The sequence below is a fragment of the Balaenoptera physalus genome, assembly GCF_965194825.1.
Source record: "Balaenoptera physalus genome assembly, chromosome: 16".
Classification (NCBI taxonomy): Eukaryota; Metazoa; Chordata; class Mammalia; order Artiodactyla; family Balaenopteridae; genus Balaenoptera; species Balaenoptera physalus.
Genome location: NC_138898.1, coordinates 76,610,191 through 76,734,151, shown reverse-complemented (window position 1 = coordinate 76,734,151; position 123,961 = coordinate 76,610,191). Strand labels below are relative to the sequence as shown.

The 123,961-nt window shown below is 49.2% G+C and overlaps 9 protein-coding genes, 2 long non-coding RNA genes and 2 pseudogenes across 18 annotated transcripts; 6 read left to right on the top strand and 7 right to left on the bottom strand.

Annotated features, from left to right (window-relative positions):
• Positions 1-5,911: 5,911 nt before the first annotated feature.
• Positions 5,912-11,913, top strand: DCTPP1 (dCTP pyrophosphatase 1). Its single transcript, XM_082428916.1, has 3 exons — positions 5,912-7,996; positions 8,688-8,798; positions 10,440-11,913. The coding sequence occupies exons 1-3, from the start codon at positions 7,803-7,805 to the stop codon at positions 10,738-10,740; spliced, it is 606 nt and encodes a 201-aa protein (XP_082285042.1). The 5' UTR covers positions 5,912-7,802; the 3' UTR covers positions 10,741-11,913.
• A 1,690-nt stretch (positions 11,914-13,603) lies between these two features.
• Positions 13,604-22,321, bottom strand: ZNF771 (zinc finger protein 771). The gene is made up of 3 exons (XM_082428917.1): positions 22,082-22,321; positions 21,281-21,430; positions 13,604-14,662 (listed from the first exon to the last, which is right to left on the bottom strand). Exons 2-3 carry the CDS (start codon positions 21,419-21,421, stop codon positions 13,859-13,861), a joined length of 945 nt encoding a protein of 314 aa, XP_082285043.1. The 5' UTR covers positions 21,422-21,430; positions 22,082-22,321; the 3' UTR covers positions 13,604-13,858.
• Positions 22,322-26,210: 3,889 nt separating this feature from the next.
• On the bottom strand, positions 26,211-30,777 carry ZNF48 (zinc finger protein 48). The gene is made up of 3 exons (XM_082428405.1): positions 30,231-30,777; positions 29,976-30,069; positions 26,211-28,814 (listed from the first exon to the last, which is right to left on the bottom strand). The coding sequence occupies exons 2-3, from the start codon at positions 30,052-30,054 to the stop codon at positions 27,013-27,015; spliced, it is 1,881 nt and encodes a 626-aa protein (XP_082284531.1). The 5' UTR covers positions 30,055-30,069; positions 30,231-30,777; the 3' UTR covers positions 26,211-27,012.
• A 5,099-nt stretch (positions 30,778-35,876) lies between these two features.
• Positions 35,877-39,847, bottom strand: LOC309644615. Its single transcript, XR_014254519.1, has 2 exons — positions 39,750-39,847; positions 35,877-36,224 (listed from the first exon to the last, which is right to left on the bottom strand). It is a non-coding gene; the product is annotated as an uncharacterized lncRNA (long non-coding RNA).
• Positions 36,218-41,608, top strand: SEPTIN1 (septin 1). The gene is made up of 11 exons (XM_082428422.1): positions 36,218-37,668; positions 37,840-37,930; positions 38,023-38,109; positions 38,359-38,482; positions 38,794-38,928; positions 39,028-39,145; positions 39,775-39,876; positions 39,997-40,096; positions 40,279-40,444; positions 40,676-40,766; positions 40,871-41,608. The coding sequence occupies exons 1-11, from the start codon at positions 37,666-37,668 to the stop codon at positions 40,955-40,957; spliced, it is 1,104 nt and encodes a 367-aa protein (XP_082284548.1). The 5' UTR covers positions 36,218-37,665; the 3' UTR covers positions 40,958-41,608.
• On the bottom strand, positions 41,469-43,788 carry MYL11 (myosin light chain 11). Its single transcript, XM_082428442.1, has 7 exons — positions 43,636-43,788; positions 42,913-43,008; positions 42,585-42,660; positions 42,280-42,384; positions 42,093-42,171; positions 41,758-41,806; positions 41,469-41,666 (listed from the first exon to the last, which is right to left on the bottom strand). The coding sequence occupies exons 1-7, from the start codon at positions 43,636-43,638 to the stop codon at positions 41,562-41,564; spliced, it is 513 nt and encodes a 170-aa protein (XP_082284568.1). The 5' UTR covers positions 43,639-43,788; the 3' UTR covers positions 41,469-41,561.
• Positions 43,789-47,234: 3,446 nt separating this feature from the next.
• On the top strand, positions 47,235-58,145 carry TBC1D10B (TBC1 domain family member 10B). 2 transcript variants are annotated; one of them, XM_082428403.1, is made up of 9 exons: positions 47,237-48,454; positions 51,415-51,514; positions 51,820-51,927; positions 52,027-52,133; positions 55,364-55,478; positions 55,605-55,670; positions 55,890-56,079; positions 56,407-56,561; positions 56,650-58,145. In XM_082428403.1, the coding sequence occupies exons 1-9, from the start codon at positions 47,511-47,513 to the stop codon at positions 57,247-57,249; spliced, it is 2,385 nt and encodes a 794-aa protein (XP_082284529.1). In that variant the 5' UTR covers positions 47,237-47,510; the 3' UTR covers positions 57,250-58,145. The 2 variants fall into 2 exon arrangements, with proteins under 2 accessions (XP_082284530.1, XP_082284529.1); XM_082428404.1 differs by lacking the exons at positions 51,415-51,514; positions 51,820-51,927; positions 52,027-52,133 and having other exon boundaries at positions 47,235-48,454.
• Positions 58,134-59,752, bottom strand: LOC309646084 (annotated as a pseudogene). Its single transcript, XR_014268645.1, has 3 exons — positions 59,735-59,752; positions 59,252-59,446; positions 58,134-58,922 (listed from the first exon to the last, which is right to left on the bottom strand). The product of XR_014268645.1 is annotated as an uncharacterized misc_RNA (transcript).
• An 86-nt stretch (positions 59,753-59,838) lies between these two features.
• CD2BP2 (CD2 cytoplasmic tail binding protein 2) lies at positions 59,839-64,378 on the top strand. 4 transcript variants are annotated; one of them, XM_082428426.1, is made up of 7 exons: positions 59,839-59,979; positions 60,514-60,617; positions 60,844-60,976; positions 61,104-61,261; positions 61,346-61,781; positions 61,863-61,969; positions 63,943-64,378. In XM_082428426.1, the coding sequence occupies exons 2-7, from the start codon at positions 60,540-60,542 to the stop codon at positions 64,012-64,014; spliced, it is 984 nt and encodes a 327-aa protein (XP_082284552.1). In that variant the 5' UTR covers positions 59,839-59,979; positions 60,514-60,539; the 3' UTR covers positions 64,015-64,378. The 4 variants fall into 4 exon arrangements, with proteins under 4 accessions (XP_082284552.1, XP_082284549.1, XP_082284551.1 ...); XM_082428423.1 differs by having other exon boundaries at positions 59,840-59,979; positions 62,057-64,378; XM_082428425.1 differs by lacking the exon at positions 59,839-59,979 and adding an exon at positions 59,986-60,163 and having other exon boundaries at positions 62,057-64,378.
• Positions 64,379-66,997: 2,619 nt separating this feature from the next.
• Positions 66,998-79,896, bottom strand: LOC309646067 (large ribosomal subunit protein uL1 pseudogene; annotated as a pseudogene). The gene has a single exon. The product of its transcript is annotated as a large ribosomal subunit protein uL1 pseudogene (transcript).
• Positions 79,897-94,818: 14,922 nt separating this feature from the next.
• SPN (sialophorin) lies at positions 94,819-98,329 on the top strand. Its single transcript, XM_082431882.1, has 2 exons — positions 94,819-94,946; positions 95,334-98,329. Exons 1-2 carry the CDS (start codon positions 94,825-94,827, stop codon positions 96,589-96,591), a joined length of 1,380 nt encoding a protein of 459 aa, XP_082288008.1. The 5' UTR covers positions 94,819-94,824; the 3' UTR covers positions 96,592-98,329.
• A 2,853-nt stretch (positions 98,330-101,182) lies between these two features.
• Positions 101,183-119,362, top strand: QPRT (quinolinate phosphoribosyltransferase). Of its 2 annotated transcripts, XM_082428429.1 has the most exons (5): positions 101,201-101,263; positions 107,719-107,822; positions 112,598-113,133; positions 113,710-113,841; positions 113,927-119,362. In XM_082428429.1, exons 2-5 carry the CDS (start codon positions 107,741-107,743, stop codon positions 114,143-114,145), a joined length of 969 nt encoding a protein of 322 aa, XP_082284555.1. In that variant the 5' UTR covers positions 101,201-101,263; positions 107,719-107,740; the 3' UTR covers positions 114,146-119,362. The 2 variants fall into 2 exon arrangements, with proteins under 2 accessions (XP_082284556.1, XP_082284555.1); XM_082428430.1 differs by lacking the exon at positions 107,719-107,822 and having other exon boundaries at positions 101,183-101,263.
• Positions 109,813-113,701, bottom strand: LOC309644618. Its single transcript, XR_014254522.1, has 2 exons — positions 113,563-113,701; positions 109,813-112,234 (listed from the first exon to the last, which is right to left on the bottom strand). It is a non-coding gene; the product is annotated as an uncharacterized lncRNA (long non-coding RNA).
• Positions 119,363-123,961: the final 4,599 nt, after the last annotated feature.

The following is a 123,961-nucleotide window of genomic DNA, read 5'->3' as shown; positions in this document are numbered from 1 at the left end:
TGAATTTAAAAAATACTGTCAGGGGCACCAGGCAGAGCAGAGGACAGGGAGCCTCACCAAAAACAAGAATAAAGACAAAAATGAGATTGCCCAGCCCCCTCCCTCAGCTTAGGTATTAGAAACACTGTCCAGGAAGCTTATACCGCCCCTGCCTGGTGCAGGTGGAAGATACTCCTCTGGAGACTATAAACCTGTCCAGAAAAAAGACCTATAAATACAAACATTTAGGGAGTCCCCGGTGAAAATCCCTGTACTGGGAAGCCTCCCAGTTGAAAAGCTTCACTCAGGCACATTCTTTTTAATGCCTCATTCTCAAATATGAGCAGGCAAGGATCACCAGATATTTGAGGCAAGCCTCCAACTTGAAAGAAGTCAAAGCAAACTCAAGAAAGAGACAATACAGGGAGCAAAAGAAAAAATAGAGCAGAAATAAAAGAAGATAAAGTATCCATTAAAAGATAATAAGAGAGCAAAGCACTTAGAATATAAAAATATAGCTAAAATCTTAAAATTCAGTAGAAGATTTAGAAGGTAAAGTTGACATTTATCAGAAAGGAGACAAACAAAAAGATGCGCAATAGACGGAAAAAAAAGTAGGAAAATCAGAGATGAGCCAGGCGGTTCAACATCTGAGAAAAGTCCCAGAAAGATGTAATGAAGCAGATGGAAGAAAGAAAACGATCAAAAAATAATACAAGAAAGTTTTCTAAAGTTTAAAATTGCGACTGTCACATGCCTTTTGAATTCCCAGCATTGTGAGTGGAAAAAGGCCTACATTCATTTTATTGTTAAATTTTAAAATGCCAGGGATAAAGAGACCCTAATAATAACAATAGCAAATTCTTACCTGGTACATACTCTTTGCCAGGCACTGTTCTAAGTGCTTTTATATGTATTAACTCCTGTAAACTTCCAACCACCCCATTTCGCAAATGAGGAAGCTGAGGTGCAGGGCGATTGAGAAATTTGTCCAAGGTTGCCCTGTCAGTCTCCTAAACAACCTGGTTCCAAAGTCCATGCTTCTAATCATTGTGCTCTCCTGAATCTTCTGGGGGGAGGGGAAGATCGCAAACAAAGGTTTGGTATCAGACTTCTCAACAGTGAATTGGAAGCTAAAAGACAATAAAGCAATGCTTTCAAAATTTTGAGGGTAAATGATCTTCTCTGTAATTCTATATTTAGCTACATTTTTCAAACAAATAGTATAAGGATATTTTTTAGACATGGAAGGTATCAACGTGGTTTCATCCCATTCACTCTTTCTCAAGAAACTACTGGAAGATGTGCTCCAGCAAAACAAGGGAACAAACGGAGAAAGAGAAAAACATGGGGTCCAGGAAACCCAACCCAGCACAGGTGGAAGGTGAAGGGAGCTCTCAAGGTAATAGCGGTCCAGCAGGCATAGAGAAGAACCAGCCCATGCTGGAGCAGAAGCCTGGAAGGCTTCCAGGAAAAGGAAAATGGAACTGATAGAGTATTGGTATGTTTAATTGTGTGATAAATTGTATTGGAAGGTTATCAGAAGATGTAAATAGAATTAGTGATAATTACATAGAAAATTAGCCAAAAAAAAAAAGAATGAGGCTGTTATCAACTCCAGCCAAAAATAAAACCTTGAAAGATAAACGAAATGTAATCTAACAACAACAACAAATAAATAATAAATAGATAAATTCAATCAGGTTTTCTCCTGCTCAGAGCTCAAAGCTCTCAAATAGCTTTCCACAAAATCCCTACTTCATCTTGTGACACTTTATCTCACGGCACTCTCCCTACCTCTCACGAAACTCTAGCCCATTAGCCTTTCCATGGTGCTTCAAACAAATCAAGATCCTTTGTTCTCCGCCTGGAACCTCACCTCTATGCAGCTGGCTCACTCTTAGTCCTAATTCAGCTCAAATAAAACCTCTTCATAAAAGCCCTCTCTGACCTCAGCCAACACCCAGCTACTCTCCCAACTCATCACCGTATTTATTGGCTTCATAGCTTTTATCCTAATCTGTAATTATCTTGAAATTTTCTTAGTTTACTTTATAATTGTCCCTTTCTGCTTGTATGTAAGCTCCAGGATGGCAGAGGATGTTCTGTATCCCAGCACTGGAACAGTGTCTGGCCCACAGTTAGTGTTCAGAATAGTCTGGCCCACAATTAGTGTTCAGAATATACTGAATCAATGATTGAGTGAGGTATACACTGGGGACCCCAGCACCCTCTGTTTTCACACTTTCCTTGCTCTTGGTGTCTCCTAGTGGTGGAAGTTGGTACCACCAATCTCTTAAGACAAGGCTTTGGAGAAGAAATTTGGGCCTTGGTTCTGCTTATCAATTTATACAGCTCTCTAACTGGTTTATTTTCTTGCTTGGGGTGGGCAGTAGAAAAGGGCAGGAAAATGATGCTTCCCTGGCCTGGGTCCTCTTAGTTAACCTAGAAAGGGTTAGGGGTTGGAAGCAAGGTAGGCATCCAACTATTCCTTGGGGAGGGGCTGGGCAGCAAAACGGAGGTAGCAGGTAGTGGAGGTGACAGGCCTCGGGTGGAAATCAGAACAGAATCACAGGTATAAACAGAGGTAAGAAAGGTGATGGAGGAAAAGAAAGAGGAAGAAAAGGAAAAGGGAGCCAAAGGAAGAAAAGAGAAAGGAGAGGAAATTGAAGGTAGAGAAAGAGAGAGGAAGATGAAAAGAAAGGACAGAAGGGCAGAAGGAAAGGCAGTGGCAAAGTGACCTCAGCAGATACTCAAGCACATGTGAGCTGCCTCCTTTACTCCTTTGTGGGGAGACGTCTTTCAGTTGCTGAAGAGCACTGGGGAGTGCTGGTGAGCTTCAGCCTTCGCCTTTCTGGGTGATCTCAGACAAGTCTCCTGACCTCTCTGGGTCTCAGTTTCCTCATCTGTAAAATAGGTGCAGCCATACCCACCTATGGCAGGCAAGTCATGGAGAGGATCCCGTGAGACCTGCTCCTCTAAATTAATATTTATTAGATCGACTCAAGTATCAGGTCCCGGGGAAACAAAAGCCGGACACTGCTTTTGTTCTCCAGGAGACCCGGTCTAGGGGGAGATCTAGAACAGGAACACCAATCGGCCCCAAATTAAGGCAAGAAGTGGTAAGTGCCACGAGAATGAGCGTGGATGAAGTGCTTTATAAAACCAAATTATGTCCTGGGAATTCCCTGGCGGTCCAGTGGTTAGGACTCCGTGCTTTCACTGACGAGGGCGCGGGGTCAATCCCTGGTCGGGAATTAACGTGGCCAAAAATAAATAAATAATAAAATAAAATAAAACCAAATTATGTCCTTTTGGAGGAAGTTTAGGAAGGCTTCCCAGAGGAGGTGGCTTTGAAGCAAGGCTCTACAGGATGGGTGGAATCTGGATTTGGCTATGCAGAGAAGGGGGATGGGCATTGCAGATGGAGGGAACCATGTGAGCAAAGGCAGGGAGAGTGGGGAACACCTGCTCAGCATGTGTGTAGGGGGATACAGCTGGATAAGTAGGTTGGGGAAGGACTTCTAAGGGTGTTGGGGACTCCCTGGCCTGACTGAGCTAGGCTAGAGGTTCCTAAAAGCCTCTGTCATGACTCCTCCTGAAAAATTTAAGAAGAAATATTTTTAATTATAGCAGCACCCTTTCTCCTGTCCCTCAGTTCAAAACCAACAAGGCCTATGGATCTACCTCGAATAAGAACAGCACTGCAGCAGATTCTCGGGATCCAGCCATGAACAAAATACATATTGTCCTGGTCCTCCTAGCACACATGTGGAGGGTCCTTGGAGGTCACCTAGGACAGACCCCCATTATATAGAGAAATTGAGGCTCAGAGAAGAGAAACAATCTTCCCAAGAGCATTGGTAGATAGGTTCCCAATCACCTGACTCCTAGTTTCCCATCACATTCTGTTGTCTCTGGGACCTCCGACTGGCCCAGGTTCCTCCACCCTGATACCACTTACCCAGCTTATGGGCTTCTGTTATTTTGTTCTCCAGCTGCTGTTGACACTTCTACTCCAGGGTTTCCCAAAGAGCCTTACTGGAACCAGTTGCATCTGTTTGGCTGTAGTGGGGAAGGTGGCCAAACTCTTGAGTACCAGAAGGGCATATGTGTGCATTTACACATTTGCCTGTTCCAGCCCGTCCACCCTGTCATTAAACATTTATTAGCCTGCACTGGGGAAACACCTTTGGTTTGAAAAGACTAGGGCACCTAGTCTCTGGGGGGATAGGCTTCTAAAGGGCTAATCACAAATGTGGACCAAAAAGCAAGACCAAGTACACTGAGGCCCTGACTAAAGCAGAGAAGTCTTGTTGCCTAGATATGACTGAGGAGAATGGAGAAAACTAACAGGATGTGGGGTGAAGGTTCAGGAAGAGCCTGGGATGAGAAGTCTAGATGATGGGGCCAATCATATGTTCATGACTGTTCCTTCTCCCTCGTGAGGGTCTCCCCCGCCCCCACCCCCAACTCCGTGCCGTGCTGATGCTGAGTTTGGTTGGTCTTTAGAGGATGATGCCGTTGGAGCAAAGAACTTGGATGTCCCTGCAGGATGCTTTGCAAGAGCTTTACAGCTCAGCCAGGGAATCTCCTAGGGGAGATGGGCAGAGGCAGTCTCAGAGAGAGCGCCTCCTCCTTCAGGTCAGTCTCCAAGGACCATCTGACCTGGGAACTCTAGAAGTCCTGGAAACCTGACTCTTCAAAAATCTGAGATGCAGAGGACTCCTGAGAAAACTGCTCTCCAAGTGGTGTTTTATATTCCAGTAAGAGTTTGGGTTCTGGTCTGGAGAAGCTTAGCAAACACCAGGGAAGGTGCTAGGGGTGGTACTTGGCTCCTGAAACTTTCAGTACCCAGATCCATAAGGCAGTTCAATGCTCGGAACTTCAGACCTGTCTGTCCACCTGCCTGCTGGACATCATCTGGATGTTCTAGAGTCATCTCGGACTCAACGTGTTCCAAACTAAAATTCGTTATCTTCCCTCCTACCCCAGCTCCCAGGTCTTCTGTGTCCTCATTTCAGCAAATGACAAAACTATCCATCCATTTACTCAAGCCAGAAACCAAGGAGTTACCCAGGACTCCCTCTTATCTCCCACACCCTATATCCAACTTCCATGTTGCCTAATCTAGCAAATTCTGTGCTCTCATTTTACCCAGCAGCTCAGCCGCATCAGATGTCCACTCGTTCTGGAACACTTTCCTCTCTTAGGCTCCGTAACTTCACACTCTGTCAATTTTTCTCCTACCTCACCTTTCTCTTCTGCTCAACTGCCAAATGTTGGAGTACCCCAAATCTTAGTCTTGTCTACCTTGATTCTTGTACTAGTTATTCTTCTCCAATTCCCTGACTTTAGGTACTGTTTAAATGACTGAGACTACCAAATCTGAATCTCTAGCCCTGATCTCTCCTCTAAACCTTAGGCTCATAAATCCACCCGCCAATTCGATATGCGCCTTCAACTTGCTTTGTCCTAAAACACTCTTCTGATGCCTTGTGTGTTCAATCCTGAACCTCATCTTCCACATCCCAGTATAAGTCACCATCCATCCACCAAGTTGCTCAACACTCAAAACCTGTAAGCCATGCTTGATTCTACCCTTTCTCCCATCTCACTAGTTCAAAACCACCAAAGCCTATAGATCTATCTCCAAAATATGCATCCACCTCTCTTCATCTTCACCGGCTATTAGCAGCCCAAGGCACCAACATCTGTTGCTGGAAAACTGCAGTAACTCATCTCTCTGCTTCTACTCTTGCCCTCTTCAGTTCATTCTTTTTTCTTTTTTTAAATATAAGGTCAAATTACATAGAATGCTACTCTTTTTTTAAAAAAATATTTATTTATTTATTTGGTTGCACCGGGTCTTAGTTGTGGCAGGCGGGCTCCTTAGTTGCAGCACGTGGGATGGAACCCGGGCCCCCTGCATTGGGAGCATGGAGTCTTATCCACTACGCCACCAGGGAAGTCTCCCCTTCAGTTCATTCTTAACACAGCAGTCAGAGGGCTCAGAAATACAACACATGATCATACGGCTCCCCTGCCTAAAATCCTCCAAAGGGGTCCCATAATAGTTAAAATCCAAAATAAAATAAAATATGAAATAAAATCCATGGTTGATTGATCTGATCTAGCCTCTTTTTACTTCTCCAACACCATATCCCACCATTCTCCCCCTTGCTCACTGCATTCCTGCCACGCTGGAATTTTTTTTGCCTTTAGAACATGCCAAGCCTTTCCTGCTTTAAGCACTGGTGTTCCCTCTACCTAGTACTCTTGATTTTTCCCCTTGACTTTTACTCAGCTTAAATATCACTTTCTCAAAGACGAGTAACAACAACAAAAAAACCCAAAACAAACAACAAAAAACCCTAAAAGTGGCTTGACCAATAAAGCAATTTTTAAAAAAATATTTTATTTATTTGGTTGTGCCGGGTCTTAGTTGTGGCGTGCAGGATCTTCAGTTGCAGCATGCGGGATCTAGTTCCCTGACCAGGGATTGAAGCCGGGTCCCCTGCACTGGGAGCATGGAGTCTTAACCACTGGACCACCAGGGAAGTCCCCCTATAAAGGGATTTATTATCTTATATAACCAGAGTCCTAAATCAGGGCATCTCTGTAACTTGTAAAAGTAAGTGGTTCAGCAATGTTATCAAGGATCCAGGTCCTTTCTGTCTTGCTACCTACCAGTCCCAGATTCTTTTTTCATCGTACTTATCACCATTTGAGACGATATGACGTAGGGGTTAACACAGACTCTGAAGCCAAACTGCCTGAATTTGAAACCTGGCTACCATTTTACTAGGTGTTGAGTTAAACTACTCAATCTCTCAGTTTCCGTATCTCTAAAATGCGGATGATTATTATAGTATTACCTACCTCAGAGGGTTGACTTGAGGATTGAATGAGTTGCTGTGAGGATTAAATATGTAAAATGCTTAAGCAACCTAAATGCCTATTGACAAGACAAATGGATAAGGAAGATGTGGTACATATACACAATGGAATATTACTCAGCCATAAAGAGGAACGAAATTGGGTCATTTGTAGAGACCTGGATGGACCTAGAGACTGTCATACAGAGTGAAGTAAGTCAGAAAGAGAAAAACAAATATCGTATGTTAATGCATATATGTGCAATCTAGAAAAATGGTACAGACGAACTGGTTTGCAAGGCAGAAATAGAGACACAGATGTAGAGAACAAACGTATGGACACCAAGGGGGGAAAGCGGCGCAGGGGTGGGGTATGAATTGGGAGATTGGAATTGACGCATATACACTAATATGTAAAAAATAAGTAATAAGAACTTGCTGTATAAAAAATAAATAAATAAAAATTAAAAAATATAAGATTTTTTTGATTTTTTGCTATAGATTTAGCAGGGTCTCCAAAAAATAAATAAATATGTAAAATGCTTGAAACAGCTACCCTAGTTCTAGTTCATTCTTCAGGCTCAGCTGTATCCTGGAGACATTCCTGTATCCTTTTAATAAATTCCCCTTTCTCGTTTAAACCCTTCATTGCTGGGGTTCTCCACGGGGCTCCCCGCCATCATTTTGCTTTGGCGCCATCTGGCGCCCAAAAGAGAAGTGATGCGCCTGCGTTCTCCACTGTCTGCCTTTTGTCTCTTCCCTTGGTCGAATCCGGTACCTATACCTTTAAGATGCTTGGTTAAGACTGAAGAATTCGGGGGCCGGGGCCAAGGAACGCAAGCATGAAGTCCTCTTAGGTTGGTCCCGTCCGGGTAAGGGGCGGGCTGTAGCAAACTCCACGTAAGAAATTGGTCCTTCTTTCGGCTCCGCCCCCGTGAAGCAATCATGAACGCCTGTGATTGGTCAGGCGCTCTGGAGGCGGGGGCTCCGAGCTTGGCTCCAGGTTCTTCAGCAAGTCAGGGCTGCGGCGCGGTGGGCGGTATGTCGGCGCGCGGGGAGACGCGTGGGGATGCAGGAGGAGAGGGCACTGCTGCTGCCGCCCCCTTCAGCTTCAGCTCGGAACCAACGCTCGAGGACATGTAAGCCGTCCTTGCCCAGGCTGGGCTGGGGAGATCGCCCCCCTTTCTCCCTCCATTTGGGGAGGGTCCCTCCACGTGGTCGGGAAGAAGGCTGGCAGCTGTGCTCAGGTCCTAGCTCTGCTGGCTGACCCCCGCAGGCGAGCCTTCTAACCTCCTCCTCTGTAAAATGGGCTTAACAATGCACACCTGAGGCAGGGGACATACCGGAGTACGATGCTGCTTCTGCCCTGTCTCTGCCCTCCAGGAGCGGGAGGTAGGACGGGGGATAAATGTAGTGTTGAGAGGTGGGAGACATTTCTTGCTGAAGGAAATCAAGGAGGGCTTCTTAGGGGAAGTGTCCTGGAGCTGTATTCTGTAAAATCAATAGGATTTAGATATACAGAGATAGGGCTATTCCAGATGGAGGAAAACTGCAGAAGCAGCAGCAGGAGATGGAAAAATGAAAAAGAAAGTATTATTAGATTTCGATAATTTAGGGTCTGTGTAAGGTCCCACCCATTTTATAGATGAGGAAACCAAGTCCCCTAAAGAGGAAACGACTTGCTTAGGCCACCCAAGGAATTAGTTGCAGAATCCCCCCTGATACCCATGCCCCCATTACATATCACTGAGGTACCTGCCAGGGCCCTGCATCTCCTCCCCCATCCCCTAACCTTGGGACCTGGACTTCCACCCCTTTCTCCTATTCCAGCCGCCGCCTCCATGCTGAGTTTACTGCTGAACGAGACTGGGACCAGTTCCACCAACCTCGGAACCTCCTCCTGGCCTTGGTGGGGGAAGTAGGGGAGCTGGCAGAGCTCTTGTGAGTAGATGACAGGCTTCTGGAAGAGTCTGTGTGTTGGGGAGGGGAGGGGAGGATTTATTTGACCATTAGATATCCCTGGATCCAATTTCCCCTCCTCACTACCAAGCTCTGTACATGGTTGCTGGGCATACAAAGATGACTTATGGGTCCCTGCCCTCTAGGGGTGCCCAGTCTCCTGGGAGAGAAAGGTGTGAAAACAGCAAGGCAGGTCCAGGTCTAAGAGGGGACAGTGGCAACTGTCCTTTACCTCTGCCTCTGGGGTGGAAAGGCAGGTATTCTATAGAAGACCTGCCTATGGCATTCCAGACAGGGGGAGTTTACATTTGCAAAGGTAGTGAGGTGGGAAAGAGCAAGTTAAATTCAGGGAGAATATAAGATTCCTTCAGTGTAAGCTTCTTGAGGAAGAGCAAGGATTTTGTCTGTTTTGGTCTCTGGTGTGTCCCAAGTGGCTGGGATACAATAGGCACTCAATATACTGTGGCTGTGGAGGACAGGGGTAGGATAGGAACACAGAATGATAGAATCAGGGCTGGGAAGTAATGGAGTTTGGACAGACCAGATTTGAATGGTAGAAAGGTCACTGTGTCTGCAGGGTGGATTGGATCCCCAAGAGAACTGGGTCAGGGGAGACCAGTGAGGAAGCTGGTGTAGATGAGGCAAAAGGTGGTGAGACCTAAGTCAGGGCAGTCACTGTGGGATGGACAAATGAGGGCACTGATGTGTGTGAGGGCAAGCCATTCGTTCATTACAGATTTATGACCACCATCTGTGTGCTATGTCCTCTAGAATCAAGATATGGCCTTGAACAAGATAGACACAGTTCCTACCATCACAGTGCAAGGAGACTGACAATAAATAAGTGAACTAATTTTAAAAGATGTGGAATTGTCACAAGTTCTATGAGGAAAGTAACACAAGGTGATGAGAAAGAAGGTAACAGAGGGAGAAGGCTTTTCTGAGGAGATGACATCTGAGCTGAGACCTCAGTTACAGCCAGCCATGGAAAGGATGGGGGGAAGAGCATTCAAGGCAGAGGGAGCAGTAAGTGCAAAGGTCCTGTGACAGTTTGGCCTGTTTGCAAGGCAGAAAAGGCCAGAGTAGCTTTAGGTGGGGAGTGAGAGGGAGCATGGTGGATAATGACACTGGAAGAAGCAGGAGTCAGTTCATGCAGGACCTGGAGGGCATGGTAGGAGTTTGGATGTTATTCCAAGCACACTTGGGGCAGTTTTAAGCAGGGGAGGGACAAAATGTAATTTGTGCTTTTAAAAGATGGTGCAGGGTAAGAGTAGAAGATGAGTTAGAGGCTTCTGCAGTGGTCCAGGTCTAAGGTTTAGTCTGGGGTGGCAGTGGCTAAGGCCGGCAGGGGAGGAGTAGAATTGTGTCTCGATAAGTGAAATGTCCTTTTGGCTACTCCTTGGCTCAGGTAGGGACACAGAGGTCTGGGTGAATCACCTGATGGGGTCTCTTCCCCACCATGAAGATTCCAGGGCCCAGCTGGGTTGACTTGTCTTTGGAGGAACTTCCTAGGAGGTGGGAGTTCATTGCTGCAAGGTCTGGGGTGTGCCCCTAAGAGAGGTGGAACCCATTGTCCTAGCTAGCATCTATGTGTGTGTGCCTGTCTTTGTGTCCTGTCCTCAGTCAGTGGAAGCCGGATGAGGAGCCTGGGCCCCAAGCCTGGCCTCCCAGGGAACGAACAGCCCTTCAAGAGGAGCTCAGTGACGTCCTCATCTACCTGGTAGCATTGGCAGCCCGCTGCCGTGTAGATCTGCCCCGAGCAGTGCTCTCCAAGATGGACACCAACCGGCGACGCTACCCAGCGCATCTGTCCCGCGGCTCTGCCCGCAAGTACACAGACTTGCCCCATGGGGCCACCTCTGAAAACCAGGCTGTGGGACCTGCAGACCTTGCCTGTGAGTCCACAGGTCGGGCCTCAACCTAGAAACATGGGCACAGAACCTGCAACTCAGTACGGCATCTGAGGAGCAGAGGATGCTCCAGCCATGCTACCTCATTCTAGTCCTTTCCTAACAGATCATGGGCCTGGGGGCTACCCTTCTTGAGGTCTGAGGCCCAAGAACCTCCAGTAGATAGCCTCCTGGTTTTTTCTCTCTCAATAAAAGTTTTGGTTAGCAACTTCTGGATTCTTCCTGGGGCAGCTGGGGAGGCTCTCTGTCTCAGCACATGCTGGAGAGGGGTACCAGGGATACCTGTGAGCCCAAAGCCCATGTTTCTCTATTATACTTCCCACCTGCAGAGCAGAGAGATCTGATTTCTAGTAAGTTCTCTGTCTGACCTCATGCAAGTAAGTCCCTTCCCCTTCTCTAAACAAGACTGGAGGCTTTATGTAGTGTTGGATAGGAGCCCAGATTCTGGAGCCAGGCTGTCTGGGTTCAAATGCCATCTTTGATACTGGATGATGTTCTGGATTATATTGTCATCTTTCTGTGCCTCCATCTCCTCATCTAAAATGAAAATAAGGGACTTCCCTGGCAGTCCAGTGGTTAAGACTCTGCGCTTCCACTGCAGGGGGCATGGGTTCCATCCCTGGTCGGGGAACTAAGATCCCACATGCCGCGCAGCCAAAAATAAATAAATAAATAAAATAAAATGAAATGAAAATAATGTTATCTACCTAATAGGGTTGTAAGGTTTAAGTAAGTTATTCTAAGTAGAGTGCTTAGGACAGTGTAAGTTTGCAGTTGTCATTATCTGTTTGCTTTTTCAACTCAAAACTTTCAGGTGCCCAGAGCAGGAAATTTCAGCAGTTAAGGCAGGCGTGGGCCTTGTCCATCAGGACCCCAGCCCTGTGAGAGCCCTCTGCCCCTCTCCCTTGGCCCCCAGCACAAATCAGGGTCAGGTCTGTCTGATATGAAGCAGAACAGGGCTTCCTCTCTTTTGGGGCTTGGACCCCTTAGCCCCCTCCTTCTCTCCCAAGGCCAATTTGCTTGTTCCACTTCTACACCTAAAGATAGTGTTGGGTATGTATGATTCACCCGTTGTGTGACCCCAGGCACATCACTTTCCTTTCAGAGCTACCCAGGGAACTAGCAGCCTGCCTCCTTCACAGGGTGAAACCTGATTCCACATCAGTACAATAAAGCATTTCCCTTTACTGGCCTCACTCTTATTAATGACCTCACTTCCTCTTAACCAGTGACCTCTCTTACTTCCTAGGTAAAAGAGAATCCATCAGATTGGAACTGCTTTAGCTTTATCTTCCCAAACCCTCCTTTCCTCTGCCCACCAGTGATAGCAGGAGCCTTATCTTATTGATCTCTTATTTCATCCTGTCTCCTTGATCAATTATCTCCTCTTTCCTCCATATAATCAAAGTCTTTTCCTTTCCATTAGCCCTTCCCATTAGTACATAAAGCATACTTGAGTCTCTTTCCTATTGACAAGACAAAACCAACAAAACTCCAGCTACTTCCCTCATGCTTTTCACAGCCAAACCTCTTGAAATGGATCTACACCGATCCACTCTGCTTCTTCATTCTCTCATTTCTACCCTAACCCACTCAACGCTGGCTTTCACCCCCCACCCCTCCACTGAAACTGTTCTCATCACTTTCCCCGAATTCATACACAGTGGACACCACAGCAGCATCTGACTGAGCTAAGTTTCCTCCATAAAACACTTTCCTCTAGATTTCCCAGACAAGACACTTCTGCTTTTCTACCTCTGGCTATTCCGTCACAGACTCAAGTTCTCTACTACCCTCTTCTGGATGTGGTGCCATGCCCTCCAGACCTGATATCCCCAAGGTGTTACTTCCAATCACCTCCCTGACCCGTCCACATTTACTTCACACTCAATGTGTCCAGATTGGGGAGTAACAATTGCTGCCACTTCAACTCTGGTCCTGCTCCTCATCCCGTGTCCCCATCTCAATGACACTGCCTGCAGTCACCCAAGCCAAGAAATGAAATCAGCCCCTTCTCTCCTTTCTCCACGTCCACTTTAACTCCTATTAATTCTAGCTCAATAATATGCCATATCACTCCCTCCCCTCTAATCCCTCAAGGCTTCTTTGTGGCCTTGGAACCTTTAACCTGGCTTCCAGGGTCCTTAGTGGTCTGTCTCCTGCCAACGTCCTTGCTTGTTGGCATATTACCAACCACAGAGGACATCTGCAAGCTCTAACAAGTCTGGCATGCGGGTTCAGGGGTTCTCTCCATACGTCCCCAACCCCAACTCTCTTGACCTTAAGACCAGCTTAAATGCCACCTCTGAGAAGAGCCTCTCTAAACTCCAAGACTGCACTGAAGACCTCTCCTATCCAGCAACGCCCCCATCAGAGTTCCAATGACAAGGGACTGCACTTGCCTGTGTACTTGTCCCCACTGTGCCATTCACTGGCTGTCAGTACCTATTTACTCATCTGCAGAAATGGAGGTAAAAGAGTTACCTCACTTTGGGATGCTTTGAGGATGAAAATGAGCTGATAATAATGTAGCACTGAAGTTCTTTAACCTAGTGCTAAAGTTTCCACTATTGCTTCTCTTTACTAGAGCGAGTTCCATGAGGTTCATGCCGGCTCACTCAAGGCTCTGCAGAATGCAGTGCCTGTTGATCACGAATGCGCTAAGTTTATGGACCCTTCTAGGTCTGAGGTCATGAAGACATAACCAAGGGCCAAGCGTGGAATGACTCCACACACACACAAAACCAGTTCCTGTAACACTTTTGGGCTTATAGCCCCACTTGACTCCATGACAATTCACCTAAATCAGCTAAGCCTGGGGAGAGCCCCAACTTTCCTCCTAATTCACACCCCACCCACCTCATTCACAGGCACGGGTGGGGTGAGAGTATAATACTTTATTCACTCTAACACGGGCCGAGGGGATGTAATGAGGGGGAGGTGGGCGCGTTTCCAGGGACCCCGGTAGGGGATCCTCCCTGTCTCCCAGTTCCAGGGCAGCCAGGCCCGCCGTCTCACCCTATCTGAGACGCAGGTGGCGGGGCGGGGAGTTGTCCGGGTTAACGCAGCCCCAGGTCGGGATACTAGCGTGCCCCTCCCCAGCTCGCACCCCGCGGAGATAAGAATGGCGATTCAACTGCCCTCACAATCTGGGCAGCGCTCAGTGGCAGTGGCTCCGGCGGGTAGCTTGAAGTCCCGGCCGCAGCCCGCGCAGATATAGAGACGGCGCCGCATATGCGCGCGACGGTGGCGGATGAAGTGCGAGCTGAGGCGGAAGCGCCGGCCGCACTCGGAACAGGGGTAGGGCCGCTCGCCTGTGTGCGTGCGCGCATGCTCTGCCAGGTTGGAGCGGTGGCCGAAGCCGCGGCCGCACACGGCGCAGCGGTGCGGCTTCTCGCCCGTGTGCACGCGCCGGTGCTTGGCCAGAGCCGAGCTCTGAGCGAAGCGCGTGCCGCAGTCGGCGCATGCGTACGGCCGCTCGCCCGTGTGCGTGCGTCGGTGGCGCGCCAGACACGAACTGCCGCCGAAGGCGCGTCCGCAGTCCGGGCACGAGTACGGCTTCTCGCCCGTGTGCACGCGCAGGTGCTGTGCGTAGTTGGAGCTCTGCGCGAAACGGCGGCCGCATTGTGCGCATGCGTACGGCTTCTCGCCCGTGTGGCGCCGCCGGTGCTGCCGCAGGTTCGAGGCGGCCGAGAAGCGCTTGTCGCATTCTGGGCATTCGTAAGGCCGCTCGCCCGTATGCGTGCGGCTGTGTTTGGTCAGCGCCGACTTCTGCGAGAAGCGCCGGCCGCACTCGGTGCACGCAAAGGGCCGCTCGCCCGTGTGTATGCGGACGTGCTTGGCCAATGTGGAGCGGCGCGCAAAAGCACGGCCGCAGTCCCGGCACGCGTGTGGGCGCGCCGGGTCCGCCGACGGCGCTGGCGCCTCGCTCGGGACCTGCGGGGAGAGGGGGGGACAGGTCAGCCCTGACCGAGAGGCTCGGGAGCCAGAGACCTGGGGCTCTGCCGGCTGCAGCCTCTCCGTCCCCCGTTTGTACAGTAGGAAAAGGCACGGGGTGCGCCTCTCAGGACGGTTGTGCGCGTTAAATGAGATTAACATAAACGCACATATCACAATGCCTAGTGTCATTCTAGCTATTCTTTATTAATTCATCCAGTATTTATTGAACGCGTACAATGTGCCAGACTCTGTTCTAGGAACTGGGGATTCAACATTAAAATTTTTTAAAAATTCCTAGTTTCAGGAAGAATGGATACGGAGTGCTGGTATTGGAGGGGGTGCTGCAAGTTTAAATAGGGTTGAGAAACCTCGCTGATGTCACATGAGCGAAGACCTCAGGAGGTGAGAGAGCAGGTTCCAGAGGGAAAAGCAAGGCCCTGAGGCAGGAGTTTTCCTGTTCTAGGAATGGCCAGAAACAGTGCCTAGGGTGGACGGCAGGAGGGGAAGAGTAATCCATGGAGTGGTCCTGAAGGGGATATCTTAGCATAGGGCCTTGCATGTGAATGAGGTGAGGACTCAATAGAGATGTTAGACGGTTTTGAGCAAGGAGGGGAACAGATTAGACTCATATTTTAAAAGGTTTCAAGGGCTTCCCTGGTGGCGCAGTGGTTAAGAATCCACCTGCCAATGCAGGGAACACGGGTTCAAGCCCTGGTCTGGGAAGATTCCACATGCTGCAGAGCAATTAAGCCTGTGAGCCACAACTACTGAGCCCGTGCTCTGCAACAAGAGAAGCCACCGCAATGAGAAGCCCACGCACCACAACAAAGAGTAGCCCCCGCTCACCGCAACTAGAGAAAGTCCATGCGCAGCAACAAAGACCCAACACAGCCCAAAAAACTTAATTAATTAATTTAAAAAAACAAAAAAGAATGAAGGAGGGGAGGGGGCAGGAACCCAGTGAGGAGGCTGCTGTACTGCAAGCCAGAGAAGACAGTGGCTTGGACCCAGGTGACAGAGGTGGGAAGTGAAGGTGGTGAGAAGTGGTCTGCTTCTGGATATATTCTGCAGTTTGAGACAGCAAATTTGACAGTAGATTAGACATGAGGTGTAAAGAAAGAGAGGAGTAAAAATGACTCCAAGGATTTTGAGCTTAGCAGCTGCAAAGGCGGAGTTGCCATCTACAGAGCTGAGGGTGGAGGGAGGAGCAAGTTGGTACCTACTATCCGTTTCTGATCTTATCTGCAGTTCTCCTTGACACATCTGGGGCTCAGGAGAGAGGCCCAGGCTGGAGATGTTAATTGGGAAGGCATCAGCGTGGAGGTGGTTTTTAAAGCATTGAGACTGGATGAGTTTGCCCAAGGAATAGGCAGAGAGAAATGGGGGTGGCAAGACGAAAAGCAGCCAGCAAAGGAGACTGAGCAGAGGCAGCCGGTGAGGCAAGAGACCCAGGAGAGCACAGTGTCTTAGAAGCCAGGCCACCATCAAGTCCAGGCTCTCTAATAAACTTTCAAGAGCAAGCACCTATCATTTTTTAAGCTGCAAAAAAGGCAGCCAGGGTGAAACCCAAATACTATTCTGAGGCCTGAAATGAAAAAAATTCAAAAATAAGCCAGTTTCATGAGGTCTGGGCCTCTGGAGATAAAATCAGAAAAAGAAATGCTTTATAAGAAGCAGATTAAAAAAAAAAAGAAGAAGCAGATGAAGGGAAAACAGTTTGTACTAACAGTAAAGAGGAATACTGAGGAAACATTGCTTCCTTCTTAGAAAAGAGAAGGCTCATCCTAGCAAAAGTGGTGTTGAATCTCTACTATGGACTAAGCAAATAGGATATTAATTCATGACCAAATGAAAAACCAGGCACATATTAAGGATAAGACAGTGTTAGCTTCTTTCTCCCCATATTCCATCTCCACCAAGTGATCATCACTATTCTTCTTTTATAGATAAGGAAACAGGTTAAGAGAGGGTAAGTGACAACTAGGGAGTAGCGAGGCCTCTTCTTTCTGAAGTTGTAAGGAGGGCACCTTCAGGGCCTTCAAGATTCTTTGTTAAAAAGACAGTAGCTTTTTGGTAACCACCTCAGAAATTTGAAAACAAGGCAGTTTGGGAAACTGGTCACCAGCCAAGGGAACTCTGGCTTAAATACTATTATCACGATAATGATAATAGTGATAACAACATTACAGCGTAAAGATGTGACAGTGCTATGTTATGTACATTATTGTATTAAATCTTCCTGTCACTCCCCCTTGAGTCAGGCGTTATCTTTTGAGAAAACTGAGCTCAGAGAGATTAAATTCACATAGCCAGTGGGAGTCAGGACTGACCTTAGAGTTCTCACCCTTAACCAGTAGGCTAACACTGCTTCCCTGCACACAAAGCACGAAGATGTGACAGCGGCTGTACTCCAAGTGCCTGGCACTCTCCAAGAGGGATTCAAGGTTAAAATACAACTTGATACTTTAAATCGAGAAACTCCCCACAGCAAATTCGGCACAGTCTGAATTCAAGGTCACACTTTCCAGTCTTGCCCTGGTTTTGACATCTATTGGGTTTATTTCATCACGTCAGCCATCGCGGAGAGAATTTTTCTCATTATATTTTTCTGGCCTGTTTTTCTTTGGCACCCTTCTTTAAGGTGACTTTGACCAGCCTGAGGACTTCCTTATGCTGTATTCACTATCTTGTGAAAAAGAAATTCTTCACACAAGTACCCTTGGTATCTCCAGCTCCAGGAGGAGGGGCCTTGGGTGCCCTAGGAAGAATCTTGGTAAGAGGGGCTGAGTCTAGCTCATTAAGACCCCAGGCAAGTCCCTCCCTTCCCCTGCCTCAGTGAACCAAGGAAGGCAAGGTAGGCTAGGTGAGATCAATATTTCCCGACTTGAGGTATGCACATCACAGAATGCAAGAGGATTCTAAGTGTTATGTAGGCTAACTCTTATCTTACTATGATCATTATGTATTTTCATGGATATTAGAAAAACAACAGATCACATGAAACCCACAATTTCATCAGTATTGCTCAGATGAAGGTAAATTTATTTAACAAAGCAATGTGAATCTATCTGAAGAAGAGCATTAAATAAATGAGCAAACAGGTGAGCAGTATACATGTGACTGAAGCTTGGCAAATACCAGACTTACATGCCTTTTAAGTTCTACAGCTGTTAGATTTAAAAATTAGAATACAGGGTATCTGCACTATAACATGAGGGTACTAGGGGGATACATGTAGTATAAGAATATGATAATCCAAGTATTTAAAGTTAGTGATTTTGGGACTTCCCTGGTGGCGCAGGGGTTAAGAATCTGCCTGCCAATGCAGGGGACACGGGTTTCAGCCCTGGTCCGGGAAGATCCCACATGCCACGGAGCAACTAAGCCCGTGCGCCACAACTACTGAGCCAGCGCTCTAGAGCCCAGAAGCCACAACTACTGAGCCCACGTGCCACAACTATTGAAGCCCGCGTGCCTAGAGCCCGTGCTCTGCAACAAGGAAGCCACCGCAATGAGAAGCCCGTGCACTGCAACGAAGAGTAGCCCCGCTCACCACAACTAGAGGAAGCCTGAGTGCAGCAACAAAAACCCAATGCAGCCAAAAAATAAATAAAATAAATAAATAAATTTATTTTAAAAAATAAATAAAAATAAAAAATAAAGTTAGTGATTTTGTCTTCCTGCTTAAGGTGTTTTTGTTTTTGTTTTAAACCAGAGCAAACATTCCAGTTTTTTCCTCAGCCATTACTTTTCTAATTAATAACAATAACTGCCATTTACTGAGCACTCACTATGTGCCACGAAGTGCGGTAAGTGCTTTTCACCCATGTTCTTATTTTAAATTCTCACAACCCTTTGGGTTAGGCTGTATTAGCACCATTTTAAAATAAGGATATAAGACTCAGAAGTAAGTGACTACCAAGGTCCTACAGCTAATCCATCGGCAGGGTCAGGATTTACACTGGAAGTCTGTCATTGTCTAAAACACCTCTTCTCTCATAGAATGATGCAATTCTATCTCACTGACAAGTTTAAGGTTACCTACACAGTTTGTCTCCCTCACCTGGACTTTTTTAGCTGTCAGAATCTCCCTTCTTTTGAGTACAGAGTATAAAATACAGTCCCTATCCTCTCGCTCATTGCTAAAGGAAGTGTGGTCCACAGACCAGCAGCAGCAGCATCACTGGAAACTTGTTAGAAATACAGAATCTCAAGTCGCCCCCATACCTACTGGATCAAAATCTTCAGTTTAACAAGATCCCCAGGTGATATGTACGCATGTTAAAAATGAAGAAACCTGATCTAGGAGATGCACTACTCCCAGGGAAAGCAGGTGGGAAAGGTGAAGAGGGTTTTCCAGGCTGAAAGACAACATGGGCAAAGTCTTTGAAGTGAGAAGGGTCAGGTGTGTTTGAAGCTGGGGCATGGGATGGGTGCTGAGTGACTAGAGATGAAGCCATGAGGTCAGACGATGAAGACCTTTGAATGCCAGGCGCAGGAGCTGAGGGAAACAGAATACCACTCAAGGGTTCAATTTTAAGCAGGGAGAGACAGGACTGGATGTACATAGAGCCCTCTGAGAAAACCCTTCTATTCATTAAAGATAGTTTGGATTTTAATAGGCAGTGAGAGAATACTCCAGCTACTGAGTGCAGCATAATTAAGGCCTGTTCTGGACAATGACCGGCCATGGGACTGGGTGAGAGCTAAGAGTCACAGAATGTTGACAGTAGAAGGAGCTTTGGAGACCACTATTTCATAGAAACCAAGACTCAGGGAGACCACACAGCAAGTTGATGAGCTATCTTATGGGCACAGTGCTAAATCTTTGTGGGATGTGTGTGTGTAACTCTCATTTCCACCCTCCTCCAAATCCAGTCACCCACGTGATACTTAGACTGGATTTCAAGGATCTTACTTTCATTATCTCATTTTATAGATGAAAAAGCTGTCGAGGCAAAACTGGTAAATAGTGGTTAGGATTTGAGCCAATGCTTTTAACCGCTACATGATACCATTTAGAGTCTAGCTCTACAGCCTTTTCATGACTAGCCATGCCTACACCCACCCTTCCCATCCTTAGCTCCATGCAGTCCAATCAATGTTCCCCAAAACCCCCTTATTTCCATCTTCTCTCCCCTGCTGCCACTACCTTAGAGCAGGCTACCAGCCATACCTGACCTGGTCTCCCCACAGCAGCCAACGATTCTGCTAAATAGAAAATCTGATCATGTCTCTCCTCAGATTTGAGGCTTCTGATGGCACCGCATAACCTAACAGAGTATGTCCAAATTCCTAAGCTGGCTTTCAACACCTTTTACTCTCTGGCCCCGCCTACTTCTCTGGCCTTATCTTCTCTGAGCATTTGCTTTTGCTGTTTCCTCATCCTGGAATGCCCTTCCTCCTCCTCCATTTGCCAAATTCCCACTAAGTTTTCAAGGCCCACGTCAAAGTCATTTCCATGAAGCCTTCCCCACTGCCTTGAGTTATTTGCCCTCAGTTCTCTGTCTAGGCCTCCATGTTCTGGGTTTCCCTGTTCACTCTCAGCCTCAGGATTCAGCCCAGAAAGGCCTTGATAAAAATGAGTAGAAAAATCTCCAGAAGGATGACCTAGCCCAAGGTCCTGAACTTTAGGGAGAAGAATGAATAATAGCAGCAAATACTTACATAGTGTTTATTATTTGCCAGACACAGTTCTAACTCTTTACACGTATTAACTCATTTAATCCTCCCAACCCCAAGAAGTCGGTGCTATTATGATTTCCCTTTTACCAGTGAGGAAACTGAGGCACAAAGAGGTTAAACTTGCCTAAGGTCACACAGCTGGTAAGTGATAGACTTGGAAGACCACCCTAAACTCTGGAGTCTGAGTTCTTAACTTATAGGCCAAAGGTGGAGACCAGGGGATTCACAGGGCCGGAAGAGGCAGGCTGAGCTAGGAGGATGGGCCAAGGAGGCCTGAGAAAACAGAACTAAACGGGCCACGGCAGTGAAAGCGCGGAGTCCTAACCACTGGACCGCCTGGGAATTCCCTAAATAGTTATTTTGACTGGAAGAGGAGGCCACAGCAGCCAGCCCCCTCCCCCTAGGGCCCATCACACCCACTAGGGGGCAGCAGAACTTTCTTTTTCTGGGAACTGGCGCCTGTGCAGGAAGAAATCAGAGGGAGCCTGGCTGGGCCCACAAATCTGGCCCAGGAGTCCTCCAGCTGGACTCAGGGCTGCTCTGGCTGTGGGTGGGAGTCCTGTAGGGTTTTGGGAAGTAGAACTATACCTAGTGGCAGTTAGGGTCTCTAATGGGTAAATCTAACTCATATTTTGATCTCCTTAAAACTCCTCTCTTTAAACCTTCAACACCCTTATCAGTCTAACCCTGATAGACATCAAGCTCCACGAGGAACCAAGGAGAGCGTTTACTCTCCAGCACCCAGCACAGAGCCTGGCACAGTAGGCGTGACATCTGTATGATGGCAGCATGGACTGTGGGACAGAAAGACGGGTGGCCAACCCTGAGAGTCAAGGGAAAGTAGGGACAGGATCCCTGGATTCTGTCTGAGGGAGGCTGGACCTGCACCAGGTTTAGGGACGAAGGGACCCCAGGGTGTGGGACACGTACCTCCTTGTTGTCCATGGGGATCTTGAGTTTCACCACTTCATACTTCTCTTCACCCTCATCCTCCTCACCCTTCACCAGCAGCACCATCTCTTCTTGCATCTCTTCCTCCTCCTCCTCCTCTGTCTGCTGTTCACCGGGCATCTTGGTGTCCTGGGGCAGGGAGCTGAGTCAGAAGCTCAGGACCCGCCCCCCCACCATGGCTCTGGCCCACACAAGGCGGTGCAGCCGTGGCTTCTCCTGTGATCTTTGTGTCTGACCTTCTTCCCTCTATCCCAGCCCGGCCCTAGGCCCCAGCCCTATCCCGGGACCAGCTCGGAAGACTCTCGTTCACCCCACTCATCCCGGCATTCAAGGCCCTGAACACTTCGAATCTCTAGCCCCAGTGAGTCGCCACCCTCCCCGCGCTGAGTCACTCCCCGGTGCCTGGGTCCGCGGCCCGGAGCTCTAGGGCACGGGCTGGAGGCGGGATCGGGGCGGAGACCCTGAGGGGGTGAGCACTCACCAGCCGCAGGTTCGGGCGCTCGCGCTGCCCCAGGCCAGGGCGCCGGGCGGTTGGGCACTCTGCGACGCCGCGACTCCAGGGGCGGGGAGTAGGCGGGGCCTCGGTGACGACTGGCCATTGGTCAGAATGCCTAACCCCGCCCCCGAGGGGGAGGGGCCAGAGGACCCAGGCGTCCGGCCCAAACTGCCCCGGGAGGGTGGCGAGCCCACACCCAGTGCCTTCCGCTCAACGCCGACTCCCAAAGACCCCGGGCCGCCCTACTCGGTGTTCAACGTCCTCACAGTCCGGTAGTGACCTACCTTAAAGGCTCGTCTCCTGCGGCCGGCTCGGAGGTCTCCGCTGCGGCCAAGCGCGTCTGCTCCGCCCGAAATAGGCCACGTGCGCTCCCGCCCCTGCCTGGGCCTCTCGCTGGCGCCCCGCCTGGAGGGCGGACCCTGTTGCCTCCTCACCTCTTCCCTTCCCTCTTTTTGCCTCTTCTCCCATCTTTTCTCCTTTCGCAGCGTCGCCTTCACGGTCTCCTGGTCTCTGGGATATCTTGCTCCTTGAATACATACTTACCAACAGCCACCCAAGCAACCGCTGCTGTTTGTTACGTGGTGTGCCTTGTGCCTCTTACGCGCCATCGTTATGCTAAGCCTTTTGCACATCTGATCTCGATCCGCACAAAGGTGGGTCCATTTCACAGATGAGCTAATTGAAATTCACAGATGAGCTAATTGAAGCTAACTGACTTGCCTGAGTTACACAGTAAGTGTTGTCACAGCATCCCCAGCAACCCAGTAGCCTAGGTGGAAAATTATAGCACACGGACCAGAGTCCACAGAAGTATCTTGTTTGGCTCTCAAGTTTAAAAGTTAACTTCAAAAGAAGCACGAGAGGTCTTTTACAAAATTTAATTTCCAACATTTAAAAATTGAGATATTTCATGTAAAGATCTGTATTTTCCCACTTCTCTTGAAAAAGATACCCAATTCTCCCAATTTATGAATGGGGCAACGAAGATTCAGAAATGATGAAAGAGAAATTACATTCAGTAAGTGCTTACAATCCCTAGTTGTCTCTTTACAACAACCCTGTGGGGATCAATCATATTACCTTCCTTTGACAAACGAGGGAACTAAAAGCTTAAGTAATTTGCTCAAAGTCACATAGCTGGTAAGTAGCCAATTCCAAACCTCATGCTCTTCCTGTTGCACCAAATTCTCTCTCAGAAATGAGGTTACATGAGGAAATTGGTAGCAGAGCCAGGACTCAAGCCTGATCCTCAGTCTGCAGAGCCCAGAACATAATTTGGATGTTGGGATTACATCTGGTCAAAGTTTTGCTCTTCCTCAGAGCTGGGAAAAGGGGGTAAATGAGTGTGATACTCACCCTCAGGATCCCGAAAGCCACTTTGATTGTGTTAATTCTCTCATCAAATACTTATTGAACCCTACTATGTACCTGGCACCATTCTAGATATTGGAGATGCAGTAGTGAACAAAACAGACAAAAATCTTAGCTACCATGGCACTTCTCAAGGTGTAAAAAATGTCAACAAGTAAATAAGATAATTTCAGATAAGGATAGGTGTAAGAAGGAAATAGGGCCAGATGATGCAACAGGGAGTGGCTATGGTTGGGAGCTTCTTTAATGTGGGCAGGGAAGGCATCTCTTAGGATATAATATATGAGATGAAACTTGAATGATGAGAAAAAGTTAGCCATTTGAAAATCTAGACGAAGAATGTTCCAGACAGAACTACAGAGACTTTAAGGTGAGATTAAGCTTGGCATGTTTGAGGAAAAGAAAGAAGGCTTGTGTGGCTGGAGCCAAGTGAGTTAATGGAAATGTAGTGTGGGAGTTGGAGAAGAGGCAGGCAGGGCCAGATTATGGCTGGAACTCTAGCAAAAGGCAAGGCGTGCTTCCCCTAATTCAGAGAATCAGTGAGGAGACTCAGCTGGGAGCAGCGAAAGTCCCTACTGGAAGGTCCTCCTACTGTGGGAGGACTTTGGAACAGATGCTTGCAAAAGGAGGAACACGTACAAGTATCTGTCTGGAATCAGAGCTAGTTCTTGTTCTTGAGAATCTCACAGTCTAGTAAAGAAGGTGATTTAAAAATATATATGTATATGATATATGTATTATATACATATGAAAAGGAAACAATAGGTGTTCTGGCAACTCCCTGGAAGGGAGTGGATATTGGGTGCAGGCCTCACCAAAGAGATAAACGTAAAGGACCTTCAGAGATGAGTGGGAGTTTGCCAGATGGACAAAGAGGTAGCAGTTTGTGGGACTGTAAACTCTCGTGAAGAGCACATCATGTTCCAAGGACATCATTCACCAAAGTATTGAGTGAGCCTTATTGTGTGCCAGGCCCCTTTTAGGACTGGGAGGTAGAAAGTTGAATTTGGAAGTCTTTATCTTACTTCTCACTATTCTGCATTTCACTATTTGCCTTCAGCCTCACTAGAAGTTTACTTGAGTTCTTGAATCCCAAGGACTGGTGCATAGAACACGCCATCCGCCATCCCATCTCCCACCTCCTCCTTTCTTGGCTTGTTCCAAATCATTCTTTACGTCTTAACATAATTGCCACTTCTTTGGAGAGGCATTGAATCATGTGGGAGTCTCTCCTGCATGCCTGCTTCCTGCATAGTCTTTACCACGCTTGAAAATATTTGTTCAATGTCTAGCTTCTGCGTAGAAACTGAGGGCAGAAACTTTGTCTTATTCATCTTTCTATGCCCAGTACCCAGCACACAGTAGGTAATGCTGTTGAGTGTCTCTTTATCCTAAAGAAGCTCTAGATGTGTTAAGGGAGCTTAACACGTCAGATGAAGGGGGTTCTAACCCAGGCTGGACGTTTAGGGAAGGCTTCTGGGAGAAAGTAACACTTGAGGTGTTTGTATAGGTTAACACGTTGGGAAGGGGGGCATTCCAAGTTACAAAAACAGAATATTTAAGAGGCACGGGTCTGAAACCACACAAGTGGAAGGCCTTGAACGCCATCTAAGGAGTTAAGTTTTATAGAGAGGACATGCGCATATATGGCAGGGTTTTATTTTTGTTTTGTTTTAAATTTATTTATCTATTTATTTACTTTTGTTTGTGTTGGGTCTTCGTTTCTGTGCAAGGTCTTTCTCCAGTTGCGGAGAGCGGGGGCCACTCTTCATCGCGATGCGCAGGCCTCACTGTCGCAGCCTCTCCCGTTGCGGAGCACAGGCTCCAGACGCGCAGGCTCAGTAGTTGTGGCTCACGGGCCTAGCCGCTCCGCGGCATGTGGGATCCTCCCGGACCGGGGCACGAACCCGTGTCCCTTGCATTGGCAGGCGGATTCCTAACCACTGCGCCACCAGGGAAGCTCCCGGCAGGGTTTTTAATAGGGGAGTGAAGTGGTCAGATTTTACAAAGTTCACTGCAGACTAGCTTGGAGGCCGACCTGGTAGGGAGGTGAGACACGGCAACCAGCAGGGAGGATCTTCCCAAAGCCCCAAAGGCCTCCATTCAGGTCTATGGGTGTTTGTGTGCACTTAAGGACAGAAGCCGCTGAGAACTCCAGGCCTGAACTCAAAATTCTGGGATTTCGAATCTGTTTAACAACTTGGCAGGGGTGCGAGGACTGGGAGGAGCCGCGCTGCAGCAAGCTTTCATTGGTTTCTAAGGAAGCCCGGCGACGGTTAAGATGTCGCGAGAGCTTCTACCCGGGGACCGTTCCCGCACGTAAATTAGCTGAGACGCCAAGCCAGCGAAGTTGTAGGGAGTCTTGTACTTCATTTCTTAGATGGGTGAACCGCCCTAGTCATTTTTGTCCCTGGCCAATCAGGTCAGTTCCTTTTTCCCCTTCCTCCCTATTGGTGCCCTCCTCGGAAAAAGCTAGGAGTTGGAGTCCTGCACCTAATGACGCATGGGTGGCTGGGAAATACGGTTACCTTTTCTGGGGGATAGAGACATCCCCTTTGCCCTGCCTTTGGGCTATGCAGCCAAATGACCTGTTTCTCGACAAATAAAAAAAGGGTCGCAGGGAGGTGGGGTTTCCCAGAAGGCAGAACATCAGTGTCGGGGTCTTCTGAGCTGGTACCAATTCCTGCCGGCCACTTTTCTCCCAGTACCTGTCGCCATAGCAACAGCGCTCGCAGAACACCCGCCCCCCCCACCCCCCACGCTCCCACCGAGTGTTTTTCCTTTTAAGGGTCGTGCTCGAGCCTGTGGCGTAGGTGGCTGCCGTGGGCAGCCAGAACTCAGGTCTGAGGCATCAGCTGACAGGCCTGGTGGCCGTTTTCTTAACCCGTTGTCAGAGCTAAAAAGCAGCTATGACAACCCAACTTCTTTGACAGGGCTCAAAGAGAGCAAGTTTACAACATGGCTTGTGGGTTTTGCCTGTGGTGACCCTTCGGCACCTTTTTCACCCCTCACCACGCACACACGCACACACGAGTCCACGCCTCAGACAAGAAGCAGTTTATTGGCGAGACACATGGAGATGTGGCTGTCAGGCCTTGGTGCTTCCCTGGCTTCTCCTCACCCCTGTACTGCCCTTCTCCTAGTGTATCTCTGCTGCCGTCCACCAGGACCTGGGCTTAGCATCCAGGGCAGATGACTGCTCTTACTGCTGTCTCTGACCTATTCTGCCGTGTCCAGGTGTCAGGGCAGTTTGGGCTTCTCCAGGGCAGATAGGTCTGGCCTCTCCAAGTGTCCTCTTCCTGGCTAAGACCACGTCCAGCGGCCTGAGGCTGGGTACTGCCTGCCTCACAACAATACTCTCACCATCAGTAGGGTGGTAAGATGGCCCTGCCTCACTCTGTCACCCTAAACCTCAGAAGTCTCATTGTTGCAGCTCATAGGTCTAACAAACCCTGGTTCAGGGTGCTGGTCTCTCAGGGGCAAGGTTGGGAGGGGTCAATTTACAGGTTAAGAGGCAGCAGGAATTTAGAGTTCTTTAAGGGCCCTCAGGCTAAGGTCAGTTTATTCATCAACAAATATTTATTGCCTACTGTATACTAGGCAGTGTTCTAGAAGCTGGGGGTATAAACCACACTGGCAAGGTCCTGACTGAGCCCAGCCAGGAGTTTCCTGAGCTTCAAGGTCATTGTCTCCAAATCTCTATTGCTATCTATCCACTCCTTTCTCCCATTTGTTTCTTCCCCTCCTTCTCCCTCCCACCACCTCCCAGGCCCTTTCTTCTCTGCTTAAGCGACAGATACCCCCCCCCTTTGGTCTCCTGGGCCTCCACCCTCCCTGGACCCCATCATTCCAGTCCCGTTGGTGGCTCCTCTTTGAGGGGCCTTGCCTGACCATCCCCTATCCCAAAGGGCCTCAAGACCAGGTGCCCACGCTGGTGCTTGATGCGGGCAGAACTGTCACCAAAACCCTTGCCACACTCTGCACACTTGTATGGCTTCTCCCCGGTGTGTGTGCGCCTATGTTTGACTAGATCTGAGCTCCGGGGAAACTCCTTCCCACAGAAGCCACACACGTGGGGCTGGCTGGGCCCACAGGCCTGAGCCCGGACTCGGGATCGAGGGGCCGTGGGTGCTGGGCCAGGGGGGTTGTGTGGCCTCAGGAGAGTGGATGGTGGCGGTGGCTGAGCCCGTTCACCACGGTGGGTGCGGAGGTGCTTGACTCGGGCGGAGCTGTCGGCAAAACCCTTGCCGCATTCAGGGCAGAGGTAGGGTTTTTCCCCCGTGTGTACACGATGGTGTTTCACCAGGTCCGAGCTTCGGCGGAAACCCTTGCCACACTCAGGGCACTTGTGGGGCTTGTCACCCGCCAGCGGTGGAGGCGGCTCCCCAGCCTGTGGGCCCCCAGGCTCCGGCTCCAAGCCAGGCAGGCCGAAAGGGCCATCACCCGAGTGCGAAGGGCTTCGAGGCGTCAGCGGGGGGCTGGTGCCGAGGGGAGGTGGGGGTGGGCTTGAGCTGGGGGGTGGGCTGGGGATCAGGGGGGCGAGGGGGTAGCCTGGGAAGCTGAAGTCCTGGGGCTCCGCGTGAGTGAGGCGGTGGCGGAAAAGGGTGGAGCTGAGGCTGAAGGTGCGGGCACACTCCGGACAGGCATGAGGCCTCTCGCCACTGTGGGTGCGGAGGTGCTTGACCCGGGCAGAGCTGTCAGCGAAGCCCTTGCCACACTCGGGGCAGAGGTAAGGCTTCTCTCCTGTGTGCACCCGCAGGTGCTTCACCAGATCTGAGCCCCTGGCAAACTCCTTTCCACACACATCACAGCCAAAAGGCTTGGGCCCCAGGTGACTGCGCTGGTGGCTCAGGAGGCTGCAGCTGAGCACAAATCTTTTGCCACAGTCGGTGCAGATGTATGGCTTGTCCTGGGCCTTAGGTCCCTGTGCGGCTGCCGTGGCTGCTCGAGATGGCTGCCGTCGGGGCACCACAGGCCGGGGGGGCTGCTCCCCACGGTGTGTCCGCTGGTGCTTTATGCGGGCAGAACTGTCGCCAAAGCCCTTGCCACAGACCCCGCACTTGTAGGGCTTCTCGCCCGTGTGTGTCCGCTGGTGTTTCACCAGGTCAGAGCTCTGCCGGAAGCTCTTGCCGCACTCACCGCAGATGGTGGGGCGCTCACCAGCAGGGATCCTGGACCGAGGAATCTTTGGGGGGCCCTGGGCTGGTGGCCGGGCTCTGTAGGGCTTTTCACCACTATGAGTTCGCTGGTGTTTGATGCGGGCAGAGCTATCGCCAAAGCCCTTGCCACAGACCCCGCACTTGTAGGGCTTCTCCCCTGTGTGGGTTCGCTGGTGTTTCACCAGATCTGACATCTGCCGAAAGCTCTTGCCACACTCGCCGCACACGGCAGCCCGATCACTAGCCTGGCCCCAGCGTGGTTCTCCCAGGAGCCGAGGGCCTCTGTCCCGGGCCTGTGGTTTCCCAGGTCCCACTCTCTGGACCCACAAGTCATCCCAGGTCTGAATGCCTTCGGGTTTGAGAGAGGCATTTCCTACTTCATGACCTGGGGCCAAATCTTCCTCTTCCTTGAACCCCAAGTCATCCTCCTGTGGGGCATGTTCAAACTCATCTGGCTGAGAAATCTCCACGTTCTCACTCCCTAGACCTGGGGAAAGAAAAAGGAGTTGTAGACCCTGCCCTTTGGCTCAGCCCCTATCTTTGATAGCAACCTCCCCAGAAGGGCGTCCTTGACCATCTGTGGTTGCAAGGATCTCTCTTGCTCTCTCTCCTCTGAATTTCTGAAGCACTTATTATTGTCTGTGCCTCTCAGTAACAGTAACTTCCTTTTACCGTGCCCTTCACATGTGCCAATAACTTAACCAAGCATTACTGAATCCTTGCAAACAATCCTATGAGGTAATACTGTTAACTACCCCCATTTTACCAACATGGAGACTCCGAGAATTTAAGTCACTTGCTCAAAGTTATAAAGTAGCAAAACCAGGTTTCTAACTCAGGTCTGTCTGATTCTCAAGCCTGTGTTAAGCCCTACATTATACTGCCTCTATTTGGAAAGCCTGGTATTTGCTAATTACATTATATCTTTTTTATATTAGCCCAGTCTGTAACTTATTACTTCAATCATCTTGTGTGTACCTGAGAGGATCCAGACACACACCTGTCCCTCAGGATGGGTAGGAGAGATAAGATAAGGCACAAAAAATTATAATTGCAGGCTCAGAATAACTGTGCTGTCACGAGAGAGAGGAAATAAAGAGACAGGGCTGGGCTTTCACAGCAGAGAAAAGAGTAAACCATGGAAAGGGATGCTGAGACTAGATTAAGCATGTAAGATCTAGATTGAACACTAGACTAAGGCTTTTAATTAGTAGCAGAAGGGAGCTAGGGAAGGTTTTTGTTAAGGGAGACAGGATTAGATCTGGACTTAGATCAATGTGGCTGCACAGTGCATCACTGGAGAGAAAAGGGCTGAGGGGAGGCTGCTGCAATTGCCAGGATGAGACAGAATGAGGCCTGAAGTAGGGCAGAGGCAGCAAGCCTGCTGATCACTGTCGGGGACGGGGAGGGAGTCCTTGAAATGATGCCCCTCAAGGCCTGGCGCATAGTAGGTGCTCAGAAACACTGGCTCCGTCCCTCGGCTTTTGCTCCCCTCCTCCCCGCCCGCCCCCCCACCCCCACCCCCACCCCCACCCCAGGAAGCACAGTTCATGTCCGATTTTTCTGGGTCTGGGCCAGGCAGAGCCCAGCACCGGGGTCCCCACCCAGCCATTACCTACCCACGGCGGTGCACCACTTTGGCCCTCACCTGTGCGGGTGCCTCTCAGCTGCTCCCTGTCCTCTGAGCCACGGAGATCCGCGCCCCAGGGCCCCACCGAGCGCTCCATCGCTGGCACGCCGCCCTGAGCAAGGGGACAGACACAATTTCACGGTCACACAGCCATGTGCGGACGGCGGCGCCCTGCCCTCTGCTGGCCGGAACGGGCACCGGGCAGCGTTCGGGTCCGAGGTGCGGGGCGCGGCTCCCGGTGATCCCCGCCCGCGCCGCCAGCCGCCCCTGCACCTGCTGCTCCTTCCGGCGCGCAGCCGCTCCCCTTCTCCTCCCGCCGCCGCCGCTGCAGCAGCCGCCTCCGCCACCCCGGCGCCCTCCGGAGCTCCTCGGCGGGGCGCCGGTGCCCGCGCCGCCGACGGCTCGGGGATGCGGGCTCGGCGCCAAACGGGGAGGGGGGCTCAGTCCCAGGCGTTCCCCTGGGGCGGCCGCCGGGGGCGGGGACGGGAAGCGGAAGCGCCGGGCGGCACCCGGCCGCTCTAGGACCTTGGAGGAGCTGCACGCTTGTGGGGGCGCCCGCGTCCTCCAGAGCTCGGTGGCCGGCGGGCAGCCGCGTGCCGCGGAGAGGGCTACTCTGAGCCGAGGACAGTTGCCCGAACTCGGTGGTATTAACCGTGTGCCTCCTGGGCTGGAGCTGGATGTGGTGGGCCGAAGACTTCCTAATTGTCGCTGTGTCGGGCCACCCGCGCCGACCTCCGGAGCTGGCCGACAGCGCCAGCCACCCTGCCCGGAGAGACAAAGAGAGATCCCAAGTCAGACCCAGGGAAAGGGGTGGGGGAAAGACCAAGGCAGACAAAGGGCGGCAGAGGGCGGCGGAGACCCCAGATGGGGCGGGGGCGGGGCGCCGAGACACGGGAAACAAAGCGGGGCCGATCGGCGAGGCCGAGGGCCGCGCGTGGGGGCTGGGCTTGGGGAGACCGAGGCAGTAGCGGGAGCTAGTGGCAGACGCCAGATAAATGCTGAGGAGAAGGAGGCCGATGGACACAGACCTGGATCCGGAGTCGTAACCTAAGAGTCCTGAATCAGAGAGGATGCAAAGGCAGAGAGACAGAGACTGCAGCAGACCAAAAACACAGGAGCAAAAGATTGGCCGCCAGAAACAAACACATGTAGAAACAGATAAGAGAGACATAAAGTCGTTGAAGCAGAGTCGGAAGAACTACAAGAAAAGGCAGGGAACCTGGAGAGAAACAGAGGCAGAGGAACGAAGAGTGAAACAGACAGAGACAAAGAGAAACAGGGACACAAAGAAAGAGGCCATGGGGAGACTAGGGACAGGTCTACAGCCCTACCAAGGGAGCCCAGGGAGAGGCTAAAACATTAAACCCTGTTTCCCAGCTTGGTGGGGCCCTGGCTGGGGCTGTGTTCCAGTGGTGCCAGGGGTGTGATCCCCAGTATCTGTACTCTGGGCAATGTTGCCTTTGGGGAGGGGGTGGGGTGCCTGTAAGTGTCTGCAGCCCATCTAATGATGGAGAGGGGTAACCAAGGTTTGTATATTAATTAACATTTATTAGCACATCAGTGCTATGTCAAGAGTTTGACAAAGAGATGAAAAATGTGTTAAGAGTTGTCCTTGGGGTGCTACCAGTTTAAAGGGGCAAGCACACAAATCATGATAAATAAGAACTCTAGGGCTTCTCTGGTGGCACAGTGGTTAAGAATCCGCCTGCCAATGCAGGGGACACGGGTTCGAGCCCTGGTCTGGGAAGATCCCACATGCCACAGAGCAACTAAGCGAGTGCACCACAACTACTAAGACTGCTCTCTGAAAAAAAAAAAAAAAAAAAAAAGAACTCTAAGGGCGTGAGAGAGTTACGTTCACCGATTCAAGATAGTAGGAAGAGTTCTCATTTGTGGGAATGAATCTGTGTGGTTTTGTGTACCTGGTATGCATGAATGTTAGACACGGATAAAGATGGAGCACAAATCAATCAACACATACTTACGGATCATCAACCATAAGTCTAGACCCTGGAAATACAAAGAAATCCCTCAGGGAGCTCTCTCTACTCAGTAGAACATGGAGACATACAGATGATGTGACAGATTGTACACCAACCTAATAAAGATGTGATAGGAATGTAGTACAGAGAGAGAGAGACCTGTGGAGTTTAGTGGCTGTAGACACTGTCTTTAAGTTCATTCATGCAGAGTTTGATTCCTGACCTTGTCATTTGCTCCCATTTAACCTTGGGTGGGGAAGTTACTTCTGTTTCCTGAACTGTAAAATGGGGATAATACTTAATTTGAATGGTTGAGGTGTAAAGTACTTAGTAAAAAATATCAGTTATTACTCTTTGGGCTGAAGTAACCAAGGAAGAAGGTGGCATTTTTGAGCTGATCCTTTCAGGACAGGTAAGATTTCAGCCAAGTCCAGAGCCTGGCTGAAGTGGGCCTAAAATGAAGAACTCCAGGCAGAGGGAATGAAATGAACAATGGCCCACATACTAATTGAAAACCTACTATGTGCTAGAAGCTTGGGATCCAAAGATGATTAATATCTATCCTCAAAGAGGAAGATAGATAATAGTTCTGTTTTAATGTGTCAAAAGTTTACATAATAGGAAAGTAGTGGAAGCTGCAGATGAGATGGTAAGTTAATCATCTGTTCCATGAACATTTCCCGGGGGTCCAATATGTGCCAGGCACATGTGCTGGGAAACAGAGGTAAGAGGGTACCAAAATGGCAAAGAGCCAGCCCCTCTTGGAGGAAACCCCCAAAGGCTGGCCAGCCCGCATGCCATACTCACTTGGAGAGCTAGCTCTGACTTTGAGAAGACAAAGCCTGGAGTTATTGGGTCTGAACCTGAACTCAGATCTAAAGACACAGAAACCCTTCCAGGGACGTCTGGTAGGGCCATAGGTAGCTATGAAGATATGATGGAGAGATGAAAAAGAACTAATCCAGATGATTATTAAATGGAAAGACTGCTGTCTACCATTCACTGCCCCATAGGAAACTCAAGGTGGGATCTTCCTTTCTACAAACAGGCCCCAAACCTTATCACAGGAATGATTGGGCATAATTTGTTGGAGTTAATAAGCATGTAAATAGAATATTGTGTCACTGCTAATTCATATCATCTCTGCACTTAACCAAGCCAAGAGCCTTTTCTGAGGGCATTTATTAGTATGCACAAATGCCTTAAATATGTGACTTCCTTTGACTCAGTAATTCCCCTTATAGAAATGAGGCCCAAGGAAATGGTTGGACAAGTGCACAATGATAGCACCATAAACACAGTCATCCCAGCTCAGCGTTGTTTATCACAGGGAAGAATGGGAATCAGCCTGAATACTAAGCATCTAGAAAAATGATAATGTAGATGTGTATTTATGATCATAGACATAACATATAAAGTGACAAAAACAGGTTTCCAAAGTTATGTTATCCTAGTTTTGTGAATATATATTTATTCATATGTATAGGCATATGAGAAAATCTAGAAGGATGAAAATCAAAATGAGGATATATCATGGAATGATATTAGATGTAAATTTTTCTAACCATTTGCATTTGCTAATTTTTCCATGAGAATATGTATTGGTTATACAGTAAATAAATGAATATAAATGCCATTTTTTCTTTTTTTCTTTTTTTTATTGAGGTATAGTTGATTTACAATATTATGTAAGTTTCAGGTGTACAACATAGTGATTCACAATTTTTTTTGTAAATATTTATTTTATTTATTTTCCTTATCTTTTTGGCTGCGTTGGGTCTTAGTTGCGGCACATGGGATCTTTGTTGAGACATGTGGGATCTTTCATTGCGGCGTGCAGTCTCTTCTTTGTGGCGCTTAGGCTTCTCTCTAGTTGTGGCGTGCAGGTTTTCTCTCTCTAGTTATGGCGCACAGGCTCCAGAGTACGTGGGCTCTGTAGTTTGCGGCACGTGGGCTCTCTCGTTGAGGCACGAGGGCTCAATAGTTGTGGCGCGTGGGCTTAGTTCCCCCGAGGCATGTGGGATCTTAGCTTCCCAAACAGGGATCAAACCCACGTCCCCTGCATTGGAAGGCGGATTCTTTACCACTGGACCACCAGGGAAGTCCCAGTGATTCACAATTTTTAAAGATTATACTGCATTTATAGTTATTATAAATTGGCTGTATTTCCTGTGCTGTACAATATATCCTTGTAGCTTATTTTAGTTTGTACCTCTTAATCTCTCAGCCCTATCTTGCCCTTCTCCTTTCTCTCTCCCCACTAGTTTATTCTCTAGATGTGAGTCTGTTTCTGTTTTGTTGTATTTGATAGTTATGTTTTAGTTTTTATATTCCATATATAAGCGATAATATATAGTATTTGTCTTTGTCTGACTTATTTCACTAAACATAATACCCTCCAAGTTCATCCATATTGTTGCAAATGGCAAAATTTCATTCATTTTTATGGCTGAGTAGGTAGTATTCCATTGCGTGTGTGTGTGTTTGTGTATGTATATATATATGTATATATATTTTATATATGTATATATAGTACCACATCTTCTTTATCCATTCATCTGTTGATGGACACTTAGGTTGCTTCCATATCTTGGCTATTGTAAACACTGCTGCTATGAACATTGGGGTGCACGTATCTTTTTGAATTAGTGTTTTCGTTTTCTTCGGATATATACCCAAGAGTGCTATTGCTGGATCATATGGTAGTTCTATTTTTAGTTGTTTGCAGAACCTCCATACTGTTTTCCACATTGGCTACACCAATTTACATTCCCACCAACAGTGTACAGGGGTTCCCTTTTCTCCACATCTTGCCAACATTTGTTATTTGTGGTCTTTTTGATGATAGCCATTCTGACAGGTGTGTGCATGTTATTTTCTTAAATATTATTGAATAATTCAGGGAAGAGCTGATTAGAGTCTGAACCCAGGGCAGGGGCAAGACAGTGAAGGGTGTAGAGAGGAGGGGCCAATTTTTCTCATCGATAGAAAGGACTTGGAAACCAATTGGATATACTTGTGGAGAGCGAAGGAAGGAGTTCAGAGGTTTAACTAGGATGGTAGGGCTGCTCAGCCTGGTGAGAAATGCAGGGGGAAGGGTTGTGGTGCAGGGGGAAGGGTATAATTATCCCTTCCCTTGGCTTCTCAAAGTACTCTGTTTATCTCCTTATTACACTACATTTTTAGCACCAGTGCTGTGTGTCACACTTGCTTGTGGCTGTCTCCGTCTCCCCAGAGGGGGGCAACCCTGGCTGATCACGCTGTCTGGATTCTCAGCAACCAATCCAGAAGAGCAGTCGCTAGATTGGAGCTAGTGGCACTGTTGCACCCATCAGCTCATGTAATAGCAATAACTAGCGTTATGTGTGAGCGCATCTTTTATGCCAGGCACTGCTAAGAACTTTATATGTGTTAGATATGTAATCCTCATCATGCCCCTATGAAGTGAAATTATTAATGGCATTATTTAACAGATACAGAAACGAAGTCACTGAAAGGTTAAAGATGCCCAAGGTCACACGGCTCTTAATTACTATATGTCTTTATAATCATGAAACTTGAACAACTTCTGTGAATTCAGTGTGGTGGGAGCATCCAATCCCATATGGTAGATGAGGAAAGTAAGGCCCAGAGAGGTGATTTTTCCAAGGTTACATGAAGGGAGCAGTACTAGAAATGAGGTTGAAGTAAGGAAAAGGTGGTAGCATGGATGGATCTTAAAAGATAGTGCTGATTGAAAAAAATTAACAAACAGAAATACATATTAATATATACATATATAGCTATTTGTGTAAACATGTACTATGCACTGCACATTTTTCAAAATGTGTACAAACTAAAAAATTACACATTAAGCACATTAGAGTGGTTGCCTTAGGCTGAGGAGAGGAAATGAGTGAGCTATGAGGTGGTATAACAGAGCACCGCAGACTAGGAGTCTTAATCAACAGATGTTTATTTTCTCATAGTTCTGGAGACTGGAAGTCCAAGATCAAAATGCCAGCAGGGTTGGTTTCTGGTGTGGCCTCTTTTCTTGGGTTGCAGACAGCCACCTTCTCACTCTGTCCTCACATGGCCTTTCCTTTGTGCATGCGCAGAGAGAGATTGCTGGTGTCCCTTCTTATAAGGACACCAGACCTAGAGAATCAGGGCCCCACCCTTCTGACCTCATTTAACCTTAATTTCCTCCTTAAAGGTCTTACCTCCAAATATAGTCACGTTGGGGGTTAGGGCTCCAACACATGAAGTGGGGAGTAGGGGGACACAATTCAGTCCATAACAGGGGCTAAATGGGAAATAATAAATAGAACCATGAAGAATAGAGGAAGAAAATGGGGTTGGAGCAATAGGCAGGATCCAGATTGAGCAAGGCCTTATAGGTCATACTAAGCGGACTCGCTTTAAAGGTTCAGAGAGGTCACTCAGTTCATAAATGCTAAAGCTAGGGTATGTGTGTGTGTGTGTGTGTGTATATATATATATAGTATATTGTATACATAACTGATTAACTCCAAAGCCCATGTCATCCGAAACCACTCTGAGTCCTGATAACAAAATATAAATGTGTGTATTTCATCTTACTATGAAAAAAATGGAGTTCAGAGAGGGCAAATGACTTGTCCAAGGTCACACAGTAAGTGGGAGAGCTGAGGTTTGGGAAGTTCTTTCTGACTCCAAAGCCAAGCTCCTTTTACAAGTTCTGCAGCCTGCCAGCCTTTGTCTCGGACTAACTTCAATCACTCACTCTTTCATGCATTCATTTATCTAGTATATTATTTATTGGCACCTTCTTTGTTCCAGGCCCTGTGCAAGACACCAGGGATATAGAAATTAGGAAGACATGGTCCCTGTCCTCAGAAAACTCAGCCGGGAGTAGAAGAGACAGCCAGATAAGCAAAGGTGGGCATTGGAGGGGCCTGTGAAAGGTGCTGGGGAGTCCAGAGGATGGAAAATGACTCTGCCTGGGGTGGGTGGGGAAGGTTTCATAGAGGAGGAAGAGCCCTTTGAATCAAACCCTAGAAGGGTAAAGAGGAGTTCACCTGGTGCAGAAGAAGGTAAAGTTCAATATACACAGAGGCTAGGATATGGGCACTCAGTAAGGGTGAGTGAAAGATGGGGTGATGAGGTCAGATGGGGGAGGCTTTGGCTGCCAAGTCAGGACTCAGACTTGATTCTGAGATCACTGGGAAGCCCATGAAGGGTTTCAAGCAGGGGAGTGCCTTGGCCAGGATTCTGAAGGACAGTCTCTCTGGCTGTGGTGTCCAAAGACCTGAAGTCCTTTTAAGAATCCAGTGTATGAGCTGGCGAGGAAAATTGATGGCCCCGCCCACCCTCAATCTTTGTTATGGCTTTTGGTCCACTCCTTGGAACTTTTTTTTTTAACCACCTCTGTCAAAGCCTTCATCTCACTTGCTAGAGAGACCAACCCACTTCCTTCCTCTCTGCTTACACCCTACCTCCCACCAGGGTGATGGGGTTACAGTGGGGCTTGGAATAAAGGTGTACAGAGAACAGAGGGGTTGAAGCTTCCTATTGGGGTTATGGGCAAAGGTATCCATGAATTCAGGACCACCGCTGTTCTTGGTCTCGGCTTTTCCCACCTCTCTGGGCCAATTTGAGCATCTCAGCTTCCTACATTGCCCGCCCCCTTGTTTGCCACCCTCAACTTCCTGCCCCACCAGAGGAAGTGGGGAGAGACAGCAGGTGCAGCGACAGCTATCGGGGCCATGGTGAGTCTTTATGCCCAGGAATCCAGGTATCTCTGCCCCCAGTCCCCAACCCCCAGGCTAGCCAGGTCAACCCACAGTAGGCTGACTTCTCCTAGCCTCTGAGATCAGGTTATCCTGGGGGCCCTGCCTGCTGCCCCCAGCAGCCTCGTATTGTCCATCCCCTGCCAACAGGACAAGGAGTATGTGGGTTTCGCCGCCCTCCCCAACCAGCTGCATCGCAAGTCCGTCAAGAAGGGGTTTGACTTCACACTCATGGTGGCAGGTCTGGGGGTTTTGGAGAGGGGCCTGGCAAGGGGTCCTCAAGAGACCTTGGCTATTCCCTCACCTGACCAGTTGGGCCTGTCTTGTCCACAGGGGAGTCAGGCCTGGGAAAATCTACCCTCATCAACAGCCTATTTCTCACCAACCTCTATGAGGATCGGCAAGTCCCAGAGGCCAGGGGTAAGACCCCCTCCCCACCGTGCTCTCCAGGCACTCTGACCCCCTCCTCCCATGTCCCTAGACTGCACTCTCTTCCTTTCCCTCTGGGTTTCCCATGACGTTCTGGGGGACTCAGGCGGCTCACTGCTTTTCTCCGAGACTCACTCTCCTCCCCTGAAAAATGGGTGGAGGCAACTGTGAGTCTGAGAAAGGAAATTAGTCCTGCCTCAGGCCCCTATCCAGCTCCCTGACCTCTCCCCATCCTCATAGCTCGCTTGACACAAACACTGACCATCGAGCGCCGGGGCGTGGAGATCGAGGAGGGGGGTATTAAGGTGAAGCTGACCCTGGTGGACACACCTGGCTTTGGGGACTCAGTGGACTGTTCAGACTGGTGAGGAATGGGGGAGGACCTGGGGCTCAGCTTCCCAATGTGGCTACTCTGTGGAGACTGAGGGGTCAGATTCAGGGCTGGTCTGCCCTGCCCTACCCCCCACCCCCCCGCCAAAGGTGGGGCCTGTTTCTGGTGGCCTTGTGGCCCAAAGTGCCCTGTGCTTCCCAACATCTCACCTGCCAGTTTCCTCTGATGTCTTTGGTTGGAGCCAAAGAAACTACTTCCCACACCCACAGTCCTGGCTAGCCTTGTCCCCTTCCCTGTGCTGTGGTCCCTGTTCTCTGACTTTCTGCTCTCTCCCCACACCCCAGCTGGCTGCCCGTGGTGCGCTTCATTGAGGAGCAATTTGAGCAGTATCTTCGGGATGAGAGTGGCCTGAACAGGAAGAACATCCAGGATTCCCGTGTCCACTGCTGCCTCTACTTCATCTCACCCTTTGGCCGGGGGTCCGAGGGGCACCCTGGGGAGTTGGGACATTTGGGGAGGGCCGGAGGGGGAGTGTCTCTGTGCCCTGAAACTGAGCCCTGACCAATCCCTGTGTGCAGGCTCCGGCCCCTAGATGTGGCCTTCCTCCGGGCGGTGCATGAGAAGGTCAACATTATCCCAGTCATTGGCAAAGCAGATGCCCTGATGCCTAAGGAAACACAGGCCCTCAAGCAGAAGGTGTGTGGTGGCCTCTGACATTTGGCCTCACATGAAGCCAAAAGTCATGATCAAAATCGAACTCAGCTTTGACTTCTTTGATCTTGGGGTAGCCCTTTTGGAGCGTGATGTGTCAGGCTAGACTGTGGAAGAAAGTTTCTGAGGAAGGTGGGTCATAAGCTGCCTAAGGAAGCCATGTCTCTGGAGGTTAGGAATAGAATCCCTGGGCTGGATGCTTGGCTAAGGCCTGTCTGAGGCCAGGGGTGTGGACATAATGACCAATGTTATCCTTCTGGCCCCAGGATGCTGACTGCCCCCCCCCACCTTCCCACCCCCCTGTGTCTTCAGAGCCCTTTCCCACTGTTTCCGCTTATGCCTCTCTCTCCTGGTCTTTTGATGTCTGCTCATCTTCAAAACTTCCCATTAGGGTAACTGTCTCAGTTTTTCACCATCTACGTCTCTGTCTCTCGTTTGAGATTTCGTTTTCAGTCATCCCGTATGTCCATCTTTCACCATCTCTGTCTTTCACGTCTTCCTCTCTGTCTCTTCCACCCCGTGTCTGTATCTATATCTCACTATCTCTGGTCATGCAATGTCTGTGGTTCACAGTCTCTGTGTTTCTCACCGTCTCTGCATCTGTCTCCTCCAAGATCCGGGAACAGTTGCAGGAGGAGGAGATCAATATCTACCAGTTCCCCGATTGTGACTCTGATGAGGATGAAGACTTCAAGAGGCAGGATGCGGAGATGAAGGTGCAGAGGCAAAGGAGGAAGGGGCAGAGAAGCCAGGGGAGGCGGATGTGGAGGTGGGAGCTGAGAAAGAGGTTTCTGCCCAAAGGGGGCCAACGGTGATCGCTGACTCCTGCCCTCTAGGAAAGCATCCCTTTCGCCGTCGTCGGTTCCTGCGAAGTAGTGAGGGACGGCGGGACCCGACCGGTGAGGGGACGCCGCTACTCCTGGGGCACCGTGGAGGGTGAGTAAGGCCAGGAACGCATTCTGAGGCCAGCAGGGAGCCCAGGACGCCTCCGAGTCAACCGCACCCAACAGGTGAAGTTGGGGAGAGTTCTGGTCCCGGGGGTCCTAAAAGTCAAAAGAGGGGTCCTTGGGCAGCAGACCCGACCTAAGCTCCCCGACTCTCGCCGGTCCGCCCCCCAGTGGAGAACCCACATCACTGCGATTTCCTGAACCTGCGACGGATGCTAGTGCAGACACACCTGCAGGACCTGAAGGAGGTGACACATGATCTGCTCTACGAGGGCTACCGGGCGCGCTGCCTACAGAGCCTGGCCCGGCCTGGGGCGCGTGATCGAGCCAGCCGTAGGTGAGAGCCAGAGCTGACTCCTAGGTGCTTCCAAGGCTCCGCGCTCACCATCCATGACCCCCGCCTTCACCTTCTAGACTCCTCTCCCGGAGCCTTTCTTTCCCCACCCACTTTGCTTATGGCCCTAACCTGAAGGACATGGTCCCGCCAAACCCCAGGCCCTGCCTCGCGGCAGTGACCCACAACCACGGTTCTCGACTTTGATTCCTGTCCCTTTCCCCCACCCCCTAGTAAGCTCTCCCGCCAGAGCGCCACAGAGATCCCGCTGCCCATGCTGCCTCTGGCCGACACGGAGAAGCTGATCCGCGAGAAAGACGAAGAGGTGAGCAAGCACCTCGCTTTCCCCCAGATCAAGGCCCCAAATCCTCTTCGAAGTCCCTTTCTGGCCTTGCCCAGTCCCACCGCCTGCAATCTTGCCCCGCACAGCTGCGCCGCATGCAAGAGATGCTGGAGAAGATGCAGGCCCAGATGCAGCAGAGCCAGGCTCAGGGCGAGCAGTCGGACGCACTCTGAGACCCCCGCCCGGACCCTACTTTACCACGCCTCCGCCTTCAGTTCGTATCTTGTCCAATCCTCGAGCCCCAGGTTGCCCGGCGCTTAATCCCGGAGCCCAAACCTGTAAGGCCCGCCCTTGCAAGGGGTTAGCGGGCTAGCAGGTTCTCCCAATCCTGGAGTGTGTAGCCCCGCCTTTGGCTCCGCCCCGACCCCGCCTTGGCTCCGCCCCAATCCGCCTCGGCCCACATAGCGAGCCAGAGCTTCCCTCCCATCCCATAACTCTCCCAGCCCCGCCCCACTTCACCCAAACTGCGACTTCAATAAAAACTGAGTTTCCCTGAGGCCACGCAAGTCTTCTCTTTCCCAGCGGGAATAAGCGGCGGGCGTAGCGGGTGGAACCGTTCCACCCAGGCCTCCGGGCCACTATTTATTCATTCATTTGCTGGGCACTCGTTTCGTGCCAGCCGGTCTTTCAGCGCAGCCTCCCACCTGAGCCCTGTTCACACAAACGCACTGAAGCCGTCGCGGATAAGAAACGAGACCAGTTCAATTTATTAGGAGTCGAGGTGGGGTGGTCGCACTGGCAGGAAGGCGTTGCCCAGCAGAGGCCTAAGAGGGTCCGCTACTCCTGGTCCTTGGCGTCGCCATGCGTGATGATGTAGCTTATGTTCTTGTAGTCTACGTTGCCGCCCACGTCCGGGGGGAAGGCCGCCCACATACTTGTGATCTGGGGAAAAAACGCAGGGGTATCTCCAACCGGTTCCTTACGTTCCCCTTCCCCCATCCCTCCGCTTCCCCTAGGCCCTTTCTCCACTCACCTCTTCCCGGGAGAAGCGGTCACACTGCGTGGTAAGCAGCTCCTCCAGGCTGGAGAGAGGTGACAGAGATTGGGCTTCGTGATTCCTTTCCAGTCCCTCCCACCTCATCCCCGTTGCCATTCCCAGTCTCGCCTTGAAAACCGGGGTTACTCTGGATTCCTCATTGGTCTCCCAAACACTCTGGCCTCCCCCCTTTTGCCCTTCCCCCTGTGTGCTGTGAAAATTTAATCCCATCACCACAGTCCTAATTTTTCCCTTATCTCTGGCAGTGCCTAACTCTTGGTAGGAATTTAAGGAGGCTTTCTGTGTGGGAGCAGCTGGAGGGTGTCACTTACAACTGCTTCTTGATGGTGCCCTTCCCCTCAGGGTCCAGGACCTTGAAGGCTCCAGTGATCACATCCTCAGGGTCGGCACCTGGGGGTGGTCAGAGGGCACATGAAGCTGAAGGGTTGCTAAAGGGTCAGTCCCTGAAAGGTCTGGGGAGAGGCATCTGGGGGTTTGGACCCAGGACACTTCATTCACCTTTGAGCTTCTCCCCAAACATGGTCAGGAAGACAGTGAAGTTGATGGGCCCGCTGGCTTCCTTCATCATGTCATCTAGCTCCTCATTCTTCACATTGAGACGCCCTGGAACAGGGTGGGGGAAGCATGGAGTGGAGTGGGGTCTAGGGGCCAGGGAATAACGCTTCCCATAAGTTCACATCATCCCATCCATTTTTTATCTGGGTAGACTGAGGCCCAGGGTGGACCTGGCAGGGCTGGAACCTAAGGCTGCTGAATTCCCAGGACTCTGCAGCCTTGAATCTTTACAGGTGGAGTAGGCTCACCCATGGCTGCGAAGGTTTCCCGCAGGTCGTCCTTGTCAATAATGCCATCACGATTCTGGTCAATTACTGTGAAGGCCTGTGGAGGGCCAACGTAGGGAGAGGTTAGGTCCCCCATGGCCAGGCTTCAGCATCCTTACTCCAGGCAGATCAGATTCTGAGATTCTGGCCCCCAGCCAGCTGTCCTTTTACACTCCAAGCAGGGAGGAGAACAAGGAATTCTAAACCCTTCCCCTCCCCCCAACAGGTGCACATTCCAGGGAGGGGTGGGGGGAGGGGCAGCAAGGGGAGCCTTTGGTCAGTCTTCAGTCTCCCTTCTCCCCGCACTTACCTCCTTGAACTCCTGGATCTGGGTCTGATCGAACATGGAGAAGACATTGGAGCTTCCGCCCTCTGCCACTGCCCTTCTCCTGGCCTTCTTGGGTGCCTGAGGGATGAGGGTTGGGCAGAGGGGTTCAAGGACCAATCCCTACTCCTCTCTAGAGGCGATGGATTAGATTCAGGCTTCTTTGAGTCCATTCTTCTAAAGCAGCTCTTCTGGCTCTAGGCTTCCCCTTCCTTATGACCTCTTTGCTGAGGAGACCTGCTACAGTTGTACCCCCAAATTCCTCTGTGTAGCCCTCAAGTCCCCATCCTTCCATCCTACCCAACAAGTGGAGTGTACCTCCCCTTCTCAGTGCCCTGACCCTGCCTCCTCTGAGTCCCAGACTTGCTGTGTGACCCTGATCACTCACTCACCTACTTTCTCATTTATAAAATGGGAGTGGGAACACTTGTCTGGCTGATCCTGGGGGTTTTAGGAAGATGGAGTGCAGGACGGCATGGAGCATGCTTTGGGAGGGACAGGGCTCCTGCGAGTGGAGTGTCTAGGCAGATTATCCTTGGTTGGATCCTTTAGGGCATCATTCTGTACATTCCCCATTAGTGATATCAAGAAAGGGAAGATTCATCTTTTTTCCTCTTGCCAGACTGGGAACCAGCTACTTTCTTTCAAAGGATGAGGCTGCCCTGAGGTCTGAGGGATCTGGGCAGGGGCTGGGGGATTCTCACTCACCATGTCTTAGGTCTCCTGGGGGCCAGGCAGTGGCTCTGGCTGGAAAGGAGCAGAGAGTCAGCCTGGGGCGGTCCCTCTGGAGTTATATAGTCCTGCCCCAGGGAGTCATTAACATACCAGGGTAACCTTAGCCCTGTGGGTGCCCACCCCAGATACCAAAATAGCCCAGCTCAGGGTCTCTCCTTTCTTGGGCTGGCAGCAGCTGGAGCCCAAGGAGGGAGGGAGGAGGGAGTGAGTCTTGGGATGCAGGTCTCACTAGGACCTGGGCAGGAAGGGATGTTCTTTTTCCCCAAAGGAGGCTGGAATGTGCCAGAGTTCAGAGAGGACCCAGGCTGAGACACAGGACTAGGAAAGAGATGCACCAGCCTCCTGTACCCCTGTGTGGGGTGGGCCCAGATTTAAACACAGTAAATTTATGGAGTACCTACAGTGTGCCAGGCACTGGTGCATGCTTTGCAGGTGCACTTTGACAAACACAGTCCCCCCACTGTGGAGTTCACAGTCAAGGGTATGTATATGTGGGGGTAGTGACAGAGGTTACAGGTGGGAGAGAGCTGCCTGGGGAAGTTGAAGGATCAGGAAGTCTGCTACATCCCCTTCAAGAAAAGGGGGGATTTTGTGAGGAAAGATGTGGGGCATGGAATCACTAGGTATGAAGAGACTAGACAGCCTGGAGCAGAGAGGCTGCTCTGTGACCTTGGGCTTTGTGCTCCAACTCCCTGGGCCTTGGTTTCCCCTCTATAAAATGGGGATGTAATTCCCATCCCACAGAACTTCTGGATGTGAACACTATTTGGAAACAGTTAGTGAAGTATAATCATTATTTTTATTTTTATTTTTTGGCTGCGCCACATGGCTTGTGGGATCTTAGTTCCCTGACCAAGGATCGAATCCGGGCCCTCGGCAGTGAAAACCTGGAGTGCTAACCACTGGACTGCCAGGGAATTCCCATAATCATTATAATTAATATTCAGGCCCTGCCTTGGTAGAACTTACAGTCTAGCTGTGGAGACAGGGTAAATGCAGAAAATGACAAACCAGCTGGTCAGGAGTACAGAAGTAGAGGGCATAGCAGCCCTATCTAGGAGTATGGGAATGACATTATGAAGGCTGGTAGAAGTGAGTCAGGTGAAAGTGGAGGAACAGCCATGCTAAGTGGAGGGCACAGATGGGCAAAGGCCTGGAGAAGTGAAAGATCAGAAGTGTTCAGTTCGCCAGAATTGGGATGGGGCTCGAGCAGAGGATACAAGGGGCTGGACATCAGACACCGGAGGGTCTTCAAACGCCATGCTGAGGGCTGAGACCTTGGGAGCCTTGGAAAGGTTTGAAACAGGAGAAGGACATGGTCTAGTGTGAGTCTATAATCACTTTTTTGGATACTGGTGTGAAAGTTGGAACTCAGAGGAGGGGAGTCAAAGACACCAAGAGGGAAGCTAATTGGTCACCTCCTCTTTGGTGGCTGGGATGGCCAATGGCTTCTCTCTCCAATGTGGGCAAGAACCACCTAGGCTGACTGTGTGACTTTGAGGTACGCTCTCCCACCCCTCTGGGCCTCAGTGCCCCAGTCCATTCTGTACAGTGGAGGTCTGCGGAAATTGTGGGTGAGGAAGCCCCAGGAGGCCCAAGGTTGGCAAGGACACCCGTGTCTCCTCCTCCTCCTGTTCCCTCTAGGACCTGATGTCCTGAGAAAGTCTCCTCCTCCCCTCCCCCTCCTCCAGCCTCATACCAATGCCTCTAAGACATTTGCTTTTCTGGTCACTGGGGTCCAGGCACCTGTTGTCTCTAAGAAGAGAGACAGAGCCACCCTAAACTTAGCAGCTGCCCTTGGCCTCCTGCACTGGCCCCTCCCTGCCTCAGTCGACAGCTGCCTAACCTTATACGGTTACCATGGGGGTCCAGGCCCAGGGAGAAGCCCACTTATTACTGGGTTCTGGGAGGGGAGGAGAACTCCAAAGAGGGGGATGGGGGAAGTGCTTAGGAAGCTTGGGCCAAATGGAAAGTGGAGAAGTTGAGGAGGAGGAGATCGGGAGCGGCATATCTCAGACACTGGAGTTCACAGGATCTGAGTCTGAGCTGGGAGTAAGGGGCCTCAGTGAACTCAGCAACCAAGTAACTGGGAAGCTGGGAGCTAGGCCTGACTGAAATTTCAGGATGGTGGACTTTGTATGGAAATTGGAGCCCTCCTGGTGCTGAATCCTGAATCCTAGACTTCAGGGGAATGAGGGCCAGAGAGAGGAGGGGCTGGTAAAGTCAGGGCTTTGTGTTTGTGGTCTAGGGTAGCCTGGAGGGCTCATGAGATTGGGGTCTGATTTCTTAGCAGAGAATGAGGAGCACAGAGGGGTGTATCAATGAGGAGAGAGGAGTTGATGGAATGGGTCCTGGATCCCCAAAAGAATAAGAACACAGATGTGGGAATTCATGGTATTGGGAATTCATGATTTGGGGTCTGGGATCCCCACTAGAATGGAGGGGGCACTCAGAGGATGAGTTCCGAGGAAATGGAGCCCAGATCCTGGGGAAGAGCTCAGATAGAAGGGGCTGAGGAGAGGGACTTGGCGGTTGGGATACCCACAGGAAATGGTGGATCCAGAGAGATGAGTCACTTATAGGATTTTGGGGCTCTGGTTATAGTCGCCTGGGATTTGTTGCGGGCTGGGATGAGAATTAGAGACTGAGTGAAAGGCAAGAGTACCCGATCAGAGCACTGGATCAAGTGCCCTGTGGTGGGCTTGCGAGCTGAATAGAGAAGGGGCCCACGAGAGGACTCAGGCAGGGCAGCGTGGCGCTCTTATTGGCTAACGGTTGCACCCATGCCCCCGGTCCCCGCCCCCTCTCCGCGCTGTCCCCAACTGTCACCCCCTCCTCCCGCGCTTGTCTCCGGTTGTCACCGACATCCCTGGCTTGGCACTGCCTGCTGGCAGCACCCCTTCCCTTTGGATGCTGCCATTGGCTGAGACAGCTGTCTATCTTCCTCCTGTTGCTAAAGTGAGAGAATGCATTCATTGGCTGACGAGGCAAATTAATCGCAAATTTGACCCTCCCCTCCCAGCTGTCATTTCTTCCTGACCTTCTTGGGAGACCCAAAGAATCCCTCAGCTCCTATTGACTGCGGATGCTGTCTGTCACCGCCCAAATAGACATCACTGTCTGTCAATTTGACCTCCGCCTACTCCCCTTTTCATTGACTCCCTTTTAACCATTCCTATTAGGCAGGCCCGCCTCTTCTCGCACAGCACCCGCCTCCTTCCACAGTTTTTCACTCTTCAGCCATCTTTATTGGCCAGGACGTTCATCTTCCCGCTTTTCTATTAGTTACTCCCTTCGTTCCGCCTCCTCCTGCCTTCACTCGCCCTCTCATTGGTTTTATAACCTCCGCCTTCTCTGTTTCTTCTTCCCAAATTACCCACCCCCTTCCCACCTCCAGCCCCACCCACACTTCCAACGATTGGCAGAAACCCAGTTCTCTCTCTCCTATTATTCGTCCAAGCCCTCTGACGAGGCGGGAGAAAAAAGGAGCGCGATGGGGCCGCCCGCGCGCAGGCGTGAAGCGCCGAAACGCTGGCCGCTTGGCCAGCACCGGGGCTTGTGCGCAGGCGCGAGGTGGGCCGCTCGCCCGAAGCGGGAGGGAGGGGGCGGCGGCGAGAGTGCGAAAGGGGGGGAGAGGGAGCGAGCGAGACCCCGGCGCCTGGCGCCCCGGGACCCGTGCCCTGGCTCCGCGCGCCGGGTGGCCGCCCGCGCGCCAGCAACGACCCCGGCGCGCGCCGGGCCGCGCCCTTCGCCCTTTCCCCTTCCTCGGCGGGCGGTGGGGAGCGGCCTGAGGGGCGGCGCCTTTTGCGGCCGCCGCGGCGGGGGGATGTGAGGGGCGGCCCGCGGTCATGGAGACGGGCCCGGCGCCCCTGGTGGCCCCGCCGCGCCGTCATGGCGCCCCCGCGGCCCCGTCGCCGCCGCCCCGCGGCTCCCGGGCCGGGCCCGTCGTGGTGGTAGCTCCGGGGCCGCCAGTGACCACGGCCACTTCGGCCCCGGTCACCCTGGTGGCCCCCGGGGAGGCGCGGCCCGCATGGGTACCGGGTCCAACCCAGACCTCGGACTCGGCCCTGGCCCCCGCCCCGACAGTCACCGGCAGCACGGAGGTGGGGCTGACCCTGGAGGCCTCACCCGAAGCCCTGAGGGCGCAAGTCTCCGACCCAGAGCCCTTGGTGCCCGAGGCTGTGGCAGGAGCCGAGAGGTCCATGGCTCTGGCCCCAGGGGCAGACTCTCCGAAGACGGAGGAGGCCAGAACCTCACCCGATCCTGGGCCAGGTACCCTCACCGGGACCCGCACCAGGACCCCTTCAAGAACGGCTCCTGGGGCCCTGACCGCCAAACCCCCGCTTGCCCCCAAGCCAGGAACCACAGTGGCCTCAGGAGTGACTGCACGGGTTGCAGCAGTGACAGCAGGACAGGTGACAAGTGGACATGGAGCTGCAGCATCAGCATCAACAGGACAGGCTCCAGAGGACCCCTCAGGGCCTGGCACAGGCCCTTCAGGGACGTGTGAGGCTCTGGCAGCTGTCGTGACGGTGACCCCAGCTCCGGAGCCTGCTGAAAACTCTCAGGACCTAGGCTCCACGTCCAGCCTGGGACCTGGCATCTCTGGGCCTCGAGGGCAGGCCCCAGACACTCTGAGCTACTTGGACTCCGTGAGCCTCATGTCTGGGACCTTAGAGTCCTTGGCGGATGATGTGAGCTCCATGGGCTCAGACTCGGAGATAAATGGGCTGGCCCTGCGCAAGACGGACAAGTACGGCTTCCTTGGTGGCAGCCAGTATTCGGGCAGCCTGTGAGTACCCAGTGGACACCCAGCGGGCCTGCTTCAGGGAAGTAGAGGTTGCAGGGTGGGGGGATGATACACCTTGCCCACACTCTCGCTGCCCATCCTCCTCTGAGGATCCACGGGGTGATTAGTGGGAATGGCATGCTTAACAATCCTTATCATGCCTAGAGCTTCCTGAGGTTTCTGTGGCACCAGCGTGTTAGGGTTTGAGACCAGGTGTCGGGAGTTCTGGGTTTGAGCCTAAGCCTTGCCTTTGGTGTGTGTGTGCCCTTGAGTTAGTGCCTTCCACATTTGAGTTAGTGCCTCACTTTCCTCCTCTGTGACGTGAAAGGTTGAATGAGATGATACCTCAGGTTGTCCCAGCTCCTTGATGGGAAACTCCAGCTACAGGTCAGGTATTCTGGAGGGTTGGCTGGACAGGGGTTCTAGCAGAGATCTTTGGTTCCTTAGAGAGAAAGTCTGGAGGGATGCAGGCACCTCCCTTCCCCCATAGCCCTAAGGTCTGATGGGGTGGTGAGGTGGGGAAGTCTGTTTGATGGAGGAGAGACTCTGAAGGTAGGGCCCCTGTGTGAAACAGAAGAGCAGTCTTGTGTTTTCACTGAAGGAAAGGGGGTGGAGGAGGCCTCTTCCCCATTTCCTCATCTCCCCAGCCGGGCTTACTCTTTCCTAGTTCCCTCCAGGGGCCTGAGTCACTTCTGAGGTGAGGATGTGATTGCTTCTGACTTCTTCCTTCCTTCTCTTTGGATCATTGTTCCTGTACCCCTTTAACCTGCTGGTCAGTTCAGTTTACAGCATTGCCTGAGAACCCCTAGTGCCAGGCCCTGTGCTGGGTACTAAGGATAAAATAATCATTTCAAGGTGCTCATCATCTAGAGGGAGAGACAAATACTTAAACAGTTGGTTTCAATATAATATGTTAGGTTTAGCCTGGAGATCATCACAAGGTTTTGTGAGCAGCTAGGGAAGGGATCTTTTGCCCAGTCTGGGAATTCAGCTGGACTGATCTGAATCGTGAAGAATGAGTAGGATTTAGTCATGGCTGTGCGTGTTGGGGTGAGGGGGACCTGCCTGGTGTTGGGGGAAGCCCTGTGGGAGGGATTATAATCCAACAAAAAAATCAGAAAACCTTTGAGTACCAACATTCTCGGTCCTGTGTGGGGAGGGCAACTGAAGTTTGACCCCGGTGCTTTCCCATGCATGAGGGATGCATTGCTGTACCTAATTTATAGATGAAGAAACAGGATTAGAGCAGTTGAGTGAATTGCCCCACTCAAATAATTTGGATCTGTGTGACCAATGGCACTCTCCTCAATACTCTGCTGCCCTGAGGAACTTGGATTGAATTGGATTTTAGTGAGCCCCTCTTGTGTACCAGGCACCGTGCTGGGTGCTAATTCTCTGCTTTTAATTTTGTCCCTCTAAAATCCGTCTTCCATGCTGGCAGAATCTACTTCTGAGGCAAGGCTGACTGTGGCACACGTTACCTTAAAAGCTGTTAGCAGCTCCGCACTGTCCACAGGATAAAGTCCAAGCGCTTTAGCCTGCACACAGGCTCCTTATGATCTGGCTCTGCCAGCCTCTCTGGTCTTCTTTTCCACTGCCTTCTCACCATGCACTGCGTGCTGTGGTCCTGTTGAAGTGATTGTAGTCTTTCTCCCTTCATACTCAGGCTGTACCATCAGCCAGGAATGCCCTTCTCCCGGTCTTTCCCTGCCATGTTCTACTCAGTCCTTCATGGATTACCTCAGATGTCCCTTCCTCCAGGAAACCTTCCTTGATATCCATTAACCCTCCTCCAATTAGGTGCCTCTTCTGTGCATCTTTGTCATTGCATTTCCCTCACATATTGCAGTTATCTCCCCTGCTAGCTTGTGACCTTTTGAGGGCAGGAAAGTTATCTTACTCTTCCTGGCCTTTAGTAGAGTTTGGAATTGCCTTATGATAGAGATTAATGAGAAATCACCTTTTAGTGTAAGGAGCTTCTGGGACAAAAGAAACTAACATTAAACCTCCCATTTAACAGTTCTTTATATACAGTTTCTCAATAGTCCTCTCATAACTTTGTGATGTAGGTGGTGGCATTCCTTTTTACATTTATAAGGAAGAGACTTAGGTCATCACTTGCCAAGACTCCCCAACTTCTAAGGGACAACTGGGCTTTGAGCTCAGGTCTATCTGGAAACCCAAGCTCTTTCTTCCATTCCACTCACCTGGTACTGGCTCCTACAACTAACTGTTTCAAGACTGATGGGGTATCGTGAGTGCGAAGCTCTGACAGAACAGTGAGCAAACAGTGCAAGGAGAGCTTCATTTGCTTGGGAACGTGGGGTGATTTCAGGGAGGAGGAGGTAGCGGAAATTGCAGATGGTGCAAGGGATCTTGAGTCTGGTAGAAGGAAACTCAGACAGTTGCTTCTAAGGGGACAGGGAAGTATGTTTGTTATGTATTTTATTTTATGGATAATAATTGCTGTTACTTACTGAGTCGCTGCTATGTGTTATCTCATATAACCTCTTAGGTAGATACTGTTTTTCTCTCCATCTTACACATGAGGAGATTGAGGCTTAGAGAGTGACTTGCCCAAGGCCACACAGTGAATAGGTGGCAAACCTAGAACTTGGATCCAGGTCTAATGCAAAGTGTAGCTTTTCAATATTCCGTGCTCTCTCCCCAAACTTGTATGTGTCTGAAATGGGATTTGAACACAGCCTCTGTGTAGCGATCCAACATGAGAATGTGATCTCTGTTCAGAGATTCCAAGGAAATTCCATTTAGTGTAGTGAACTAGGACCTTGGATGGCCAGAATGACCAGACGTCCTAATGTTTGGTATTGGTAGCTCACAAAATGCTTTTATGGTCTGATCTCTCATTTTTGAGCTTGGGGAGGTGGCTTGCCTCAGTTCCCCCAGTAATCTAGATTTTATACTACTGCTACTGACCTCTTCCATACTCCCCATATCCTCAGAGAGAGCTCCATTCCTGTGGATGTGGCTCGGCAGCGGGAGCTCAAATGGTTGGAGATGTTCAGTCACTGGGATAAGTGGCTGTCACGGCGTTTCCAGAAGGTTTGAGAAGGCTGTGGTGGGCAGGGCAATGGACATGGTGGGGGTGGGGAGGACAGGGTGGGCCCCTGTGCTCTGGGGAAGCCCAGGAACCTGATAGTATCTGCTCTCCGGACCATGTTGGGGGTAGGTGGTACTTGGGCCTGGGGGGAGGAGTAGCTTTAAAGATAGAAGGCCAGGCGGGGTCCAGTGGAGTGAAGCCTATGGGATGTGGGGCAAGTGTCCCAGGGAGCCCGAGGACTGCTGGGGAAAGCTTGGAGGCTGTGCCTGCCACTGAAGCTGTTCCCCTGCCTGCCATTCTGCCTTAGGTGAAACTGCGCTGCCGGAAGGGGATCCCATCCTCCCTCAGAGCCAAGGCCTGGCAGTACTTGTCCAATAGCAAGGAACTCCTGGAGCAGAACCCGGGCAAGTTTGAGGTGCGCACAGCTCCAGGGTGTGGGGACGTGTGACAGTCTGTGTGAAGGGTATCATCAGTTCCCCCAGATCCTGAGATAATCTCAGCTGTCCCACTGCAGGAGCTGGAACGGGCTCCTGGGGACCCTAAGTGGCTGGATGTGATTGAGAAGGACCTGCACCGTCAGTTCCCTTTCCATGAGATGTTTGCTGCTCGAGGCGGGCATGGGTAAGGCGACCTGACTACGTGAGTCAGTGGTGGATACAGGGCTGGGTTGAAAGCAGTTCTTGCCTTCCAGAACTTCTACAGCAGTGGTCCTTAATGGATCGAGTGTCTAGCCATGTTGAAGGAAGTCTCCTGGGAGGGAGACTCTGACTCAGGGTGATGGGGGTGGGGTGGGGTGGGGTGCTGGTGAGGGGAAGGGGAGGCACATCAAGGGCTCATTGAAGAGGTTGCATTTGAACTAGATTTTAAAGGATAGATGGGAGCAGAGCAAGGGGCAGGTTTTTCCTGGCTTGGGGGTTATGTAAGCTGTGTCTGGGCAGTGGGGTTGGGTAGAGCTGAGGCTGGAAAAGCAATTAAGGGCCCTTAAATGCTGTGCCCAGGCCTTTCGATCTTTGTTCTGTTTGCCCGGCTTCCTCACGAAGGCTATATATCGCTTCCTAGTGGTGTGCGATGTTTTTAGGTGGTTCTCAGCTCCTTGTGGGAGCATGTTGATGGACATTTTTTTAACAGTAAGTTCATCCTTTCATCAAATATTTGTCAAGCGCCTGCTATCTGCCAGGTACTGTTTTAGCTACAGATGACAGCTGCCCCCTCAGGGCTTATATTTTAGTAAGGGTAGGCAATAAATAAAATAAAGAATGAAAGTATGTTGTATGTACAATGGTGGTAAATAGAAGAGTTTAAAGCAAGAAAGGGGAAAAGAGAATGTGAGCCAAGATGGGGTTACAAGTGACCTGATCTGACTTGTGTTTTAAAAAGATCATTCTGGGACTTCCCTGGCTGACCAGTGGTTAAGACTGTGCTTCCACTGCAGGGGGCATGGGTTTGATCCCTGGTCGGGGAACTAAGATCCCACATGCTGTGCAGTGCGGCTGGAAAAAAAAAAAAAGGATCATTTCTGGCTGCTGTGCTGACAATAGACTATAGGAGACAAGGCCAGAAGCAGAGAGACCAGGTAGACTATTTCCATAATCCAGGAAAGAGATGATGATAGATAGACCAGGATGGTAGCCGTGAAACTGGATATATTTTGAAGGTAAAGCCAAAAGAATTTGCCAGTGGATTAGATGTGGAGAGTGTGTGTGTGTGTGTGTGTGTGTGTGTGTGTGTGTGAGAGAGAGAGAGAGAGAGTAATTAAGGAAGACTCTTAAGGTTTTTGGTCTTAGAAAGAAACTAGAATGAATGGAGTTGCAATATACTGATATGGATGGGGAAAACTGGGGGGAAAATAGGCTTGAAGGGTATATCAGGAGCTCATTTTTGGAATGTGAAGTTTGAAATACTCACTGGATATCCAGATGGAGATGCCAAGTAAGCTGGATGTACAATGGACACAACATCCAGGGAGAGGTTTAAACTGGAGACAGATTGGAAATTGAGAGTTGTCAGGCTCTAGATGGGACCAGATCTCACCCATGGGACTAGATGAGGTCATCAAGGCAGCAAGTGTAGATACGAAAGGAAGCTGTTCAAAGATTGAGCCCTGCAGCTCCAACATTTCAAGAATGGGAAGATGAGAAAGAACCTGTAAAGGAGCCTGGAAGAAGCTGGTGAGGTATAAGGAAAACCAGGAGAGTGTGATTCCTGGAAGCAAAGTGAAGAGGGGTTTCGGGATCAGCTGTATGAAATGCTGCTGACGGGTCAAGTAAAGTGAAGTCTGCAAATCAACCTCTGGATTTAGCAATGTGGAGGTCATTGGTGACCTTGATAAAAGCAGTTTTGTGTGGAGCAGTGGGCTAAAGCCTGACTGGAGGATGGGAGGAAAGAAATTGAAGATAGCAAGTCCGTACTCTAGGTGGGTTTGGCTGAATAGGTAGGAAAGAAACGGTGTGGTATTCAGAGGGGAAGGTTGGGTAGAGAGAGGTATTTGTTTGTTTGTTTTTTGGCCATGCCCTGTGGCATGTGGGGTCTTATTTCCCTGACTAGGGCTCGAACCCGCACCCCCTGCAGTGGAAGCATGGAGTCTTAACCATTGGGCCGCCAGGGAAGTCACAAGAGGTGTTTTTTTTTTTTAAGCTAGAAGAAATGACATGTTGGTATGCCAGCCTCTGTAGTTAGAGAAAAATGGATGACGCACAAACAATGGGAAGGTTGCTGGAGGGATGGCCTGTGTAGGCGAGAGGGGATGGGACCCAGTGCCCAAGTGGAAAGGCTGTGGTTGGCCAGGATCACAGATAGTTCACCCATAGCAACGGGGGAGAAGGCAGGGGCACAGAAGCAGGCAGGTGGGTGAATGTAGCATGGGAGCTTAGGGAAGTTACATGTTTATTTTAATACATATTAGATGAAATAACTAGTATATCAAACCTGTCATTTCATGGACGTTATTACAAAGTGGAGAAAAAATAATAGTGGGGTGGTGTGCAGATAAAGCACAAATGAAGGTCACACTTCAGTGACTGAATTTTGAGAAACACTACTGTAAGCAGTGGTCAAGAGTGTGTGACTGGAGGCAGGGAGAGGATCCTGGGAGGTTATTACATCGTCCTGGTTAAGAGATGAAGGTCTGAGCTGCTCAGTGGCTGTGGCGGCGGAGAGAGGGAATAGACGTGAATGAAATTCAGAAGGTAGTGTTGATACGACTTGATGATTAGCTGTGGGGAGTGATGGAAGGCTCGCTGTTTTCTGATGTGGGGCTGAGGGGATGGGATTCCCACACACAGCGATGGGGCACCCTCAGGGGAGAGGAACAGATCTAGGGCAGAGAGTTTATTCTTTGGATGCAGAGACAAGAGAAAGGTCTGAGGCACAGCTGGCTTCCCAAGCCTACACCGAGAACCAGGGCTCTGCCCCGGGGGAACTGATGAAATCCAGTCAGACAGATAAGGCAGGGCCTGCCCTGGGAGAGCGCCTGCTCTGGGGCAGTAAAAGCATTCAGACAGTGCCAGAGGAGGGCTGATGCTATTGAAAAGCTTCCTGAAGAAGATGACCTTGAAGGTTTACGGGATGGGGGCAGACAGCACAGCCCGTGTGGGGACATAGGTGGGGAGCACGTGGGTGTGCAGGCAAGGGCGGAAGCCTAGAGCCTGGAACAAAGCTTAGGTTACGGTCTGAGTCTTTGGCTTAAGCTTGATAGGCAGGATTAGGAAGGTGGATAGAGGTGTGTGGTGGTAAAGCTCTGGGGTTGATCTGCTACGGGATATAGGGGGGCTCTGGGGGGGATGCGGGTTAGTTTGGGGGCGAGAGCTCCCAACTCCTGTGACTTTCCTCATGGTCTTTCCCCATACCCACAGGCAACAGGACCTGTATCGAATCCTGAAGGCCTACACTATCTACCGGCCTGACGAGGGCTACTGCCAGGCCCAGGCCCCCGTGGCCGCAGTGCTGCTCATGCACATGCCTGCTGAGGTCAGCAGACGCTGGGCCTGGTTGGGGAGGGGCTGGGAGGATCTTGGCCTGCAGTGGTGATGGGGGAGCTCCCTCCTCCCTGTTTCTCAGGCCCCATCACTCCCTCCTTGTTCTTGCCCTTCTCAGCAAGCCTTTTGGTGCCTGGTGCAGATCTGCGACAAGTACCTCCCCGGTTACTATAGTGCAGGGCTGGTGAGTGTCTGGAGGCTGGGTGCAACTGGGGCTGTGACTTTTCCCCAAGACTGCAGGGTGGTCCTTGTCCTGCCCCACGCTGTACCATTCTGTCCCTCTGTTCTGGGCCTCTCCCACTGAGGTGAGGATCCCACTTTGTGGATGGGTACTGACTACCAGGGCCGGTTCTACCCCAAGGGTCCACAGCAGGCCTCTTCTCATGGTTTGTCCCACTTCCAGGAGGCCATTCAACTGGATGGAGAAATCTTTTTTGCGCTGTTGCGCCGGGCCTCCCCACTGGCACATCGGCACCTGCGACGGCAGCGCATTGACCCCGTGCTGTACATGACAGAATGGTTCATGTGCATCTTTGCCCGCACCCTTCCCTGGGCTTCAGTGCTACGTGTCTGGGATATGTTCTTCTGTGAAGGTACTTCTGTAGCCATTCAGGCTATGACGGGGCTGCGGTTTCCATGGTGGCTGCCAGAGGGTGGCCTGCTGACAGAGGCTTCACTGGAAGCTGTCTTGGGGGCTGGAGAAACTGAGGCCTGATCTTGTTGGCTCTGCCACCAGCCCACAGCTTGCTTTACCTCCCAGGAACCTAAAACCCATGGCAGCTTGTTTCCCTTCTTGGGGCCTCAGTTTCCTCATCTGTAAGGTTGGCAGTAGACAGGGATGGGGGCTGTGAGTTCCTCCTAAATGGGACAGGCTGAGATCCCGGGCTGATCATCCAGCCTCTCTTCCTTGGACCCTGCAGGCGTCAAGATCATCTTCCGGGTGGCCCTGGTGCTGCTGCGGCACACGCTGGGCTCTGTGGAGAAGCTGCGCTCCTGCCAAGGCATGTATGAAACCATGGAGCAGCTGCGCAATCTGCCCCAGCAGTGCATGCAGGAGGACTTCCTGGTGCATGAGGTAGGTCCTAGCCTTAGCATAACTCACACCTGCTTTGGCCCATCCCCACCCCCAACCTTATTCCGGTACCCATTTCTTCTCCATCTAGGTGACCAACCTCCCAGTGACAGAAGCACTGATTGAGCGAGAGAACTCAGCCCAGCTCAAGAAGTGGCGGGAAACCCGGGGCGAGCTGCAGTATCGGCCCTCACGGAGACTACACGGTTCCCGGGCGATCCATGAGGAGCGTCGGCGGCAGCAGCCACCCCTGGGCCCCTCCTCCAGCCTCCTCAGCCTCCCTGGCCTCAAGAGCCGAGGCTCCCGGGCAGCTGGAGGGGCCCCCTCTCCACCCCCTCCTGTCCGCAGGGCCAGTGCTGGGCCTGCCCCAGGGCCTCTGGTCACCGCTGAGGGACTGCATCCATCCCTTCCTTCGCCTACTGGCAACAGCACCCCACTGGCTCCCAGCAAGGAGGCCCGGAGGCAGGAGAAGGAGCGGCAGAAGCAGGAGAAGGAGCGGGAGAAGCAGGAGAAGGAGCGGCAGAAGCAGGAGAAGGAGCGGCAGAAGCAGGAGAAGGAGCGGCAGAAGCAGGAGAAGAAGGCTCAGGGCAGGAAGCTCTCGCTGCGTCGGAAGGCAGATGGACCCCCCGCCCCCCAGGATGGCGGGGACAGGCCCTCAGCATCAGAGGCCCGGCAGGATGCTTACTTCTGACCTCTGCCCTGGGGCTGGACTGCAGGGCCCCTCTTTTTCCCTCAGCCGAGAGCAGGCCTTGGCCTGGGGTGCTGCTCCCAGCCCCCTTGGCAGGCTGTCCCTCTTTCTGAGGAAAGTGGCTTGATTCCCCATCTCCTTGCCAGCTGCTGATTCCTACATGGCCAGGACAGCCAGAGTACGTGGGACAGCTGCATTTCCCTGGGGCAGCAGTGAACAAGTCTGGAGCCCTCGCCTCCAGTTAGGCCCAGCTGGGGTCTCTGTCTCTCCTGCCCTGATTCCCTCTGGGATCCCTTCCCAGGTGCTGTCCTGATTGGCCTTTTGTCACCACAGGGGTGACTTTTGGCGATGGGAGTCAGCGGTTTTCAGATTCTTACACTCCAGTCACTCCCCTTACCCATGAAGTGGAGCTGGGTTCCTATTCCCTTCTTCAGTCCTGCCTGTCTCCCCCCACTTCCTGGCGGGGGGCCCAGGCTCTTCGTGTTCTCCTTCTGGACATCTCCGTGTTGTAATTATGTACGGAGGACCTGGTTGGCCCAGGGTGGGGGTGTTCACTCTCTTCTGTCGTTTGGTTTTCCTCCACCGCGTTCTTGCACGCTGGTTTATTTAAGGGGACATGCACTGGAGCAGGAAGTGTCCCCCACTTCCCCACCACCACCCTCCTTGCTCTCCTTCCTCTTCACCTACCTTTCTCTGTATTCTCAGGCCTCCCCTGCTTTGTCTCACCAGGGCTCCCACCTTTCACCTTGTTCCCTTCTAACCCTCCAGCCCCTACCTGGGTAAGGGGACTTCCCTTGAGCTCCAGGGGGTGGAACCCAATGTTTACATTTTCTTCTGTCTCTGCCCCCACCCTGTGCGGCGCTTTGAGGAACCGGAAAAGAACCTGCTGTTGTACCTGGGCCTGTCTCCTGCATTGTTATTTGATGAAGGGGGTTAGAATAAGGACAAGGAAGGAGGGAGGGAGTGATGGAGCTAGTCAGGATCTGGGTGTCTCTTGAAGCAATCGGCTGGTCTCCTGGTCTCGGCAGGTAGGTACCTTTTGGCCTTTGGTCTATTAGTCACTCATCAACACAGTGGTTGAGCTCCCGCTCCACCTCTGCCTGGGATCCACTGCCCCCGTTGCACTGGCCTCCTGGAGCCGTCTGTGTGCCCGCCGCCTGCAGCACCCCGATCTCCTTCCCAAAGTGCTCGTGCAACTCCTGCAAGCTGGAGAGGGTACTGCCCTCTCTGTACTGTGGGGAGCCCCAGTCCTCTAGGGGTGAGCTGGTCTCTTGTCCAGCTGCTTGGCACAGCTCCTGGTGCTGGGCCTCCAGGGGGCGTAGCAGCACAGCCAGGCTCCCAGCTTCTGGTTTTCTGCTGCCAGCTTGTAGGCCTGCCCCCCTTCTACCCCTGGGGTCAGGATGGTAAAGGCGTAGGGTTCTGTGGCCCCAAGGCGTGGCTCCACCTGGCAGTTCTCTAACAGGATGAGGCTCAGGGGTGTGTGGGTCAGCCTGGTGTTCCAGGTAGAAGAGGAGGTTTCCCCGGAGGATGAACCAGCGGTGCTGGTAGCTGGTATTTCTGGCCCCCTTCTTCAGCAGGATGCCTTCCCGGTCCGGAGCCTGTGTTCTGTACGCACGGAAAAAACTGAGCGCGGACTTGTGGTGCAGTTTCACGGTAGTCCAATCTGGGAGGAAACCCTAGGGGCAGGAGAAAGGAGGGGTGGTCCATCTGGTTATCCTAGGGACCCCAGCTGCCCCCAGTGCCCTCCTCTGGCTCCAGTAGGCTCTTTCTGGGCACAGCCTTGGCCTACTGGGATTCAGACTGAGTATCCTCAAGAGGTAGAGGTCTTGTACCCTGAGCACTGGGACCTACTCCCACTTCCCAACCCCAGCTCTGCCCCTTGGGACAGATTACAAAACCTGGGCAGGGGCTGCTGGGCTGGGGTCCTGTTTGAGGGGGGGGGGACACGGGTATCCACTACTGCCCTTTTCCAGGCCTACCTGAGATGAGGGCACAAGGAACTTACGGCCTCGGTACTGGGCACAGGTGCCACTGCCACCTCTCCTATTATGGCTCTTCCCACCTCAGAAACCAGGAAATTGCCCAGGGGGTAGGCGTGGGGTAAATGACTTCCCCTGGGTCCTAAAAGGAGCTGGGTTGGGCAAGTGCCCCAGGAGAACCGAGCATCCCTTCTGGGACAAGAGCAAGGCCGCACCTCGAACTAGGAGAGGGCGGACAACGGGACGCTGAGAGTAGGAAGGCAGGATCTCTAATGAGATGATGAAAGGCGCAGAGCCAGCCCTGGAGAAAAGGAGACTCAACCGGGGAAAGGGAAACAAGGGCAGGGACCCAGCGGCCCTGCTGGGACTTTGCCCCTCCAACGTGACTCTGGGCGCCCCTTTAGGTAAAGCGCGCTCCGCTTTCTCCCCAGAGCCTCTACTGCTGTAGGAGGGAATCGAGACCACTTCCGGCCATCCCTCTCGTCCGATCAGGGTCTAGGCGTTCATACGTCCCCTCTGCTCGCCATCGTCGCCCCACACGGCTCACGTCACTTCTGGGAGGGGGTGTCTTTCCCCGCTCAGCGCATACTTCCGCCCGCTCCTTCAGTTAGTCGTCTAACACGAGTGAAGCCACTTCCGGCCTTCCCTGGCGCCTTCCGCAGTTCTCTTCCGGGTGGTGGCGGGTGGGTGCCCCGGATGTAGACCTGGCGAAAACCTGTCTCCCGGTATTCCCCCGCCTTTCCTGGGTCTTTAGGTGAGCGCGCGCCGGCGGGATTGCTGGAGTCCTCGTGGCTCTGCCGCCTCTCTGATTTGTACACAGCCCAGGACAGTTGGGGGTCACCCCACGGAGTTGGGAGTTCGGCGCAGGGAGGAGCGGGGCTGCCAGGGTGCCAGGTCCTGGGTTCGCCGGGGCCCCGCGGGCTACGAGGAAGCTGGAGGTGGTTGAGCGGGTATCTGCTCGCGGAGCAACGTCGCGCCCAGGACTGCGGGGGCCGGGAATGGTGGTGGTCACGCGGGGGAGCCCGTCTCAAGGGTGGGGGTGCCCGTGGGGAGCTCCTCCGCGCGTCCACCTCTCCATCCCCGCTCCAGCAGCTCTTTCGGATGCCAGACCAAGTCCTGGGGGCCTCTTGGGTGCCATCTGCCCTTTTGGCCCCTGATTCTGTGCTCCCTCCCCTCGCAAACTGGATCCAGTACCGACCAAGGGAAAGATTTGTTGTGCGGGAGACTCTCTCGCGGTGAGTATTCTCCTCACCCAGTTCCTTTAATCTGCACCTTTTCCTCGGCTCAGCTTGAGAAAGGCCCCTCTGTCCAGTCATGCCAAAGAGGAAAGTGACCTTCCAAGGCGTGGGAGATGAGGATGATGAGGATGAAATCAGTGTCCCCAAGAAAAAGGTGAGGGGGCCAGATTCTTGCGTTCTGGGGAGGAGTGAGGGGAGGAAAAAAAGCTAGAAGCCAGGAGAGAAATCTGGAGGGACAAAGAAAAGGTGGAAAGGGCTAGCTTTTCTATGTGCTCTGAGAAATGGATTTGCAGGATTTTCAGTTTGAGTCTAGATCCTAGAGTATTTTGAGTAATAGCCAGTAACCTGCATCTCTCTCGATTTCTGACTCCTGCCCACAGTTGGTGGACCCTGTGGCTGGGGCAGGAGGTCCTGGGAGCCGCTTCAAAGGCAAACACTCTTTGGACAGCGATGAGGAGGATGATGACGAAGGGTCCAGCAAATATGACATCTTGGCCTCAGAGGATGTAGAAGGTGAGCTATAGCCAAGAGTTGACTTTCTGCTGGAGGAACAAATAGGGGCTTCTGAGGTCACAGAGCACAGGAGGCTCCTGTCTCTTTTTTGCATTCCTAGCATGGGACACCTGTGTCTTTGGTGCAGGTCAGGAAGCAGCCACACTCCCCAGTGAGGGAGGTGTGCGGATCACACCCTTCAACCTGCAGGAAGAGATGGAGGAAGGCCACTTTGATGCTGATGGCAACTATTTCCTGAACCGGGAAGCTCAGATCCGAGACAGCTGGCTGGACAACATTGACTGGGTGAGGTCCAGAGGCTGGCATGGCTGGGCCTGGGCCTTGCTGGCAGTTTGTCAGAAATAAAACCCTCCCATTTTCACATTGCAGGTAAAGATCAGGGAGCGGCCGCCTAATCAGCGGCCGCCGTCAGACTCAGAGGAGGAGGACAGCTTGGGCCAGACACCAATGAGCGCCCAAGCCCTCCTGGAGGGCCTTCTGGAGCTGATGTTGCCAAGAGAGACAGTGGCTGGGGCACTGAGGCGTCTGGGAGCCCGAGGAGGAGGCAAAGGGGGCAGCAAGGGGCCTGCGCGGCCCAGTTCCCCCCAGCGCCTGGACCGGCTCTCCGGGTTGGCTGACCAGATGGTGGCTCGGGGCAACCTCGGAGTGTATCAGGAGACAAGGGAACGATTGGCCATGCGGCTGAAGGGGTTGGGGTGCCAGACCCAGGGACCCCGTGACCCCACAGCCCCACCCTCCCTGGACATGTTTGCTGAGGAAGTGGCAGAGGGGGAGCTGGAGACCCCAACCCCTGCCCAGAGAGGAGGTAAGATTGAAGGGCAGAGGAGGGGTGTTGTGGGCAGGGGCAGGCCCCTTGAGGCCCAGATGGCTCTGCCTGTCATTTTAGAAACAGAGTCGCCTGGAGATGGTCTGGCCGATGTGATGTGGGAATATAAGTGGGAGAACACAGGGGATGCTGAGCTGTATGGGCCCTTCTCCAGCACCCAGATGCAGGTAAGCTCCTTTCTTCTTCACTTTGCCTCTTCTTTCCCTCCCCCCACCCCATTAGTTCTCCCCGAGCTCTGCCCTCTCTTCTTGCAGACCTGGGTGAATGAAGGCTATTTCCCGGACGGTGTTTATTGCCGGAAGCTGGACGCCCCTGGCGGACAGTTCTACAACTCCAAACGGATTGATTTTGATCTCTACACCTGAGCCTACTGAGGGCCGAGTTTGGTGGCCTCTTCTTTCCTGGATTCTGTGGAGGAGGCCCCGGCTGCCTTAGGCAGTGAGGATATTGGGGGCCACTTTTCAGTCAACTTCCTTTTCCCAATAAAAGCCTTTAGTTGTATATTAGGACCTTGGCTGGGCTGATGGCCAGAAGCCGGGGACCTTTTCCAGACCCCTTTGGACTTGCTTTGGCCCTTGAGTGTTTCCTCTCCTGAAGTTCCTCCTTGGGAGTTTGTCTCTGGTCCCTTGAACCACCTCACCTTTGTTTACCAGTCCTCGGGGCAGAGCTGGGCCTGTCAGGTGTCCTGTGGTCTCCCAACCTGGATTTTGTTCACCATCTAAAAATTTCTCCACTCACATGCCGTTCTCCAGAATCCTCTGGCGGTTCTTGTTTTGCTGTTCTTAGGTCTTTGGCTTTTAGGACCTAAGATGCTCTGCCTTTCAGCCAGTGCAGGACAGAGCCCCAGAAGTGGAGACTTTAGGCCTGGAAAGGCTGGGACATCTGTTGGGAGTGAGCAGGAAAGCTGATACTCACTGGCTCCCCACTGCCTCAGACTTCTTAGAAGTGGATAGAAACGGCCTCTTAGGTAAAGTCTAGACTCAATGTTGGCACTTGAAGGACCTTTCAAGGCCACCTGGGCCAGTCATGCTTTGTACAGGCACAGAGATGGGCAGTGTCTCACTGGAGGTTACACAGCGCGTCAGAGGGCGGGCCCAGACCCAGTGGGCTCCCTTCGAAGACCTTTCTTGGCACCAGGCCTTTTCTGTCTGGCCTTGGAAGCCCTGTAGCTTACATTTCCTGGGCCCCAACAATGTGTCTGACACTGGTTAGTGCCTTGAGGGAACTGAGAGAACTGGACTGGTCCCCTCCCAGGAATTCAGAGTCAGGGGGAGGGATTGGGAGGAAGACTTATACGCATAACTGTATAGTCTGAACCAAACACCTCCCACCTCCCACTGGTGCTGCCTCATGCCTCTCCTCACTCACACCGGTTAGCTCTCCACCTTGGCTCTCTGTTGGAGTTTTATGGGGAGCTGTAACATCACTCCGCAGAGTTTCTGAATGAATTGATCTAGGTACTGGCCTGGTGTTTGGGGCTTTAAAAAGCTCCCAGGTGTTTCCCATGTGCAGCCAGGTGGAAAACCACTGGGCCTGACTCCAGGACTGAGGTTACACCTGGGGAAAGGGGCCATTTCGTGGACCCTGCTGTGGTGGAGCTGAGCGTGGGTGTGGCCGGGGCTCTGGTGGAGTCTGTTAGCTATGGGAGAGTCAAGCACCAGAGCCATGGGGGCAGATGGGAGGGTGGAAGGAGTCAGGCTTGGAACCAGGGAAGGCTGCAGGGGCAACGTGGGGATACCTGATGCTCTAGTGAGGCACCCAACTTGTATAATAATTAACTACTACCATAATTAGGCCCATTCTAGTGCCAGCCCAGACCTGGATTTCATTGACTTCAAGACGCCTTCAGTTGTAAGATGTCTTACTTTATGTGTCAGTTAGAAAAGCCTGCACATTGCAGTTGTAAGATGTCATTGATTCAGAGCTGCCTCCTGATTTCAGAAATGTTCCAAGTGAAAAACAGATGTCTTAGGACCAGTGAAATACAGTGTTCACGTTTATATCCCCAGTGACCGACTCATGGGAAGTACTTAGTGTTTGGTGAATAGATGGAAGCCGTGGGGGGCAGTTCCCCTGGATGTCCCACAGGCACCCTGGGGTCCACAATCCAAAGCTGACCTCACCTTCCCCACCCGTACAGCCTCCTGTGTTCACCTCCCTGAAGACACCATGTGTAGGCAGAATGAGGGCCCCCAGAGATGGCCACTTGTGAATATATGACTATATGGCAAAAGGGACCTTGAAATGTGATTATGTTAATGACTGAGATGGGGGGATTATTCTGGATTATTGAGGTGGGCCCAGTGTAACCACAAGGGTCCTATTACATGAAAGGGACTGAGGCGGGTCAAAGTGAGAGGGGGATGAAGATGTTATACCCACGGCTGGGTTTGAAGATGGAAGAAGGGGCCATGTACCGAGGAATGCAGCAGCCTATAGAAGCTGGAAAAGGCAAGAAAACGGGTTCTTCCCAGAGTCTCCACAAAGAAATGCAGCCCCACTGTGGGTTTTAGCCCAGTGAAAACCATTTTGGACTTTTGACCTCTTCTAGAACTAATAAAATCATGTTGTTTTAAGTTGTTAAGTTTGGGGTCATTTGTTATAGCCTTAATAGGAAACTAACACTCCATCCAGCTGAATGCGTCTCCTTCATGAGCATCAGTAAATTCTCCCTTTGCCATGTCCCTATTTCAAGCCCCTGTCAACACTTAACTCCCTTGCCTTTAAAAAAAGCAAACTGTGTATATATTTATGTGTGTGTACATATATAATTTTTATATAAGCTTTGTATATCTTAGAATAATTTTGTAGATGAACAGAAAATTTACAAATATAGTACAGAGAGTTCACCCAGCTTCCCCTATTGTTAACATCTTTCAGTAGTACATTTGTTACAACCAATGAACCAATGACCTTGCTATTTTTAAACAGCTTTATTGAGATAGAATCCACCCATTTAAAGTACCATTGTTTTTACATTCACAGGGTTGTGCAACCATTGCTACAATCTCATTTTAGAACATTTTTCTCTAAAAGAAACCCCACCCGTCAGCAGTTCCTCCCTATTCCTCTCCACCCCCCCTCACCCTTCAGGCCCTGCCAACCTCTAATCTACTTCCTGTCCCTGTAGATTTGCCTATTCTGGACATTTCCTACAATGGAATCATACCATACGTGGTCTTCTGTGTTTTCTGTGTCTGCTTCTTCTACTTAGCATGTTTTCAAGATTCATCCATGTAATGTGTAACAGTACTTTATTCTTTTTTATTGTTGGCTAACATTCCATTTTATGGATGGATTACCGTTCACTAAACCTCACACTTTATATTTTACTAGCTTTTCCCTAATGCCTCTCTTCTGTTTCAGTGTCCCGGTCTGGGACACTGCAGGACATTTAGCTGTCATGTCTCCTTAGCTTCCTCTGTTCCGTCTGGTCCTCAGACTTGTTTTCACTGACCTTGACCAGTTTGAGGAGTGCTGGTTAGGTATTTTGTCAAATTCCTAAAGTTTGGGCTTGTCTGGTATTACCCCCATGATTAGATTTGGGTTATGGGTTTGGGGGAGGAAGACCACAGAAGTGAAGTCCCTTGCCTTTCACTGAAACTTTTTTTTTTTTAATAGGCATCACTTTTTAAAAAAAAATTTATCTTTGGCTGTGTTGGGTCTTCGTTGCTGCGTGCAGGCTTTCTATAGTTGCGGCGAGCGGGGGTCCTCTTCGTTGCGGTGCACGGGCTTCTCATTGCAATGGCTTCTCCTGTGGCTGAGCACGGGCTCTAGGCACGTGGGCTTCAGTAGTTGTGGTGTGCAGGCTCAGTAGTTGTGGCGCACGGGCTTAGTTGCTCCGCGGCATGTGGGATCTTCCCGGACCAGGGCTCGAACCCGTGTCCCCTGCATTGGCAGGTGGGTTCTTAACCACTGTGCCACCAGGGAAGCCCCTCACTGAAACTTTTAAAGGCTCCACATTGCCCTCAAAGTTAAAAAGCTTGAAGCTGATAGGTTTTCCATGGCCTGGCCTGAGCCAGCCCCTCCAGCTCCACAATTGCCTTTGCTTTCCTTCCTTCCGGCCTCCCCCGACGCCAGGCTCTAGGCTACAGCCTCCTCCCAGAACAGGACAAATAATTCACTTCTCCAGGCCTGGCCAGTGATGCCCTTCTCTCTTTTCAGACTCTCCAGGGAGACCAGTGACTATGTCTGTCGCAACTTAGCTCTAGACCTCCTTTTCCTAAAGGCTTCCTGACTCCCACTCCCACTTCCCAGGTTGGTCAGCATTTCTTCCACAGCGCCCAGTAGCACAGACGTCTGACGCAGCACCCAGAGCGGTTTTTCCTGGCCTGTCTTCACCAGTTAGCCTGAGACAGGGAATCAGTGCTGATGAATGAATAGGAAATGAGCCATTTCTTTCCCCCTCCTGTGTGTCGGGGGGACAGCGCCTTCCTGAGCCAGACTGGGAAGTGGGAACCTGTGGGGCTGTTTGTCTTTGTTGCCCCAGAGGGGTGAGGTGTGGCCTGGATGGGCAGTGTACAGGTGTCTAGACCCAAGCGTCCCCCAGAGGGGCAGGATGGAGGGGTCTTTAGGGTCATTCTGACTCCTGGGGGTGTCACTGAGCCATGGGCGAATTTACAGGAGGGGTTCAAGGTCAAAGCTGCAGGTGTCATCACTGCATCTGGGACACCAGACCCTCTGAAATGCAGCCTCTTGCCTTTGGCAGGCCATTTTCCAGAAGAGTAGCGAGAGTGGGGGAGGGTGAGTCTAGACACTCCTGGTGGAGGGCTGGGGTATCACTCTGCCCTGGGCATCTGGTGGGGCCCTGGGGGAGACAAGGACTGGGAAAGAGCCCCAAAGGGGTTAAGATTAATGAAGAATCAGGATCCACAAAGCCTGAGGAGTTTGGGCACCTTCACACCTTTGACACATCTGCCACCCCTTCCAGACCTGCCCTGCTGGCTGGAAGTCCCATTGGACAGTCACTGAACCCCAAGCTCCCAGGCAGTGGGGAGACCTGAACATGGCAGCTTGCCTTCCACTCTGCTCCTAGCCAGAACCAAGCTGGAGCCTGGAGATGCCAAGCTCTTTCTGATGCTGAGACCCGAGAGGAATTCCTCTCAAGGGTGGATTTATTATTTATTTATTTATTTATTTATTTATTTATTTATTTATTTATTAGCGCACCCTGCGGCTTGCGGGATCTTAGGAACTGAACCCATGTCCTCAGCAGTGAAAACGTGGAGTCCTAACCACTGGACCGCCAGGGAATTCCCTCGAGGGTGGATTTAGTAGCAGATGTTTTGCACAGGATTCCAGGGTGGATAATGTTCCTTCAAGTCAGTAGCCATTTCTGAGCTCCCTGTGGAGGTTGGGCTGCCCCTGGTCCTTTTTGGCCATTCCCCAAGTTCAGTGATACACTTTCATTGTGGTGGGTTCACCATGTCCCAGACCAGCTTCAACCTCCTCCCGGGGGAGCTTCCCAGCACACATCGCCAGCTGGCTGGCTGGGGGCTGCTGCGGCCCTGTTCTCTAGGAGGCTTGTCTGGCTCAGCCTGCCCTGTAGGTAAGACCCCACCTCCCTGTGTAAATACTGCATGTGACAAGTGTGTAAAACCTAGCTGCAGATGCTGGTGCTGAGATTTGCTTGGGCAGCCTCTGGTTTTCCTGTTCTGATGCTATCGTCCTTGTTCTCACTTTCCTGTTCTCCACCCACTACCCCACGTATCTCTACCCGAGTACCTCTGCAGCTCTCAGTGGCATCAGGCCCTGCGGCTCCCATGCCCTATTTTGGACACATTTCTCTGTCTCAGCCTCTTCACACTCACTTGGACACAATGTGGGCTTTTGCCCTCTGGCCTAAGGGCGCTGCTGCCTCTTATCTGACCCAGACTTCTGAGGCTAAACCCATCTCTACTTGATAAGAGAAGAGGAGGGTGCTTGACATTTCTTTTTTTTTTTCGGTTGTGTGGGGCGAGATAGGGGTAGAGGATTAAGAGGTACAAACTACTATGTATAAAATAAGCAAGCTAGTGGTTAAGAATCTGCCTGCCAATGCAGGCGACACAGGTTCGAGCCCGGATCCGGGAAGATCCCACATGCCGCGGAGCAACTAAGCCCGTGCGCCACAACTACTGAAGCCCGCGTGCCACAAGTCCTGAAGCCCATGCGCCTAGAGCCTGTGCTCTGCAACAAGAGAAGCCAGTGCAATGAGAAGCCCGTGCACCACAACGCAGAGTAGCCCTGCTCACCGCAACTAGAGAAAGCCCGCGTGCAGCAACGAAGACCCAAAGCAGTCAAAAACAAACAAACAAATTAATTAATTAATTAATTTAAAAAATAAGTAAGCTACAGGATGTATTGTACAGCACAGGGAATATAGCCAATATTTTATAATAACTTTAAATGGAGTAAATCTGTAAAAGTTTTGAATCACTATGAGGTACGCCTGAAACTAATATCATATTGTAAATCAACTATACCCCAATTAAAAAAATAAAGTGACACGCTGGTACTCAGATCCTCTTATTCTATTTTTTTTTTTTTTTTTTTTTGGCCGTGCTGCGAGGCTTGCAGGATCTTAGTTACCCAACCAGGGATTGAATCCAGGCCCTCGGCAGTGAGAGTGTGGAGTCCTAACCACTGCACCGCCAGGGAACTCCTGACATTCCTTAAATATCTAAATAAGTTAGGAATATTATGTTTAATCTTCCCGACTACCTACTATTTAGTTACATATTTTTCCCATCTTGCTGATGCGAAAAATGAGGCTTAGAGAGATGAGGTAAACTGACCTGCCCAATATGGCAAAGTCTGAAAATGGTAGAGCCAGGATTTGAACCCAGGCCTGTGTGATCCTAAAGTCCAGCCAGAATTTTTGGTGAGCTTTCTGTTCCAATTTATGGCCTATTTTTAAATTGGGTCTTTTTATTGAGTTGTGAGACCTTAATATATCTCAGATACAAGGGCTTTGTCAGATACATATTTTGCAAATATTTTCTCTCAGTCCATAGCTTTTCATTTCATTTTTTTTTAAATTAATTATTTATTTATTTATTTATTTTTGGCTGTGTTGGGTCTTTGTTTCTGTGCGAGGGCTTTCTCTAGTTGCGGCAAGTGGGGGCCACTCTTCATCGCCGTGCGCGGGCCTCTCACTGTCGCGGCCTCTCTTGTTGCGGAGCACAGGCTCCAGATGCGCAGGCTCAGTAGCTGTGGCTCACAGGCCTAGTTGCTCCGTGGCATGTGGGATCTTCCCAGACCAGGGCTTGAACCCATGTCCCCTGCATTGGCAGGCAGACCCTCAACCACTGCGCCACCAGGGAAGCCCCATTTCATTTTTAAAAATCAGTATCTTTTGAAGAACAAAAATTTTTAATTTCGATGAGTTCAATTTGGTAATTTTTTTTTCTTTTATAGTTTGTGCTTTTTGTGTCCTATTTAAGAAATCTTCATCAAACCCGGGGTAACTAAGATTTTCTGTTTTCTTCTAGAAGCTTTATAGTTTTAGCTTTAACATTTGGGTTTATGATACATTTGACTTAGCTTTTGTATATGATTCTTTTTTGTTTTTTTTTTTTTTGCATATGGCTATCCAATTGTTTCAGCACCATTTGTTGAGAATATTCTCCTTTCCCCCATCATATTGCCCTGCCACCTTTGCTAAACATCAATTGACCACACATATGTTCATCTTTTTCTGAATTATTTATTTTATTTCATTAATTTATATGTTTATCTCTACACCAAAACCATGTCTTGATAACTGTAGCTGTATAGTGAGTCTTGACATCATGTAATGTACTTCCTCTTTTTTCTTTTTAAAAATTGTTTTGGCTAGTCTATGTCTTTGGCTTTCTATATAAATTTTAGAATCAGCTTGTCAGTTTCTCAAAAACCATGTTGGGATTTGATTGGGATAATGTTAAGTCATGTAGAATTGATATCTATTTCTTCCTAATAATATTTATTGATATTATTGAGTTCTTCCTTAAATATTTGGTAGAATTTACCAATGGAGCCATCTGTGCCTGGAATTTTCTTTGTAGGAAAATTTTTTTCCTTTCCTGAATATTTCCATTTATTACCTCCAGTTTATGGGGAATGTGAAGGAGTTCAACTGACTTTACAATGTCACCAGGAAAGAAATGCTGGAAACCTGAGGGTGACCTTTATGCTTCCAAATATTTTGAAAGTTGGCTCATGTAGAGACAAAAACAAAAACAACAACAGAAAAAACCACACCCCAAAACCCTCCAAACCAAGAAATTTTGTATGATGAAAGAGTATTTCTGGGAATGAAAAAGAAAAAACTTTGCCTCTCAGTGCCTAGAGGTCTGTGCTAGTTTTGAAGATAAAGCTTTTATTTTAGGCACAGTGCTCAAATTGATTTCATAGGAAGGTTTAACTACAAATTGTTTCATTAATTATGTAAGGCTAATTCAAGTTTTCTTTTTTTTTTTAAATATGTATTTATTTATTTAGGCTGCGCCGGGCCTTAGTTGTGGCATGCAAACTCTTAGTTGCGGCATGCATGTGGGATCTAGTTCCCTGACGAGGGATTGAACCCAGGCCCCCTGCAATGGGAGCACGGAGTCTTACCCACTGGATCACCAGGGAAGTCCCCAAGTTTTCTATTCTTAAGTGAGCTTTGGTAGTTTATTATTTTTAAGGAATGTTTCCATTTCATCTATGTGGTTGAATTTACTGGCACAAAGTCATTTATAGAATTGCTTTTTTTCTTTTTCTTTTTTCTTTTTTTGCTGTGCAGCTTGCGGGATCTTAGTTCCCTGACCAGGGATTGAACCCAGGCCCTCGGCAGTGAGAGTGTGGAGTCCTAACCACTGGACCACCAGGGAATTCCCTGGAATTGCTTTCTTAATTTCATTTTTGAATTGTTTGTTGCACTTTGCATAAGTCATTCTACTACCTTCTGATCTCCATTGTTTCAGATGCAAAGTCGGCATATATCAATATTGATGCTTCCCTACACATGATGAGTCTTTTGTATTTGCTGCTTTTATGATTTTTCTTGTTGTCTTTCAACAGTTTGGCTATAATGTGTCTGACCATGGATCTTTTTGTATGTATCCTACATGGTATTCATTGAGTTTCTCAGATGTGTAGATTATTTTTTCATCAAATTTGGGAAGTTTTTGGCTATCGTGTCTTTTTTTTTCCTTTTCCCTGATAAAGTACTTTATGTTACTAGTTTCTACGAAGACATATTCCATGAGCAAAATGATTAAGATTTTGGTTTCTTAGTCAGATAGTCCTGGGTTTGAATTCCAGCTTTGCTACTTATTAGTGGCAGACAAGTCACTTCATTGCTTTGTGTCTAGATTTTTGTTTACTAGTTTATTATACAGAATACTATAAAGGATATAGATGAACACCCAGATGAAGAAGTACACAGGGCAGGGTCTGGAAGGGTCCTGAGCACAGGAGATTCTGTCCCCATGAAACTGGATGTGCCACCCTCCCAGTATGTAGATATGTTCACCAACTGGGAATCTCTGCCATTGTTTCTTCAAATATTTTTTTCTGCCCTTTTCTCTTTTTCCTTTTCTGTTGGGAATCCTACTATGCTTATGTTGGGACACCTGTTGTTCCATAGATAACTGAGCAAAGACTTATTTTTTAAAAAAATATATTTATTTGTTTATTTATTTATTTAATTTATTTATTTTGTCTGCTCCAGATCTTCATTGCGGTGCGCAGGATCTTTAGTTGCGGCATGCGGACTTCTTAGTTGTGGCATGCAGGTGGGATCTAGTTCCCCGACCAGGGATAAAACCAGGGCCCCCTGTATTGGGAACACAGAGTCCTACGCAGTGGACCACCAGGGAAGTCCCACGACTCATTTTTATTTGCCTTTTCCCTCTATGTTCTACAGATTGGATAGTTTCTACTGACCCATCTTCAAGTTCACTGATTCTGTCATCTGTCATCTTAAATCTGTTGTTGAGTCCCTTTAGTGAATATTTCACTTCAGTTATTATTGTTACTTTCAACTCCAGAATTCCTTTTTTTTTTTTTTTTTAAATGATGGGAGTATGTTTTATTAAGCTGCACCTTAGTACAAGCGCTGGGGCTTGCCCTTGGTGCTCTTAATGTACAAAGCCCGGATGTTCTGCCAATTTTTCTTGAGCAATGACACCAGGAAGTTGACAGCTAATTGTATGTTTTACACAAGCTCATCATCTGTCACCTTCCTGTGGCCAACAGCCACTGCCAGACACAGTACCTTCTTCATCTGGAACTTGATCATGGACTTCACTTCATCAACTTTGGCCACCATGTTCTCATTGTGGGTCAGTTAGGAAGAGAACTTGCCAGACTTATTCAGGCCTGGGCCCAGGATTCATGGTATCCACTTGATGAGAGACTCTGAAGCCAAAAACACATCATACTTTTTGGCCAGCTTCTTGACCAGTTTCTTATTCTTGTTGAGTTTCTTCAGCACCTTGATGTCCATTTCCAGAAGTTTTTCATCATTCCAACAGACACTCTGTACCCTAACTACAAAACTCCCCATTCCTCTCTCCCTCCAGTCTCTGATAATCTCTATTTTTTCTGTTTCTATGAATTTGCCTATTCTAGGTACCTCATATAAGTGGAATCATACAATATTTGTCCTTTTGTGTCCAGCTTATTTCACTTAACATACTATTCTGAAGGTTCATCCATGTTGTAGCATGTATCAGAACTTTTTTTAAAAAAAAAAAATACATTTCTACCCCCTTATCAAGATGATCTATTTTTGATTCATCGTTGTCATACTTTTCTTTGAATCTTTGTTTTGCTGTCACACTTCTTTGTTTAGTTCTTTGAACATATTTATAATAGCTACTTCAAAGCCTTGGTCTATTAAATGCAACATCTGGGGGCATTCAGAGACAACTTCTACTGATTACTTTTTTCCCCTGAGTTTGGACTGGATTCTGATGTCCCCTAAAGGTTATTGTTGTCATGGTGTGTTTGTTTGTTTAATAATTTGCTTAGGCAAAATCTGTGAAATCTGCCTCCTTCATGGTGTGTGGCCACTGACCTTTCTACCCTGTTTTTTTTTTTTAATTAATTAATTAATTAAATTTATTTTTGGCTGCATTGGGTCTTCGTTGTGGCACGCGGGCTTTTCATTGCAGTGGCTTCTCTTGTTGCGGAGCACAGGCTCTAGATGCGTGGGCTTCAGTAGTTGTGGCGCACGGGCTTAGTTGCTCCACAGCATGTGGGATCTTCCTGGACCAGGGCTCGAACCTGTGTCCCCTGCATTGGCAGGCAGATTCTTAGCCACTGCACTACCAGGGAAGTCCCTACCCTGTTTTTAAAAATCCTTTAAAAAAAATTTTTTTTTTAAAAATTTTTATTTATTTATTTATATTTTTGTCTGTGTTGGGTCTTCGTTTCTGTGCGAAGGCTTTCTCTAGTTGCGGCAAGCGGGGGCCACTCTTCATCGCGGTGCACGGGCCTCTCACTATCGCGGCGCGCGGGCCTCTCACTATCGCGGTGCGCGGGCCTCTCACTATCGCGGCCTTTCGTTGCGGAGCACAGGCTCCAGACGCGCATGCTCAGTAGTTGTGGCTCATGGGCCTAGTTGCTCCGTGGCATGTGGGATCTTCCCAGACCAGGGCTCGAACCCGTGTGCCCTGCATTGGCAGGCAGATTCTCAACCACTGCGCCACCAGGGAAGCCCTAAAATTTTTAAGTTTGGGTTCCTAGGTAGACCTCTGTGTCAGTGTAGCTTAATGGTCAGCCAATTATTGGATGGAGGTTGTACTCAGTTACTTTGCGTCAGTGAGAATTCTGTCCTCTGCCAATGGATCTGTGTGTGGGTAGGAGAGCACAAAGTTCCAGCTGTTTTCAAGTTGGCCCCAGCCTTACTTTCCACTGAGCCCTTCTGAGTCTTCTCTGTACATGTAGCCCCAGGGTTAGCCAAGCATGTAAGAGTGGAGCGGGCCCTCTGCCCTCTGCGGCAAATGCACACAGCCTCAGCTAGGAGTATGCTTGCCTCGTCCACAGCCACAGCGTCAGGCTCTTCACTTGCATGCCACACATTTAGCTACTTATATCGGCAACGTTACTTGGCATGGGCATTGTCTGGGTCTCTAAATCCAATGAGTCCCCTTCAGCAGTGAAGCTGCTTGTCCTCAAGACCTGCCCCACCTTGGCAGAACCTATCAAGCTGGGAAGGGGGCAAGATGGAGCAACCCCAAGCAAGAACACCACAGACTCTCACTGTTCTAACTCAGAGTTGAGCAGTTTTCAACCCAATTTGCTTCTTGGATTGGGGTATGCCTTTGGTCGATTTCAGAGCCCTGAAGTGGCTGTTTTGTCTAGTTTGCCCAGATTTATAGTTATTTTTGGAGAGAGGATTTGCTGACCACCTCACTCAACCAGAGGTGGAAATCTCCTCCTCCTTTTTTTGGGGCAGGGGGCGCTGTGCCACACAGCATGCGGGATCTTAGTTCCCTGAACAAACCCGTGCCCCATGCAGTAGAAGCACGGAGTCCTAACCACTGGACCACCGGTAATTCCCGGAAATCTCCTCCTTTAAATATTTTGAACTTTGTTCTGGTAAACAGTTATGTTACTTGGCCACTGATAACACTATGCTGCACCCCAGTATCAGTGGCAGAAGAGGCAGTAAACGGCAGCTTCTGGTTTTCTACAAATGTCTCCAAAGTTCTCCATGGAAGTCAGCAGAAGGGCCCATTCTCTGTGTTCATGAGCACCCATGCAACGTGGGTGAGAGGCAGGCATGGGGGAGCAGGGTGGTGGAAGGACCCGGGCCTTGAATGTCATGGCCATGGGCTTTTTACTGAATTCAGGTAAGGCTGCTCATTGCTCAAGAGTCCGATACTTAGAGACAAGTGTTGCATAAAAGGAAAGATAGCTTTACTGAGGAAGCCAACAATCCTGGGGAGAAGGTGGACTCATGTCCCAAAGAACCAACTCCCCATTCCCCAAGTTTTGCTTGGAGATTATATAGGGAAATGAGGAAGGGGCTACATGCTGAGGAGAGGGTTGCAGGGTGCACGATCAGCTCGTGGACATTTTTCTGATTGGTTGGTGGTGAGGTAACCGAGAGTCAACATCATCAACCTTCTGCTTCCAACCGGTCCGGGGTCAAAGTTCTTGGGGCAACATACAGTTAACTTCTTCCACCTGGTATTTGCAAAAGAGCTCAAAATATTATCTATAGCCCTTGAGGAGGAACTAAAGGTCCTTGACTTTGTTTAATGCCTAAACTATTATTATTTTGTCTTGCTTGACTATTTTCCTTTGTTTCTGCATTTTCTCATTTCTCTGACTAAATTTATTCTTTGGAACTTGGGGAAGGCCAGGAGGCTAAAGTTTTTCTATAGGAAAGAGGCAGGCACAGGATGGTCAAGGGGCAGGGAGCTGTCCTGGGAAGGCCCCATAGGGTCCTGCTCAGTTACAGGTTCCCTGCGGTCCTTCTGCCACCAACTATCCTGGGATTCACGAGGAGGCAGGACGTGTAACATCTACCTGAAACCCACAGGAGGTTTGTCTTCTGGGGAACAGACTTTGCTCTGAAGTTGCCTTGGTGATAATAATAATAGCCTACATTCATTAAGTACTAATAATGTGCATTTAGGCACTAGGCTTAATTGTATATACATTAGTCCTATTGATAACACAGGGGCAGGTGTACTATTGCTCTTCAGGTGTGTAAATGCATCAGTAGCAGGAATGTGGGGACTTCTGGAGTTTCCTGAAGGAGTAGCCAGAGTGCCTGATATGGGGGTTACTGGAGGGATTTCTTGGGCCAGTGGCTCTTTTAAAATTTTTTTTTTTGGCCACGCTGTGCAGCATGCAGGATCTCATTTCCCCAACCAGGGATTGAACCCGCGCCCCCCTGTGTGGAAGCGTGGAGTCTCAACCACTGGACCGCCAAGGAAGTCCTGGGCCAGTGGCTCTTTACGTAGAGGTACAGAACTATTCCAGTATCTTAACAATTGGAGAGCCACAGCAGTGTGTGCCGACTTGACTTTTGTGGGGAATCTCAGGAAGACACTAGTCTTTGCAAGTTCTAACGTGAGCAGTAAATGGCAGGGCACCAGCAGGACACTGCCTGGGGTGCCATTATTGTCAAGGCTGCCTGTGGATCCCAGGCCTGCGACAGAATAGGAAGCTTGACAGGTTTGTTATCGCCTGCCCTAACAAGGCCCTCAGCCCTGTGTTTACTGCTCACAGCACATCCCCCTCCCCACATGCCAGTCACAGTGAGTTGCTTCCAGCAGCTTCTACACCACAGGCTCCTTATTGCCTCCAGGCCTTTGCTAAAGCTCTTACCTCTTCCTGGAGTTCTCTACCCTCTTCTCTCTGCCTGGTTCACTTCTACTATTCATCCTTCAGGTACAGTGAATGTATCACTTCCTCCAGGAAGCCTTCCTTGATCCTCAGGTTTGAGTAGGGACTTCTGTTATGTGGTCTCATAGGTCTGTGCTTCCCCTTCATAACTCTTGTCAATGGCTGCAGTAAGTTCCATGAGAGCCAGAAACCCTGCAGAACCTGTGTACCTCCAGCACTGAGTGCCATGCCTGGCACACAGTAGGTGCTCAAAAAATATTCATTGAAAAGGTTTTTGAAGAGTGGTCTGAGATGGAGGCCAGGCCGGCTTATAACCCAACAGTCTCAGCAGATAGATAACAGCCCAAGGGAGGAAACTGAGACCTGGGGTCCAAGGGACCATGAAAAATTGAGAATTGGGATTTTGTTTATCCATGCATTAGTTGATGGACATGTAGGTTGTTTCCACTTTTTCGCAATTAGAAATAATGCATATTGTGAACAAGTTTTTGCATAAGTATAAGTTTTTATGTTTTCAGTTCTCTTGGGTATATACCCAAAAGTGGGATTGTTGGGTCATATGGTTATAAACATTTAGTATGTAAAGGAACTGCCAAACTTTTCCAAGGTGGCTGCACTGTTGCATGTTCCCGCCCTCAGTGTATGAGGGTTAAACATTTTGTCTTCTTTTTTTTTAAGAATTCATTTATTGGACTTCCCAGGTGGCACAGTGGTTAAGAATCCACCTGCCAATGTAGGGGACATGGGTTCGAGCCCTGGTCTGGGAGGATCCTACATGCCATGGAGCAACTGAGCCCGTGCGCCACAACTACTGAGCCTACGCTCTAGAGCCCATGAGCCACAACTACTGAGCCCACGTGCCACACTACTGAAGCCTGCACGCCTAGAGCCCATGCTCTGCAGCAAGAGAAGCCACCACAATGAGAAGACCGCGCACCGCAACAAAGAGTAGCCCCCGCTCACCACAACTAGAGAAAGCCCGCGTGCAGCAACGAAGACCCAAAGCAGCCAAAAATAAATAAATTAATAAATTAAATTTTAAAAGAAAGTACATATGCCAAAAAAAAAAAAGAATTTATTTATTTATTTGGTCATGCCATGCAGCATGTGGGACCTTAGTTCCCTGACCAGGGATCGAACCCATGCCCCCTGCAGTGGAAGTGTGGAGTCTAAACCACTGAACCACCACAGAAGTCCTTAAATATTATGTCTTGAATACCTGTTAGAATAGTTGAGAATAAATGACAGTTTAAACTGGATTCCCAAATATATAAACCAGATAAAAGTGCCTTGGTTCTGACAGATGTGGGGGAAGGTAGGTACCAGTCCAGCCCAGCAGGAAACAGAGTCTAACTCAGCTGGTTCTAGAGCAGTGCTGTCCAATAGAACCATCTGTCATGATCAGGTTTCTATATCTGCACTGTTCAAAATGGTAGCCACTATCCACATTGGCTACTGAACACTTGAAATGTGGCTAGTGCAATGGAGGAACTGCATTTTAAATTGTATTTAATTTAATTATTGTAATTAAATTCAAATACCTACATGTAGCCAGTGGTTATTATATTGGACAGCACAATTCCAGAGGCTTTAATATAGGGACTCCTGGTAGAGATACGTGTATGATTAAAGGAAGCTACAAAGGGGACTTCCCTGGTGGTACAGTGATTAAGAATCCACCTGCCAATGCAGGGGACATGGGTTCGAGCCCTGGTCCGGGAAGATCCCACATGCTGTGGAGCAACTAAGCCCATGAGCCACAAATACTGAGCCTGCGCTCTAGAGCCCACGAGCCACAACTACTGAGCACGCGTGCTGCAACTACTGAAGCTCGCGTGCCTAGAGCCCGTGCTCAACAAGAGAAGCCACCGCAATGAGAAGCCTGAGCACCAAAACGAAGAGTAGCTCCCACTCGCCACAACCAGAGAAAGCCCGCGCGCAGCAACAAAGACCCAACGCAGCCAAAAGAAAAAAAAAAAAAAAAAAGGAACCTACAAAGAATGTTGCCCCCAAGGACTAAAGGAGAAGAGGAAGAAATAGTGTCGCTGAACTCCAGTGAAAGCTGGAGACATAGAGGAGGAGGTAAAATTCTGATCATCAATTCCAGTGTGTGTGTGTGTGTGTGTGTGTGTGTGTGTGTGTGTGTGTGTGTGTGTGGTTTGGGGAGCTCCATGCCAGAAACGGGGACAAAGGTCAAATGTATATTTCTTATTGCAAATCACAATCTCACAGGAGACCAACTCACAGATGCTATAGACATGGGTAGGGAGATAAAGCCACTGCCAGAGGCGTGATCCAGAGCAGGGAAGAAATGTCCTGACTCTCTTCACTCTCCCTCTGATCTCCAGGCTGTCCTACCTTCAGCTGAACCCAAGTGGGAGCCAGAGGGCAAGGGAGCCTCCAGGGCGGAGAGCAGGGCAGAGAAGGGATCTGGGGAGGGCAGATGTCAACCAGCCCAGGGTGACAAGCCCAAAGCACCACCTCTGAACCCCAGGGTGGAACTCTGTCCTAGGTGGGACAAGTCAAACTGAATAAATTCCTGGGGTAGGGGCAGGAGGGAACCCTTGGAAGTCATATGGCTTCCATATAACTTCCATATTCTTAACGGCTGAGGCAGGAGATGAAAAATAAATTAAACTCTGTGCCAGGGCTTGCCATAAGCTGAATGACGTCATTGATATTTTCTTGTTTAACCTTATAACAGTGCTGGAGAGACGAGCACCATTACCTTTAATTTAGGATTGGGATGAGGGCAAGTAGTTGGTGACAACTATTGGTGACATTTTTCCAGACTGGAGGAAGGCTGCAGGGGTGTAATACTGAGGACTCCACTAATTGTTCTGGGGCTGGGATGGATCCAAAATCATGTCTTAATGTTCAATACCTCCAACTTTCATAATCTAGTATTTTGATTCCTACCACCTCTGGCTTTGCAAAGCACACAGATCTGCCCTGTCTCCGTGTGTGGGAATCCCATCAGACCTCCAGGCCCAACCTTGGACTCCTGATTCTCTAGCTGTTCTCAAAGCTCAGCTGAGAAACAACCGAGGGCTTCGGAACCTGAATGAACACCAGTTAAATCCTCTAAATATTCTAAATTATAGCCCTGGCTCAAATTAGATCAAAAGAAGCTTATATAGACGACTCTAAAGGAGTATTGAAAGATTCGAACTAGGACCTGGTTTTGAATGCAGATTCTACCCCCTTAGTAGCCGTGTGATCTTAGGCAAGTCACTTAAACTCTCTGAGCCACCATGGCCCTCTCTGTAACTGGAGTAACACCGATCTCACATGTCAGTTCTGGTCCTCTTCTGTTAATCAATACTCACTCTTGAGGTGAGCTCATCCAGACTCACAGCTTTAAACACCAACCAAATGCTGATGGCCCCAAATTTACACCTTCAATGTGGGTCTCTTCTGGGAGCTCCTTACTTGCTCATAGACACTCACAGAGAATTGCTTACTTGAAACCTCCACTTGGGCCTCTAATAGGCATATCAAACTTAGCATGTTCCCAGATCAATGCTATATCTTCTCCCCCAAACCTGCTCCATCCCCAGCCTTTCCATATCAGAAAACGACAATTTGGTTCTTACAGTTAGGCCAGAAACCTTGGTGCTGTCAGATCCCCTCTCTCACACCCCCATATCCAATATGTTAAGAAATCCCATTGGTTCTACCTCAGAAGATAGTCAGCACCTGATCGCCCATCATCCTGGTTCCCTAACCCTAAACCTAACCCTAATCTCTCATGTGGGTGCGGGAGCTCCCACCCTCGCCACACCCCCTGCCACCCCCGCCATCACCCCCTGCCACCCCCCATAGTCTGTCTTCTAGGCAGCAGCCAAAGGCCCTTTTCAAAGACAAAGCCCCCCAACGGCTCTCCACTGCAGACACACTGGCCTCCTTGTGGTTCCCAGAACAGCCAAGCATGATCTGGTTATAGGGCCTTTGACTTGGCTTTGTCTTCCATAAGAGCAAACACTATAGATTTGTCTAGATTCTGTCTCACCGCAGGAGACTGTCACCTCCAGGGGGACAGGTGACAGGTTCATATTTATAAACTATGCCTGACACATGGTTAGGGTTCAACAAGTATTTGTGGAATAAATGAACGAATTAAATAACCTTGTGAGGTGGATCCCTTATTCCCATTTTAAAGGTCAGGAAAACTGAGACTCAGAAATGTGCCTAAGGGAATTCCCTGGTGGACCAGTGGTTAAGACTCCATGCTTCCACTGCAGGGGGCCCGGGTTTGATCCCTGGCTGAGGAACTAATCCCGCAAGCTGAGTGGTGTGACCAAAAAAAAAAAAAAAGAAAAAAGAAAGGTGCCCAAGTGCACACAGTTAATGACATGGAGTCAGGCTAGAATGGCTGCCTTCAAGGCCCAGGTCCTTACTCATGACTGATGCATTGTCGGTTGATGTCATGGACATCAACTTACATGAGGGATGTTCTCACATGAAAATTAATTTTATAAGTGAGTGCCAGGAAAACACTGACTCCTCTGAGGAACTACTGTGTTTCTTCCTCTTTGACTAGGAAAACTCATCATGTAAATTGGCCCTTTAAGGGCCAGCCCCAGGAAGCTCATAGTCAAATGTGAAGTGGGTTACTCTATTTGCTCTTTCTTAGGCTTGGATTTTTTCCTCTCATTTTTGTTAACTTCACCAGTTTTTTTTAATTTTAATTGAGATATACTGTCATATAACATGATATTAGTTTGAGGTGTACAACATAATGATTTGATATTTGTATATATTGCAAAATCATCACCACCCTAAGTCTAGTCAACATCCATCACCACACGTAGTTTCGTCTCTTGTGATAAGAAATTTTAAGATTTACTCAGCAACTTTTAAAAAGGCAATACAATATTATGAACTGTAGTCATCATGCTGTATATTACATTCCCAGGACTTACTTATTTTATAACTGGAAGTTTGTACCTTTGACCCCCTTCACCCATTTCACCCACCCCTGACACCCCCGCCTCTGGCAACCACCAATCTGTTCTCTGTATCTATGAGGTTTTTTGTTTGTTTTTTATTTTTAAGATTCCACATATAAGTGAGATCATCCAGTAATTGCGTTTCTCTATGTTTCACTTAGCATAATGCCCTCAAGGTCCATCTATGTTGTCACAAATGGCAAGATCTCCTTCTTTTTTTATGGCTTAATAATGTTCCTGTATATAAGTATATACATCTCCCTCTCTCTCTCTCTCTCTCTCTCTCTCTCTCTCTCTCTATATATATATATATATATATATATATATATGACACTTAGGTTGCTTCAGTGTCTTGGCTATTATAAATAATATTGCAATGAACATGAGGGTACAATGTATCTTTTTGAGTTAGTGTTTTCATTTCCTTTGGGTAAATACCCAGAAGTGGAATTGCTGGATCATATGGTAGTTCTATTTTTAATTGTTTGAGGACCCTCCATACGGTTTTCTATACTAGCTGCAACAGTTTATATTTCCATCAGTGGTGCACAAGGGTTCCATTTTCTCCACATCTTTGTCAACTCTTAGTTCTTGTTTTATGATAATAGCTATTCTAACAGGTATGAGGTGATATCTCATTGTGTTTCTATTTGCATTTCCCTCATGATTAGTGACGTTGAGCATCTTCTCACGTGTCTGTTGACCATCTGTATGTCTTCTTTGGGAAAAAGTATATTCAGATCCTCCGCCCATTTTTATTTTATTATTTATTATTTTTTAATTTCAAAATTTATTTATTTATTTATTTATTTGCCTGTGCTGGGTCTTAGTTGCAGCATGCGGGATCTTTAGTTGAGGCGTGTGAATGCTTAGTTGCAGCATATGGGATCTAGTTCCCTGACAAGGGATCGAACCCGGGCCCCACTGCATTGGGAGCGTGAAGTCTTAGCCACTGGACCACCAGGGAAGTCCTTATTTAAAAATTTTTTTGGCCACACTCCATGGCTTTCAGGATCTTAGTTCCCCAACCATGGATTGAACCAATGCCCCCTGCAGTGGGAGCGTGGAGCCCTAACCACTGGACTGCCAGGGAATTCCCCGCCTATTTTTTTTTTTAAATTAATTAATTAATTTATTTATTTTTGGCTGCGTTGGGTCTTCATTGCTGTGTGCGGGCTTTCTCTAGTTGCAGCGAGCGGGGGCTACTCTTCGTTGTGGTGTGTGAGCTTCTCATCGCGGTGGCTTCTCTTGTTGCGGAGCACGGGCTCTAGGCGCCCGGACTTCAGTAGTTGTGGCACGCGGGCTCAGTAGCTGTGGCTCGCGGGCTCTAGAGCACAGGCTCAGTAGTTATGGCGCATGGGCTTAGTTGCTCCACGGCCTGTGGGATCTTCCCAGACCAGGGCTCGAACCCGTGTCCCCTGCATTGGCAGGTGGATTCTAAACCACTGCGCCACCAGGGAAGTCCCCACAACTGATTTTTGTACATTGATTTTGTATTCTGCACTTTTATGAGCTAATAAGAGGCCCACAGAAGGGAACAGGTGGGATTCAGGGCCCATTGATCCAGCTTTCATAACGCCTCCAGGATCCCTTGCTGTTTGACTCCATTCTCTGCACCCACAACGTTGTCAGCATCCTAGGGCTGGTTCTTCTCAGAGTTGTAGGATGTGTCTTTAATCATGGCTGGTGGGAAAGAGAAGTCATTTCCCCTATTTTTTGTTTATGTGTTTGTTTTTGTTTTAAGGAAGAACTTTTGAACCTTACGAAGCTTGCATCTCAGTGGCTAGAATGGGGTCACATTCTCTTTCCTGATCTAATCATGGATGGAGGTGGTGGTGGTTACTTTAGATTAATTAGACTTTCTCCTGGAGCTGAAGGAGGGGGTCAGTGTCCCTGATGTGCAGTGTCCCTGATGAACAAACTGGGGTTCTGTTAGAAAGGAGGGAGGCAGGATGGATGACAGGGTTGGTTTATCTGGGTGCTTTCTTTTCATGTTTCAGTGCTTTTTTGGATGTCTGGTATTTCTTTAATGTCCGTTCATACTTTGGAGTGAGCTAATAAAAAGCTAACTGGGGTTTTAGCTACTGGAATAGGGCTTCCCAGTTTGAAGACTGAACTTTCAAATTTTGCCTTTTTTTTTTTTCTTTTGAGAAAAAACTCTTGGATTAGCATCAGACTTTTCATCAGCAAAATCAAGTATTCAGATCCTAAAAGAAAATGAGTCAATGACTTCTAGGTTCTAAAGAAAATATTTTTTAGCCTACCTATAATTCTATATCAAGCAAATGTGAGAATAAAATAAAGACATATTAGGGTGCAAGATTATTTAGAAAGTTTAACTTCTTCTTAGGAAGGTCACCATCTTAGGAAGTGACTTGAGGATGTGCTCCAGCAAAAATGAGGAGATAAGCCAGGAAAGAGGAGGATGAGAGGTATAGGAAACAGGGGATCTCACCTGGGAGAGAAATAACCACCAGTCCCAGCATGAAGCTGTACAGCCATAGGGAGAGGCAGGGGACAGATAGGCCACTCAGAGCAAGCAAGTAGGAAAAACAATTAGAAATTCTAGGAAAAATTAAAAGATATATAATTAAAGGTGGGTAATCATAGTAAACTATTGGTTGTGCACTGAACAACATTTATATAATCTTAAAAAGGAAATAAAATTAATAGTTTTCCACTTTTAGACTCAAACTCTGGACCAGAAAGTGCTGATCCTGAATTTCTGAGATGATGGAAATATTCTACCTCTGTGTTATCTAGTGTGGTAGCCATTAGCCACATGTGGTTTTTGAGCACTTGAAATGTGGCTGGCTAGTTACTACCAAGGAGCTGAATTTTAAATTTTTTTTTTTTTTTTGCCGTGCCATGCAGCTTGAGGGATCTTAGTTCCCTGACCAGGGATTGAACCAGTGCCCCTGTAGAGGAAGCATGGAGTCCTAACTACTGGACCACCAGGGAATTCCCTAAATCTTTTTTTTTTTTTCTTTTAATTTGAAGTATAGTTGATTTACAGTGTTGTGTTAGTTTCAGGTGTACAGCAAAGTGATTCAGATATATATATTCCTTTAAAAATTCTTTTCCATTATAGGTTATTACAAGATATTGAATATTGTTCCCTGTGCTATACAGTAGGTCCTTGTTGTTTATCTATTTTATACGTATCAGTGTGTATCTGTTAATCCCAAACTCCTAATTTATCCCTCCCCCATCCCTTTCCCTTTTGGTAACCATAAGTTTGTTTTCTATGTCTGTGGGTCTATTTCTGTTTTGTAAATAAGTTCATTTGTATCATTTTTTTAGATTCCACATAAAAGTGATATCATATGATATTTGTCTTTTTCTGTCTGACTTATTTCACTTAGGATGATAATCTCTAGGTCTATCCATGTTGCTGCAAATGGTATTATTTCATTTTTCTTAGGGCTGAGTAAGATTCCATTGTATACATATACCACATCTTTTTTATCCATTGAATTTTATCCATGAATTTTAATGAATTTAAATTAAAATAGTTCCACATAGTTAGTGGCTGCTGTATTGGACAGTGAAGCTCTAGACAATGCAAAGAAGAGAATGCAAGTATTAGCTACTTCAAGCATTATAAAAGTAAATGTAGGGACTTCCCTGGTAGCGCAGTAGTTGAGGGTCCGCCTGCCAGTGCAGGGGACACGGGTTCGAGCCCTGGTCCGGGAAGATCCCACATGCCGCAGAACAACTGAGCCCGTGCACCACAACTACTGAGCCCTTGCACCACAACTACTGAAGCCCACGCGCCTACAGTCCAGGCTCCACAGCAAGAGAAGCCACCACAGTGGGAAGCCCATGCACTGCGATGAAGAGTAGCCCCTGCTTGCCTCAACTAGAGAAAGCCCACACATAGCAACGAAGACCCAACGCAGCCAAAAAAAAACCATTTGAGTACTTAAAAAAAAAAATGAGGCAACAGGCCCAAATGGAGTCACTTGTGTTAAGCTGAGTCACCAAAACCAAAACTTAATACCTAACCTAATTGCAGTTTCAGCTGCTCCCAGGCATGGAATTTTAAAATAATCAGTCTGGAGCTTCTTTTTTTTTCCAATTTATTTTATTTATTTATTTTTGACTGCGTTGGGTCTTCGTTGCTGCACGCGGGCTTTCTCTAGTTGTGGTGAGCGGGGGCTACTCTTTGTTGCGGTGCGCAGGCTTCTCATTGCGGTGGCTTCTCTTGTTGAGGAGCACGGGCTCTATGTGTGTGGGCTTCAGTAGTTGTGGCTTGCGGGCTTAGTTGCTCCGTGGCATGTGGGATCTTCCCAGACCAGGTCTCGAACCCATGTGCCCTGCATTGGCAGGCGGATTCTTAACCACTGCACCACCAGGGAAGCCCAGTCTGGAACTTCTTGATCGACACTAGTGAGGTAATTTCCTTGAAAAGACCCTTCCTTACCTTTCCTGACCCCTGCCTCTAAGGGAAGATGTCCTCGCCTAAAATAATCCTTTTTTTCTTTTGCTGATCAGCTCCTCATCCCACCCCACTTCTGCCTATAAAAGCCTTCCATTTGTACAGCCCCTCAGAGAGCCTTTCTACTTGCTAGGTGGGATGCTGCCCAATTAATGAGTCGTTTAATAAAGCCAATTAGATCCTCAGTTGAATTGTGTTGGTTTTTTTTTTCTTGTTTTTTTTTTTTTTTTGAATTGTGTTGTTTAACAGGTCGCTGGCACTATTCCCAGTGCACCCGGTGTCCTAGCTCACTGAATCCTCAGGACGAGGCTAACCCTTCTCACAGATCCGCAACCTGAGGCACAGGAAGGTGACATTTGTTGCCCAGGGTCACACACTCAGTCAGTGGCTGAGCCTGGGTCTGGCCCCAGGAAGTCTGGCCCCAGAGTTCCCTCCCTTAACCACTGTGTCGCCACACATGACAGCTGATACTGAAAATGACCATGGAGAGCTATTATACTTACAGCAACAAAAACAACTTTAGTTACGGTTACAAAGGGCCTAAAAGGAGGGATGTAGCTGACCCGGGAAATGGGACAGGGCCAGTGGGTCAAATGCTCTCCTATTGGAGCTAGAAACCAGTAGATTAATGGCAGGCAGGATGGATACATAAAAAAATAGCAGAATTAGCATCTCGTTGAGGGATATGGACCCACCAGAAGAGCTGAGACTAAAACAAATCAAAGGGATTAAAAAATGGTTCCTTTCCAGGACCATGACTTGGGAGGGAAAGGGGAGGAGTATTACCATTCATGATAAACACTCTGTGCTTATAATATGCGATACTTTGATAAAAATTAAGAAACCATTATGTTCAACGATAGATTAGTACATAAACACCGCCCTGACCAGAATGAAATTCCCTGGGGTTGGGGGGTGGCCAATGGCTGCCTGACTTGTCAATCCTGTTCCTAGAGAGGGTTGTGGATGGGAGGAAAAGGCCCCAGGCCTTGGAGGATCAGATGGGACAACACAACGCACCTCTTTTAACATCAGCTATTGTTTATTAGGCTCTTACTAAGGGATTCCACCCTCCCACACACTATCTAACTTAATCCTCCCAAGAACTTTGAAAAATAGTATTATCATCCTTATTTACAGATGAAGAAACTAAGGCAAAGAGATGACATGACTGACCCAAGGCCACACAGGGGCAGGGAGGAGCAGGAGAGACCTGCAGGAGGTCAGAGCTGAAAGTCCAGACCCTCGGGAGGGAAGAAATATCTTCATGGAACATGAGTTCGTTGCCCCACTGTTGCACCTGCAGACCTCTGATGACCTCCTTCCTGGAGGTCTGTGGGCTGGGTGGAGCCTTCACAGTTTCAGGCACACCCAGTGCTCGCAGTGCCCCACCCCTGCCTGGTCCCTTTCTGGTCCTTGCCTTCAAGGGCACAGCTCGTCACCCGACACCCTCTTCCTTCGCTCAGCCAGAGAACTCCACTTCAGCCCATAAACATCACTGAGCGCCGACTGTTTACCAAGCACTTTCAGTGGTACAGCAGCCGACAGACACACACCCATGCTCTCGCGGGGCTTACACTCCAGTGGGGGTAGAAAGACAAAACAAAATAAGAAAGTAAATGACAAGTGCCATAGAGAGAAAGCAGAGGTGGGAGCTGGGTAGTGCAGGCCAGGGGGAAGGGGTACAATTTTAAGTAGCCAGGCAAAGCCATACTAAGAAGGTAACATTTGAGCCATTTAGCTATCTGGGTGAAGAGCCTTCCAGGCACGGCCACAGACGGCACAAAGCCCCCAGGGCTCGGATTCTCCAGGGATGAGATGGAGGCCTGGGTGGCAGGAGCAGAGGGAATGAGGACAGGAGGGGAGGGTGGGTCAGACTGGGTGTGGTCTTGTGGTCCATTTTGAGGTTCTGAGTGGGGTGGGAGCTGTCTCAGGGTTCAGAGCACGGGACAGATGGGATCAGATGTTTGATCTGGGTCCCACTGGCTGCTTTGTGGCTAAGAGCCCGAAGCAGCTGAGGAAAGACGAGGCTTAGGGCAGGGGGACAGCAGTGAAGGTGGGGAAGAGTAGTCAGATTCTGGATCTTTTTATTTTTTAATATGTTTTTGGGTTTTTTTTCGCCCCACCTCACAGCTTGTGGGATCTCAGTTCCCTGACCAGGGATGGAACCCGCGCCCTTGGCAGTGAAAGTGCAGAGTCCTAACCACTGGACCGCCAGGGAATTCCCAGTATGTTCCTTTATTTTGAAAAATTTCAAACACAGAAAAGTCACAAGAACAATACAGTTAATACCCATAGACCCTTCACATGGCTTCACCATTTTTTTTTTTAAACATGCCCTTTAGTTAGATGCCCGAGCACATAATAGACGGGTGATGGAATTACATTTTCAGTACGGCATCTGGATACATCTTTAAAACTCTGTAGTTCTCAGAAGCTTTGCCTGGGTCCTCTTTGTTCCTGACTTTGGGGAAATATATGACCCCATTTAGCATTTTTGTTAAAGACCACTAACTAGAAACCTTTTTTTCTCTTCTTTTATGAGCACCTGAGGAGAGATCTGAGATCTGCAAGATATGCATTCTTGCTTTTTCATTTCAAAGTTGAGTGCTTCTCAAATATCAGGTCAGGTGCTAAATAAATAGAGGGAAATGGTGGCTCAGGAAAATGTTAAGATATATTAGATTACCGGTTTGTTATAAAAGTATATAACGCAGGAACAGTGAGATGGAAGAGACGTATAAGGCAAGGTCTGGGGAAAAGGGGCGGAGCTTCCACGCTCCCCGCCCCCCCATCTCTCCTGCATCTGTGTGTTCATCAACCTGGAAGCCCCCTCACTTCATATTATTTTGCCACATCTGCGTTTTCTCTTCCAATTTTTAAATTTTTTATTGTTATTATTGTGTGTGTGAAACATTTAAGAGGAACTTGCTGCGTTATGCACCATCACTCCTACATTCTTCAAACATGTATTTCCTGCAAACTAGGAATATAATCATAACATACTTATCAAAATCAGGAAAGTTAATGTTAATTCAACACTATTATCTACTCTACAGTCTATTCGAATTTTGCCAGTTATCCCTATGATGTCCTTTATAGCATCTTTTTTTCCAATCCAGGATCCCATATTGCATTTATTTATTTATTTATTTATTATTTATTTATTTATTTTTTAAAGGTCAAGTCTTTTATTTATTTATTTATTTGGCTGCGTTGGGTCTTCGTTGCTGCGCACAGGCTTTCTCTAGTTGCGGCGAGCGGGGCTACTCTTCCTTGCAGTGTGCAGGCTTCTCATTGCGGTGGCTTCTCTTTTTGCAGAGCACAGGCTCTAGGCGCGTGGGCTTCAGTAGTTGTGGCGCATGGGCTCTAGAGCACAGGCTCAGTAGTTGTGGCGAACGGGTTTAGTTGCTCCTCGGCATGTGGTATCTTCCCGGACCAGGGCTTGAACCCGGCTCCCCTGCATTGTCAGGCGGATTCTTAACCACTGCGCCACCAGGGAAGTCCCCCATATTGCATTTAATTATCATGTCTCTTTACTCTTTTAAGATGTGGAAGAATGTCCCAGGCTTCCTTTGTTCTTCCTGACACTGACATTTTTGAAGAGTATGGGCCAGTTGTTTTGTAAAATGTCCTTCTATTTGGATCTGCCTAATATTTCTTAACTATTAGACTGTTTTGCATTTTTTGCTAGGACAGAAGTGATGTTGGCTCCTTCTCAGTGCATATCATATCTGAAGCCTCCTGTTGTTGGGTTGCCCCATCACTGGTGATGTGAACTTTCATCACTTGATTTAAGATGGTGTCTGTTAGTTTTCTCCACCATAAAGTTGTTACTTTTCCTTGGTGATGAATACACAGCGTGTGGGGAAAGGCTTTAAGACTATAAAAATATCCTATATGCACCCCACACCTCTCTGCTCCAATTTCATCCAATGTTGTTGTTGTTGTTTTTAATTTGGCTGCGCCGGGTCTTAGTTGCAGCACGCGGGATCTCGTTCCCTGACCAGGGATCAAACCCGGGCCTCCTGCATTGGGAGCGCGAAGTCCTACCCAATGGTTTTAAACATCCATGCTTACCTGAATCCATTATTATTATGGTGATTGTAAATTGTTCATTTTTAAACTCTACATTCCTCTAGAATTATATGTTAGGTTTCCAATTGTAGAAGAACTTTCCCTACACTCCTTCCTCCCTTCCACCCCCTCCCTTCCTCCTTCACTCTGTGTCTCTCTCTAACATTTTCAGAATCAGTATGAACTCATGGGTTCTTTTTTTATTCAATGCTTTACTTGATCACAGCCGTTATTCATTCTGATGCTCAAAGTGTCCCTGCCTTGGCCATCAGGAACTCCTTCAAGCTGGTTCTTTGTCTTTTGACATATTTCCATCATTCTTTGAGCACTGCCTTACTTTTCTGATGCAACGAGATGTTCCAGGCTCTTCTTTTCTTCCCCCTGCTTATTTATTTATTGAAGTATAATTGACCTACAACACTGTTAGTCCCAGATGCACAACATAGTGATTTTATATTTCTATACAATACAAAATTTATCAACATGATAAGTCTAGTTACCATCTGTTACCATACAAAGTTATTACAATGTTATTGACTATATTCCCCATGACTCTTTGATTTTTGTAACTGGAAGTTTGTACCTCTTAATCTCCCTCACCTATTTCATGCACCCCCCACCCCTCTGGCAACTACCAATTTGTTCTCTGTATCTATGAGTCTGTTTCTGTTTTGTTATGTTTGTTCATTTGTTTTGTTTTTTAGATTCCACATATAAGTGAAATAATGTGTTATTTGTCTTTCTCTGTCTGACTTAATTCACTAAACGTAATACCCACTAGGTCCATCCATGTTGCCACAATGGCAAGATTTCATTCTTTTTTTATGGCTGAGTAATATTCTATTGTATGACACTTAGGTTGCTTACATATCTTGGCTATTGTAAATAATGCTGCAATGAATATAGGGGTGCATATATCTTTTCTTTCTTTTCTTTTTTTTTTTTGGCTGTGTTAGGTCTTCGTTGCTGCACACAGGCTTTCTCTAGCTTCAGCAAGTGGGGGCTTCTCTTCATTGTGGTGCGCAGTCTTCTCATTGCAGTGGATTCTCTTGTTGCAGAGCACCGGCTCTAGGCACGTGGACTTCAGTAGTTGTAGCACGTGGGCTCAGTAGTTGTGGCTCATGGGCTCTTGAGCGCAGGCTCAGTAGTTGTGGTGGATGGGCTTAGTTGCTCTGCGGCATGTGGGATCTTCCCAGACCAGGGATCAAACCCGTGTCCCCTGCATTGGCAGGCGGATTCTTAACCACTGAGCCACCAGGGAAGTCCCCTCATTGCAGTTTTGATTTGATTAGTGATGTTAAACATCTTTTCATGTGTCTGTTGACCATCTGTATGTCTTCTTTGAAAAAAATGTATATTTGGGTCCTCTGCCTATTTTAAATCAGATTTTTTTGTTGTTGTTATTGAGTTGTATGAGCTCTTTACATATTTTGGATGTTAATTCCTTATCAGATATGATTTGCAAATATTTTCTCCCATTCTGTAGGTTGCCTTTTCATTTTGTTGATGGTTTCCTTTGTGCAGAAGCTTTCTAGTTTGGGGGCTTCCCTGGTGGCACAGTGGTTGAGAATCCACCTGCCAATGCAGGGGATATGGGTTTGATCCCTGGTCCGGGAAGATCCCACTTGCCGCGGAGCAACTAAGCCCATGCACCACAACTACTGAGCCTGCGCTCTAGAGCCCGTGAGCTGCAACTACTGAGCCTGCATGCCGCAACTACTGAAGCCTGCGTGCCTAGAGCCCGTGCTCCACAATGAGGGAAGCCAGCGCGATGAGAAGCCTTTGCGCTGCAATGAAGAGTAGCCCCCGCTCGCCGCAACTAGAGAAAGCCTGGGCGCAGCAACGAAGACCCAACACAGCCAAAAATAAATCAATAAAATAAATAAATTTGTTTAACAAAAAAAAAAAAAAAAAGAAGCTTTCTAGTTTGATGTAGTCCCACTTATTATTTTTGCTTTTGGTGTCAAATCTAAAAAGTTATTGTCAAGACCAATGTCAAGGAGCTTATCACCTATGTTTTATTCCAGGAGCTTTATGGTTTCAGGTCTTACATTCAAGTCTTTAATCAATTTTGAGTTTACTTTTGTATATGGTGCGAGAAAGTAGTCCAGTTTGTTTCTTTTGTATGTAGTTGTACAGTTTTCCCAACACCACTTATTGAAGAGGCTGTCTTTTCCCTACTGTATATTCTTGACTCGTTTGTCATAGATTAATTTACCATATAAGTGTGGGTTTGTTTCTGGGCTCTCTATTCTGTTCCATTGATCTATGTGTCTGTTTTTATGCCAGTACCATACTGTTTTGATTACTGTAGCTTTGTAGTATAGTGTGAAATCAGGGAACATGATACCTCTTCAGGTTCATCTTGTTCTTTCCCTGCTCCAGCCCTGGAATCAGCCATTTTCCAAAGAGCCTTGGTTCCTTTCCAAGGAGAGTGGTTTTTAGAAACCAAGATTTGGCTGTCAAGCATGGCCCCATTTTGAAGGTAGAAACAGCAGAATTTACAGATGAGATGTAGGCTATAAGAGAAAGAGAAGCGACCAGATACCCTTTAGCTTTTTAAGACATTGCTTCTCTGAAGTCTTCTTAGACACTCCCTCAGGCTGAATCTTGCCCCTATTGTAGCAAGTATTCTATTATTTGCATTATTTATACACAAGCATGTCTCTAAATACATCATAGTTATTAAGTATCAGCTTGTGGTACTACCTGGGAGATCCTTATCCTTGGCCTCGATCCCTTAGACCAACATGGTTTTGAAGCTCATCTCTAGCAATTGCTGGTTGTATGAGCCTCAGCAAGTCTCTTAACTGTTTTTTCTCAGTTTCTTCTCCTGTATAGTTAGGGTAATGATATGAATCTCACAGGGTTGTTGTGAAGAGTGAGTGCTATGTGAATGCAATGTGCTGGGCACTCCAGCCCGGCCCATTCTAAATGCCTAGGGCACATTACTTAACCTCTCTGTACCTTGACTTCCTCACCTGTAAAATGGGCTTGCCGTGAGGAATGGCTGGAATCATGCACAGAGAATCTTTTTTTCTGTACTTGGCCAACTGCTACTATAGAGTTTTCTAAGTATTGTTCTTCTGGGATGTCTTGAGGACAGTGACCACCTCTTGTTCACGTTTTCATCATCTCTCCCTCTACCCCAGGGTCTACACTCTGTGCTGGTTAGACTGTTTCTTGAGCACTCTGGGCTAGAGCCTGGACCCGTCCACATCCTCTCCACTCTCCCCAGAACTGGAGCCCAACATTGAGCCCGGGGAATGTACAACTTTGTCAGCAGCAATTTGGTTGAAATGACAATTTTGTCAACAATGTGTTTTGCTTCAGTGATTTTTTTTTAAAGGTTGAGAAATTGGGAATCTATATACAGTCTCTTTATTTATTTATTTATTTAATTTATTTATCTTTGGCTGTGTTGGGTCTTCATTGTTGCACGCGGGCTTTCTCTAGTTGTGGCGAGTGGGGCCTACTCTTCGTTGTGGTGCATGGGCTTCTCATTGCGGTGGCTTCTCTTGTTGCGGAGCATGGGCTCTAGGTGTGCCGGCTTCAGTAGTTGTGGCACACGGGCTTTGTTGCTCCGCAGCATGTGGGATCTTCCCGGACCAGGGCTTGAACCCATGTCCCCTGCATTGACAGGTGGATTCGTAACCACTGCGCCACCAGGGAAGTCCTATATGCAGTCTTACAAACATTTTTGTTGATCTTCTTTTTAATTAAAAAAAAAAATTTTAACCTCCAATTACTTTGCAGCCAATTATTCCTACTTTTCTGTTTGCAACAGCAAAATGTTGAGACAACCTAATGTCTGACAATGAAATGTTTTCCTTCCTTCCTTCCTTCTGTTCAGTAAAAAAAAGAAAAGCAAGGAACATTATGTATAATAAAATCTAATACTATAAAAAATACATGTGTATATGCATATATACCCTGTTACCAGGGTCTATCTGGTGGTGTCGGTATGGAGCTTTTTCACTTTATACACTACTGCCTGGTGGGAGAGGCAATCCACCCCAGCCCCGAGCTTCCCTGCACAGTCTTGCTGATATGCCAGCAATACAAGGTCCTGGCCGCTCTACATCCAGGCCGTTTCTCAAGGTTGTCTTTGCAGTGAGTAACGCTGAGGGATGAAGTAATGTCTCCCTTCAGGATAAAGAGCAAGCTTGCTTACCACCTACTCGAAAAGAAGGAAATTCTCCAAGCTCAGTGTTCCTCAGCTGCGGGGCAAGCCTCTCTGTTGTCACCCCTGTGGGACTCAGGGGGGCAAGTGGAACTGAAGCAGACGGCGCTCCTGCTGTTTGCTGAGCAATGAGTAGTGGATTCCTATGTCTGTGACCCAGGAGTCTCACGTCTTTGTCAGACTAACTCGTTAGCTTGTGAGTGGGGTACAATCCCAGGCCCTGACATTGGCCTGTTTCAATCATCTATCATGTACACGCATTATTACTTTTACAACATAAAAATCAGTTTTGATTTTATTTTTTTAAAAAGAAAGGCAAAAAACCGTACACATACTGAGAGTCAAAGCTTACAAATTAAAGGAAAGTAAGAAAACATCAACCACCCAAAGAAGAAAGTAAAGAACTCTCTACTCATACCAACCCAGTGAAACTTGTTAATACCTCAGTGAATACCTTTTCAGACTGCCTTCCATGTAGATTCCCACATTTTTGTAAGTCTTCTGCAAAAATAAGATCATAGCATATACGGTGCTTAATAACCACCTTGATTTAGTGGGGCAGTCCACGACTGGGGGCCATTGTAGTGACCTCCCCCCGCAAGCTTCTTGAGAAGTCAAGAGCCCACCAGGGATTTCACACAGCCTGCAAAGGCTTCCACTGCCCCAGCCAGAGTCGAGGGCTTCCTCTTGCCCTGGTACTTCCTGGGAGCTCTTGGGACAGAAGAAGTGTTAGCCTTGGGTGCTGGCCTAACAGCTTGGGGACCTCAAAGGCAAAGGAAACCACCTTCCCCTCCCATCTCCTCCTCCGCACCCCCTGGTTCTCAAGCATGCATTTCCACCACCCCTGCTCTGACACATATCCCTATCCCAGCTTCACGGCTTGCCATCCCATTTTCCAGAGGAGACCCGGGAATCCCCATTCCAGACCCCGCCCACCATCCCCACCTGCTTCAGCTGAGACCCCAGAGCCCCGGTCATCATCTCAGACCCTGAAAGAGTGAGTGATGCCTCTCTCATCACACGGCAATGTAGGAGCAGGGCGGGTGGGGCAGGATGCTGGGGTGGGTGGAGCCAGGGCCACTTCCTTTCCCCTTGGGGCCCCTCCACCAGTCTTGCCTCAGCTTCAGGAGTTGGAGCAGCCTGGTCCCAGCCCTGTGTCCTTATCCACTGAGCTGGTAAGTGGTGTGACTTGGTGGGGCAGCGGCTTCAGTGGACCTGGGAATGTGCCTCTGGCTTGAGAAGACCTTGATAGATAATGGGAAAAGAGGATGAGGAGCCATTGGGGCTGAATGGGGTCAGCGCGGGCCAGGAGGGGGTGGCTATTGCTGGAGCGGGGGCTGCCAACGCCCGAGGGGGCCTATGGGATAGATTCAATGGGGGAGCTGCCAGCGTGTTGTTATTTCTGATACTAGTAAAAGCAAGGGTGGAAAAAGCCGTTGAACCGCAGAGTTCGGCCCGGCAGTTGGCAGGGAAGTGGGCAGGAGGGGAGGGCCTGGCTAGGTCCTCCCCCCCCCGCCCCCAGCTCCTTATGTATTCTATTTCTTCCACTTCCCCACCCTCAGGTCCCAACTCCTGCTCATGCCTGTTGCTTTGGAAATGATCCTGCTTCTCCTCCTCTTTGGGAGCGTCTGGGCCCAAAACATGAGCTCAGAGTCTCTGGATGGCCCAGTTACTTTGCAGAGGTTGGAACCCACAGCGTCCTCTGTTTCTTTGGTCTCAAATATCTATGAGACCACAAAGTTCAACTCAATGACATCTAATTTTGCAACAACCGAGGTCCCTAAGACAGATGACAGCACTGAGCACAAGATCTTCCCGCCTTCCTCAACTCCCTATACAGCCAATGAGGTTTCCTCTCCTGGGACTTCCACTGCTGCCAGCAGGGGCCCTCCTGCAAATGAGTCAATAATCTCCCAGAAAGATTCGGCCAAAAAATTATCAATGCCCCTGGAAATCTCTAATGCAACCAGTATACCTGCTGTCCCAGTAATGAAATCTACAGGATTCCACACTACGACTGGTGAAACCATGGCAACTAGCCCTCTGGAGACCTCCAGTGGGACCAGTGGACCCCCTGTCACCACAGCAACTAGCTCTCTGGAGACCTCTGATGGGACCAGTGGACCCCCTGTCACCATTGCAATTAGCTCTCTGAAGACCTCCAATGTGACCAGCGGACCCCCTGTCATCATGGAAACTAGCTCTCTAAAGACCTCCAAGGAGACCAGTGGACTTCCTGTCACCATGGCAACTACCTCTCTGAAGACCCCCAGGGGGACCAGTGGCTCCCCCATCTTTGGTGTAAAAATATCCAGCCCAACGTCCTCCACAAACCTAAGCAGTAGGTCCTCCCCAAATTCAGGTTGGGGGACAAATGGCACCTTACTGGTAGCTGTGCTTGTGGCCCTGCTGGTGGTCACTGCCCTCGTGGCACTACTCCTGCTGTGGCGCCAGCGGCAGAAACGGAAGACAGGAGTACTGACACTAAGCAGGAGTGGAAAACACAACGGGGTGGCAAATGCCTGGGCTGGGGTAGCCCAGGTGTCTCATGAGGAGGCCGCGACAATAACAGAGGGAGCGTCTGGGGGTAACAATGACTCTGGGGTCCCCCAGGGGGAGGGGTCTGGCCAGCGGCCCACACTTACCACTTTCTTTGGTAGACGGAAGTCTCGCCAGGGCTCTGTGGCGCTGGAGGAGCTAAAGCCTGGGCCAGCCTCCAGCCTAAACGGGGAGGAAGAGCCACTGGTGGGCAGCAAGGATGAGGCTGCGGAGACCTCTGCTTCTGATGGGCCGGAAGAGAGAGATGTGGAGGCCCCTTAACGTTTGAGAATAATAAGACTGGAGTTCAGAATCGTTCCCGCTTTCATCACCTTCCCTCCTGTCATCACGTCCAGCCTCATCATCACCCAGCATTTTCACCCGGCACCCTTTGGATTTTCACCCAGCATCTTCACCCTGAATCCTCATGCAGCTCTTCCAGCCAGCAGCCCACGCAGCACCCACACCCCGCGCGTAGATCAGGGCTGACACCCACTGAACCCTTGTACATAGAATGAACGAACTTTCCTCATCAACCCCTACTTCTCCCCATCACATTTTCTCCACATTTCTGTCCTTGAAACCAGCTGCTGAGTCTCCGTAAAGGTCAAGCTTCCTTGACTTATGATTTCTCAGAGGATTCCCCAGGAATACCAGAGTCTGGGAAGAAGAAGGAAATAGCAACCCAGCAAACTCCCACTTTAGGATTACTCTGGAAAGTACATTTGGCCCCATGGATTAGGACAGTCCTACCGGCTCAGCCCATGAACTGCCTTTAACTCCAGGCCCCAGTGCTCTGTGCTGGGCCAGCCTGGAGCATGGGCTGGGTGGTGTCACCCAGCTGTGCTCTCAGGTGCGTCTGAGACGGTCCCTGGACCCTAGGCTGGCCCACGGTCCCAGCCACCACATTCTCCCCCAACTCTGGACCGAGGCAGCCAGAGGCTTCAGCTGTTTCTCCTCCCAAGAGCAGAGGTGAGAAGAGTTTCTGGGCAGATGTAGTTCTTAGAAGTCTCGGCATCTGCGTGGGTCCACTCATGCATGCAGTTTGTGTGCAAGAGGCGAGGACTTGGTGATGCTTGTGAAGGGCAGTGGCGAGTACAGATGGCGTGAGGGAAGGGGCAGGAAGGGCTGCAGAGGCTGAGGAACTGCCGCCCTCAGGAGGTGCTGAGAACATAGGCGCCCTCGTCTTTGCTCCGATGGGGTGGAGGTGGAAGATTTAATTCCGTCTGCAGCAGGGCTTGACAGAAAGACTGCATGTGTGACCAAGTGTGGTTCTTCAGCTCAGCCGCTATGTCCCTTCCTCAAAGCCCTCCCCACTCTCCCACCCCCTCCACCCCCCGCTCCCCAGCACACACAGGAGAGTCCCAGGTCTTGCTGATGTTGTTACAAGTTTAATGTGTTTGTCTGTATCCCCTCTTCCATTCTCCAAGGAGGGTCAGTGAGAGAGTGAGCTGTGACAGGCCTCCAGAACCAGGGGCATCCCTGTGGCTCTGGGATGGAGAGGAGGGGACAAGACCCAACTGTGCTGTCTCTGAGACCAGCCCAGGCCAGAGCCCAGGGCGCCGCATGGACCAGAGGTCGTTGGTATTTCCCCAGGGCAAAGAGGAAATTTGCAAAGAGGAAGTTGTTGAGTCAGAGGAGCAGTGGATGAGAGCAGACGCATTCACCTACAAAAGGAGAGGCCACGGGACTCCATGAGAGTGTCACTGCCAGGTGGTTTGGATTGGAGGGGACACCAGAGGCTGGGAAAGGGCCCCCAGGTGGGTCAGTTCATGGGCGTGTGGAGGAGGGATGAGGAGAGAAGGGGCGGAAAGTGGCCACGGATCCGCCCGGAGTTCTGCCACCCATGCCTGGGCGAGCTGGGGTGGAAATCCAGCCTTCACCACACAAGCCTGGGCGCCTTTTCTTTTTCTTTCTTGGATGTGCCACACAGGCACAAGGGGTCTTAGTTCCCCGACCAGGGATCGAACCTGCACCCCCCCGCCAAAATAAATAAATAATAAAATATTGAAAATACTAATTTTGTCCTGACAGTAAAATAACCTTTTTCTTCTTTTGCAAAACTACCAGCACATTCTAGTTTCTTAAATAACAGGATTTTCTCTCACACACAACCATATATAGTGTATTATTCTTCATCTTATATTTTAAAATGCATGTTTCTATTTTATTTTCAAGAGTGCACATTACGATCACGGTTACAAATACAGCTTTGTCATCCAGTGCAAACTCCAGATGGAAGAAGGATTTGGATGGGGACGGTCTTGAGAAGTCTATTAATGTAATTCACTTTTGCAGACAGGAAAAGGGCCTCAAAGCATGGTTCTGAGGACATTTCATTTCTGAAAATGGACATTTACGCCTCATTTTCCTCTGCATTCGTATTTCTGCTCCTGTTCTGGGGAGGTTGGGGGTCGAGCCATTAGCCATCAGAAAACCCGGGGTAATTTGGAGACCATCTACATGCCCCCAGCAATGAGTTGCCAATGGGTGCCTGTGTGCCTTAGCCCCCTGGGGTGCTTAGCATCTGCCTGCCCAGCTAGTGGCTTCAGGACAGCCTAGCCGGACCATGCCCCAGATCCCCAAAGCTGCCGGCCATGGAAAGGGCCACATACTCACTCCTGCGTTTGCGCATGCTCTGCCAGAAGCCTGCCCACCCCTGTCCTGTCCAACCACACACACATCTTGACTTCCCACCAAACTCCTCTCAACCATCAAGATGTAGCTCAAATGTCACTGCCTTTGCGAAGCCGCCCTTGCTGCCTCCATCCCAAACAGATAGAGTATTTCTCCTCCACTCTTACAGCACCTCGCGTGACAGTACGAACAACTAGACTGTAATCATGTGAAGGTGTCCCCCATTCATTAGAGTGTAGCCCCTTCAAGTCCACTTGTCATCTTTGTGGCTCCAGAGGCCAGAGCCTGGCATGTCTACCTAATATGTGTTTACTGAATGGAGGGGTATATGGATTAATGAATGAGCAAACAATGGTTTTCAAGTAAACCATGGCAAGGTCAGATCTGTCCTTTGAATGAAACTGGCATCCAGGAGCATGGCCTGAAGGCAGTGGGACCTGAGGTGGGAGCATTAGTCTAGTTCAAGTTAGATAGAGTGGGAGTCTGGCCTAAGGTGAAAGAAGAGGTCAGGTTTGAAATATATTTATTCAGAGAATAAGATTTTTAGAACAAATTGACTGTTGAGGTGATGGGGGAAGAATGAGGTTAGACTCTTAAAGTTTCTATCTTGGAAAATGGAGGAGATGCTGACATCACTATGTGGAAATGCAAAGAGATGAGCAGTTTGGGGGGAAAACATGAGTATTTATTTATTTATTTATTTATTTATTTTTTGGCCGTACCGCGCGCTTTGCAGGATCTTAGTTCCCCGACCAGGGATTGAATCCGGGCCACAGAAGTGAAAACGCTGAATCCCAGCCGCTCGACAACCAGGGAACTCCCCATGAGGGGTGTTAGAAGTAGAGGCCTGGAAGTTGCAAGGGAAGTCAGAGCTGGAGATATAGATTAAGGACTCATCTGATGTTAGATAGCAATTTAAATAACGGCATTGGTGGATAAATGCATAAACTGTGCAGAATGAGAAAAGGAGAGAGCTGTGGAGAGAATCTTCATGTGTTAGTCAGGGCAGGCTAACTGCTGTAACAAACAACCCCCAATTCTCAGGGGTAGAACTCAAGAGAAGCTTTTTCCTTGCTTATGTAACAATTTAATGTTGGCATTTGGAGGGTGACCTTCCATGAGGTCATTCAGGGACCCAGACTCCTTCCATCTTGTGGCTCTGTCATTCCCAGGGAGGATCATGGGAAGACTAGAGCGACACGCATCACTTTTGCTCACATTCCATTGGACAGAATTCAGTCATATGGTGGCCTCCATGCACAGGAGGCTGGGAAATGTAGTTTAGCTTGTGCCCAAGAGGAAAAGAGGAACAGTCCCGCCACACTGAGGGGACACCACAGTTTGAGGGCTGCCTGTAGGAAGAAGGACCTGCAAGAAACAGAAAAAAGCCTTTAGGAGAGAAACCAGGAGAAAATGACGTCTGGGGGGAAAAAGGGAGAAATAGTTTGGAGAAGGGCTGTCAGGAGCTGACCTGGACTAGAGTGAGGCAAGCAAGGCAGTGAGGTGCAAAATGGAGCTTGAGAGTGAGGCCTTCTTCAGTTTTGTGCCCCAGGACCCTTGCTTGCCTCACCCAAGTCCAAGTCCTGGCAGGGTCACATGCTGCAGAGGCAGAAATGGGAGAAGGCTGGGAAGAGGCCAGTGTTTGGCAATCAGTGGTCCCAGAGACCTTAGCAAGTGGTTCTGATGAAGAAATGGAGTCCCCAGCACTTCTGGGACAGGAACTTGCCTGAAGTCCCAGTACAATAATTGGCAGTTTCCTGGTTTTCTTGTTCAGAAGCCCGGCTCTGATCTGGTCAGGGCCCTTAAAGTACCTTGGGAAGAAGGAAGAGAAGGAAAGTGGCTATTTGTTGAGTTTCTACTCTGTGTCACCCGCAGAGTTTTTTCACTTGATTCTCAGTTGAAGCCATGAGATTGGTATTATCCCATTTTACAGCTAAGGAAATGGAGGTGCAGAAAAAGGTAAAGAGGTATTTGAGATAAAAAAGAATGGAAGTAGGATTTCCCCAGTGCACCATCAAAAACGCTCTCCAGCCATCACAGGGAGCACACCCTGGGGCAGGGTCAAGGAGGCTCGGTGAGTGGAGAGAACAGGGCCATGGCTCAGAGAGGAGAGGACTTCTGAGTTATGTGACTGAGTGTCGTGGAGGCCAGAGGGAGCCCCAGAGAACCAGGGCAGGGCCGGTCAGGGCTGGTCAGACCGGCCCCTCCCCCTCCCCCTCCCGCCCCACCCCCTCCCCCAGTCTCCGGCCTCTCCAAACACTAGATCGAGCAGTGGACACACCAGTCGGCCAGCTCCAGGCTGTCATGGACCCTGAAGGTAAAGAAGCCTCCCAGACCTCTCTCCCCTGTTTCCCTACGTCACCATCTGCCCCTCTCCTGCCCGTCACCCATCCCATCTTATCTCCGTCCCCATCCCCCGCCTTCCCCAAGACCAAGTCTTCACTGGTCTCTAACTACTCTCTCACCCCTCCCCCATCTCCCTCCAACCTCTCTGAACCCAAGCACTCTTTTCTGCCCTGCAAAGACCTCTTCTCACTCTTCTTTATCCTTCTACGACAGGTCCCCAAGTGAGCTCTGGGGAAGAAAGGGGCTTGAGCCCCAGGAAATTCAGGGGTGGTCTGGAGTAGGCCACGTCTCCTGGGGGCTGAAGGGGCCGGGCAGTGGGAGGCTGGACCTGGAGCAGCTCTGGACTTTGCCCCTCACTAGCAACTCTGGAGGAGTGAGGCAAAGTCCTGTCCCATCCGCCGCGGGGTGGGGGAAGGGAGCCCGAGTCCTGTGATTCCTGTGATTCCTGTGATTCCTGTGCCTGTGGGGAGTGACACTGTGAAGGAGGCTGGATGCAGGATGATACGGGCCAGGCTCTGGAGTCAAAAGCCTCCTGTTTGAATCCCGGCTCCACCAGGAACAGACTGTGTGTCCTTGAGCAAGTCACCTGATGTCTCAGAGCCTCATTTCCTTGTACTGCTATATCTGCAAAATGACAATAATAGTTCCCTGCTCACCAGGTTGGGGATGCAGGAGGGAAATGACATGAGCATGGAGGGCTCCCTGCAGTTTCACATTCCCCTCCCCGGGCTTCTCCTTCCCCAGCTCTGACCTTCCTCCCCTGGTCTAGGGCTTCTGCTGGCCCCATACCCGGCCCCTCTGGCTTGGCCGTGGAACCAGCTTTTGGGGGTCCAGACTACTTCTTGGTTTAGAAATGATCTCAGAGTCAGAGCCTGGGTTCAAGTCCCATCCCTGCCACCTGCTAGTTGTGTGACCTCAGACAAAATGCTTAGCCTCGCTGTGCCTCGGTTTCCTCATTGATCAAGTGAAAGCAGTGTCTTCCCTTGGGTTGTGGTGAGGATGAAATGAGATCATACACGTCAAGCGCCTGGCACAGAAATCACTCAGTAGTTACGCTGGAGTCACATCCATCTCTCCAGTCCGTCTGTCCAGTTCTGAGCCTGCCCCAGGTTCCAGTTCCATTTTGGGGACATGTCCCTGGCGTGTCAAAATCAAAGTCCTCCCCTACACCAGTTCCGTTTCCGTTCGTGCCTCACCAGCCTCCTACTCGGACTGGAAACCTCAGGGTCACCTTTGACAGCTCACTCTCCCTTGAACCCCAATATCCAGACAGTTGCTGCATCCTATGGATTTACCTCCACGTCTTTCTGTTCCCACCTCCCTCTGAGGGAGCCTTCCTCTGCCTGGCGGCCTTCACACACGTGATGACACTGATGTTTAACTCTGGGCCAAGCCAGAAGTGTTGGCTCTGGGATCACTGACCTGCGGGAATTAAACCAGGGGGGAGTAGTCGAGTCAGGGGGTGAGGCAAAGGCTGGGGACGTGGGGCAAAGGAGGGGCGAGGACAGAGATGGGGCAGAAGCAGATGGCAGGCTGGTGGCCAAGGTGTGAGGGGGCGGGGCCAGGTCTGGGGGCATGGTGTGCAGGGAGCGGTCCCCTTACAGATACCCTTCCCTTACATTTTACCCCGACTCACTGCTTCCTAGCCCAGGCTGTTGCAACAGCCTTGCAACTTACATCTTTCAAAAACCCTAGGCACAACTTAAATATTTAAACTCACAAGTGCATTTTTTTTTTTTTTAATTTATTTATTTATGGCTGTGTTGGGTCTTCATTTCTGTGCGAGGGCTTTCTCTAGTTGTGGCAAGTGGGGGCCACTCTTCATCGCGGTGCGCAGGCCTTTCACTGTCGTGGCCTCTCTTATTGCGGAGCACAGGCTCCAGATGCGCAGGCTCAGTAGTTGTGGCTCACGGGCCTAGTTGCTCCGCGGCATGTGGGATCTTCCCAGACCAGGGCTCGAACCCGTGTCTCCTGCATTAGCAGGCAGATTCTCAACCCCTGCGCCACCAGGGAAGCCCACAAGTGCATTTTTGATCAAGTGACTTCTGATCAAAAGTCTTACGGATTTTCCATTGCTTATTGAACGAGACCCTAATGGTTTCCTATCATTCAGGGCCTGCTCAGTCTGGCCCCGTCCTACCACTCAGCCCTCTCTCTCGCTACCCTCCACGTGCAACTTCACCTACATATACCCCAGGCCTCCCACTGCTGGGCCTTTGCTCTCTCCCATTCTCTCTGCTTGGGGGGGCCTTCCTCTCACCTGGCCAACGCCAGCCTATTCTCAGAGCCAACCTTCCTCAGTGTTCTCTTACTGCTCTTGTGTCTTAACGACAGGTCATCTCTCCTTGCTCTGAAAACCTGTAGATCATTTTACCACTTGTGTGACGGGCAATCACATCTGGCTCTATTTGGAGGTCATTTCTCCTCTCTAGGGAGAGAAGAGGAAAAGGAAAGAACATTTATCTGGAAGCTGGGGTGCTAACCAGCCTCTGTCTCCCTCTGGTGTTTGCCAAATGGATCAACAAATAAATAGATGGGAGAACAAAATTGCCGGGAGTCAGACACCTGGGTTCAAAGGCATCTGGCTGGGCATTGGCTCAGGCACTTGACGTGAATCGCCCATTCCCTCCTCGTTGTAGCCCTGTGACCTCCTCATGAAACTGACTCTCAGAGAGGTTAGGAAATTGCCTAAGGTCACCCAGCATGTAGGTGATGGAGCCGGGATTCAAACCAGGCATTTCTGAACCCCCAACCCAGTCTGTTCCTACTACACCAAGGACAGAGCCCTGGATTCTTGGGTGTGGCTTGTAGAACTCTGTGAATAGTGATATAATAAATATATAATAATTTTAAGTATAATTTTGTGCTCAGTGTGATGAGGTTGGGTACATGAGGGAACTCTGGGGCCAGCCCACCTAGGCTTATGATCCTGCCTCCACACTTCCCAGCTGTGTGAACTTTGGGCAAATTACTTGCTTCTTCAGTGCCTCAGTTTCCTTATCTGTAAAATGGAGATAATAATGGTACCTACCTTATGAGGGTGGTTGTGAGGATTAAATGTGTTAATATATAGAATATGTTTGGAACAGTGCTTGGGAAGGACCATAAAAGTATTAGCTGTTATTATTATTACACATGATGTCACTCCAGATTCTACTACAGACAAGTGGTAGCAGGCACCAGAGTTTTAAGAAAAACTTATAAAGGCAAAACCTTTAAAACTGATGTCTATCTATTTAATTTTTTTTCCTGTAAATTGGGGAAAACAATCATTACTTGGTTTTAGCTGGAACACTTTGTCAGCCTCATACAACATCACTGTTGCTGCAAGCACAGGCCACATGGTTACACGTGGTTACACATCAAATTAAGAAAAAAAACTTGTGATATTTGTTTTAGGTGCATTTGCAGACCCTGACTTTGTGCCCGTCCATCAAAGGCATGAATAAGTGTTTATTAAATGACTGAAGGAAAGATGCAGGGATGGAAGTTCTGATTCTGGCCCAGTCTCTCCGGTACAGAGCCACTGGCCGGTTAGGGCAATATAGAAACACAGTAAAATCAGTCAACAATCCAAACAAGAACGGCACAAGTGCCAGTGGGGGAAAAATTCTTCAAATATTCTGCCAGAGTCAGTTTGTCTATATCTTTTTACATTATTTGTAAAGAGACAAATGCAGGAAATTTCCCCAGATGCTTTGGATCCCCTCAAAAACAGAGGCACCAATTTTAATAAAATTCTGGAATAACCAATTAAGAAAGGATTGCCTTGAGAGATCAAGGTTACACCCCACAGGGTAACACTATAACCTCTGAAGTCCAGGCATCTTGAGAGAATATTTACGTATAACAACGGCAAGAATAAAAAGGGGACAGGGCATTACAGCTGTTTCCTCTGTGCAGCCACTTCTCAGGCAGCTGCAAAAACAGCCCCACTCCTCTCTGCAGTTCCTTTCGCCACAGCGGCTAATTAGGAGAGCCCTTATTTTCAAAGCTACCCACAGGAATCCCTTTTGTTGGAAATGCACAAGAGAGTTGGGGCCTAAAGAAAACCAGATGTATTTATTTTTCACGAACATTCTGCATTTACACTAGGCGATCAGAACAGCTGATCTTGCATAAGTGGGCAAGAGAGTAACCCCAGGGTGAAGGCTGTGTGGTTCTAAAACCACCTCTGTGTGTGGACAGGGAAGACCAGGGTCCACTTCGATCATTTTCTTTTCTTTTTCTTTAATGTTTTGAATGGGTTTTTTTGCTTGTTTGTTTGTTTGTTTGTTTTTTTGCCTCGCTGCATGGTCTGTGGGATCTCAGTTTCCCGACCAGGGATCAAACCCGTGCCCCCTGCAGGGAAAGCACAGAGTCCTAAACACTGGATAGCCAGGGAATTCCCATTTTCTAGCTCTGCTCTTTAGGTAATTTCCCTTCGCATTTCTGAGCTTAGGTTCTCTGCCTACAAATGGCCTTTACCATGAAGAAGGGCAGGTAGGATTTGTGACATTGCATATATAGCAAGTGCCCGGCATCTGGTAGGCACCAGTGTATGGTAGCTATTATTCTCTTCCTGCGGTTCAGAAGCTCTCAACTCTGCTACAAATTAGAATTAAATTACCACATTCCAGACCAGTTATATCAGAATCTCTGTGGGTGGGACCCAGACATTGCATTTGGCAAGGCTCTCCAGATAATTCCATGTGTAGTCAAGGTTGAGAATCACTGCTCTATTCATCCTAAAAAAACTTTCCTTGGGACTTCCCTGGTGGTCCTGTGGTTAAGACTCCATGTTTCCAATGCAGGGGGCGTGGGTTCGATCCCTCTTCAGGGAACTAAGATCCCGCATGGCATGCAGTGCGGCCGAAAAAAACAAAACAAAACAAAACAAAACAACTTTCCTTGACCCTATCTTAAGTGAGGGCCCTCTCTCTCCTTTTCTTATTTATCTATTTATTTTACTGTTTTATTATAGAGAATTTCAAACATACCCAAAAATAGACAGAAAAGTATGATGAATCCTCATGTACCCATCGTCCAGCTTCAACAACCACCAACTTCTGGCCAAGCCAGTCCCATCCATACCCTTTTTTTTCTTTTCTTTTTTTTTTTTGGCTGTGCCACACAGCATGCGGGATCTTAGTTCCTCAACCAGGGATCGAACCTGTGCCCCCTGAAGTGGAAGCATGGATTCTTAACCACTGGACTGTCTGGGATGTCCCCATACCCTTTCTAATTTCTACCTTCCAAGATTACCTTAAAGTAAAACCAGCTGTCGAGTCTTTTCATACATAAACCTCAGTATTTTATTATTTTTTATTATTTTTAAAAGATAAGGACTTTTAAAAAATTAATTAATTAATTTTTGGCTGCGTTGGGTCTTCATCGCTGTGCATAGGCTTTTCTCTAGTTGCGGCGAGCTGGGGCTACTCTTCGTTGCAGTGCGCGGGCTTCTCATTGTGGTGGCTTCTCTTTGTTGTGTAGCACGGGCTCTAGGCGCTCGGGCTTCAGTAGTTGTGGCTCGTGGGCTCTAGAGCACAGGCTCAGTAGTTGTGGCGCACGGGCTTAGTTGCTCCGCGGCATGTGGGATCTTCCCAGACCAGGGCTCGAACCCATGTCCCCTGCATTGGCAGGTGGATTCTTAACCACTGCACCACCAGGGAAGGCCCAGGACTTTTCTTTTAATCACAACCATAACCCACTTCAAAAAAATTTCCTTAATGTTACCAAATACCCAGTCAGCATTCAGATTTTCAATTGTTTCATAGAAGTTCTAATTTGGTTTCAATTTGTTTGTTTGAAGTAGTATCCAAATAAGATCCATACACTGTGACTGGTTAGTATGCGTTTTCGACTCTTTTAATCTTTTGTTTTCCTTGCAAGGTATGTGTTGAAGAAATTAGGTTATCTTCTGGAGAGTTTCCTATGGTTGTATCCCCGTGGTATAGTTTAACATGTTCCTCTGTCTTCTGGTTTTCTTGTAATTGGTGGTTGCATCTAGAAGTCTGATCTGACTCCGGTTCAGCTGTTTTGGCAAGAGTATTGCATAGGTCGGGGGATGTTCTATCAGGAGCGCCCAGTATCTGGTTGTCTTTCTTCTGATGTTGGCTTTTGATCCAATACCTGGATTCATTGGGTTTTTAAGGTTGCAAAATAGTTTCCTGCCTTTTGGCAGAGCATTGGTTCTTGTTCATTTGTTCAAGTGGACAATTCAAAGCTCTTTAGTAAATTTACTGAGTTATGCCACCATCATCATAGACCATTTCCATCACCCCAGTAAGATCCCACGTCATTTAATTTCCAGCTCCAGACCGCCACTATTCTGATGTCTGTCTCTCTTAATTTGCCTTTTCTGGATGTTTCATATAAAGGGAGGGATACAACATATGGTCTTGTGTGAGCATTGGTTGTTAACCTTTCTGTGCATCTGAATCCCAGGTGGAGCATTTCCAAAACCTGGATGCATGGGAACCATCCCAGAAAGATTCTGATTCAGTTGATCTGGAATGGACCCGAGCAGCAGAGTTCAAAAAGTTCCCCGGGTGATTCCAATGTGCAGCCCAGGCCCGGGGGGCCCTGCTTTCTCAACTTCTGCTGAGAGGAGTTGTCCGTACCCCTCCCCCACTTCCTCACCTCCTGTCTGTTCCTTGACCATGACAATGTGGCTTCTGCCCCTACCACAAGGCCTTAAGACTGCCCTGGCAAAGCCCTCCCAGGGGCTAAGTGCAATGCTCACTCTCAGCCTTCTTTCTTCTTCTCCTCCTTCTTTTTTTTCTCTCAGCCTTTCTTCTGCTTTGCTTCTGCTCACACCCTACTTGCAACCCTCTTCTCCTTCCAGACATCCACTCCCTCCTGTTGGGACTTCTGTTTTTGACAGCCACGCCTCTGTGTGTCCTTCTAATCCTGGCGTTTCCCACAGCTCTCCTCTTTCACCCTGCCCTGGTGATCTTACCCACTCAGTGACCATCTGCACACGCTGGTGGCTCCAAATTCTCCATTCCTCACCCCCAAATCTCCTCTGAACTCCAGAACATTCTTCTACCTGTCCTCTGTGCACAGCCACCCACGTTTCCTGATGGCATCTTGATCTTAACATCTGCAAGACCAAAGGCATTCTGTTTATTTGTTTATTTATTGGCCACACTGCGTGGCTTGCAGGATCTTAGTTCCCCGACCAGGGATCGAACCTGCAACCCTGGCAGTGGAAGCGCAGAGTCCTAACCACTGGACCTCCGGGAAATTCCCCCAAAGTCATTCTTTTTCCCCAGCTCTGCCGCTCTGTCATACGCTCTGACCCTCCTGGAGATCCAGTTTCTGTACCTGTAAAATGGGAATGAGCCTCTGTGGTGAGTTCCAAATGAGAGAGCGTCAGGGAGCTGAGGTGCCTTCGACTGGCCATCACAGGGGCGCAGCCCGTGCGGGTTGCTGATTGCTGCCGAACCCCTCCTCCACCCCAGCCTACCCTGAACAATTCCTTATGTCAGTTTTCAGCTACCCAGGATGGAAACCCCAGGGTTCTACATCTTATTAGCTGCCAATTCCAGTAGATTCTACCTTGGAAACAACTCTCCCATTTGCCCCTGCTTGCTCTTCCTTTGGTTACTGCCCCAATTCGGGGCTTCATCAGTTTCTGTCTGGCCAATCGCCCCAGCCTCCTTTTGCCTCCCAGCCCATCTCCATTTGGTGGCTGAAGTGACCTTTCTAGAACAAAATCATAATCATATCATTCCCTCATTTAAAATTCTGTGATGGCTCCCGGGCTCTGTCCAAATTCCTCAGGTAATTGGTTTAATCCCTTTTTCACTCTGGCCTCAGGCCCAAGACATTTCTCCCATGAATCCTACTCAGCACCCCGTCACCTCCTCGCTCTATTTTCTTGCTTTCGAACCTTGAACTCTTGCTCTTTCAGTCTGAAATGCCTTGCCCTCCCTCCTCCCCACCCCCCCGCCCCCCCACCCCTGCCTGGCAAACATTACTCATCCTTCAAGGCCACTAAAACGTCCCCCTTCCCCAGGGACATTTAGTCATTTCTTCCTCTTTGCTCCCACGACTCTTGGTAAATGCTTCAGTCATCTCGCCAGCAAACACACCTACAATGTTCCTGAAGGCTTTGCAAATATTAACTCCCTTAATTTTCATAACAAGCCTATGAGGTGATCAGTGTTATTATCCCTGTTACAGTTGGGACAACGAAGGCCCCCGAAAGGTTGAGTCTCTTGCCCAAGATCACTTAGCTAAAAGTGACAGAGGCAGTATTGGAACCCAGGCCGAGTGGCCCCAGAGTCTGGGCTGTGATTCCACAGTGCGGCCTCTCTGCTCAGAGAACTATCATCAAACAGTATTAAACTAAACAATATGAAATTGCCAATATCTGACCGTTGACCCATACAAGCCGCACATTTGCCTGGGTCAGCGTGCTAGGCACTTGGGATACGGCAGAAAACTCAGTGGACATTTTGGCCCCAGACAGAAAACACCAGCAGAGGATGACATTGGGGGATGAACAAGGAGCTGCGTGAGCATGTGACCTGATTTAGGGGGTCTGTGAGAGCCCCCGGCTGAGGAAGTGATACCTAAGAGAAGGTCTGAAGTTGAGTGAGAGGTGAAGGGGCAGTTTTGGGGTGAAGGTGAGGAAAGGGACTTCTAGGAGAAGGCTCAGCCTTGGAACAGCATAAGCGAAGGCCTGAAAGCTAAGAGAAAGAGCTGCTCTCTCTGTCACCTAGCAATGAAGACCTGGCACAGAGCAGGGGCTCAACAAGGATTTGTCCAAAGAATCAATGAAAAATGGAAAGAAGTCAAGAGAGCTGGCGCTAATACAATGAAAGTGAGGCTTTAAGCAGGAGAGTAATCCGCTTAAATTTCCTTTTTTTATGGTTTGATTTTAAAGTCAGGTTTAATGAGGTATAACCACAGACAGTAAAATTCACCCTTTTCTGTGTCAAGCTCTATGAGTCTTGACAAATGCATCAGTGTTATAGCCACCATCACAGACAAGATCTAGACTTGTTCAATCACATCCCAAAACTTGGTGCTGCCCCCTTTGTGGCCAGCCCCTCCCCCACCCTCAGGCAGCCACTGGTCTGTTCTCTGTTGCTATCTTTTTTTTTTTTTTTTCCTTTCCCAGAATATAGTCATATAGATGGACACAAATAGCATGTCACCTTTTGAATCTGGCTTCTTAGAATAATTATTTGAGATGTGTGCCTATTGGGTATACCAGTAGTTGGTTCCTTTTTTTTTTATTGCCGAGTAGAATTCCATTGTACACATGCATCACAGTTTGTTTATCCAATACTCACCAGTCCAAGGATTCAAATTCACTTTAAAAGCAAACAGTGAATCTAAAAAAAAAAAAGAGTGGATATATGTATATGTATAACTGATTCACTTTGCTGTACACCTGAAACTCACACAACGTGTGAATCAACTATACTCCAATAAAAATTAAAAAAAAAAAAAGCAAACATCACGGCACCTGGTCTGAATGGAGTGGGGGCCTTTGCATCCATCTCCGCTGTTCGTTCACTGGTTTTTTGCCCGGCGGGACCGCGAACGGTGGAGGCAGGGACTATATTTTTCTCCCTATCACCGACTTTGTTCCCAGCATTTGGCCCACAGCTGGCTCTGAGTGAGAATGAAAACCACGTGGGGCAGCTGTGGGCGAGAACTTGGGGAAGGAGGGTCAGGTGCGATAACTGAGGTCTGTGGCTGCTGGTGGGGGACAGGTGCTTGTCTTTGGGGAAGAAGGGCTGGACAAGACGGGCCCCTCCTTCTGAGAGTAGAGCAAGCCAGAATGTCTGGCCTTAACTTCAGCTTGGAGCAAAAGTGGGGGAAACAAAACAAAAGTAAATAATCCCCCTTCACATGTTATCGAATTGTCTCCCCCTCCCCCGGGCAGCGAAGGCCACCTATGGCGCCGCCCACGAGACTGCAGGTCTTCTCTTGGCCGACAGATGGCGATGTTGCACTGCGCCTGAACTCGGCCTCTGTGGTCACCCCATTCATTTCAACAGAGGCAGCGGCCCATCAACGTGGCACGCCTGCGGGAAGGACCTCAGAGACCACCTTGTCCTTAACACTTATTTTACAGGCAAAGGGCTCACCCACACTCCTGAAGCTCTGTCTCGCAGAGCAGGGGCTCAAACCCAATTTCCCTGTGCTCTTTCCCCCTTATACAACCCCATCTCTAGAGAGATGACAGTTTTTTGAAACATCAGGTGAAGGAGAGGTTTTCAAGCTAGAGGGCAAAGGTGGAGGAACAGATGGCCATGGCCACAAGGCCTGGCCAGTCTCGCTCTGCTGTCAATATGCTGTGCGACCTCAGCTGACTTGCCTTTCTTCTCTGGTCCTCAGTCTCCACATCTGTAAAAAGCTGAACTTCCAGCTTTAAAATTCTTGGTGCTATAGAGAAGGCAGGGGTGGGAAAGACACACAGCTCACATTCTCCTGGGGGCTTCAGCTAGTAAATAACCGATCCTTCTATGCAAGGCAGACGGAAAGGCAACAGAGTGGCTTTTTTTTAAAATTTATTTTTAATTTTTTAAAAATAAATTTTATGTATGTATGTATGTATTGGCTGCATCGGGTCTTCCTTGCTGCGCGCGGGCTTTCTCTAGTTGTGGTAAGCGGGGGCTACTCTTCGTTGTGGTGCGCAGGCTTCTCATTGCGGTGGCTTCTTTTGTTGCAGAGCATGCTCTCTAGGCACGCAGGCTTCAGTAGTTGTGGCGCGTGGGCTCAGTAGTTGTGGCTCGTGGGCTCTAGAGCGCAGGCTCAGTAGTTGTGGCGCACGGGCTTAGTTGCTCCGTGGCATGTGGGATCTTCCCGGACCAGGGCTCGAACCCGTATCTCCTGCGTTGGCAGGCGGATTCTTAACCACTGCGACATCAGGGAAGCCCAGAGTGGCTTTTAGGTGGCTGCATTTCTCTTCCATTGGTGAATAGCTGTTGGTCTAGCACTAGGTTTACCAGATAAAATACAAGGCACTCGGTTAAATTTGAATTTCAGATAACTGACAGATAATTTTTAAGAATAAGTATGTTCTAAATATAGCCTAGAATATATTTATACTAAAAAATCTTTGATGTTTGTCAGAAATTTAAATTTAACTAGGTGTCCTGTATTTTTATTTGGTCAATCTGACAACCTTGTTCAACTCACGAGGCCCACCCAGTGCCTCAGCCCCTCTCCTGGAACCCCCAGGTCTTCACCCTGATTGGCTAGTGCCCAATTCAGCCTGTTGTTAGGTATTTTGACAATCACCCCTGACTACCAGAAAGGCAGCCAAAATGTAACACTGCTCTCTTTCTTTCCCTCCCAGGCCTGGCGCTCCTGCTGCCCCCTGCCACTCTGGCCACCTTGGCAGAAAGCTGGCTCCGAGAGGACTGCCCAGGCCTCAACCACATGGCCTTGGTCACGGGGGCAGCCCCCTCACAGGCAGTGCTGTGGGCCAAGTCCCCCGGGGTGCTGGCTGGGAGGCCCTTCTTTGATGCCATCTTTGCCCAAGTCAACTGCCAGGTCTCCTGGTTCCTCCCCGAGGGATCAAAGCTGGTGCCTGTGGCCAAGGTGGCCGAGGTCCGGGGCCCTGCCCACTGCCTGCTGCTGGGGGAGCGGGTGGCCCTTAATATGCTGGCCCGCTGCAGTGGAGTTGCCAGCGCTGCCGCTGTTGCTGTGGAGACCGCCAGGGGGACCGGCTGGGCCGGGCACGTGGCAGGCACGAGGAAGACGACGCCAGGCTTCCGGCTGGTGGAGAAGTATGGGCTCCTAGTGGGCGGGGCCGCCTCCCACCGCTACGACTTGGGAGGGCTGGTGATGGTGAAGGACAACCACGTCATGGCAGCTGGTGGTGTCGAAAAGGTGTCTGTCTGTCCAGCTGAGCCCTTGCCCTGGCCCTGCTCCAGCCACCCCGCCAGCATTGCCCTTCCCCTCTACCAGGGACCCCCAACCACTCCCTGGCAAATAGTGACAGCCTGGGAGTTGGGGCATGCAAGACTCCTTGACCCCTCAGTGGTTCCATCTGTAAAATGAAGTGTTGGACTTGCTTCTTCACCAGCGTTCTTCTGCTGGTTGGTATGATATTCAAGGGAAAAGGACGAACTATTGGGAACCCAGTGTTGGGCAGGTCACTCTAACTCCCTGGACCTGCTCCCCGTCTGTGAAAATGTTCTTGAAGACCCTTTCCAGTCTTAATATTCTGAGTCAATTGAACTCAGGTCCAAATGCCAAATAGTGCTGAATTCGGCCATTTTCTTAACCCACAAAAGTGGTAATTTCACGAGGTTTCACCTAATATGCGAGAAGCCATTTCGATGCCTGGTTTCCTCATTAACCCCAAGCTCATTATCCAGCTGGAGCCTTTCGAATGCCAGTCCCAGCTCACTTGCCCAGGGCCGGGTGCCACCCGTTCTCACTCTCACCCTTGCCACCTGACAGGCGGTGAGGGGGGCCCGGCAGGCGGCCGAATTCTCCCTGAAGGTGGAGGTCGAGTGCAGCAGCCTGCAGGAGGCTGTGGAGGCGGCCGAGGCAGGAGCAGACCTCGTCTTGCTGGACAACTTCAGGCCTGAGGTGAGGCGGCGTCTGCTTCCTGCGAAGGGGAAGGGGAAGGGGCTGGGGCGGGGGCTTTCACCTCTCGCTGGCTTGTGTCCCGCAGGAACTGCACCCCACGGCCGCGGCGCTGAAGGCCCAGTTCCCGAACGTGGGCGTGGAGGCGAGCGGGGGCGTCACGCTGGACAGCCTCCCTCAGTTCTGTGGGCCCCATATCGATGTCATCTCTTTGGGGATGCTGACCCAGGCTGCCCCGGCCCTCGATTTCTCCCTCAAGCTGTTTGCCGAAGGGGCCACTCCAGTGCCCTACGCCCGCCGCTCCTAAAGCCAAGGAAGCTACACTGGCAGTGGGATAACACGGTTTCATGCGACACTCACGATTTCACTTCTTTAAGTCCAGTGGCCAACAGAACACTCTCAAGTTAGCCTGGGCTAAAGTCCCACTCTGTCACGTACTGCTTGTGGGACCTCGAAGGACTGACTTCACCTCTGCTCATCTCAGTTTCCTAATCTGTAAAATGGGTCTAGCCAACCTTATGGATTTCTTTGGATGATAATTAACGCAGAGTGAGTGCTTAGTAAATGTTAGAAATTACCATTATTGAGCTCCCCTGGTGGCACAGTGGTTAAGAATCCGCCTGCCAATGCAGGGGACACAGGTTTGAGTCCTGGTCCCACATCCCGCGGGGCAACTAAACCCGTGCGCCACAACTACTGAGCCTGTGCTCTAGCGTCTGCGAGGCACAACTACTGAGCCCACGTGCCACAACTACTGAAGCCCGCATGCCTAGAGCCCGTGCGCCACAGCAATAGAAGCCACCGCAATTAGAAGCCTGCGCACTGCAATGAAGAGTAGCCCCCGCTCGCCGCAACTAGAGAAAGCCGCGCACAGCAACAAAGAACCAAAGTAGCCAAAAACAAATAAAATAAATAAAGTTATTAAAAAAAAAAGAAATTACGATCATTCTTCTGTTCTAAGAAGCACTTTTTTTCCCCCACACACTGAAGTCATATTTGGTGTGTGGGAAAAAATGGTGTAATCAAGGGTGTCTAATGGTCACTGTCAGCCAGGCATCGGTTGTCACGTACCCATTGTGCCCTGTGCCTGTGGCTTGTAGATCCAACATGATAACGATCTATGTGGAAATAAGTCCAAAAGAACTATTTCAACAAGTATAAAATAGAAATTGTAAGTGATAAGAAAGCACTGGTTTGACAATTTTCTTTTTGAGTAATAGTATGTGTGTTTTACAATCAATGGCATCTTATATTTGAGGATATGTGATACCCGGTTTGACGTTCAGCTGGAGAATTACACTTGGTTGATGCCCATGTTGTACTGGTTACTAAGTATTTCACCTCTTGCCTGTGGCTGCTGTTACCACCTTTTTGGTTGGAGGTGAGAAACCTGCTTATTCCTCACTCCTGGGGTCCCAAGCAGACTCCACCACGCATCCCTCCCAAAATGAAACCCCCATTGGGTGCTGAAGGCCCTTTAGGATTTGGTTCCATGGGGATATCATTAGTTGGGAGAGGTACAGAGCAGCTGGGGCCAGAGCCAAGGTCAGTTAGGGGGTAAGGGAGGGTGGTGGGGGTCCGTGTTCAGACGTCAAACTTCCTTCCATGTTGAGTCAGGACTCAGAAGTCTAAGCAGTGGGTCTAAATCCAGTCCCCCAAATATGCATACACACCCCCACCCCCCTGAGGTCTTGCCCACTTGTGTGGCCCCTCCTACCCTCACCTCAAGCCTAGGGTTCGCCTCTCTCCAACCCTTCTGGGTGGATCTGGGAGGAACCAGAGTATGAGGGCTCCCAAGGGTGAAGGTGGTCCCCAAGGTGACTCCTCCTGGAAAGGCTCCACTCTGGAGCTGCCTCTCCCCTCCCAGAACCTACTCTCTCCTCCGCCCTTTGCCAGGAGGAGAGAAAAATGGGTCTCATCCACAGAGGTTCCTTCTTCAGGGGAAGTCTGGGGGTGCCAGTCTGCCTTGAGGGAGCTATTCTACCCCTTTGCTCCTTTCTCAACCTTGGAGACCAGCGATGGGCCAGGGGCAGATGAGCTACCTCAGATGTGAAAGCTCCAGACCGACCAAGACCTTCACCCTTCAAGCACCAAACATATGCTGAGGAGTTCCCTGGACTCTGTGCTTTCACTGCTGAGGGCCTGGGTTCAATCCCTGGGTGCAGCCAAAAACAAAACAAACAAACAAAAAACCCACAACAACGCTGGGCAGAAGTGGACACTGCGTTGGGTGATGTCCTGAACTGAAGGGGCCATTCTCACAGGACACAGCCCCGAGATGCCACCTGGGGCTGTACCTGTGCTCTGTAATACACACCTCCACCCCGGGGCCCTCCTGTCCTTTCTCCAGGGAAGACATGGACACGCTCAGCTAGGCAGTCTTCCCTTCTCCAGGGAATTTAGATCTCTGAGTCTCAGCTCCTCAGATCTGAAGGGGAATTAACTGAACCTTCAGAGAACTAGGGGCACTTCTGGGTGTCAGGACAGGACAGGGAAGTGGGCACCCAGGAAGAGCAGGGAACTGAAAGGCAAAACCCTTGGGATCCAGGAGGGAATCAGAGCCTAGTAGAGGCAGAAGGGAGATGTGTACCAGGAGTCTCAAACTCAAATGCCTCTAGGACCCAAGCAGATGTGACAGATGGAGGAGGCTGGAATAAGACATAGGGGCCCAGGTAGCCAACTGGAGAATGCAGGCTGCACCCACAGCATCCCAATTAAAAAATGAAAAAGCAAGCTCCAGCTCACCCTTGATCACAGAAATGAACCAGCCCTACAGGAAGATCCCAGATTTGAGCCCTGGGTGGGGATTCCCTCACCAGTGGAAAAGAAAATGGATCCTGGGCAGGCAAAAGCAATCCATGCCCTCCTTGCAGGGGATGGATTTCCAGGCAGAGGAGACTGTGTGGGCAAAGGTTCAGAAGTGGGAAATGGCTAGGATTGTTTGGTGTAAGATTTGAAACTGGGATCAGGAGAGGCGAGATGGCTAGATGCTGGGCTGGGTCCAGACCACAAAATGGACTCTGTCCTGAGAACAGTCAGATTGAAGCTGGAAAGTGAGATAAGCATATTTGCAGGGAGATCTATTTGAGGGGGCCAGGGTGGCTGCAGGCAGACCAAGAGGAGGCTGATGCAGCCACTCAGAGGCCTTGAATGTGGGTCATGGCGATGGGTTGGCAAGAAGGGAAGGTAGGCAAGGGAAACAGCATCTGCAAAAGCTCAGAGGGCAGATGGAGCCTGATGGGTTCAGCGCGGTGGGAAGAGTTGGGTGTGGCTGTGAGGGTGGGGAGATGGGGTGAGTGGCAGAAGAGGAATCTCACATTTCACCTGGTGTCTATCTGGCTACACTTCCTTCTTGCCTGACCTGCCTGGGACTAGGCTTGGACGATTTCCCCAGGCTGCCCCACATGCAGTATAAAGCCCATGCCCGTTAGAGCAAATGTGCCCATCAAATCAGGTGCAAATCAAGTCAGCATGTAACGCATCATCACCGCCAGCTGGTGGGTGAGAAGGGAACACACATTTGACCGAGGGCTCTTGCTCAGCACGTGTAGGTCTCTTTCTCAGTTAATGCTGGTGGGGGCAGGGATGTTAGTGTCTCCATTTTACTCAGGAGGAAACTGAGGCTTTATGAAGTTAAGAATGCTGCTCAGCGTCATAGATCAATAAAATGGTGGAGCAGGATTCAAAAATAAGTATTTGCTGAATGCCTACTACATGCCAGGCACTATTCTAGACACTGGATAGACAACAATGAGTTAACAGTGAAAAAGCCCTGTCCTCATGGAGTTTATATTCTAGTGGGGCTCTGTGGGAGCCTGGGGGTGTGGAGTGGGGAGGGGAGAACAGACAATGAAAAAAATACATAAGAATACCGTCAAACCCCCTATGGCCACCAGAGGACACTTCAGTCACACCACCTTCCAATCTCCTCTGATTCCATCTTCCTTCCAGGTTCCAAAGATATTAGCCAAGGAGGCTATGAATACTGTATAGCATCTGCTCAAGAAGGAAAGCTGAGGAGGGGTGGGCAGCAGTCTCATCTTCCACCCACTTTTCCAGCTTCATCTCCTCATCAGATCCCCATCCAACCGCCCAGGGTATCTCAGTGACTTCAAGGCCCTGTGTTCTCCAGAGACGACCAAGACTCATTCACTCACCAACCCATCCACCCCCCACCCCTCACCCTCCTGCTAACATTTACCCACCTGCCCACCCCTCTTCCACCTATCCTCCTGCCCATCCACCCCCGCTTTGCATCCACCCATCCCCCTTCCCACCCCTCCACCCACCCACCTACTGGGGTACTCAGTCTAGAGGGTCAGGGAAGACAAGAGGTCAGACTGGGTTGGCAGAGTCAGTGAACTCAATGGGCAAGAGCTTTAGTGAGCCAAGGCCAGTGAAAGCTGAAAGCATTTAAAAACGGCAAGACATTATTAGCAAACCACACTACATCTGAAAAAAATTCAACTTTGGATCTTTGAAAAATCCCACTGTGCTATTATGCGGTGTTGACACGTATACTAATTTATCGCTAGCCCTTCAAGACAATACAGTAGGTAAAACTCCATAAATGTTTCAGTACCTCCGTACTTTGCTCTAATCACTTCCTGAGGAACAGAACATTTTGGCAGTTAGTAAGTAACTGCTTTTAAGACCTGCTTTCTGAGGCCCTAAGTAACTCAGCTTGTAAAACCAGATTACAAAGATCTGAAGAGAATCTGATCGTGAAGCTGTGAATAACATCTCGCTGTGCACATCAGAATTACTCCAGATAATGTGGGCTTTCTTTATTCAGGTAGGTAGGGCTCTTTGGATCTCTGGACCTAGTATAGCACACTTAGAAAATGACCAGAGGCAGAGATCCTCACGTATACCTCTAGTTTGGTGGGTCACTGGGTAACCTATTTCTTCTCCCAGCTCTTGAGCTAGAATTTTTCGAAGACTTAGCACCAACAAAGAACCATCCCATAAGTCACTTGCTTCTTGATATTTGGCTGCTTTTTAACCAAAGGAAAGATTCTCTTTTGGAATACTACATCAGTATATAAAGAACAATGCTGGTTTCTTAAAGGCTGGATAAAAATCATGCTTCCCACATTAAAAAAAAAAACAAACAATAAAGGCCCCTTAACTGTAATCTCACCAAGAACCAAAAATATCTTATTTTTATTTTTTGCATGATTTGCTTTGTTTTCTCAGAATATTAGAAGCCAGAAGGGGAATTCATTGAGATTTGGCAGCTTTTTAGGTAAAGGACTGTACTAACGTATTTTTGTATTATTGGTATAGTAATTACCCAAATGCATGGAAGATTTCAATGGCTAGACTAAGTCTTGCATTTTAAAATTCCAATCTAATTCATTCCAATGGATGAAAAGTCCGTCAGGGGAAAGATAGAAGATGCAAAAGAACTGCTTCAGTGACCTATCTGAGGCAGCAATCCAGCGATGCTCTGGGTACGATAATTAAAACAGAACCAAAAAAGGTCCATACATCTTCTCTGACAGTTCATTGATCCTCTCCTGTGTTTTCACTCGTTAATTATTGCTTGCCGGATGTGGTGAATTTCACCTTGCTCAGCACCAGATAGTTTTGTAATCTGTATGATTTGTTAGGCAGGTCCAAAGCAGTGCTCAGTCTAGTGGATTATTTTCTACTACTAAGCCAAGACCTTCCCAAGTGCACTGCCCAAGGCCTTGTGACATTTTCCAGTCTGGCTGCTGGGAAGAGGCCCTGGCTTTGTGTGAGGCCCTGGGCACTGCTGCCTTAGTCCTTTCACATGGCTCTTCTCTTGGCCTCAGGTGGTTTTCTCACACATGTGTGTTTATCAGTTCTTTGCTGGATAATATGCGAGAGGGACCCTCAGCAGATCTTGGGGTTCTCTCTTCTCCGAGCCTGCAGTTTGGAAACTCTCTCAAGCAGTAAGCTGGACAATCTTAAAAGGACAAGTCCCCTTTCCTTCCTCCCTCCCTCCCTCCCTCCTTCCCTCTCTCTCTCTCTCTTTCTTTTTTATATTTTGGTTGTGCTGCATACCTTGCCGGATCTCAGTTCCCTGACCAGCGATTGGACCCGGGCCATGGCAGTGATGGTGCCAGATTTCAACCACTAGGCCCCCAGGGAACTCCCTCCTTTGTTTTCCTTTCCCTCTGAGACTTCCTTGTTTTCACGACTGTCTTTCATTGCTTGGTGTTCAGTGTTTTGAAAACTGTTGTTCCATGTATTTTGTCTGGTTTGGTGGTGGCAGTGGAGGTTGTTTCAGGCAGGAGGGTAAACCCATCCCCTGTTCCTCCACTTGGCGTGAAGGGGAGTCTTGGTGGCGTCCCTGTTCCTTAAATGCTCCTCAGGTGGTGACGGTGTGAGGCAGGTGAGAGCCACCTCACAGACCTCTTTTTTTTGCCTGAAATACTTCTCTCCATTGCATAGAATCTTTCATTATTTCCTCCCCTCCGTTTTCTCTGTTCTCTCTTTCTGGAACTTCTATTAGGTAAATATTGAATGAATTGATCCTTTATCTCTTAATGTTGCTTACCTATTTTCCATTTCTTTGTCATTTTCCTCTACCTCCTGAGAGATGTTTAAAAACTTTTTCCTCCCACACCTTCCTTTGATTTAGAAGGAACTTTTTCATTTGGGCAATCAAATTTGCAATTTCCAAATTATATTAGAATTTCCAATTACAAAAGACATTATGATGCACTGCCTTCCTAGAAGCCTCTGCCGGTTTCCTGGTGTATTATCTTATTTATTTGTTTCCTCCAAGGCTGGTTGTCTTGTCTCTTCATCTTAATCCTTTTTTGGTGCCACTGAAAATTAGTAAGAGGAGGCCCACATTGTTCTACTTGGCAGCTGAGTGGTTCTAGGTCCCCAGCAGCCCTGTCCCTGGCCAGGCTGCAAGCTCTGTGGGCCAGTGTGTTAATTGATTAAAATGCTTCACTTAGAAGCATCAGAGGGTTTTGTCCCCCTCCCCACCCCCAACCCAGGTGACATTTGGCAATGCCTGGAAACATCCCTTCACAACTAGGGGGATGCAACTGGCACCTAGTTGCTACAGGCCGGAAATGCTGCTAAATATCCCACAATGTACAGGAGCACAAAGAATTATCTGGCTCAAATGTCAACAGCGTGAAAGTGGGGAAAACCCTGATTTAAGATCATCTGAGAGCAGGCCGTCCCATCTCCAACCACCAAAGGCCAACACAAAGAGGGACCCTCCACACCCATTTCAGGGGACTTCCCAGGCACTTGTTCAAGTTTGGTTTTTTGTTTTTTGGGTTTTTTAAATACTTATTTATTTATTTAGGCTGCGCCAGGTCTTAGTTGCGGCACGCAGGATCTTCCTTGCGGTATGTGGGCTCATGGTTGCAGCATGCGGACTCTTAGTTGCGGCATGCAGGATCTGGTGTCCCGACCAGGGATCGAACCCAGGCCCCCTGCATTGGGAGTGCGGAATCCTACCCATTGGATCACCAGGAAAATCCCTCAAGTCTGTTTAGAAGAGATCTCCGACCAGTGTTTCCTGAGCCACATGTGGCCCACAGGCTGATTTCATTGGATTTTATAGGTTGATAGATTCATATACATATATATAAAGTGGTCTTAACACTTTGGTTGATTTTACCTAAAAACCAAATTTCTAGCTTCTGCTGGAAAATCAGAAGGATGGACATGATTGGTGGAGCCGAGGGGCAGCTGCCCTTACAGACAGATGTGAAGTCTTTTCTCACCTCTGTCCCCTGGTCCACATCACTCTTCACCTATATCTGTGACTTGGCCTATTTCTGCGTGTGAATTCATGACCCCTGTGGTTGTTTTTTTTTTGGGGGGGGGCGTGTTTTAATACTGGGGTAAATACTGACTCTGTAATCAAGGATGACTGTGGAGAGGTTCTGAGATAATCTTTTTCTTTTTTTAAATAAGTTTATTTATTTATTTATTTTTGGCTGCGTTGGGGTCTTCGTTGCTGTGCGTGAGCTTTCTCTAGTTGTGACGAGCGGGGGCTTCTCTTCATTGCGGTACAGCGGCTTCTCATTGTGGTGGCTTCTCTTGTTGCAGAGCACGGGTGCATGGGCTTCAGTAGTTGTAGCACGCGGGCTCTAGAGCGCAGGCTCAGTAGTTGTGGCACACAGGCTTAGATGCTCCGCGGCACGTGGGATCTTCCCAGACCAGGGCTTGAACCCATGTCGCCTGCACTGGCAGGCGGATTCTTAACCACTACGCCACCAGGGAAGTCCCTGAAATAATCTTTTAGTTAATCATCTTGTTTTCTCTCCCACTGGTACTATTACTTTAGAATAATGGCAGGATGTCTGTAGGAGGACCATATCTGCCACGGTCAGAGGCAGAGACTTGGGGATCATCAGGGAGGCCAGGAGCTGAAGCTATGGGTGTCAGTGGGATTGCCCAGGAAGACTGTGTCGAGGGAAAGCAAAAGCTGAAGAAGGCAGAGAGCAAAAGAATCAGAGAAGATGGCAGACAGAGGGAAGGGAAATCAGATGTACGTGGAGTCACAGAAGCCAAGGGAAGAGAACATGTCAAAAAGGGAATCAGGACTTCCCTGGTGGCCCAGTGGTTAAAACTCTGTGCTTCCACTGCAGGGGCCGTGGGCTCAATCCCTGGTCGGGAACTAAGATCCCACATGCTGCGTGGTGTGGCCAAAAAGTTAAAAAAAAAAAAAAAAAGAATCAAAACGTCTAATGCCCACAGGAGGCTGAGCGGTATCCTTTGATTAAAATGTGTAGGTCATGATTTGGGGGAAAGCAGTTCCTAGAGAGTGCTGGAAGTGTATAGAAGCCTGTGGCAGGTTGCAGAGTGATGGGAAGACGAGAAAATGTAGACTGCTAGGACAGACAGCTCTTTCCAGAAGTTTGGCTGCAAAGATTTGAACTTGGTTATAGAGGAAATCATCTGTTTTTTGTGATATTTTGAATGGTATAACCTGACAAGCACATCCCTGCTGTGAAACATCTAGAAATGCTACATAAAATCAAGCAAACATCCTTTACAAAGCACAGCTGGGTTTCAAGAAATTAAGGGGAATCCCTGGAGCCACACACAAAGAGGAAATTGAAAACCAAAGCTAGGGGAGCTCATGGGCAGTTGTAGATCTTACCAAAATGAAGGGTTTGGGTTTTATATCCACCGAGATTTTGGAGGCCTTACCTGGGGCGTTGAAAACTGAGACCCTAATATACAGCTCAGCCCCTTAAAGGGTGACACCCTCAGTGGAAAAGCAGACTAGGAAAAAAAAAAAATCTTTCCATCAGCCCATAAAGCACAAAAGAACCTCGTGGGTCTTACCCTGAGATCTAGAGGCAATAGAAAGTCTCCCCTGAGAATTCATAACCAAAGGTGTGCCCTCATTTAAATTTGGGGGTCAAATTTACACCATTTGCATAGTCTCGGAAGCCCAAATAAAATGAACAAATAATGTGGTCCAGGGTTGGTTATTCTCCTGAAGCATCCTTGGCAGGAGCAAACACAGAAGCTCTCTAGAGAGACACCCTGGAACTAGTCACCTGGATTCCCACTAAGGCCCTGTTGAAGCTGAGTTCACAGCCCCAACTTAGAAAACATAAGAGGAAGCCATCTGTCATCAAGGAGAGTGAGCAGACACCCTAGAACTTGGAACTCCAGAATTATTGAGTAAAGGACCAGACAGGAAGTGTGTTTCATTTTATTTTATTTTTTAAATTTTTATAAATTTCTTTAGTTATTTACTTATTTTTGGCTGCGTTGGGTCTTTGTTGCTGTATGCAGGCTTTCTCTAGCTATGGCGAGTGGGGGCTGCTCTTCGTTGCAGTGCGTGGGCTTCTTATTGCGGTGGCTTCTCTTGTTGCAGAGCACAGGCTCTAGAGGTGCAGGCTTCAGTAGTTGTGGTTCGTGGGCTCTAGAGCGCAGGCTCAGTAGTTGTGGTGCACAGGCTTCATTGCTCCACGGCATGTGGGATCTTCCCGGACCAGGGATCGAACCCATGTCCCCTGCATTGGCAGGCGGATTCTTAACAACTGCTCCACCAGGGAAGCCCAGGAAGTGTGTTTTAAACGCCAAAAAGCATAAAGGAAGAACTCAACGTGAGAAAGTAATAAGATGGTGTGTTTTCTTTTGTTTTAAATTTTTGGCCGTA

What these genes read in the sequence shown, in the direction of transcription:
- DCTPP1 (XM_082428916.1), top strand. Translation starts at nt 7,803, where the DNA reads ATGAACGCCTGTGATTGGTCAGGCGCTCTGGAGGCGGGGGCTCCGAGC. An exon ending in GAACCAACGCTCGAGGACAT is followed by an intron (nt 7,997 to 8,687) that starts GTAAGCCGTCCT and finishes CTCCTATTCCAG; the next exon opens with CCGCCGCCTCCATGCTGAGT. An exon ending in GGGGAGCTGGCAGAGCTCTT is followed by an intron (nt 8,799 to 10,439) that starts GTGAGTAGATGA and finishes TCCTGTCCTCAG; the next exon opens with TCAGTGGAAGCCGGATGAGG.
- ZNF771 (XM_082428917.1), bottom strand. Translation starts at nt 21,421, where the DNA reads ATGCCCGGTGAACAGCAGACAGAGGAGGAGGAGGAGGAAGAGATGCAA. An exon ending in TCCCCATGGACAACAAGGAG is followed by an intron (nt 14,663 to 21,280) that starts GTACGTGTCCCA and finishes CTCTCCCCGCAG; the next exon opens with GTCCCGAGCGAGGCGCCAGC.
- ZNF48 (XM_082428405.1), bottom strand. Translation starts at nt 30,054, where the DNA reads ATGGAGCGCTCGGTGGGGCCCTGGGGCGCGGATCTCCGTGGCTCAGAG. An exon ending in GCTGAGAGGCACCCGCACAG is followed by an intron (nt 28,815 to 29,975) that starts GTGAGGGCCAAA and finishes TTCTTTCCCCAG; the next exon opens with GTCTAGGGAGTGAGAACGTG.
- SEPTIN1 (XM_082428422.1), top strand. An exon ending in ATCTCACCCTTTGGCCGGGG is followed by an intron (nt 38,929 to 39,027) that starts GTCCGAGGGGCA and finishes CCCTGTGTGCAG; the next exon opens with GCTCCGGCCCCTAGATGTGG. An exon ending in GGCAGGATGCGGAGATGAAG is followed by an intron (nt 39,877 to 39,996) that starts GTGCAGAGGCAA and finishes CCTGCCCTCTAG; the next exon opens with GAAAGCATCCCTTTCGCCGT.
- MYL11 (XM_082428442.1), bottom strand. An exon ending in GGAAACCTTCGCAGCCATGG is followed by an intron (nt 42,385 to 42,584) that starts GTGAGCCTACTC and finishes ACCCTGTTCCAG; the next exon opens with GGCGTCTCAATGTGAAGAAT. An exon ending in GGCACCATCAAGAAGCAGTT is followed by an intron (nt 41,807 to 42,092) that starts GTAAGTGACACC and finishes ACCTCTCTCCAG; the next exon opens with CCTGGAGGAGCTGCTTACCA.
- TBC1D10B (XM_082428403.1), top strand. Translation starts at nt 47,511, where the DNA reads ATGGAGACGGGCCCGGCGCCCCTGGTGGCCCCGCCGCGCCGTCATGGC. An exon ending in AGCCAGTATTCGGGCAGCCT is followed by an intron (nt 48,455 to 51,414) that starts GTGAGTACCCAG and finishes CCATATCCTCAG; the next exon opens with AGAGAGCTCCATTCCTGTGG. An exon ending in AGAACCCGGGCAAGTTTGAG is followed by an intron (nt 51,928 to 52,026) that starts GTGCGCACAGCT and finishes GTCCCACTGCAG; the next exon opens with GAGCTGGAACGGGCTCCTGG.
- CD2BP2 (XM_082428423.1), top strand. Translation starts at nt 60,540, where the DNA reads ATGCCAAAGAGGAAAGTGACCTTCCAAGGCGTGGGAGATGAGGATGAT. An exon ending in GGCCTCAGAGGATGTAGAAG is followed by an intron (nt 60,977 to 61,103) that starts GTGAGCTATAGC and finishes TCTTTGGTGCAG; the next exon opens with GTCAGGAAGCAGCCACACTC. An exon ending in GGCTGGACAACATTGACTGG is followed by an intron (nt 61,262 to 61,345) that starts GTGAGGTCCAGA and finishes TTCACATTGCAG; the next exon opens with GTAAAGATCAGGGAGCGGCC.
- SPN (XM_082431882.1), top strand. Translation starts at nt 94,825, where the DNA reads ATGCTGGGGTGGGTGGAGCCAGGGCCACTTCCTTTCCCCTTGGGGCCC. An exon ending in TGTCCTTATCCACTGAGCTG is followed by an intron (nt 94,947 to 95,333) that starts GTAAGTGGTGTG and finishes CCCCACCCTCAG; the next exon opens with GTCCCAACTCCTGCTCATGC.
- QPRT (XM_082428429.1), top strand. Translation starts at nt 107,741, where the DNA reads ATGCATGGGAACCATCCCAGAAAGATTCTGATTCAGTTGATCTGGAAT. An exon ending in GAGTTCAAAAAGTTCCCCGG is followed by an intron (nt 107,823 to 112,597) that starts GTGATTCCAATG and finishes TTTCCCTCCCAG; the next exon opens with GCCTGGCGCTCCTGCTGCCC. An exon ending in CAGCTGGTGGTGTCGAAAAG is followed by an intron (nt 113,134 to 113,709) that starts GTGTCTGTCTGT and finishes GCCACCTGACAG; the next exon opens with GCGGTGAGGGGGGCCCGGCA.